We start from the raw sequence: 144,179 nt of genomic DNA, 5'->3' as shown, positions 1-144,179 counted from the left end.
AGTACATTGGAAAGTTCACCCTTCTTCCTGCTCAGATGACAACAATGTACACAGGACAGGAAGTGAAGCAAAATCTAGCAAATGAGGCTACAAGCAGAAAAACAAATAATGGAGGTTCTAAACTGATGCAAGAAATATTTGAAAAAGAAAAAAAAATCTTCCGTTACTTAGAGCAACCGATCAGCTTCATTTTATTTTTAAACCTGGTTTGTAAAAATGATAGAAGCTGTTCGGTTGCTATTGACAAGAATAAAATGTACCATTATTAAATTTTTTATACATTAGCCCCAAAATGAATAGCTTCTGTTTTCATTAAAGCATAAAGCAAACACCTCTATTTATCTACAGCCTCAAAGCCGCTGAACATTGACAATGAAACTGTCTGGCTATACACATTTCAGTTATTGTCTGAAGTCTGTACAATCGCCTTTAGATTTTCCAACAACTGTGTATTGCAAATGGCTTGCTTAACCCCTCCATGACTGAGGTGATTTCATATCTTTGTGTCCACAGTTTATTTTACAATTTTTGTAGTGTGCAGATTAAATTGGTAATAATTGTTGTAACAAAAAAAAAATACAATTATTGTATGATAGATTTGCATTTCTTTTGGAAACATACAGTCAAGAAAAAGTTTTGTTGATTTTCAGTGGCGTCACTGGGGGGGGGGGGGGCAGGGGTGCGGGCCGCACAGGAGTGACACCCGTGGATAGCGGCACCACTAACACTGCCAACTGCCCTGATCTGTGCCTCTTGGGTCTCACGCTGAGTCAGCAGAGTGGATTGAAGCCGCCCACTACTCCTCCTCTCTGTTTACATCCACACAGGAGGAGGAGGAGCCTGAGGGACACACACCGCTATATGTATCCGTCTGCTCTGTTCTGAGGTCTGTACACTACTACCGCATGTGCAAGGGGGTCGAGCATTATGGGAGGGGAGAGGGGTGTATATACTGAGGGGGGTCTGCATTAAAGGGTGGGAATTCTTTACTGATGGGGGGGGTCTGCACTAAAGGGTGGGAATTCTATACTGATTGGGGAGGTCTGCACTAAGGGGTGGGAGTTCTATACTGATTGGGGGGTCTGCACTAAGGGGGATTCTATACTGATGGGGGGGTCTGCACAAAAGGGGGGATTCTATACTGATGGGGGCTCTGCACTGATGGTGGATGTCTATACTGATGGGGGGGTCTGCACCATGGGGGGGGGATTCTTTACTGGTGGTGGTCTGCACTGAGGGGGGTGTCTATACTGAAGGGGGGTCTGTACTTATTGGGGGGTCTATATTGATGGAGTGGGGTCTGTACTGAGGGAGGGGGTCTGTACTTAGTGGCGGGGTTCTGTACTTAGTGGGGGGGTCTATATTGATGGAGGGGGGTCTGTTCTGAGAGAGGGGGGTCTGTACTGAGGAAGGGGGGCTGTACTTAGTGAGGGGGGATCTATACTGAGGGGGGTCTGTAGTTAGTGGAGAGGGGTCTGTACTGAGGGTGGACTATAGTTGGTGGAGGGGAGGTGAAACTAATTTTTTTCGGCAACGGGTGACACCAACACTAGTGATGCCACTGTTAATTTTGTAAATCAGTAAACTACTGAACAAATTTAAATAGTTTGCGCTGCTTGGATACAGCTCTATTCCTATTTGTCCTGACAGCAGAGATACCAACCAAATCTAAAATAAAGTACCCAGACTTTCTCTGAGACCCCTTTCACACTGAGGCGCTTTTCAGGCGCTTTCACGCTAAAAAAAAGTGCCTGAAAAGCTCACGAAACCTATTTCCATTAAAATCAATTAATACTTTCACACTGGGCCAGTGCCCTGGCAGGGTGATGAAAAAACGCCCCTCTCCTTTGAAATTAATGGAAAGCTCTTCAAAAGCACCTGAAAAGCTCTTTCAAATCGTTCAAATGTTTTACTGACTATTTAGAAGCGCCTCAGTGTGAAAGGGGCCTAAAGATAACCAGTGATGTAACTAACTGAGTTAAAGTAAACGGCGTTACTTAACGCCGTTACTTTAGAGGGTAACGAGTAATCTAACTGATTACTCTTCCTCTCATGGTAACGCCGTTCCCATTACTTGGGCGGCGTTACTGTAATTACATCTACCGCCTCTAGGGGAGCAACGGATCGTCACCCACCGTGATTCGCGGCCTCGGCCTTAGGAAAGACCGCAGCTTCGGCCTAGCTCCCGAGTGGCGGCCATCTTGGTGCACCCGTTGGCCATTTACAATGTGATTGCTCTGTCAAATGACAGAGCGATCACTTGTAAACAAACCAGCGTCATCATAATGCCGGTTCCTCTCTCCCCTCTGTGTACAGATCTGTACAGTGGAGGGGAGGGATCAGATGGCAGCAGCGCTGTGGGCTGGATCTGTAGTGCCCACAGCGCTGCTCTGTGACAATTGCAGTTACAGCCATCCCTTCATACCCTGCCAATACTCTGCAATACCCTAACAATACCCTGCAATACCCTGACAATACCCTGCCAACACTCTGCAATACCCTGCCAATATTCTGCAATACCCTGCCAATACTCTGCAATACCCTGCCGATACTCTGCAATACCCTGACAATACTCTGCAATACCCAGCAAATACTCTGCCATACCCAGCCAATACTCTGCCATACCCAGCCATACTCTGCTATACTCTGCTATACTCGGTAATACCCAGCCATACTCGGTAATACCCAGCCATACTCTGCCATACTCTGCAATACTCGGTAATACCCAGCCATACTCGGTGATACCCAGCCGTACCCAGCCATACTACAGTGGGGGAGATGTATATTACAGTGGGGGAGATTGTGGATATTACAGTGGGGACTATATGGTGGTGGAATTTTCACAGGTTTTTGCAAATTCAATTAGTATTTGCTGATCTGAAAAATGATCCGACCTGTGACTCTGATCCGAGGAACGATCCGATCCGTGAGTTTGGGGGGGACAGATGTACATAGAGGAAACAGATATATGTGTGTGTGTGGGGGGGTGACAGACGTGTAGTGGGGTACAGAGGGGGAACAGATATATGTGTGTGGGGGGGGGGACAGACGTGCAGGGGGGGACAGAGTGTAACGCGCCCCTTGCTTACAGTAATACTAGACCTGCCCCTTAGAATATTTTAAAAAAAGTCACAATTACTTTGCTGAGTAACTACTTTTCCAATGTAGCAACTGAGTTACTAACGTAATTACTTTTTGGGAGAAGTAATTTGTAACTTAAAGCGGGGTTCCACCCTAAAGTGGAACTTCCGCTGAACGGAACCCTCCCCCACTCCGGTGTCACAATTGGCACCTTTCAGGGGGGGGGGTGCAGATACCTGTCAAAGACAGGTATTTACACCCACTTCCAGGCATAGACTCCCACGGGAGTCTATGCCTCTTCCTGTCCCTGCGCGCTGTCTGCTGGGACACACACGGGTCCCAGAGACAGCGCGGACAATTCCTATTGCGCTGCACGACTCGCGCATGCGCAGTAGGGAACCGGGAAGTGAAGCCGCTTCGCTTCACTTCCTGATTCCCTCACCTAGAATGGTGGTGGCAGCAGTCGAGAGCCAAGCGATCGATCAGCCTCGGCTGCCGTCATCGCTGGACCCCGGGACAGGTGAGTGTCCATTTATTAAAAGTCAGCAGCTGCAGTATTTGTAGCTGCTGGCTTTTAATATTTTTTTCCGCAGTGCAGTCCCGCTTTAACTAATTACTTTTTTTAAAGTAAGATGACCAACACTGAAGATAACACAGGGAAACAATAGAATGGAGTGGAATGTATTAAATAAAGCATTTTTTTTTTGTTAGTTTTTTACAATGTACTGTGGAACAATAATGTATAGTACATTGGTATGTCTCCCTCTGCTGTCTGTCAAAGAGAAAAACAGACAGAGTAGTAATAGAGCACTGTAGTAATAGATTACTTTGTCATGTTATTACTCTTGCCCAGATGTCCTCATACTCTTTGAAAAAGGGCCTGTTTTTAACTCTTAAAAAAGGGGTCCAGTTTACCATCCATCATACTGTTGGGCAAGCTGTAGCTAGCGTGAATAGAAAATCATGATGAATCAGTGCATCATTATTGGTGTTAGTGAAAGGAAAAGTGTCTCATTGCTGGCATCAGTGGGAGCATTGGTGTGCGCAGCCTATTGCATTAGAATGTGCACCCCAAAGCTAAAACACACATGACTGTAAATATTTTATTATATCTTTTCATGTGACAACACTGAAGAAATTACACTTTGCTAAAATATACAAGCTGTACACTCACTACTTTACAACAGTGTAAATTTGCTGTCCCCTCAAAACTTAACACACAGCCATTAATGTCTAAACCACTGGCAACAAAAGTGAGTACACCCCTAAGTGAAAATGTTCAAATTGGGCCCAATTAGCCATTTTCTCTCCCCGGTGTGATGTGACTTGTTAGTGTTACAAGGTCTCGGGTATGAATAGGGAGCAGGTGTGTTTAATTTGGTGTTATCACTCTCACTCTCTCAGACTGGTCACCGGAGGTTCAGCATGGCACCTTATGGCAAAGAACTCTCTGAGGATCTGAAAAAAATAATTGTTGCTCTACATAAAGATAGCCTAGGCTATAAGAAGATTGCCAAGACCCTGAAACTGAGCTGCAGCATGGTGGCCAAGACCATACAGCAGTTTAACAGGACAGGTTCCACTCAGAACAGGCCCAGCCATGGTTGACCAAAGCAGTTGAGTGCACGTGCTCAGCATCATATCCAGAGGATGTCTTTGGGAAATAGACGTGTGAGTGCTGCCAGCGTTGCTGCAGAGGTTGAAGGGGTGGGGGGTCAGCCTGTCAGTGCTCAGGACAGGCTGTACAGTGCATCAAATTTACCTGCATGGAAGGAAGCCTCTTTTAAAAATGATGCACAAGAAAGCCTGCAAACAGTTTGCTGAAGACAAGCAGACTAAGGACATGGATTACTGGAACAATGTCTTGTGGTCTGGTGAGACCAAGTTAAACTTATTTGAGTGTGTCATGGTCTGGGGCTGCATGAGTACTGGCGGCAATGGGAAGCTACAGTTCATTGAGGGAACCATGAATGCCAACAGGTATTGTGACTTACTGCAGCAGAGCATGACCCCCTTACCCTTCACTTCGGAGACTGGGCCACAGGGCAGTATTCCAACATGATAACGACCCCAAACACACCTCCAAAACAACCACTGCCTTGCTAAAGAAGCTGAGGGTAAGGGTGATGGACTGGCCACGCATGTCTCCAGACCTAAACCCTATTGAGCATCTGTGGGGCATCCTCAAACGGAAGGTGGAGGTGCGCAAGGTCTCTAACATCCACCAGCTCCGTGATGTCGTCGAGGAGTGGAAGAGGACTCCAGTGGCAATCTGTTAAGCTCTGGTGAACTCAATGCCCAAGAGGGTTAAAGGGGTTGTAAAGGTTCATTTTTATTTTTTTTAAATAATAAACATGTCATACTTGCAACTCATTTTGCACAGAGTGGCCCCGATCCTCCTATTCTGGGGTCCCATGGTGGCTATCTTGGCTCCTCCTCGCAATAGCTAACCCCCTCGGGAAGCTCTCTTCCAAGGGGGTTACCTTGCGGGCGCACTCCCATCTCATACACTCTGCATCCATAGACACAGAGTGTATGTCTTGGTCCCGCCCCGGCAACCGCGTCATTGGATTTGATTGACAGCAGCAGGAGCCAATGGCTGCGCTGCTATCAATCAATCCAATCAACGCCGAGACCCCCCATGGAGAAGAGGATGCCGGGGACCAGCCAAGCAGGTAAACAGGCTTAGGTAAGTAAAACAGGGGGGCTGGGGGGCCCGTCATAGGATGCATTAAGGTGAAAAAACACGAAGCTTTACAACCCCTTTAAGGCAGTTATATGTACATAACAATGAGATTATGTACACTTCCGGTGTCACCAACCCTCTGACCGCTTTGTAATCAATCTGCTTGCATTCTAATAATGTCCACTATACTATTTTCACTATACAAAAAAATGGCCGTGATTGAACTTCCGGCCACCGGACTCCAACAAAATGGCCGCCATAGTAATCAAACTGGGGTTTATAAGGGACACTTCCTACTCTCTATCTATTCCCTGATGAAGTCACGTGACGGTGGCAAACACGCATCGGAAAGAGAGAGAGAGACACCAGAAGTGACGTCCGAGCTCGCCGCTCGTCGTGTGTACACACTGTTGTCTGTTTTTTACTTCAAAATGTGAGTAACCTGACACTAGTAAATAAATAAACATTGAAGTTAAAAAATACTACACTATCAAGTACCGTCTTTTATACCCTGTGAGGTACATTCGCCCTGAGATATTCCGTTGTGGGATATGAGGAAACCCCTGTTGCGATTGAGATATGTGCTGTAGCCTTACAGCTGTAAGGTAAGGGGACACCCACCTATTCACCCAACGGAGGGAAAGAAAGGATTATTACACCGACTTGCCTGCATGATTTATACAGCACTAACACTCAATCCTGGAATGCTTTGTGTTTGAAGGTTGCACCAGCAGCATTGGCACATTCACCATTATATGGACTGTTTAATTGTCTGATTTTTTATAAGCACTAGCACTTTACTTTATGATACTTTTGCCTGTTTGCACAATTTTTATATGAATTGCACAGCTTATTTATGTACGCCTAATAGCTGCTATGTATACTCATATGTATGTTTAGTTTTACAGTGAAGTTTTGCACTAGCCACTTTAATGCCTATGAGGACTTTACACCATTAAAGCGGTGGTCCACCCTAAAGTGGACCTTCCGCTCATTGGAATCCTCCCCCCCTCCGGTGTCACAATTGGCACCTTTCAGGGGGGAGGGGGGTGCAGGTACCTGTACAGTACAGGTATCTGCACCCACTTCCAGGATAGCTCTCTGCAGAAAGGGGAGTAGATTACGCCCCTTTCCGAAAGTCCCCCGCTGCCTGCTTGGAAACACACAGATCCCAGAGGCAGCGGGTCCATCCTTATTGCGCAGCGCGACTCGCGCATGCGCAAGAGGGAACCGGGAAATGAAGCCGAAAGGCTCCACTTCCTGATTCTGAGATCGGCTTCGGGTGCCGACATCGCGGGCACGCTGGACAGGTAAGTGTCACTATTTTAAAAGTCAGCAGTTGCAGTATTTGTAGCTGCTGGCTTTTAAAAAAAAAAAAAAACGCGGACTCCCGCTTTAAGCTTTGGCACTTGCCACTTTATTTGCAACGTTTGTGGGCTACAGATTTGTATAGGGAAGTCAACCCTTCAGCACATATGCACTTTGTTTTTTTTGTTTTTTTTTGTTTTTCATTTTTATTTGACACTATCCTATTTGAGCAAGCATGTCCTATAGTTACGTACAAAGTGTATAATAACTAATAGTTTGATAATGTTGACCTATTTTCAGCATCTATCTACCTCTTACCCAATATCACCTTTTGTCTCACCTATACTATTCTTTCTCTTTATTCACTTCTATTCTATATTATCCTCCTTCCCCTCCCCCTAACTCCCCCTATCTATATACGGCGTGGCACTACCACATATATATACGTTTATCTTATTGGGCAGGAGTTTTTTCAGTGCATGCAGCAGTATCCCATCTCCCTCCTTTATTCCTTCACTTGGCTGGCGCAGAGGTACTACACCTACTATATACCTTCTGTATCTAAGCATGCACTTGTATCCTGTTCCATGCTGTAAGATATGTTTCTGACATTCTCCATAAAAGTAAAGTAAAAAAGGCAATAAAATAAGAGATGATAAAAAATCACTCAAAAGATATTGCAGCAGCGCTTAATTTAGTCCATCAATCTCAGTAGACCCTCAAATACAATAAATCAAAAATAAATAAATCAAAAATAGTCTCATAGAGTCCTGAAAGAAAAGGGAGAGGTAAAAAAGTGGCTCAAGTGAAAATGTCCTTGCTTCCCCTTGTCTGAGGCTTCCACCAAAATCCACCACGTGAATCACCAAAGCTCCCCTAATGGGGATACACTCACCAGACAAAGATCAAATACAGGCCTTTGAGCATAAGGATCATTCTCTTTATTCACCTTTTCCCCTGCTATTTCTGATTCTCTCCACCAGATGTCAGCACAGAATGGAATGGGTTTCCGAAATATACAAAAACAAAGGGACAAAGAGGATCTTTCTCTGGATAAAGAGAAAGATCCTTATGCTCAAAGGCCTGTATTTGATCTTTGTCTGGTGAGTGTATCCCCATTAGGGGAGCTTTGGTGATTCACATGATGGACTTTGGTGGAAGCCTCAGACAAGGGGAAGCAAGGACTTTTTCACTTGAGCCACTTTTTTTACCTCTCCCTTTTCTTCCAGGACTCTATGAGACTATTTTGATTTATTTATTTTTGATTTATTGTATTTGAGGGTCTACTAAGATTGATGCTGCTGTAATATCTTTTGAGTGATTTTTTATCATCTCTTATTTTATTGCCTTTTTTTACATTACCGTAATCGTTTAACAAATAGTAGCTGCTGTTGTATGTATTTTAAAGAAAAATCTTAAGTTAGTCTCATCCATAAGGAGCAGAGCAGTGGTACTTTGGGGCACAGTGTATACACCAATTTTTCTTACAAAAGTAAAGCCATTTGCTGCATCCAAGAAGCTTCCAAAGCATGATTTCAATACTCGGCTAATAAGTTTTAGGTCTGCTTCTTTAACCGATCAGGAGCAGTTCTAACTGGTTGCAGGCAATATCACCAAGACCAATTTTCTTACAAACTAGGTAAGAGCTAGGATATGGGAAAGTTCATCTAATGCCGTGTACACACGATCAGACTTTCCATCGGACAATCTGCCAGACTTTGCAGCTGAGGTCCGCCAGACTTTCAAATGAATGGACTTGGCCACACACGATCACTCCAAAAGTCCAACAGATTCTAACGTGGTGGCGTAGAATAAGGAAGTTCATAGCCAGTAGCCAATAGCTGCCCTAGCATCGGTTTTAGTCCATCGGACTAGCACACAGATGAACAAACGGATTGTCTGCTAAAAGCCATGTCCGGCGGACAAATTTGAAGCCAGTCTTATTTCTAGGTCCGCCGGACTTTTGGGAAGAAAAAGTCCGCTGGAGCCCACACAATCGAATTGTCCAACGGAAAGTCCGATCATGTGTATACGGCACTAATGTGCTTACGTTTTCCGTAAACTCCAAATAGCTGCTATTGGGAGAGTGGGAGCTTTGTGTATTGGCCACAATTAATTATGTCTCTGCTTACATAGTCTTAATAAAGCTTGTCCTGTTATTTCTGCCATGATAAATATCTGATGAAATAACTAACCAACATGTTATATAGTGTGATGACCAATATATACTAGACATGCACTTTTACATTTAGAACATTTTAAAGCAAATAAACTAAAATACGTACTCGTATTCTTCTTCTATTATTTCCTCTGTATCTGACATGGTAGGAACAGGTACTGAAAGGATAAAAAAAATACAGATACAATATAACTACTGACTTTTTAAATCAAAATAATTTGGTTCTAGTTTTATAGTATTTTGCAGTGGAATTATCTGTGGGATATAATAACTGAAAATATGGGAATTAAAACGGTACTAAATCCAAAAACAAAGATATTATTATATTGCAATTTACCATTTCTTAGATGTGGTGGGTGTTTTAGTTTTCTATGTTAGTACTCTTGCGCAATGGTTGCAAGGGGGCATTAAAAACAGATGGCTGAGATGCAGTTTTTTAATCTAAATGTGCTAGTACATCTCACACTACTCTATCCACAAATTAACAATGCTGCTGTCCAAAGGTGTCATTGTTTCCTCCAACCACAGTGGAGGACACCTTACTACAGGAAGTGTGTCACTGGCCAGACCAGACGAAAATAGAGGAAAAAAGCTTAAAAGAAAATGAATGCATCCACCACATTTAAGGATTAGTAAGCTGCAATAATATACATTTTTTGTTTTGGGTTTATTATCGCTTTAAGCAAAATAAAATAAAAATAAAAACAATAAACCAATTCTACAGTAATGCTTCTGCTTTCTCGAGAGGTTGATCTCAAAATAACAGACCAAAGATAATTGTGGATACTGCAACAGAATGTTGGCACATAAGGTGTCAATGGAGAAATATAGAGAATGCTATTTATAACTTCTGTTTAACAATGTTAAATGATTGGCTGTCATTTGCTGTCACCGATCCAGTATTTCCTTATCTCAGTCAGTGACCTAAAGTATTGGGGACAAAAAGTGAGCATGACAGCCAGGTGGTTAGCATTTCAGAAGAAAAAGCAACCAATGGCAGTCACCATGTAGGTGATGGCCTATTTAGGAAAACAAAGAACGTGTATGCAAGTCATTTACAAAGCGGAAATCTGTAATGATAACCAACACAAAAATTAGGTTAGGCCATATCTACTGTATGAATGAAATGTATATTTAAATGGCCCATTATATCTATGCATTCTAATTTAATTGGTTTGTGTTTCCTTAACCCTTATATTTGATTAAGCTCCCTTCAGACTAGGGCGATTTCAGTTACAACTTGAGTTGCACAGAATCGCATGATAAGGGAAATCACATTGTTTTAATGGTGCCTGTTCACATTAATGCACGGCGCTACTTTTGAAAAATTTCCTGTACTACTTTGTTGCAATTCTTTGGGCCCCATAGAATATGAAAACCACATCCAAGTTGCACTACATTCTTGCATTGAAAATCAGATAAAAATCGGACTAAAATCGGATTGCAGCAGTATGAACCTAGGCTTAATTACTTGATCACCTGCTAGCGCCTTTTCTCACAAAGTGCTCATTTAGGGGTCCAGCTCTGGACACTTGTTGTAGTTCCCCTCTTTAATTCTAGGGTATAATTGTATGCACACATGCAAGGCAGATATAACACAGTTCATCATTTAAAATTAATGTTTTTTGCTGGTTTGGGATTGGAGCAGGATTCATCAACATGGAACAGGAGAATAAATACTTTTTCTCCTGTCCCGTGTTGATGAAACCTGCTCCACATTAAAGAACTGCTTTTTGTTTGGCAGTAAGGGATGTATTTTCACCTGAGATTTTTGTTTGACCAGGTATGGAAAGTAAACAAATTAAATGCTAGGCAGGAGCGGACTGACCATTGGGCTCCTCGGGCACTGCCCGAGGGCCCTGTGCCACTAGGGGGCCCCATCAAGGTTGCCAGCCACAGTAAAACCATTGAAAGTATGTAAAAATCTTTTTTTTTTACATCTGTCTCTGAAATGTCCCTTACCAACAACCTTTTGGTCTAAAAATCCAGAGATTATAGCTGCCCCACCTCTCCAGTACCTTCTCAGCCAATAGAAACATGTCTGTGTATACTGTGTGATTGTATACTGTGTGTGTGTGTTTGTGTATACTGTATACCCCATAATCTCCTATTGCCCGGGTGCCCCATGAGTTTTCAGTCCGCCCCTGATGCTTGGAGTTTCTTAAGCTAGACATAGCCAATGCCATACATTATACAATTTACTTATTCAACTTCCTTTAGATCTGCCTTCAACTATGTAGTGCAAGGGCCTGCCTGATTGAATATAAACTGAAAGTGTTTAGTTTTGACCTCATATTTTATGGTTTTGGTAAATCTAAAGGAAAGTTGTACAAGATAATTGTATAACGTATGGCCAGTCTTAATCGTTTTTTTTTAAATAAATCAATATGTGAACGTACAGTAGGTCTATTATTCTGCTAATCAGAGTACTGTCCAAGTTCAGTCTTTCCTCAAATTGTAGAGAGAAAAACTTTGCTTTGAGCAAGTCTTACCTTCCACTGCCCTTTTCTGTGTAAGAATACTTTCCTATTAAAGCATATTGTTATCAGCCTGCTGTAACTCCAACTCCATGTATGGCTTTTATTTTAGACAGAACACTATTCCGAAGGTGGTAGGGAACATTCCTTGCTTATCACACTACCAGTGAGCTTAGCTTTATTCATGTACTTCAGAGGCATAATGATATGAAGGCGCTGCAAATTATTTATAGGACCACTGTCTCCCTTGCCTTTATATTATATAAGCAGACAGATTATGGGGAGGTTTATATTGAAGTAGAGCAGGAGGAACCTCAAAGGCCATACCACTGTAATGACGATGGCCAAAAAGCCTACAATAGTTGGAATAATTGACTCTGTAATGTATCTGTTCTTTTAGATAATAGTTTAGTCATCCATAGCATTCCTTAATTCCCCGTGGCCACTGGCTAATTATATATCTAGAACCACTGGGGCTATGCAAATTATTCCTTTTAATTTCTTAGCCAACTATACCATATATTCAGAACTATTGGCTTACAGCACCATTTAGCAAACTATCATAGAGCCATTTAGTCAGCTCAATGCATATAAACAATGGTTTCTATGATGTAGAGCTTGGGGGGGGGGGGCAATGTGAAAGGATAACCAGGTGTTTGAGTGAGGAGGGCCAAAAGGAACCAGCAAATCTTCCACTGAACTAATGTGAAGCACAGTAGAGGTTTCTTAACCACTTTCAGACCAGACCATTTTGCTGGCAAAAGACCAGAGCACTTTTTGCAAAAATGCGCTGCGTCGACTTAACTGACAATTGTGTGGTCGTACGGCGTGGCTCCCAAACAAAATTGATGTACTTTTTTTTGCACAAATAGAGCTTTCTTTTGGTGGTATTTGATCTCCTCTGCGGGTTTTATTTTTTGCGCTATAAACAAAACAATAGCGACAATTTTGAAAAAAAAATGTATTATTTTTTACTTTTTGCTATAATAAATATTCCCAAAAAATATATTAAAAAACATTTTATTTTATTTTTTTTGGTTTGCGCAAAAGTTATAGCGAATACAAAATAGGGGTTAGTTTTATGGCATTTTTATTAATATTTTTTTTTTTTACTAGTAATGGCGGCGATCTGTGATTTTTATCGTGACTGCAACATTATGGCGGACACGTCGGACAATTTTGACACATTTTTGGGACCATTGTCATTTTTACAGTGATCGGTGCGTTTAAATTGCACTGATCACTGTAAAAATGACACTGGCGGTGAAGGGGTTAACCACTAGGGGGCTAGGGAAGGGTTAAGTGTGTGTTAGGGAGTGTTTCTAACTGTAGGGGGAGGGGCTGTGTGAAACACTACACTGATCAGCTCTCCTGATTACATGGAGAGCTGATCAGTGACACAATCACTAGGCAGAATGGGGAGATGCTTGTTTACTTTAGCATATCCTCGTTCTTCCTCTCCATGAGACGATCGCGGGTATCCCCACGGCGATCGAGTCCACAGGACCCGCGACCCGACTCATGGAGCTTTGCGACAGGCATCTCGGCGGCGGCACGCACGCGAATGGTATGGTGGCAAATTCAAAGAGACATACCTGTACACCCATATGCCTGTCCATACCATTCTGCCAACGTACATCTGTGTGCGCTGGTCGTAATGTGGTTAAAACAGAAGGTAACTACATTAAGTTCCAAAAATAAGGGGTTTTGTTTTTGGATAGTAGCAAATCATTCCCTAATGCCCTTTGGCCAGCTGTAAGTCCAGAGGCCTTGGTTCATTCCTATATTTATTTATTCCAAGTTATTCCAAACTGCATAAAAATGTGTCAGGCTTGTTAGCGCTCATAAGTGCCGTGAAAGCCCCAGTGGTTCTAGATATATAATTAGCCAGTGGCCACAGGGGATTAAGGAATGCTGTGGATGACTAAACTATTATCTAACAGAACAGATACATTACAGAGCCAATTATTCCAACTATTGCAGGTTTTTTGACCATCATCATACAGTGATATGGCCTTTGAGGTTCCTTTTGCTCTACTACAACAAAAACTTCTCTCTATTGACTTCATAGCAAGTCTACAGTGAGCTGTGGTTGCAGATACACATTTTCTGTTTATGATGTTACATGTTGTAGCATTTATTATTTTGTATGTAACAGTCAGTTGAATAGTTTGAACTGTAGCCATAAGAGCTATAGACAGGGCCGTATTAGTGTAGGGGCCATTGGAGCTGCAGTTCCAGGCCCCTACCTTAAAATAGGCCCAGCAAGTGTGAACTGACCATTTAATGAACAGTTTGTGCATCTGGGGACGCAGTGGCTATACAAACACAGCCGGAAGTCCTAATTTTTACAGGTATGGATGAGTGGCCCCAAATGCATACGCTTGTCAAATTAGGACTTGCGGCTGTGTTTGTACAGTTGCTGCATCCTCATAGCATACCATAGGTTGCCTATGTATTTTATTTTATTTATTTCCATAAAAATGCCCACCAAAATCCTCAGTGCCAGGCCCAAGATGCTTTTAATCCGGCCTTGGCTATAGCATAGAAATCTTTCAATGTGAACATTTGTTCTGGTGACAACCTTCTTAGAGGGAATTTCCATATTTTCCTAAAGCTTGGAGAACGTTCTATTGTGTCTATAGGACAGGAAAGGAAGGTAAATCTAACCAATGCTACAAAGATGAAAACAAAATAAAAATCATTTAATTATCTCCAAATCCAAAATTTTTAAAAAAAGGTTTTGGCTTTAGATTCACTCTAATCATAATTATATTCATATCAGACGTCTCCGTTGGGCTAATTTACACTGCATAAAAAATGTTTAGAACTGTATAAAATACTAAAGTTTGACATGCAAGGAAAACTGCTGGTTAGTTTCGTATTAGTACATATGATGCTTTCTTTTACTTAAGATAAAGTGTGGGAAGGATTAGAACCTCTTTCTGGTTGTTATTGATGCTCATGAGTGTATAGACTATATTGAGTTTATAATTTAGGTAAGTTCTCATATTACAGTGTTTTAAGTCTAAAGTTGATTCAACGATTCTAGATTTAGATTACAATGTATATCTTAACATCCATTTCATCAGAGTTTGTTGAGAAGTCTTTGCTAAAATGCTTAAAACAAAGACAAAGTAATTGTTGGTGCCACAATAATTGAGGTTGCACACCACTGGTTAATGGCACCAAATATAGTATTAATATTTTAAAATTACAAGAATGTGTGTATATATATATATATATATATATATATATATATATATTTATATATATATATATATATATATATATAGACAAATGTATTAATATGGAATCTTATGCCTTGGAAAAAAATCTAAAATCTGATTTTCAATTGAAGTAAATGATTCTAATCAATTCTAACTGTGAAGACATTATGTACAAGTTAGTAGAGGATAGCAATTATAGGTTTTATAATGGCAATGGTACTTTCACCTAAAAGTGAAAATATGCATAATCTTGTAATATATTATCTTGTATAAGAGATAAAGTATATATTGTGGTTTCTTACCTGTGGCAGTTGTTTAATGGACTTGACGTTAAAAAGAGGCCATGCAGATCTTAAACCTTCTGTGCAGGACTGTGTGGCGTAAGTGTTAGTGATAATATAGGCAATACTTTGAAGGCTGGCTTGATGTTTCTATTCCTGGTTATCACTAAACCACTTCACAATCTAGTGTTTCCACCATATAAGTATATCCATAGCCTCAACAGAAACATTCTTGTTGAACCATTAATAGTCAAAATGACAAGATGTAAATGACGCTAAGAAGACAGGTTGACTTTATAAGGAATACCAAAGGGCATGACAGCTTAGACTTCAGAATAATAAGGAAAAAATGAGTAATCTAAGCATAGTGACTTCTATGGATTTTTTTCAAAATTTTGTTTCCTATGCATTTCAATTATTTTATTTATATTTGAAATGACATGACACCATGTATTAAATAAAAATTACAAGTATAGTTATTTACAATGAGGTTGGTTTATAGGTACTTGTTTCTTTTTTTGATATTATCATTACCTACTGACTTTTATCTGAAGTGTACAGTAAAGACCCCTTTTGTCGCTACAATTTTCAGGTTATGCCAATCTGGCATACGCTTGCCTTTTAAGTGTGTACTTTACAGCTACCAGAGGTAGTTTTTGTTTTCAATCTGCACTCCTCAGACCACACAATTGTGTAATTTGCTCAATCAATAAAGGAAAAGAAGACAAGGAAAGAAAACGAGTGCAGCCACCACATTTTAGGGTTGGTAAACTGCAATATATTACATTTCTATTTATGGGTTTTAATACACTGAGAACTATAGCTTAATATGGCCATAGATAACCTGACCCCCCACACTTGGATAGAATATTCTACTGTAAGGCCTCAGACATGTGGGTATAGTTATGTGTACACCTGTGTGAGTGCCTGCATGAGATAGACAGTGTGACTGCTATGTGATGCGATTCCTATGCATTTCCCACAACACTTCAGTGTGAACAAATCCTAAATGGTCATGAATGAGACTGCTTGCACGCAAAGCATGGAACATTTGTGCATCCAGTATAGGAAAAACATGGCTTTCACATGGGTGTACATTTAAAGAGGTTGTAAACCTCTGAAGAAGAAAAAACCTGCAAGACAAAGACATAATGAGCTAGTATGAATCGCATACTAGCTCATTATGAAATACTTACCTTGGAACAATGCCCTGCAGTGCCGTCCGCACTCCGCTCCCACAGCTGACATCTTTCCCGGAGTTACTTCTGGGTTCGCAAACTCCTGCACTTTGATTGGCCTGAGCTACTGAACTCCTGATGAACTCCTGTGCATGCATGTGGGGACAAAGACATAATGAGCTAGTATGAATCGCATACTAGCTCATTATGAAATACTTACCTTGGAACAATGCCCTGCAGTGCCGTCCGCACTCCGCTCCCACAGCTGACATCTTTCCCGGAGTTACTTCTGGGTTCGCAGGCTCCTGCGCTGTGATTGGCCCGAGCTGCTAGAACTCCAGATGAACTCCTGTGCATGCGTGTGGGTACTGCTGGTCACAGCACGGGTCCTGAAGAAACGGCACATGCAAGCGGCACAGTGGTGTAGTGGTTAGCACTCTCACCTAGCAGTAAGAAGGGTCACTGGTTTGTATCCCAACCATGACACTACCTGCCTGGAGTTTGCATGTTTTCCCTGTGCCTGCGTGGGTTTCCTCTGGGTACTCCGGTTTCCTCCCACATTCCAAAGACATGCAGGTAGGCCAATTGGCTTCTGTCCAAAATTGGCCCTAGTATATGAATGGGGACATTGGATTGTTGGCTCCTTGAGGGTAGGGACAGATGTGAGTGTGCAATGTACAGGGATAGGGGCAATTGTAGACACTCACTCAGGTTGAACTGGATGGACTGGTGTCTTTATTCAACATAACTAACTATGTAACTATGACTGCAGCCTGGAAAAAAAGCTGAGGGAGAGAGTGCTACAGGACAAAGAACGAAGAGTGTGCTCAGCAGAAGCCAGAGAGAGAGCCATGCTGCCCAGCGCCACCAGAGAAAGAGCCACATTTCCCTGCTCCACCAGAGAGAGAAAGACTAAGCCACTACCAGGGTACAGAAATGCTATACTGCTGACCAGAGTCGATCCCAGGGAACCCAGAATGAGCAATTGTCCAGCCGGAGGGATCACTGCTGTAGTTTCTCTGGGTCTGGTAAGAGGGCCTGTTGGCCATTATCCATTACTTATCCTAGGGACTGTACTACGTCTGCAGTGTCTTACCATGACAATGTGATAATGACATTGTCAAAACGGGGCAGTGCATGGATCACCCTAAAATGATGCCCCTCCCCGAAAAAAGTTCTGCGGACGCCCATGGTGTCAGCTATAAATTATTAAATTTACGTAGTTCGTCACTGTTGCAATGGTGTCTGCAATTTTAAAGTTTGACATGTTTGTTATATATTTACTTGGCGTAACATTTTTTATATTTTACCAAACAATTGGGTATTATGTGCAAATATATTTTATTCTCTAGAGCCTACTTATACCATGGGTCTTGTAAGTGTTTTTAACCATTGGTCTTAATTAAACATTGCGAATTCTGCACTTGGAAGCACCTTCTGTTTCTTCTTTTGATTATTTTCCCCCTTTGACATCTCTGTTTTTCAATCTTTCATCCTCATTGCTCCTAAGAGCAGGGATGAATTGCTATAGTACACTTCCAGTTTTAAAAGACAAAGCTGATGAACACATTGGGGTTTATTTACTAAAGGCAAGTAGACTGTGGATGGGCAGTTGCACTCTGTAAGTGCAGTTACTCCAGAGTTTAGTAAATGAGGTAAAGCTTCACCTTGTAAAGAATACCCAATCACATGCAATAAATATAAAAAAAAACAGCATTTTTGCTTGCACATGATTGGATGAATGAAGTCAGCAGCACTTTCCTTCATTTACTAAGCTCTGGAGCAACTGCACTTCCAATGCGCACAGCCTGTTTGCCTTTAGTAAATTACCCCAATAGAGTGATCATGTCTATTGAGCCCAGCTAGAAAATCATACATTAATATTTAATGGAGTGTTGTCCCAGTTTTCTATACTTGTTTAAAAAATTCCACGCTCAGGCCACTTATGTCAAGTTTTTATCATTAGAAGCAAACAAAAATCAAGTGCTAAACCTGGAAATACATAAATTCGTTAAAAAAAAAGCAAGATGTGCAGGAGTGAAACGGATGTACTGTATTCCTACTCCCACATGAGATGTGCTTACACTAACAATGGTCAGTTAAAATGCATGGTTTTATTTTAGGCTTGCCACTGCTTATATTCTTTTGGAAGCTTGAGAGAGCCCCCCATTGCAAACTGCAATTTCCACATGCCTATTTTTGTAAAAACAGATCCAAGTGCATGCTACTGGGAACATCATCCTGTCTGCTTTATCTCATTTAGCTGAGAGAAAGCAGAGATGGCTTTAATTTCCCATTCTTCTGATTAGATCCTACTCCTAATTCATCAACAGGTCTGGATTAATTCACAAATCTCAAGAGGTGGCCAGAAAAGTTAAAAGATCACTGGGGGTTATTTACTAAAATGGAAGAGTGCACAATCTGGTGCAGCTCTGCACAGAACCAATCGGCTTCCACGTTGTATTGCTAAAGCTTAAAGGGTCACTAAAGGAATTTTTATTTTTAAATAACAAACATGCTATACTTACCTCCACTGTGTAGCTTGTGGCCCCGAACCTGGTCTTCTGGGGTCCCTTGGCGGCTGTCTCGGCTCCCCCCCCGCAAGGACTCCAAACTTCATGCGAGCTCCCTCGCATGATGTGGAGTGCTTGCGGGCGCGCTCCCGTGATACAGCTGGTGGCCGTAGCCGCTCACTGTATCACTCGGCCCCCGCCCCCGGCGCGGCGCGTCATTGGATGTGAATGACAGCAGCACAAGCCAATGGCTGCGCTGCTATCAATCCATCCACTCAACGATAGGGTGAGCGGTGAAGAGGACGTCAGAGGGCGAGCGTGGGACATGAGGGGTCAGGTAAGTAAAACAAGGGGGGTGGGGGGGCCGGCACTGTCGGATGTTTTTACACCTTAATGCATAGAATGCATTAACCCCCCTGACGGTATTCCCGAGTCTGACTCGGGGTGGATTTTTTATACCAAGAGCGGTATCCCCGAGTCAGACTCGTGACTGCATCACTGGATCCAGGAGGAGGTTTACTTACCTTCTCCCTCGGATCCAGCGTTGTCTCCCCGCTGTACGAGCGAGCCGTGTCTCGCTCGATGCATTACATCGCCGATCTCCGTGCCCTGCGAGCGTTGCGACGCACGGGCACGGAGATCGGCGCCAAATTCAAAAAGTGAAACACACAGTATACATACAGTATAATGTAATATTACAGATTACATTGCTGTATGTAAATATTTCACATCCCCGTTGTCCCTAGTGGTCTGCCCAGTGTCCTGCATGCAGTTTTATATAATAAAAACTGTTCTTTCTGCCTGGAAACTGGAGATTGCCCATAGCAACCAAAACTGTCACTGTACATCAAAAATGATTTTAGACCAGCTAGAAAACAGCGATAATAAATTAGAATCACTCGCAGAATTGAGCGATAGCGATTTGTGGGGAGATCCGTCATCAAATACTGAAAAGTAATGACAGTGACAATTCTGCAACTGAGCAAATTTCAGTGTTTTTGATTTGATTACATTATTGAATAATTTTTATTATTGTTATATTATTATTTGGTACAATTATTTATAATTATTTATTATATTATAATTTATGATTTAATTTTTCAAACTTTATCATACCCGGGATGTCTGCTAGACTCTGGTTTGGACAGATTTAAGAGAGTTATTCCTAAGAATTGCAGGACTACAATATAAAACGCCAAATTTTCATGCAAAATAATGGTACCGCTTTTAGCACCTAAAATCCGAAATAATCGTACCGCCAGGGAGGTTAAGGTGAAAAACCTTTTACCTTTACAACCGCTTTAATTGAACAAGCTGAAGTTAGAAGCTGATTGGCTACCATGCACAGCTGCCACAAAGCCTGCTGCTTTTTTGGGAGAGCAATCGTATCTGTTTTTATTGCTATATGCAAGTTTTTTTTTAAAACTACTGCCCAAGGATTTGCTTACTGTGATTCCCTTTGCAAGTTTCACTTGTTATTTTTTGAATAAATGTTTTTAATGGGTTACACTATTAGCATATCTGCTTTTTATTTTTCATCCTGCTGATGAGTCAACCCTGACTGGATTACATTTGGCGATTTGGAGTTTCCATTCATAAGGAGTTGGAACACATGCATTTGACCATACTATATGATGGTCCACAGGAGGCTTTAATACTTGGTGTCACCTGGTGGTGGAGGCACTACGAATTATGATTGTGGGGACACTGGTGGAGCAAGTGGACCGTGGATGATTTGTTTCCTTTGGACTTTCTTGTTCCATAATTTTTTTTCATTTTTAGCCCTTGTGAATGGACACTTATTTATTCACTGAGCAAAATTTCTAAACGCAACACTTTTGTGTTTGCCATTTGCCAATATTTATCATGAGCTGAACTCTAAGATCTACGACTTTTTCTATGTACAGAAAAGGCCTATTTCTCTCAAATATTGTTCACAAATCTGTCAAAATCTGTGCTAGGCCCCTTTCACACTTGTAGGACTTTGCGGAAATTTTGCGGCAATTTTGACAAAAGTTGTACGACTGTGGATCCTACTTTGCCCTGCGACTTGAAGTCTGACTTCAATGAACAGGGATCTAGCTTTGATCCCTGACAATACCAGGCACTGTCTGGTATGAATCTTTAGGTGGAGCTCCACGCACAATGTAAAAAAAACAGCATGGGTCCCCCCTCCAAGAGCATACCAGCTCCTTTGGTCTGGCATGGATTTTAAGGGGGGCCCCCAATCCGGAAGGGCAGGAAAAGGGGGTGGGGACAAGCGAGAACTGTACCAGGCCGCATGCCCTCAACATGGGGAGGTAGGTGCTTTGGGGCGGGGAGGCTCTGCGCCCCCCACCCCAAAGCACCTTGTCCCCATGTTGATGAGGACAAGGGCCTCTTCCTGACAACCCTGGTCGTTGGTTGTCGGGGGGATTTTTGGAATCTGGAAGCCCCCTTTAACAAGAGAGCCCCCAGATCTTGGCCCCCCACCCTATGTGAATGAGTATGGGGTACATTGTACACCTACCCAGGCACCAAAAAAAGTGTCAAAAATAAAACATAGAACACATGTTTTTAAAGTCATTTGTTAGGCAGCTCCAGGGTCTCTTCCGACTTCTTCTCTGGCTCTTCCGGTGACATCTTCTGCTTCCTCTGCTGATGTCTTGTGCCTCTGCTGGTTCTTCTCCCCTCTCTGGGTCTTCTCCGCTCTCCACTGATGTCTTCTTGCCCTCTTCGGTTCTTCTCCCTCTTTCCGATGTCTTCTGCCTCTGCTAGGTCTTCTCCGCTATCTTCTCGCTATTTTGCTGGGTCTTCTCCGCTGTCTTCTTCCTCCGTTCTTCTTGCAATGTTAACTCAACGCTCTTGTTTGCCACTACTTATACTGGCATGGGTCATCAACATGGGGGCAAGGTGCTTTGGGGTGGGGGGGCACAAGGCCCCCCTGCCTCAAGGCACCCACCCCCCCCATGTTGAGGGCATGCGGCCTGGTACGGTTCAGGAGAGGGGGCGCTTGCTCGTCCCCACCCACTTTCCTGACCTGCCGGCTGTGTGCTCAGATACGGGTCTCGTATGGATTTTGGGGGGAAGCTCACTCCATTTTTTCACCCCTTAAAATCCATACCAGACTGAAGGGCTTGGCATGCTCTTGGAGGAGGAACTCATGCTGTTTTTTTATAAAAATTTGGCGTTGGGGTCCCCTTCAAGTTCATCAGCCGCCTGCCAAACTTGAATCAGTTAGTACGGCGATCTGACTTTGATATCCGACTTCAGTGATATTCAATGGGCTGAAGTAGGATCAAAGTCAGACCAAAGTAGTGCAGGGACTACTTTGAAGTCAGCACGACTTTAAGTCGTACTAATATGAATAATAGTCATTGGAAATTATGGCAAACTACTTGTGCTACAATTTGGGACTGCAAAGTCGCATGACAAGTCATGCAAGTGTGAAAGGGGCCTAAGTGAGGACTTCTTCTTTGCCGAGCTAATCCATCCACTTCACAGGTGTGGCATATCAAGATGCTGATTAGAAAGCTTGATTATTGCACAGGTGTGACTTAGGCTGGCCACAATAAAAGGCCACTCTAAAATGTGCAGTTTTACTGTATTGGGGGGGTGGGGGGGTGGGGGGTCTGAAAACCAGTCAGTATCTAGTGTGACCACTATTTGCTTCACGCAGTGCAGCACCTCCTTCCCATAGAGTTGATCAGGTTGTTGATTGTGGCCTGTGGAATATTGGTCCATTCCTATTCAATGGCTGTGCGAAGTTGCCGGATATTGTCAGTAACTGCAACATGCTGTTGTATACGCCGATCCAGAGCATCCCAAACATGCTCAATGGGTGATATTTCCGGTGAGTATGCTGGACTTGCAAGAACTGGGATGTTTTCAGCTTCCAGGAATTGTGTACAGATCCTTGCAGCATGGGATCGTGCATTATCATGCTGCAAAAGGAGGTGATGGTTGTGGATGAATGGCACAACAATGGGCCTCAGGATCTCGTCACGGTATCTCTGTGCATTCAAAATGGCATCAATAAAATGCACCTCTGTTCGTTGTCCATAGCATACGTCTGCCCATACCATAAACCCCCTGCTGCCATGGGCCACTTGATCCACAACGTTGACATCAGCAAACTGCTCACCCACATGATGCCATACACGCTGTCTGCCATCTGCCCTGCACAGTGAAAAACCGGGATTCATCCGTGAAGAGAACACCTCTCCAAAATGCCAGATGCCATCGAATGTGAGCATTTGCCCACTCAAGTTGGTTATGACGATGAACTACATTTAGGTTGAGACCCCAATGAGGACAACGAACATGCAGATGAGTTTCCCTGAGATGGTTTCTGACAGTTTGTGCAGAAATTCTTTGCTTATGCAAACCGATTGTTGCAGAAGCTGTCTGGGTGGCTGGTCTCAGACGATCTTGGAGGTGAAGATGCTGGATGTGGAGGTCCTGGGCTGTTATGGTTGCACATGGTCTGCGGTTGTGAGGCCAGTTGGATATACTGCCAAATTCTCTGAAACGCCTTGGTAGACGGCTTATGGTAGAGAAATGAGCAACAGCTCTGGTCGAAATTCCTACAGTCAGCACGCCAATTGCACGCTCCCTCAAAACTTGCGACATCTGTGGCATTGTGCTATGTGATAAAACTGCAGATTTTAGAGTGGCCTTTTACTGTGGCCAGCCTAAGGCACACCTGTGCAATAATCATGTTTTCTAATCAGCATCTTGATAGGCCACACCTGTGAGGTGGATGGATTATCTCGGCAAAGGAGAAGTACTCACTAAACACAGCTTTACACAGATTTGTGAACAATATTTGAGAGAAATAGGGTTTTTGTGTACATAGAAAGAGTTGTAGATCTTTGCGTTCAGCTCATGATAAATGGGGCAAACACAAAAGTGTTGCGTTTATTATTTTGTTCAGTGTATACTGATATGTGATTTCGTTATACACGTTTTTCACCTAATAAGTTTGATGTCATTATATTAATTCATTTTTGTGTTTTCACAATTATGAGTTAAATTTTTTAGTGCTCCTTCATAGATTTATCACAATTCTTGCATCTAGTGTCACAGGTTGCTTAGGCAGTTGCTCATTTGTAATTTATGTTTTAGCGTGGATATCCTATATGATTTTTGTTTTACCATGCATAGCTGCACTAGATTCTGAGTGCTCCAGCTTTGGTATATCAACCCCACAGTGTGTCAATTTTGGGGCATGAGTTTGATAATACATTTTAGTAATAAATAATCCCACCTAAGCATAACTAGTATATACATAATTATTTATTTTTTATAGAAAATACATTAAGGTAATGTTCAATGGAAAGAGTAAGATTTTTTTGTAAAATGCTCAATGTTGATAATGTAAATGCTGTTATAAAAAAAATAGTTTCAACTATTTAATGGAGGCCAGTAGGTCAAGTGTGAGACAATGGGAATCCATAAGCTTACTGACAGTTTCCTGAGTACAGTTATCTCACTCCTTGTTACTTGCCATTTTTCTAGGTCTTTCAAGCAGTAGACACCATAGAGTAGGAGCAGTAACAGAATCATAATCTGTTGTCCAACAAACCACTGGTTATCCAGGTAAAAGCGGCAAAACCAGAAATCGTAAAACTACAAAGGTAGCTTCTTTAATTAGATGTATTAAGACTGAACTAATTAGGTGTTTGTGAAGCAAGGCATGGGGTTGGTCATTAATATTCTTCCTTTGCAGATGCTGTCAGTGACATTTCTGGAAATAGTATTTATTCTATTCTTCTGCACTCCAATGGTAGGATGGTTATCCATGATCTGCTCTTAGGTATGCCCCCTTTTCCAGAAAAGTGTACCATTGGTCAGCTCTATATAGTTAAATAAAGTAAAAAGGAAAGAATCTCAAATCCTTTGTTCTGTAATGGCTTGCCTCATTTTCAGTGGTGGTTTTACTTAAGGAATTGTTTACAAAGGCATTTAAATTTGAGATCAGTTTGTGCTTTGCTTTTATTCTCTCCAAACACGCCAGTATGTGTTCATAGCAAACTCATAAACATCAAATACCCATGTACACTGTCTCAAAACACTGTGGGAATTTTTGTTTGATATGCAAAGAATGGGCATCTGACCTTAAAAAAAAAAATCACAAAAGTTGCCTATTCAACATATGATGAAGAATTATTTCATACACAGGTACATTTCATTGTTTGCACAATACATCAATCATTTACACAATATATCTGCCGAGCATAATCATAAGCCATGTTGCAGTCTGTGGCTTTCATTTGATAGACATCTTCATCTTAATCATAACATACAAACATTTTGAATTTACTTTATTTTAGTATATTCAAGAGGGAAATCTGATGTACAATAAAAGAAGAAAGGATGCTTCCAGACAAAGAAAACTGAGGTAATTTAATAACAAAGTACGGTAAAACTGTAAGTGTAAATGTACTCTGAGGACAGGATCTGATAGGACAGGGTTTGATCATATTGGCATAATTCCTTGTTTGTAATGGACAGAGTCTTTTGAGTTCAGAGCTGAAATAAAGGTAAAAAAATAAAAAAAATAATTAGTAAACAAATTAAAAATATATACTTTTGACACTCACCTAATAAAGTATCTGGAATTTTCTTTTAATGAGAAAAACTGCATTTCAATTAGTGAGGTATTGTAGACCGATGAAGACGCCTGAATCATAAATAAACCCTATGCTGGTGTCTAATCTAAGATGTGGAATTTGGAAATCTTTGTAATGAGAATGTTGGAATAAGTGGATTTCTTGAATAAAATGGGATCTCAAGATAGTGTTATTTAAATAAATGGATTCCAGAAAATGAACTCAATTGCTATTTACTAAAAATGAGTGTAAAATGCAGATTGTGTGATAACTGTCATTTAACATGTTCATAAATCTTTCAGGCTGTTACCACACAATACTACAACAAAGATCCATGTGCTACTTTTTTATTTGCACTAATGCCCCATTTAGACCTGAACGATTTTCTGCTTGAAACTTAAAAATGCACAAGGTGAATCCCATTTATTTCAATGGCCCTTGTTCAAATTTGAGCGTACTGTTGACTATAGCAAAATGCCTGTCACTCCAAAAAGTACAGGAGCTTATTTTTGGCAAATTGGAGGCAGATTGGTCCTATAGACTTCAATCGGATCTCCTGAAACTTGCAACATAAGCGTTTCATAAGCGCTTTATTGCACCTTTTCTGCTCAAAAAGTAGTTCTGCTCCCCTAATCTTCTCCACCTCTCTTCCCCCTAGTCCTTTATATTGGCTAAACAAAAACACCTGAAACTGTAAAACACTTGTACAGTAGTACATGTCCAAAAACGCTCAAAAACTCTAATATAAAAACTTCTGCTCAAGTGTGAATGCAGCCTAAAATTTTCAGGGCAAGGTTTTATTTTCTATCGCTGGAAAGTGCAAAATCAGGCTCACTTCTGCATAGAAACAAACAAGCTTCTAACCTCAGCTTGTTCAATTAAGCTTTGGTAATAAAACCTCAAAGCTCATTGGTTTCTATGCAGATGTGAGTGATTTTGCACTTTCCAGCTTTAGTAAATAAACCCCATTGCATACTTAAAAGTGGGGTGTGCCTGTACAAGGTTTTGGGGAAAATGTTACGTGGGACAATCTCTGAGAAAAAAAAAGAAACAGCATATATACACAGCAATAGTAATTACAGTATTTATTCGCTATAACACGCACTTTTTTCCCCTTAAAATCATGGGGAAATAATGGGTGCGTGTTATACGCTGATCCCCGTCTATTGTGAGCCTCTAGGAGACTTTTGGCCAATTTCGGCCATTCTCGGCGGCTTTCGGGGCGTTCTCTGCGGCTTTAGGCCATTCTCGGCGGCTTTCGGACATCCTCGGACGCTACCGAGCGCCGCCAAGATACACAGGACATCCAGCTCTGTATCACAGCGGCACCATTTTTCAATGGCAAGGCTGCAAATGACACTGCAAGGCTGCATGACAAGGCTGCAAATGACACTGACAAGGCTGCATGACAAGGCTGCAAATGACACTGACAAGGCTGAAAATGACACTGATAAGGCTGCAAATGACACTGACAAGGCTGCAGATGGACACTGATAAGGCTGCATTGATAGGCATTTAAATGTAAGTTTTTTTTCCTTAAACTTCCCTCCTTAAAGTTTTTTTCTTAAAATTCCCTCCTAAACTTGGGGTGCGTGTTATACGCTGATAAATACGGTAATAGAATTGGTGTATATTGGTATAATTTCCAAAGTGGTGAATTAAGGAAAGTAGTGGAGAGGGAGTCACAGAGGTAAGAGTGCCAAATCATCATCGATCAGTTTTATGACCAAACTGAGGTGCACATGTAGTCCATTATCTTTTGTGCCCAATAAAATTATCATCCTTAATATAAAAGGTTTCCTTTCCTGAGAGTAGTTCCCTGTAAAATCCCTGGCGATTATATCAGATGTTTTCATCTCAAACCGATACAATTATTTTGCATTGAAATTTGGCGTTTTATATTGTAGTCCTGTAATTCTTAGCAATAACACACTTAAATCTGTCCAAACCAGAGTCTAGTAGACATCCTGGGTATGATAAATTTGGAAACACAAAATCATAAATTATAATATAATAAATAAATATAAATAATTATAAAAAATAATAATAATAATAAAATGGATTTCCCCATGATTCACTATCGCTCAATTCTGCAAGTGTTCTAATTTACTATAGCTGTTTTCTAGCTGGTCTAAAACCACTTTTGACATAAAGGGACACTTTTTGGTTGTTATGGACAATCTCCAGTTTCCAGGCAGAAAGAACAGTATATATAATATAAAACTGCATGCAGGACACTGGACAAAGCACTGGGGACAAAAGGGATGTGAAATGATTTCATACAGTAATGTAATCTGTAAGATTACAGTGTACTGTATGTATTATGATTTTTTAATTTTTTTGAATTTGCCGCTGGACTCTGCCCTTGTGCATCGCGGTGCTCGCAGTGAACGGAGCCCGGTACACAGAGGTTTACGGTGGAGGACACAGCCCACAGACACCGCAGGGGGACATTGCAGAATCCTGGTGACAAGGTAAGTATAACGCACCAGGCTCCTGCAATGCAATCTTGAGTGTGGCTCTGGGTTACTGCTAATGGTACTGAAATTTAACCCCGAGCCACACTCTGGAAAACTGCCAGGGAGGTTAAAGTGGTAGTAAAGTCTTTTTTTCACTTGTACCTACAGTTAAGCCTATTATAGTACTTACCTATGGGAACAGTGAATATCTTCTAAGCTAGCACTGTTTAGGAGATAATTAAACTGCGTGCAGCCAGTAACGTCACTGCTGCATGCGCTCTGAAGGGACAGCATACCTGTGCTGTCCCTTCATAGCTCTGTGCTGCCACCATGACTCCTGCGCGGCCCTTGCAAACCTGGAAGGAAGACCTGGTGAACATGGAAGCCCTATCAGCAGTGCATACTAGCACATTATGCCATTGTCTTACAGGTTTATTTATTTTTAATTTTTAAAGTATGCAGTTAACTACTGCTTTAAGAACTTCATGTCTTCCATACAGTGGTCGGGTTTATTAATTCTGCCAAATTTAAAATCCTTGGTTGCATTTTTTGCATTGAATGAGGTGCACCACAGAAAGTACAACTGTATGATCCTGTGATATTGAAGGTCCCTTTTGGGTGTGAAACACTTTTCAGTGGACTGATTTGGCTGCACAGGATGCAGCATTTGTTGTTGCAAGACTTGGTTCTTTTATTTGTGTCTCTGTAATCAGAATGAGGTTTACTGCTGCTTTTTTTTTTTTTTTTTAAGGCAGTGTTTAGTCTTGTACTGATGGTTTCGTCATTGTAAACTTCCCTGTGGAAGGATTTTATTAGTATTCTGAGATTTTTATTCTTGTGTTCTGGGTCAGAGCATATGCAGTGATATCTAGTGACTATGATGGCTCATTTAGGCCACTTTCACACTGAGGCGTGTTACAGGTGCTATAGCGCTAAAAGTAGAGCCTGCAAAGCGCCTGTAAAGCACCTTTCCTGTTACTGCTGACGTCCCCAACGCCCCAGTGCGAAAGTGTCCTTAGTATGTTGAGGGTGGACAGTATTTCTTTTTTTTTTGTCTCAGAGATTGTCTTTCTTAACACTTTGATAAAACTTTGTTTTCTTAACTATTGGATAAATTCAGCTTGTTCAATTAAGCTTTGAAAATAAGGCTGGGTTCACACATATGCAAATTGGATTCGCATGGCAGGCAAGTGTGACCAGCTCTCAATGGAGCCTGTTTCACACATATCTGGGGCGGCCGCAGTCCGGATTGAAAAAGGGTCCGGTTAGTCTTTGGGTCCGGTTCAGGTGTGAATTCAGGCTAAAATTCAGATCTGAATCAGACCTGAACCGATGTACAGGAACGCACCGGACCCCACGCACGAACCGGAAGCCGCACATGTGTGAACCTGGCCCTAAACATGGAAGCTGATTGGTTTCTATGCAGAGCTGCACAAGATTTTGCACCCTCCAGGTTTAGTAAATCTCCCCCACTGTTTATTAGAACTACTTGGACCGTAGAAGAAGGGGGTACACCCTAAAAGCTTGTCCTGGAAATTTTTAATGTTAGGGGAAAAGTGTCAGACAGTACTCAACTTTTTTATTTTAATAAGCACAACGTTGTTATATTTAACCTGCATGTCTATATACAAGTACTCTGGAGCTCAGCCATGCTATAAATATCCTGTGTACTGAAAAGGTATGTGCACAATAAAATATGTTTCTAAGCCAAAAATACTGAATTCACACTGCATCAATAAACTCAACACAGACTGTGATCTCAGGAGACTTCTATCTGCTGCATAAAGCTGCTATATTTAAGATTCTCCCTTTTATTTCACTGTCACATGAGAGCTAAACACCTGACCATTACAGTATATGAAGATAGATCAGAAAATAGAAATGTCATTTTATGGCAGAGAAAGGAAAAGGAGAAGTATTAACCTTATTGAATAATTATTCAGTGGCGGCTGGTCCACAAGGAGCACAGGGTTTGGATGACGTAATCATAGATTTTTTTTAAAATAACTGATAATATGACTAAGATGTTAAAAAATGTTAATCATATTTATTTATTATCATATATTTAAAAATAAATTGTTCTAAGTGTGTGGCTGTGTACTGTGCAGGGTGCCAGACTAACAGGTTTCTATTAGTTCTGTCATTTTTTTACAAGCACGTTATTAGTGCCTAAAGCACTGATTAACCCAATGTTATGTTGTCCTCAGGGCGCAGTGCTCCCACTTTGTGACTTTAGCGAATCAATATTCGCCATCAGTTTCCCGCTTCTCATCCTGGCCAATCAGGACAGGAGGCTGCAGATTTGGATCCTGAAAAAAAGACCGGGTGCCTGGTATCAAGGGAGCCGTAACCACTGGAGGTTTTTTTTTTTTTGGACCGCTGGAAGGTGTGAAACTGTAATAATCCTTCTCCAACTTCATTTTTATGTGTATGGCCATCTTAATCCAATTGGCATGTATAAGAGTAAAAATGCGAGGACACATTAGGAATTTGAGGGTTTTGTTTCCTACACAAATAAAAAACTACAACAGCACTAATCCTCAATAATATAATTTATTACATGTAAATCCACCCATGCAACTTACCTCATTATTTGCCCTTGTGGGCTTCAATATGTGGGACGCACTAAAAGGAATTTATGCACCCGTATTAATGAGTATCTAAATAATATTTAAAATGGGTTCCTAAAACACAGCCTTTCAAACCATTTTAGGATTAGGACACATCACAACAAGGACCCTAGTGTGGCTCAATTAATTGGGATCGATAAAATAGACATTGATTGGAGGGGAGGCAACATGATCCAGAAAATGTAAAAAAATGAAACGGAATGGGTCTATAAATTGAATACACTTACGCCTGTGGGAATCAATGTTTATATTGATTTAAGTTGTTATTTATCCAATTATTAAGAAATCATGTTTGTGGATTTTTCATTGTAAAAGGTAAATCCATTCTATTTAAATCCATTTTTCTTTTTTGTCACAAGATGGCTCTATTTCTTTATTTTTCATAGGTATTCATCATTTGTTTTTTGTCCACAAGATGGCAGTATCTTTGCATACAACAAGTTCAATCATGTAAATTTAAATGCTAATTAAAATGTAATTAATTTACCCCAATATACTTAGGTTTTATAGTCTTTTACAATTATAGTATGTTTTACTAGGTTTTTATTATATTTTGAGCAAGGAGTGATCTAGATTGGATATCCTTAATTGGTGGACATGTATAAATATGGAAGTGACATATACGATCACATGACCCCGATGACATCAGAGCGTGCTGACAAAACGCGTAGGGTGGCTTGAACGTGATACGTCACTTCTGCAGTTTGCAACACAGCCTGGAACTCTAATGGCATCTCCAACACATGGATGTGTTAGCTGCTATGGATACTTGATTTTAAACCTATTTTTAACCTAAATTGTTGGAATAAATTGTGGCATACTTCTCCATAGAATCCTCTTAATGGGCTACTATGCGATGCATAGTAGCCCATTATGCTTTACCTTTGCAGGGAAACAAAGAGGAAGTAAAACCCATCAGGGTTTACTTCCTTTTTAATCAAGATTCGGAAGATTCAAATAAATTGAATGAACTTTTTGAATATCAATATATATATTATATATACATATATATATATTATAATTTTTTTGATCACTCATTCTGATCACGGATTTCGTTTGTAATTTTGTGGATGTAATATACAATTCACATAATTTTCACATCACATGCTTGATTATGTTTATTGATTTTTGTCTATGCAATTAGAGCATTTTCATGTTAAAACACTTTGAAATATTATATCTTGTAGAAAGTGCGGTTCTAATTCATTCATTTTAATTAATTTTCTTAATAATATAATGCCTAATCAGTTTTGTTTTGCCACAGAGATTCTGCCTCCAGTAGTGATTTCTCATCTTCCTTTCCCTCTTCCTCCTATATTTTTTTTATTTTTATTTATCTATTTGCCAATTGAACAGCAACAAAATTATTGCTACAGTCTGAGCAGTCATCTCTCAGATCCACTACTGTTTCAATGCCTGCTCACTTTCCCCTGTCCCTAGTCAAAACAACACAAGCCAGTCCCTGAAAATGTGCCCACCTAATTCATTCAGCTCTCTGCCAAAGCAACCCCTCTAAGTCAATGCACAATATTAAGACTGAGACCCCATTCACACTTCGCATAGAGGAAACTCACGTTCCCGCTCATAATTTTGTGTGGGTGATTTTCATGCCATTCCGTATGGAACTATGTAGTTCATAAACTAAAAAGAAAACTGTATATCGTGTAGCCAGCTTAAAATGGTTTTAAAGCCTTCAGCTGAGTTCACACTGCCAAGCGGAGCAGCTCACACCAGGGGTCCGGTGCGTCCTTGTTCACCATTTGAGGTCAGACTTCGGTCCAAATTTTTGTCTGAATTCGGACCTGAAATGGACCAGAGAGTACACAGGACCCCAGTGCAATCCGCTCAGCAGCCATCCCAAAGATGTGTGAACTGGCTTCATCGAGAGCCGGTCACAGTCTCCTGAAATGCAAATTGAATGTGGGGTGTGGACCCAGCCTTAAGGTTTTTCACCTTAATGCATTCTATGCGTTAGGGTGAAAAACATTTTGTTCTGCAGCTCCCCGCTGATCACTTCTATTTCTTTTTTTTTATTGCAAAATCTTTTTTATTGAGTTTTCAATTAGCATACAAATTTGCCCACATAGGGGCTAAACATTACCCATGCAGGGGTAGATCCTCTGAAGCGGCAACAGACCACAACAGGGTATATCCTACATCAGAGACAAGCTACCTGTGATGCAGCAACAGGCTGCAACAGGTCAGACCATACAACATAACAATCTTACTTATCTAAACGCCAATGTAGGGAGAGGTTTAGTTCAGGAGGATCTGTGCTCAAAACTATAATGGAAGGATAACGTGACATGAGAGTAGTTGGATCAATATACTAACATACTAAAGCATACTGCTACTCTAGGAGTTGGTTACTGTATCTGTTGCCGTGGTATTGTCATCCAACCAACTGGTCCATACCTTTTCAATTTTTTTTGGGCAACCCCTGCCCGAGTAGGTGGCTTTATAAAGGGGTAAACTGGCATTCACTAGATTTTTGCAGAATCTGACAGAGGGGGGAGATGCCTGTTTCCAGTTCATCGTGATGGCCTTACGTGCATTGTCTGTTTCTGAGCAGAGACATTTGTTCCACCAGTCCCAATAGACAATGTTTAGGGTCATAAGGGACTCTAGTCTTAGTGACCTTGGTGATCACCTGGAGTACCTCTTTACAATAATTTGCAATTGCTGGGCAAACCCAGAAAATGTGAAAGAAGTCTCCCAGCTGGTATGAGCAGCACCAACAAACCGGAGAATGCGCCGGCGACACCCGGTACAGCCTGTGGGGAGTGTAATGAGCTCTGTGTACAATTTTGTGTTGGACCAGTTTGTCCCTGACTGAGACCAGAGGGGAGAATGGAAAATCCCAAATCTCCCTCCCGTCATCCTCACCCAGTTCCAGTATGTCTCCCACCCATTTCCTGCAGAGGGAGGACAGCTCGGGGATGGCAGCAACCAGCATGGACCCGTAGATCTGAGACGTGGGCTTCTCCATGTCTTTCACCAGAAGGGTGGATTCGAGTTCCGAGTATTCCAGTGTAATTGGTTGGCCTACGAACTGACACCTGTAGGCATGAGCGACCTGAATATACCTGAAATGGGCCTGTGCAGGTACATTAAATTTGGTACGTAATACATGGAAGGGAGTGAGCTCTCCGTTGGAGATAATATGCTCAAGGGTCAGTATTTTGTATTTGGCACAGGCCTGTGGATTTGAGATAATATTGAACCTGTAACTGTATTTGAATCTAGGTGGTTTAGACCCCCAAATAAAGGAGAGAAAGAGCTGTCTAAGAGAGTCGAAGAAGATTTTAGTCAGCCATTGTGGGGAATTACTAAAAATGTACGTGAATTTGGGGAGAACTTTCATCTTAAGAAGGTTGATGCGCTCAATGAGGGAAAGGGGAAGGTTGCCCCATGCCTTCAGTTTGGTTTTAATTGCTACCAGGACTGGGTCAAGATTGAGCTGGAAAAAGTCCCCGCTCTCTCTTGAGATGATGATACCTAATTAGGTAAACTTATCAACCCATTTAAGTGGGATAGAGGAGGGTGAGGAGGACTTAGCCCCCTCATCCCCCGGAAAAAGCTGAGACTTGTGCCAATTCACCTTCATCCCAGTGAAGGTGGAGAAGGGGTCCATGATTCCGAGAGTGCCCCACAGAAAGTCACCAGCATCATTTAAAAATAGCAGCAAATCATGAGTGTAAAGAGCCACTCTCTCCTCCAGCCAGCCCACCCTAAGACCACGCACCTCGGCTGAGCTCCTGAGGATGACCCCTTCTTTTTTTTTTTTAAGTTATTTTTATTGATTTGCAAGGTAAACACAGAACAACATACAGCCTATTGGGCATACCCAGGCTGGTCACTACTATATAACCCCTGAGTCAAAACAAACAAAACCAGCAAAAAGTAAAAAAACAAAACCCCCAACAAACATACATTCACTTGCATGTATGCCTAACAAAAGCACTGTACGCTCTACCACCAATGCAGATCATGCAGAGTAACCTCCAATTTCGCCCATACCCTACTGCTTCCTTTGATTGTTCCTAGGATGAATTATACAATTCAATACACTTCACCTGCTATTCCCTCTCCTCCCCATTAAGTATTTACCTGGGAACCCAGGGATGTCAATACATCAGGGATGCCCCCACTTCCTTCCCAATGCTTAATAGAATGGTGCTAATCATCGTTTGAATCTGCGTTGGTGTCCTGCGACTCCGTCCAAATATCCCATATTTTGTGAAATTTGGTGCCACAGCCACGTGATAGGTATGTAGCCTTATACAGTGGTAGAGCCGTATTCACTAAGCTCTTCCAGAAATTAATTGAAGGTGCGGCCGAGGCCTTCCATTTGAGTACTATAGATTTACGGGCATAGTATAATAATAGTCCTAGCAGTGTTCTGATTCCCCGGCATGGGGCCAGTGACCTGACCAATCCCAGCAGACATATCTCTACAGACAGTGGTACAAAAACGGGGGTGACTGTCAGAATAAATTTGGTCACTTCCACCCAAAAGATTTCGATCTGAGGGCAGCTCCAGAACATGTGTGTGAAATCCGCCGATTGTGAGTTGCATCTCCAACAAGAGGCGGAGACAGATGGATAAATTCTGTGGAGCTGTACAGGTGTGTAGTACACCTTATGTACTATTTTAAATTGCACCAATTTATCTCTGGCTGACACTAGCTGTGAGAATGGATACTCCCATATGTCTTCCCAGTCCTCTGTGTCTAGCGTAGGGAAATCTACCTCCCACTTTGCCTTAAGGTTTTCCAAACCCGTATGAACGTTAGGGAGTAATGCTTTATATATGGTGGATAGGGGCTTAGATAGATTCTCATCTCTGAGCAGAGTCTCCAACCTCGAGGTATAAAAAGCTAATTGGGCATTTTTAAACTGCGTCTGAAAAGCGTGAATAAGTTGTAAGAATCTAAATAGATGTGAGTTAGGTAAAGTATATTCTTGTTTCAGCCTGTCAAAAGTCTGTATTTTGCCCTCAAAAGCTGATCAATATACTTGATACCCCTACTTGCCCACACGTTAGGGTCGGGAATGGATCCGAATTCTGATAAGTTTGGGTTAAACCAAAGAGGATTATGCGGGGAAATGTGTCCCGGGGGTAAGGGGCATTTTGAATTAGCCACTGACCATGCCCTTATGACTGCTCTCATTGCAGAGGTGAGAGGGAACGGAGCTCTAGGGCCTCGGTAAAGTATGTTCCGTAGCGCCTCATATGATCCCAAACACGCTGCTTCCAGGACCACTGCTGCGTTGGACTCATCCGAGACCAGCCAGTTGTGGGCGTGGGACAGGAGAGCCGCCAAGAAATAGGAGTGTAGGCCCGGGCAAGCCAAACCACCCTCTCCCCAAGGCCTCTCCAGCACCCTCAGCTTAAATCTTGGCTGACTGGTGCCCCAGAGAAAGGACACCAAGATGGAATTTATCGTGAGGAATACTCAGGATGACCCATTCTATTTCTTACCTGAGCCCGATCCGATCCAGCGACGTGCACGAGAGCAGCATCTCCTTCCTCATTGGACAGATTGATAGCATGTCAATCAAAAGCTGTGACACAGAACGGGCGGGTGGGGTGGGGCCGAGTCCCGCTGTCAGTGTCAACGGACGTAGCAGTGGGACTTGGGAGCGAGCACACATGGGAACCCGCTTGGAAAGCGGCTTTCCGTGGGAGCAACTGCCAAAGAGTAGGGGCCTGGAGTGCTGGCGGGGGACTCTAGAAAAAGAGGATCGGGGCTGCTCAAAACTATTGCACAGAGTGGGTAAGTATACACATGTTTGTTATTATAATTTTTTTTTTAAACTAGGCTTTAGCAACACTTTAAGACATTACACTCCCTACTAACAGAAAGAAAGAGGGATATGCTGACTTAAAGAGAATGTATACTAGTTTTATATGTATACCTTTTCTTTATTATGTGCAAAAATTATTAAAAATAGATTTTTATATTTTTTTAGTAAGGTAAAATGAAACTGCATATATTTAATAATTGTCATTAGGAGGCAGCAGGTGACATCATGGCTGCTGTTAGAAATCATGGGGCCATGTAAGCCTTACTAATGGGGCAACCCCCCTCCCGAGGTGAAGACTGTGCACTACTTAGTAAATGAGGTGAAAACATTTTTTCTTGCATACGATTGGATGATAGACTGTGCACTCTGCAAGTGCAGTAGCTCCAGAGCTTAGTAAATTATAGGAAGCTCTGCCGACGTCTATTTGCCTGTTGTAAATAAACCCCATCCATCATGGATGCACCCTGTAATATGTTTTTGTAAAATAAAGATTTAATACAAATTAATACAAATACATCCGTTTATAAACTGTAAACTTTTAACAAAATGAGAATAAAATTGACCGACAACTATCAAAGTTTCAGTTCAAACACTTTTATACAACTGTTTTTCCTCCAGCAGGTGGCAGCAAAACATTGTGAATAAATTGAAACTGTGATTGTGCAATATCATACATTCCAAACTTATTTTATATATATACAGTATATAGATTACCCTAAGTATATAGAATTTTACCTTGTTGTTCTAAAAATGTTAACCAAAAAGATGCCTACACATGAATAAAATTAATACTCACTAATGTCTATTATTGGATCATCAGCCTGTTCAAGAGCTACAACCTCTAGCCGACTATTCTCAGCCAACACATTGGGGCATTTCTGTCTGCTTCCCTCACTATGCATTGTGGTTTTATTTGCAAGCCCCTACATTACACCTGTGTTTGGTAATGACATAGATGTCATATCACCACTGCACACAGCAGGAAAACCATGCATCCGACAATCTTGAAACTATATTAGATAGGAATTATATGCAGAAACTGTGCCAAGACCAATGATTTTTAAAATCTGAAAGTCAACTTAATTACATAGTATCGCAGGAAAGCACAGTAGAGCCTTTTTTAAAAAAGAAGGCGTCTGCCTGCCACATACCTCCCAACATTTTGAGATGGTAATGAGGGACACCTACCAGTAAATGTATGTAGGCATGGGACACGCCCCCTGCCACACCCCCTTAAAGGAGCATTAACACCAAAAAAAAGGTTAATTAAAAAGGCAAGGTCTTTTTGTTACCACTTCTATTTTTTTATATTGTCTTTTAAAATGTACAAATGCAGCAATTTAGAATTTGGAAGAAAGGTTTAGCACTGGGAAACGCTTTTTGAAAGATAAAAAGTGAATTTTATATACAACTATATAAATCAGAACAAAATGAGGGACAAATGAGGGGGAAAGAGGGACAGAGGGACATTGCTCCAAATCAGGGACAGAAGGAAATCAGGGACAGTCCCTCGAAATCCTGCTGTCACACCTACATCACGAATCCCAAAACAAAGGGTTAAGTCTTCATGTTAGGATAGTGGGAGGAGCTATGCAAAATAATTCTTTGTGCCCCCTGGCAAACTGTCCATGCAGAACCACTGGATTACAGAATACTCACAATAACTTGTCTGATTATGCTTTTCTCTTGGCCTCAATGTCCTACTCCAAAGAAACCATTGTTTCCCTTTAGTCCACTGACAATGGGCAACAAGCCTGAAACAACTGTATACAATTTGAGATAAATGGCTATATAATATAGGGCTATAAATATGCCATAATCCAGGGAAAAACACTACTAATCCTAAAATAAGAAATCAACTTGTTATTTTGGGATTAAAGTGAGACAAGTAGATACCTTCCGTTATAAGACGGCTCTCTTGCACTTCTCACTGATTTAATGAGGGGGCTTTTTGGTTCCTCACCTGGTAATACCTTTACATATTTTTGTTGTAAAAAGGTTGTGGTACAGATGATAGGCTAATTCCAACTCTATAGTATTTATTGTCTACATTTCATATGAGAAATCCACATTTTCAGACGGAAGTGCAAAATTGCAAACAAGTCTGTTACCCTTACCTTGGTGTCACTTGAAGACTGGGATTTCTGTTGCCACAACATTCTTTTTGTGGCTACATCACCTGTTTTGACATCCTATAAGAACATAAAAAATACTTAAACTTTTAGAGTTGCTAATATTTTCCTTTAGTGTTACTATATATAGAAACTTCAGGAACTACAGTTGGGGGGTTTACTAAAACTGGAGCACTCAGAATCTGGTGCTGCTGTGCATGGTAGCCACTCAGCTTCTAACTTCAGCTCATTCAATTAAGCTTTGGCAATAAAACCTGGAAGCTGATTGGTTTCTATACGGAATTGCACCAGCTTTTGCACTCTCCAGTGTTGGTAAATAACCCCCTGTATGTCCCTTACCTTTGTGCTCGTAACAGTGCTTGAACTTTGTTGCAGCTTGTTACTCCATTGGTTGATGCGTGACGTAATAGATCCAGAAAGTGTTAAATCCTGAGAAACAAAATATTTTGGGTTCTAAGCTGAGCTGCCATGTTTAACAAGTTAATATTCTGTTCGATGAAACTTAGTGTGGCATATTTTTAAGAAAACATTGTTTTATGTATTAGCAAAGCAATGGGGGTTATTTACTAAAGGCAAATTCACTTGGAAGTGCAGTCACTGTAGATCCGAGGGGGACATGCAAGGAAAATAAAAAAAACTGCATTTTTGCTTGCACGTGATTGGATGATAAAATCAGCAGAGCTTCCCCTCATTTCAGATCTTCCCCTCAGATCTGCAGAGATCTACAGCGACTGCACTTCCAAGTGCACTTGTAGTGCAAAGTGAATTTGCCTTTAGTAAATAAACCCCAGTATTTAGATTGATGAAAATTAGCAGTATATATTATCGCAAGATCAAGTTATTTTTTATCTGTGACAGTAGAGCTGTACTTTTTTTCCGAGGCAATTAAACTTACTTAGTGAATCCTCCCACTGACTGTTAAGTCACTATAGAACATAGTAGTTAACCGCTAGCCGACCAGCCGCTGCAATTGTACTGAGGCAACATGCCTCGGCTGCATGCATCGCCGTTATGCTAAGGGCCGGTTCACACTGCGGGCGAGGTGACACGACTTGCCTCGCCGCAATCTGACAAGTCACCCCGTTCTGTACAATGGAACCGTTCTGAGAGGAGCGACTCGATTCGCTCCGACTCAGAAAAAAGGTTCCTGTACTACTTCTGGGCGACCTCGGGGCGACTTGCATTGACTTCTATACAGAAGTCATTTGCAAATCGCCGCTGAGGTCGTGGCAGGTCGCGGCGAGGCAAGTCGGTGTCGCCTCGCATCGTCCGCAGTGTGAACCGGCTCTAAGGGTCGCCGTTATGTTACATAAACGGGCACTAGGGGGCGATTGCGCACCGCTGGAGGTGCACGCGTGTCCCCCGCTCGCAAATCCAAAATACACATTTTATGCTTACGAATGCTTACGAAGTTTCGTTATTTTAACGACAAGTTTACAAACCTAACAAAAAAATGTATCCAAATTAAATTTCGTACACGTATTACGAAATACAAATTTTTTTTTCATACGGAACAAAATGGAACGAAACTAAACAAATTTTTTGATGGCGCCCATGTCTAGTGTTAACCCCTTTACTGCCAGTGACATTTTTACAGTAATCAATGCAATTTTAATCGCACTGATCGCTGTATTAATGCCAATGGTCCCAAAAATGTGTCAAAATTGTCCGATGTGTCCACCATAATGTTGCAGTCACAATAAAAATTGCTAATTGCCGCCATTACTAGTAACAAAAAATTATCAATAAAAATGCCATAAAACTATCCCCTATTTTGTAGATGCTATAAGCTTTGTGCAAACCAATCAATAAACGCTTATTGTGATTTTTTTTTTACAAAAAATATGTAGAAGAGTACCTAAACTGAGGAAAACATTTTTTTTATATATATATTTTGTGGGGGTATTTATTATAGCAAAAATGAAAAAATAATGTATTTTTTTCAAAAGTGACACTCTTTTTTTGTTTATAGCGCAAAAAATTAAAACCGCAGAGGCGATCAAATACCACCAAAAGAAAGCTCTATTTGTTGGAAAAAAAGGACGTCAGTTTTGTTTGTGAGCCACGTCATGACCGCACAATTGCCAGTTAAAGCGACGCAGTGCCGAATCGCAAAAAGTGGTCTGGTCTTTGGCCAGTCAAATGGTCCGGGGCTTAAGTGGTTAATGAGAACTACTGGGCACAGCGAGAGACATGGGAAACCTTTTCTGCAGAGACTTCAGGAAGAGATTTTTGTTCACTGGAGCAACGTTTGGTGGTGACGGCAACAGGAGCTATAATCTGATCTTTTTTGCAGAGAGGCCAAAGTCAGAAAATACTGTATTCACATATTCCTTTTTGGAATTCATACACAGTAATAAACATTTTGTTTAATTTTGTAATGTAGGTTTGTAACCTAGGTTCAGACTAGATGCAATGCAATTTCATGCAGTTTGAAATGCAAATTTGTGGTGCGATTTGTGCTTGACAGCTGCGACTGTAATGTGATTTTAATCTTAAGTAGCCAGTGAAGCTTAAAATTGCATCGCACTAAACATGCACAGGACCCTTTTTTTAACTGCATCAGAACTGCACCGCATAGATGTGAATGGCCTTCATAGAAACTTGACATACGTCCTGGAAGGCATCTGAACCAAAATCAGATTTGCATCATTGTGAACCAGTGTTTCAAGTGGTTCTAAAGTTAAAAGTTTTTTTGTTTTTTACCTTAATGCATTCTCTGTATTAAAGTGGTTGTATACCCACATTTTTAACTTTTACCTACAGGAAAGCCTATAATAAGGCTTACCTGTAGGTAAAAAAAAAATCTCCTAAACCTGTACGGTTTAGGAGATATTCCCCTCGGTATGCGCCGCTGACTGCAGCGGCGCATGCGCACAAGGGGTTTCTCGCCATCAAAATCCGGCAGCAGCCGAGCGGCCGGACTGAAATCTCCCGCGCGCATGCGCGGGAGTGACGATATCGCGGCTCCGGCCACTCACAGCGCCGGAGCCGCGATACCCGGAAGAAACGCCGAGGGAGCATGTCAGCTCCCTCGGCGTGGATCGGGCCAGATGTCGGGGCCTCGTTCTAAGGTAAGTATTTCATAATGAGCTAGTATGCGGTGCATACTAGCTCATTATGCCTTTTGCTTTGCAGGTTTAGAAAATAAAATAAAAAATGTGCGGGTTTACTACCGCTTTAAGGTAAAAACTTTCCGCTACCTGTTCCTCTCACAGCTACTCCAAAACGCTTACCTGGGTCCGCTAGTGATTCAGCACTGTGCCTCTTTGCAGCCCACTCTCCTCTATTCCTGCCATGGTCTCCCGCTGCTCTCAATCAAATCTTATGAGGGAGGAGGAGGTGTGGCCGAGCCATGCTGTGTGTGTCTATGGATGCACACAGCCTGGTTCAGGAGCACACCTGCACGGGTGCTCGATCAGCAGTTGGCTTGCTGAGGCGGCACTCAGAAGATGGTTGAGTGGAGATCGCCAGCAGGAGAAAAGAAGACTTTTAAATCACTTTAAAGTAAACCCGTCACAAACCTCTACAATTAAAACTGAAATTTGAGCTTATACAAAGCAGATAACAACTGTTTAAAACACTCAGTAAAGTAATCAAAGAAATACAGCAGATGGAATTATATGCATATATATATATGTTGAAATGTTTGGCTTGACTCCTCTCACACCAGTATAGCTACTTGTCAGTGAAGCTGTTCATTGTATTAAAGACTGATACAGAAGTGTGCAAATTGGAGGAGGAGGGTTAAATTCAACTATTGCATGAAAATTTTACTGGTATATAACTTCAGCTGCCTGCTTCTCTGCATCTATGTACAATATAATTTTGTAGTTTTCACTAATCTCTAGTTAAGTTGTTTTTCATCACATACTCACTTTGAATTTGCCCAGGTCTGAAACAGACTTAGCCCTTGTACACACGGTCGGAGAATCCGTCGGAATGTGTCCTATCGGACTGTGTCGTCGGATAATCCGACTGTGTGTGGTATGCATCGGACTGATTCCGTCCGAATATCCGTCGGACCCAATTTTCCAACATGTTGGAAATATTTCCCAACCAACTGGTTCGATCGGACATACTCCGATCATGTGTAGCGAATTTTGATCGAACCAAGTGCCACGCATGCTCAGATCAAATTCCTACATCAAAGCTATTGGCTACTAGCCTGAATGTAGTCCTATCGTAATGAAATTACGTCATCACGTTCTGAAAGATCAGATTTTTCGACAACTTAGTCCAACCGTGTGTATGCAACAGTTTCAGACACAATCTGTCGGACTAAATCCGACGGACGAAATCCGACGTATTTGGTTGGCAGAATCTCTGACCGTGTGTACAGGGGCTTACTGAACATTGTATACCTTTGGCCCTGGGTCACACTTGTGCAATTTGTCATGGGGCGATACGTCATTGACAGTTCAAAAATTGCATGAGAAGTCGCACCCCATCAACAGCAATGGAACCATTCAAATTGTTGCCACTCAAGTTGTAGCGACTTTGAAAAAGGTCCCTGCACTACTTTTTGGGGAGTTCATTGCAACTTGCATAGACTTCTGTTAAAGGAGGTTGCAAGCTGTCATGAAACCGGAGGTGCAAATCTCAAACCAGGGCTTAGAATAACACGCATTCTCACCTTTCGGGACAAGTTTGATTTTTCTGAGTTTTCCTCATCTTTTTCAAAGATACTTCGCTTATTGGCAACTCCATCTGATCCAACAACAGCTCCTCGACTGTTAGAGGGTTGTATTCTGACACTTGCTGATCTCTGAAAATGCATTATATATATTATATTAAATCATAAAAAGGTCAAGATAAATGAGTTTATTCTCAGTAAATTAAATTGTAAATATGTGTTCCCCTGCATAGTGGCTTATCTAAAAAGAAATTCCCCTATTTAATGGGGACCTTGGATTGTGGGCTCCCTGAGGGTAGGGACCGATGTGAGTGTGCAATGTACAGGGATAGGGACAATTGTAGACACTCACTCAGGTTGAATTGGATGGACTGGTGTCTTTATTCAACCTTACTAACTATGTAACTATGTAACTATATGCAAACATTTATATAGTTTCTATTAAATGTCAGTTACGTTCTCAATTTGAAATGATAATTTTGTCTTCTGAAGCTTACGGGGCTTCTAATATGCAAATTAGCTACTAAACCATAAAAACTAAATATCTTAGGATCAACGAGAGTTAGTGAAAGCCATCTACTACTGATGATATGAAAAGCTAAGAAACATACATTTACTAGGTAGAATGACAAATGTCCAGAGACCAGCAAAGAACCAGCCCAGGTGAGGATGGTGCTGGATCCTTGGACAGGTAAGTGCCCTTTTTTTTAAAAGACAGCAGCTACAGTATGAACCCCTTTGGTCAGGGGCTCACCTGACAGTGAAACAATGTAATAGTTATAGCCAAACAGGTCCAATTTATGGCAAATCAGATCTGAGGGAAATATGGAGGCTACCATCTCTGACCTTCTAAAAATTTTACCTATTTGTATTTCTCTGACTTATAGAATGATGTCAGAATTTCTGACTTGGTCAGTGACAAATGTGAAAATATTGATGCTGCTAGATCAGCACGATAGAAGGAAACTAATGGATCGATCTGGAGGAAATCAGCAATTGCAGTTTCAATATTTCTCTCATGTCAAGTTTCCTTCAAGATGCTTTAGGAGATCTTTATTTTTCTCACAAACACATTCACCTAATTTTGATGATGTTTCAATAGACGTTATGGGGCTTGATTTATTAAAGACAAATAGACCTAGCACTTTGCAAGTGCAGTTAGACTCTACAAGGGCATTTACTCCTGAACTTAGTAAATGATTTACATCATCAACACACGTGCAAGCAAAGATGTTGTTTTTTTCCATTCATTAGGTGTTCTTCGCAAAGTGAAATTTCACCTCATGTACCAAGCTCTGGGGCAAATGCTCTTGCAGAGTTTAGCTGCACTTGCAAACTGCACAGTTTATTTGCCCTTAGTAAATCAAACCATATAACTGGTTATTTAATATCAAATGAATTGAAGTCAACACATAAAATTCAGATAGAGGAACCCCCTCTGCCCTTTAATAACTACTGCTATGGCATGAAATACCTGTATAGCTGAATTGTATTTTTCCATCCGATCTTCTATTTTTCGACTTCTTAGAGATAACCTTAAGCTGGATCTATATACAAAGAAAGTTGGTGATTGCAGTCACAGTGCAAAAGATTACTTCAGAATGATTAGTAACCATATATATTATGGAACTATTTTTGACAGTTGAGAATAATAATAATAATCATATAAGCAAGATAAGCAATTTTAAATATTCCATATTCAGTCCCAAGGGCATTCTAGATTTTAGATATCCAGAATAAAACACAATTCAGTAGTGTATGATGCAGGTTTCCTCCATGGCATTGGAAAAACCCTTTCATAGATGTGGCAGGAAAAAAACTGTCATAACCCCTCCATGCTCTCTCTATTAAAGTGTTTGGGTACATTGGAACGATGGGCAGTTGCTGAATTCTGCCATGTACTGTAAGGTTCAGAAATACGAATGCTTATGGGGGAAGCTGTGTATCCGAAATACTGTAGAAAACATTTGGGGCACATGATCACATCTACCATATTCATAGTGATACATTGTATATACTGACAGGTAGTAGCAAATATTTCTACAGTCACAAACACACCGACTCAAGTTTTCTTATGCACTCTGCAGTGTCTACAAATATACATTATATATTTTATAAAAACCCAATTAAGGAACTGGCTTGTTGGCTTACTGTTTAAAGAGACTAGGATGCAGCAGGCTGCTAGCTAGGGAGCCCCCCTGCTTGAAACTTAATATCCCTTAAGTAAATAGTGTGCAATTGCTTTTCTGTATATAGGGTTTGTAGGTATCATATTTTTATAATCTCTACTACACTGTCATATTCTTTAGAAGTGCATTCACAATTGTGGGTAGTTGCTACTTCCTGCATTCTTGAGCAAATTTGCCAAAAGATTACTACACTGTTATCCAAGGCCCTATGCCTAAAGTCATCTAAACAGTCTACTGAACGCGAATGAACTCCCCCATCAGAATGAGCTTTATTGTGTGGAACCAGTGACAACTGTTTGCTTTCAACACAGAATTCCCGCTACAATTTTTACCAAAGGTATCAGTGGCTACTTTTCCCGTGTCTGGATTCCTCTTTAAGGTAATGCCCAAAAAATCAGTGTCCTCCACACTGGAATACTGGGGTTTACAAATACGCTGTAAACTCCCTTATTTGGTCTTGAGTACCTTGCCACATATGTAATAGCTTGTCTATATAGCAACCATACTAAAAGATATGGTTGCCGAAGGTGTTTTCCCCCACAAAAATGCAGAGCGCCACCCACCAGTCTATAAATAGGTTGGTAAGGTGGGGGGGGGGGACTTAGCCCCCCTAGAAGCCTACATCTTTACATCAGCCCATACATCACTTCCTATCAGCCCAAAAATAACTCACAGATTTAGTAGAGCATGCTTTGACAGGAGAGAGTGAAGGCCCCATGACTCACATCAAGTGAAACGTGACTTCCAGGTGAAATGACAGACCTTGCATGAAGTAGACTTCCTAGCTTTTAACATTGTGATGACTAATTCAGAGATTTCCCTGTCTCTCAGAACCTGGGCTTCAACAGCTATGCTATTAAAGGCAGTGACTGTGAAGCGGGATGGTAAACTGGTTCTTAAGACAGAAGATCCTGATGATCTGGAAGAGCCTACAGAGCATCCACCAAGAGTCCTACTAAGTTGGAGTACCACATCTGCCTGGGCCAATCTGAAGCAGTGAGGATAATCAGAATGCTCTCCATCTTAATCTTTTGAAGTGGATGGGGAAGGCGTTTCAAGAAAGGTAAGGCATAGATCAAGGTGAACTAATTCCACTGAGCCACCATAGCATCCACTGCTTCTGCTAGAGGATCCCTGTACCTGGAGACAAACTTGTCTAGATTGTTGTTGAACCTAGAGGCCAGGAGGTCCACATGTGGCTTCCCCTACTTGTGACACAGGTCTTGGAATACCTATGGATGCAGGGATCACCTCCTTTCTCAGGCCAGACGGTGGCACCTGAAGAAATCTGCCTGCCAAATGTCCATATCTGGCATGTGAACATTGGGCAAGACTGGGACATGAAGTTCTGGTCAAGACAGACATGCTGGTCCTCAGGGTCAAGTGAAGTGGTCTGTCCAGGGAATAGACTTGTGCCATGATGACACAATACTGTGAGGTAAGGGTCTGGATTGAAACTAGGCAAATGGTAGTGCATCAAAGGAAGCTACCATGAGACCCAGGACTCTCATGCTAAAGTGGAGAGTCAGATGTCTTCTAGATTAAATAGCATAATTTTGGGAGCAGACAGTTTGAAATTTCCCCTGCGGGAGAAATACTTTGGTCTGGGAACAGACCCAGATACTCCAAACAATGTGGGTGCTACAAGCCCGCAGCAGGGCTACTATTGAGGCCAGTGCCTTGGTATACAGCTGGGGTGCAAAAGGCAGGGCACCAAACTGAAAGTGCAGGGGACACACAGCAAAATGTAAAAACTGCTGGTGCGATGAAAATATGTGGACATGCAGGAGTAGTTTGAGATCCAAGATGGAGTGGTAGCCCTCTTTGGGTTTGGGAACCATGAACCGGTTGGCGTAAACACCCTGAAACTGTTCTAACACAGACACTGGAGCAACACCTTGATCCAGAAGACTTAGCAGACTTAGAAGATTGCAGCATTATGAGTTGCAGATCAGATCTACTCTTACGGAGTTCGAATGCTTGTGGGCTACTCAAGACCTTCTGCCTCATATGATCTCTGCCCTCTACAAGCTGCTATTTGCGGCCAGGGACCGATTGTCCGGGAGTACCTTCATAGGTTTTATAGTGTTGATATAGCTCATGGACATTACTAATATCTTCCTGAACTGGGAATGATGACTACTTTTTCTGTTGTTTTATTTTTTATTTACGATTTGTTAAAATGTTAAAATAAAGATTGTACAAAAAAAAGTAATTTCAGCAGCAAGAGGGGAGGGGTGGGCACTATCACTACCTGAAAGTCAGGGAGAGAGGGGGGAGAGGAGGACAGAGGATGACGAAGGCTCCTTAACTGACCACGGTGTCAGGGCTCAGCAGCCATAATAAATCGTGGTCAGTTTACAGGGGGGAGGGCAGAACCAGACAGGATTAGCCAGGTATTTCAGGTGATACATGAGGCCAAATTACACAGCACAAGCACTGTGCTGTATACCGTGCTTTAACCACTTCACATCCCGGCTATTGTAAAATGATGTTCGCAGGAGGGATCTCCTATCCTGGGCGGGTGTCATATGACTTCCTAGGCTTCCCAGGCCATCTATGGGGCGCACGCGCCCTCCACGTCGTTCGGGAGCTGATGCGCGTGCGATTGCCGGTAACAGAGCCAGCACATGGATTTGTGTGTGTAAACACACAGATCCACATCCTGTCAGGGGAGAGGAGACCGCTCATCTGTTCCCACTACAGAGGAACACTGATCGGTCTACTCCCCCTACAGTTAGAATTACTCCCTAATTAACACATTTAGCCCCTTGATCGCCCCCTAGTGTTCACCCCCCGTTCCCTGCCAATGACATTTATACAGTAATCATTTTTATAGCACTAAATTGCTGTATAAATGTGAATGGTCCCAAAATAGTGTCAAAAGTGTCCGATGTGTCCCCCGCAATGTCACGGTCACGATAAAAAACGCAGATCGCCACCATTACTAGTAAAAAATTTATAAAAATGACATAAATTTATCCCCTATTTTGTAGACGCTATAACTTTTTTTAACCAAAAATATGTACAAGAATATATATCTGTCTAAACAGAGGAAAAAATTTGTAAAAAGTAAAAAGTATTGTGTTTTTTTCAAACTTGTCACTCTTCTTTTGTTTATAGCGCAAGAAATAAAAAACACAGAGGTGATCAAATACCACCAAAAGAAAGCTCTATTTGTGGGAGAAAAATGATAAAAATTTCATTTAAATACCGTGTTGCATTTTGCCAAATGCAAAAGAGCTGAAAACTGAAAATTGGCCTGGGCAGGATGGGGGTGAAAACTCCCGGTATTGGGGTTAAAGGAACAGGATCCTTTTTTTTTTTTTAGGGTAAAAAACGCTTTAATGACATCCATATTGTTTCCCATATGTCCTAGGCTTTTACAGTATATTTTAAGTTGGCATATATTCTCGAAATTGTGACTTCAGCAAAAACAGACAGACCTGCGTGTGAAACCACTGTCATCCTTGTCATCTTCACTCTGCTGAGACTTTACCTGAAAGAAAGCAGATAATCATCAATCAAAAATATTTTAGTAAACTTGAATATTTGCGAGATAAAAAAGCAAATTACTCACTCGAACAGAGCTGCTGAGAGGACCAAGCCGTACAAAGGATGTTGATGTCTGCTGAGAACTAGGATGGCTTTCCTGCAGAAAATAGATACAATATATATGGTCTAATCTACTTGTAAACAAAGTTTAGTGTTGTTGTATGGATCAAGTGAAGTTTTATTCTTTCAGATGAAGTTTAAGATTAAAACACAACATAAACATTATTTCATGTTTTGGAGAGCTAAAGATATATTATTATCTAGATAGAACAGTACAGAATATAACAAAACTAGTTGGCAGGTTTAGATGTGCCATTCATCTGGAGTTGACTTGCACATTACTTTCCTCATCCTAAGCCCTTGTACACACGGTCGGAGAATCCGTCGGAATGTGTCCTATCGGACCGTGTTGTCGAATAATCCGACTGTGTGTGGTATGCATCGGACTGATTCCGTCGGAATATCCATCGGACCCAAGTTTCCAACTTGGAAATATTTTCCGACCAACTGGGCCGATCGGACATACTCCGATCATGTGTAGAGAATTTTGATCGGACCAAGTGCCACGCGTGCTCAGATAAAATTTCTACATCAAAGCTATTGGCTACTAGCCTGAATGTAGTCCCATCATAACAAAATTACGTCATCACGTTCTGAAAGATCGGATTTTTCGACAACTTTGTCCGACCGTGTGTATGCAACAGTTTCGGACAAGATCCGACGAACAAAATCCAACGGACAAAATCCAACGGATTTGGTTGTCGAAATCTCCGACCGTGTGTACAGGGGCTTAGACTTCATGCACACTACAGCTCTTTAGGAGTTTAGGAACTTTTGGCATTTTTTTGCATAAGGCTCCTAAAACTCCTGTGTCAATGTCAGGGGGGATTGTCTTTCGACCACTCGGGCACTGCCCGAGGGCCCCAGGCCACTAGGGGGGCCCATCAGGGTTGCCAGGGACAGTATGTAAAAATCTGTGTTTTTTTTTACATCAGTCTCTGAAATGTCCCTTCCTTTTGGTCTAAAAATCCAGAGATTATAGCTGCCCCACCTCTCCCGTACCTTCTCAGCCAATAGAAACATGTCTGTGTATACTGTGTGATTGTATACTGTGTGTGTGTATTCTGTGTGGCACCATAATCTCTGATTGCCTAGGGGCTCCATAATCTCCTTTTGCCCGGGGGCCCCATGAGTTGTCAGTCCGCCCCTGGTCAATGTACAAATTGGCTTTTAGGATTTTATAGTAGCTGCTGCAGTTAAGGGAGGTTCAACCTCCCTCTCCTGAACGCGGAAGAATCGCAGTGAGGATAGGAGTGCTTTGACCGCCATTTTGACCTGCAGCCGGCGGTCATGATAGCCTATATGTACATGAGGCCTTATAAAACCTGTGATAAGGGATGCTGTTAGAAATCAAAATCACAGGCCCGCATACAGCCTACCTGACAAAAACAGAACATAACTTACAAAATTCTTGCTAAAATCTAAAATCTAAAACAGTATTGAGTTAATAAATACATCTTTGTGTGTGAATGAGGTCTTGGGGCTCATTCACATGAGCACTGTGGCTTGCACAGTGTGAAGCAGCAGTTTTTTAAGTGGCTGAAGCCGCCTGGAGCTGTGTGCAGGCTGTGGGTGTTATGCTATGGGGATGCAGAAACTGTATGAACACAGACGCAGGTCCCAATTTGACAGGTGTGTAGGTGCAGGTGTATGGTCCCGAACACAGACAGTGTGCATTCAGGGCCACTCACCCACACCTGTCAATTTAGAACCTGCAGCTGTGTTTGTACAGACACTGTGTCACCATAGAATAACAGGAGTCCAGCTGCATGAACAAAACACTCATTCACATGCCAAGTGTACCTATGTGAATGAGCCCTTATACTGTATTACTGTATGTGAGGTTGGGGAAGGGGGAAAGGGTGGAGGGAAGCCCCATGGTTGAGCTGTGCTTTTACGGCCCACCTAAACCTACCCCCTTTAGCTGCAAAGGCAGCAGCTATGGGTGTACACATTCCATATATTGTACCCCCTGTCACTTTGGGCAGGCATAGCACCTGCCAAATGTGACCCATTCAAGTGAAGAGCAACGCTCTGCAATAGCCCATAGTTGCAGGACGCTAGTTCAGGATTGAAAGGGTTAAAGCAGGCAGTGAGGAGGTGGTAAAATGTCTCCTCACCGTCTGTTAAATGCTTTCTGAGGAGTGATCTGAATGTGAATGCAAAGCACGTGTGAACAAACCCTTAAATATTTATTTTCTTCTTATTTTTTTTATATGCTTGTTGGGGGTGGGGGGAAATATCATGGGTATAAATAGTCCCCTAACATCTCACTTTTGAGACAGAGAAAGTGATTGCGTACACAGATTTCTCAATCACGTTCTCTGAAGCCTCAGCTGCATTGAAGAATGAATGAACAAGAAGCAATCTATGCAGAGGCTTCCTGTTTTTTCACAAACTTAAACATAGTAAACACAGTTTACTATGCTTGTGTTATAAATGAACAAAGAAGCGATCAGAATCAATTACTCACTGTGTTCATTCAGGAAATGAAGGGGCCAGTAACATGTCACAAATTTACATTCTGACACTGATCCTCCTGTGCCCCTCAGCAGCTGACAGCCAGTGGGAGGGAGAGCAGGAGAAGCTGGTATCACTGCAGGGGACACACAGTGGGATTGGAGTTTTGTGAAGGGGGGTGTCAGATTGTGGAGGGGGTGCATGCAATTACTGGAACCCTTCTACCTCTGCCTCTGCTGCAGTAGAAAGTGAGCAGGAAGGAAAGGAGGAGAAGCTGGCTGCGTTGTAGGGGGAGCCACAGGGGGATCGGTTTCAGAGATTGCCCCTGCCGCTCTGATCATCCTTCTCCTGCATATGAATTGCTCCCCTGTTGACCTGATGTGGCGCTAGTTCCATATGGGAGGGGCTGGCGCTATCTGGCCCTCCTGGTGATCTGGCAACTGATGTAGTTAACAAGATCTGGAGAAAAAAAGTAAATCAATGCTGCATTCAAGTTCATTGCAGGGCTATGACAAAACTGTCCTAGCAACTGGCTTTGTCAAAACAGAAATGCCTCTGAGTAGAACACCATTTTTTTTTTAGCACATGATTTTTTTTCATTGTACTTTCATTACAGTACCACTGTTGTACAATAATGGAGAATACATATTTCAGTAACTATGATCCACTGCCAACAGTAGCTATGGACGGGGGCTTTTGATCACTATATATGTACAAATGATCAGAGAGATAAACCATTATTTGTCATCGCTTGTTCCCACCAAATGGTCATTCACACTTTTGGGCTTTTGCTGGAGAACCAATATAGAGCTGAAATGTTAATGTTAGAGTATATACAGTATATTCAAACATCCTTTTTACCCTTTGGCTATATCCATGGGGGGGGGGGGGAGGGCTTGTCCCCATGTTGATATGGACCTTTTCCCCATAACCCTGGCCTGGTGAATGTGGGGGGGGGGGGGGGGTCTAAAGGCATGTCTGAAGGCCCTCTTTAGATCTGAAAGCCCTCTTTTGCAACTCTTCTGGTCGAATATTTTTAAAGGTTTTTTTTCTCTTGGTATCAAATTTTAGGGTATGCTAAATTCGCCCAGCATAAAGCAATAGACACTGAAATTTTACACATATTTGGAACATTACAAGTATTATTGATGGCTTTTGCATGAATGCTGAGAAATTTACAAAGTAAATATATTATACAAATATACAGTATATATATATATATATATATATATATATATATATATATTTCTAAAGGTGCTATTGACATGAAATTGTCACCACATGTCGGTAACTAACCATGCAATCTATACATTTAAAAAAAACAAAACAAATATGTTCAGAAATGAAGTTATGTGTAATAAAATGGAAAGGCACAGGGAAAAAATATTGTACACATGAAGAGAGGGCATGGAAAGTATGGCTGCACCGATACCACTTTTTAAAGATTGAGTACAACACGATAGTCATGGGATGACGTCACCAGGGCCCCTTATAGAGGGAGGTGTATAGAGGGAGGAGTCGCAGTGGTGATGTCATCCCACGAGTATCGTGTTGTTCATTGCATCCTTAGCCCGCACTGCTGAAGTGCTTTTTTTGTGAGTATACCGTATGTTGTTCCTACTTGGACAAATAAACTTTTGGCAAACAGAGAGCACAAGATCTGGTGTTTTTTCATCCTATGTCGTACCGTAGTCACCTAAGGGAGGTCTGAGACTAGTTAAGCCAGTAAAAGAGAGAGAGGGTAAATGGAGGGATTAGGAGCTCCACGTCGATCTGATTCACTGATTTCCCCCAGAGGGGATCTTCTTTATCTGACCTGCTGGTAAAACAGGGGTCAGATTTTAAGGTGAGCGGCTAGGATATTGAGGTGGAGGAGAGCACCAGCACTTTCAATTTGTTGTGCACTATTTGGTGAAGTCTTCAATTTGGAAGGAACTGAAGACTTTTTTTCATCACTTTGGACTTTCACATTTATCACTTTATATGCAAATGAAGTGATAGCATTGTATGTGTTATTAGGGCAGCACCGCTCTATATATTAGATCGGTACTGGCAGCAATTAGGTAGTGGTGTAATGTTACATCCTATTGTTATTTTGCACTGAAATTGTATTTTGCACATTGTATTTTGCTATTTTTTTTTGTAGGTGGAATCAAGTTCAGTATTATTTTTATTATTTGCACATTTAAGCGCAGCACTGTTTTGGTATTTATTCAATTAATGTGAAGTGGACACATTTTCTGTGTTAGCAGCAGCCAGGTGGGGGGGGGGGGGGGCATTTTGCAAATTTGCACATACATTGTTATTTTTTTTTTGTTTTGTTTTTTACAGGTCTATTAATATTTGTTTTTATCAATTTACATTTTTACACTAGTAGAAACTCAGTATATTACTTTAAATGAATGAACAGGAGACAGCGGCTCCTCTCCATACATAAACTGAAGCATCATAAACACAGTCAGAGTCAGAAAAGGAAGGAGCTGGTAAATTAAATAATTACTGGCTCCTTCCTCCGCACCCCATCCTGACATATCCGGGACAAGGGGGACTGGAGGAGGACGCATAGAGAGGGAGGAGTACACGGGGGGAACCAGAGGAGGACTCAGGGGACAATCGGTGTGGCTGTGGGGCTTTAAAATCACTGATCCCCTGTTTAGCTTTCAATAAAGCAGCTTACAGCTGTGGGGGGGAGAGGAGGAGAAGCGGCTGTCAGGTGCTATATTAAAAGCTATACAGGGAGATTGGTGCTTGTAACTGCCCCCATCACCACACTGATCATCTGTGAGGCTACCTGGCCCCCATTCTATGCTGAGGATGCCTGGCCCATTACAACAGGTATCGAAGCATTTGCACCAGTACCGATACTTGTGCAAATGCTTGGTATTGGCACCGTTACCACTACTAGTATCAGTATTGTTGCAACCCTAATGGAAAGCCAAGACACCAGCTGAAATGTATCAGTAATTAGAAAGCAATCCTGCCCCTTGTCAGTATAAATTAATATCAGCTGGTTCTGTCTCAACTGATGGCCTATAAAAAGGTGTCACACAAGAAACATCTCATGATGGGTAAAAGCAAGAGCTCTCTCAAGACCTTCACAACCTTATCTTTGCAAAACATACTGATGCATCGTTTACAGAAGGATTTCTATACGTGTCAATGTTTCAGTGAGCACTGTGGGGGCCACAATCTAGAAGTGGAAAGAACATCGTTTCACCATAAACCGGCAATGACCAGGTGGTTCTCCCAAGATTTCTGATAGACGAGTGAAAAGAATCATCAGAAGAGTTGTCCAAGAGCCAAGGACCACTTGTGGAGAGCTTCAGAATGACCTGGAATTAGCAGGTACAATTGTTTCAAAGAAAATAATAAGTAATGCACTCAATTGCCATGACCTGTATGCACGCTCAACAAGCAAGACTCCATTGCTTAACAAAAATCATGTTGAAGCACATTTAAAGTTTGTTGCACAACATTTATACAAGCCTGTGAAATACTGGGAGAAATATAGTCTGGTCAGATGAGACCAAATTTGAACTCTTTGGATGCCATAATACCCACCATGTTTGGAGGTCAAATGGCACTGCACATCACCCCAAAAACACCATACCAACAGTGAAGTTTGGAGGTGAGACCATCATGGTGTGGGACTGTTTTTCAGAATATGGTACTAGCAAACTTGAGTTGATCAAAAGAAGAATGAATGGAAAAATATACCAAGACATTCTTGATAAAAATCTGCTGCCATCTACCAGGAAGATGAATATGAAACGAGGGTGGACATTTCAACAAGACAATGATCCCAAACACAAAGCCAAGGAAACTCTCAATTGGTTTAAAGATAGAAAATAAAGCTGCTAGAATGGTCCAACCAATCACCTGACTTGAATCCAAAATCAAATCTATGGAAAGAACTAAAGATCAGAGTTTATAGAAGACTGTATGGAAGACTAGGCCAAAGTCAGACCTGAGCAATGCATGCGACTAGTTTCTCCATACAGGAGGCATCTTAAAGCTGTCATTACCAACAAATGATTTTGTACGAAGTATTAAATAGATTTCAGTTAGCGTGTTCAATACCTTTTCTCTGTGTCATTCTATTTTATTACACATAACTTATTTTCTTAATTTTTTTGTTTTGGTTTCTTTGAACTGTATGTATGGATTGGGTGTATGATTGCATGGGTTGTAACCAACGTGGTAAAAATTTCATGCCAATAGCACCTTTAGAAATATATTTACCTAGAAAAATGGTGACATGGTCAATACTTATTTTACATAGTTGGTCCATATAGTGAACTTGGTGTTGCGTTATTCACTTAAGGTCATCACAAAGGACAAGAGGCACTGTTTTTGTCTGGAGGAAAAGAGATTTAATCTCCAAATACGGAAAGGCATCTTTACAATAAGAGCTGTGGAAAAGACTCCCCAAGAGCTAGTTCTTGCCAGCTCAGTGTGTGTGTGTGTGTGTGTGTGTGTGTGTGTGTGTGTGTGTGTGTGTGTGTTTCTCTGTTGGTTGAACTGGATGAACGTGTGCCCTTTTTCAAACAGATTATGTAAGTAAAAAAGGTATGCAGCAATATCCAAATCATTTTAAACTATGCTATGTGGATTGGAACATGTAACAAATATTAAATAGGTGTCATCCCAGTTGGGCTGTAAATACACTTAATTATTCTTATTTGTTTGTAAATTATGACCGATAGTGATAGTGTATGATAGTGCCTCATTGGATATGTACATCACATATGCAGGAGGCATCAGCTTCCGTTCATGGAAGAAGGATGAGAGCAGGCCTGGTGGTCCATCATCAGGGGCAACTTCCTGAACCAGGAAATGACAGTCACCTCTCAATGATGCCTCCTTCTTCCATGAATGGAAGGCGATGCCTTCTGGGATATGTGATGTGCATCTACCATAAGACAACAGGAGCACACCATTGCCAAGTATAGATGATCGCGGATGGGCTGGAACATGCAAAGAAAAAATAAATAAAAATAAACTAACACAGAAAGGGCTTTAAGCAATTGAATATATGAGTATGTATTTAGCATAACAGATTTTTGGTTTGGTTTATGTAAGGCTGTTACAAAGTTTTTTTCTTCAGTAAATACAAAGGGAGCTTCATCAATGGGTTTGTGTGGTTTGGGTGAAATGAGTCAGTTCTAGCAATACCTGTTTACTCCTTCCCTTCCCCTTCTCCATTGTCCATTGTTCTCAATTGTCATTGTACTATCTTGCCCCAATATGTCACATTATGTTGTACCAAGCCCTTCTATTCACCTCCAGAACTTTTCCAGGCCCTCCTGCCCTTGTGCCTCTTTCTCTTTTACGGGTAAAGAAGAATAAAACATTATGCCTGACAGTGGTACGGTTTGCATTCAAATAGTGAAAATTCCTGGTACCCATAATTGTCTTACTTGTTTGCTGTTTAGATTTGAGCTGGAAACAGCTGAAACAAAGACTTCAGATTTCACTGCTTTGTTCTCTGGAAAAGGTTCTTCTTCAATTGCTTCTGGCACAGGACTTTTGATACTACAGCTGCTACTAGTACGCCGTGGAATTTTCACAGAGCTTTAAAAATACAAAGGTGTAAATAGGATTATATTAGTTAGTATTTAATCGAATCATAGTAATAAAGAGAATACAGCCACATATTGGTTGCTCTCTCATACTCTTTGACACTTATTAGTTAAAGAGGTAGTAAACTGCATGTGGTTAAAAAAATAGAAAAAAATACACATTATGAGACTTACCTTAGAACAAAGCCCTCCACTGCTAAGAGGGCATGATAATTCCCCCGGTTCTCCTTCTGTGTTCGCGGCCTCTGGATACATGTGGGGCCCGGGGGAGCAATGATGTCACTCCTGCACATGTGCATGGGAGCCGCCGTTTACAGCACGGGCTCTGAAGGTCCGGCACTATAAGCTGGACCTTCAGAGTGCATGTGCCGGTGATGTCATCAGCTGCATGCACTCTGAATATCTCCTAAACTGTGAAAGTTTAGGAGATATTCACAGGACCGACAGGTAAGGCATATTATTATAGACTTACCTGTAGGTACAAGTGGTGTAACAGAGTTTATTACCACTTTCAGAAATTTGAAGTGGTGTAATAGTTTTGTGTGTGTATATATTGTTTTGGATCATTTTTTCTGTGTGTGTGTGTGTGTATATATATATATATATATATATATATATATATATATATATATATATATATATATATATATATATATATATATATATATATGCCTTTTCACGCACATGAACTTTAAAGGCCCCCCAGTCTTAGTCCGTAGGGTTCAATATTGAGTTGGCCCACCCTTTTCAGCTCTAAAAGCTTAAACTCTTCTGGGAAAGCTGTCCACAAGGTTTCAGAGTGTGTCTATGGGAATGTTTGACCATTCTTCCAGAAGCGCATCTGTGAGGTCAGGCACTGATGTGGACGAGAAGGCCTAGCTCGCAGTCTCCGCTCTAATTCAAACCAGGTTTTTCTGCTAACCGGTGAACTTGGAAGTGACACTTGGAGTGGAGATTTCTTTCTGCCGACACCTTGTACAGACAGTGGAGTGAGGTTAATACCCCCGATTCACAGGAGCTTCTTTAAACTAAGGGTCCTTTCACACAGGGCGGATCAGTTCTGATCCGCCCCGTGGATATCCGTTTGCTCAGCGGGGATCACTCCGTCGATCCCCGCTGAGCAGGGAGATGACAGGTCTGTCTCTGCACACTGCGCAGGGACGGACCTGTCACAGCGCCGCTCTCCCCTATGGGAGATCGGATGACGACGGACCGCAGTGCCCGTCGTCACCCGATCCGATCCGCAGACGGATAGCTTTTTAATAGCTTTTTCCTCCGTTACACTTTTTCGGATCGGAGCGGGTCGGATGTCAGCGGACATGTCACCGCTGACATCCGACGCTCCATAGAGCTCTATGGAGCACCCGTTCAGGTCCGCCTGAAAAACTGACAGGCGGGCCTAAACGGGACGTCAGTGTGAAAGGGGCCTAAGTGTGTAGTGCCTGGAAAAAGACTGTAAGACTGAGTGTTATATAGATGGAAGGGCATATCTTCTGTTATAAAGAAACTATTAATATAGGCACAGATTCTTGGTTCATCTGATGGGTTGAATAACATAGGGGATTTTTCACACGCAGTGTGGTGACGGGATCTAAAGATTGGATCTATACCCTATATGAGCCGAATGAATGGACGTTTGATTTGATGGTTCTTGGGACATTTATTATGCACTATTGCAACAAATGCAAATGTGAATGTTTTCAGCAAAGCTAATGTTATCATTTCACTTTAGCATTTTTGTGATGTTTTGTTTTATGCATGGTATCGCTACCATTTTATCAATAATTGACAATATTATTGTTCTATGAGCGCTGGGAGAGAAGGATCATTTCACTATTGCATTTTGATTATTTCTTACGTTTAGGGATGCCATTAAAGTTCATGTACATGTAAAGGCAGGTGTCCCAATACATTTGGTAATATAGTATATATGTATATTCTGTATATATACATGACATGACATGATTAACACATCTATAGTAACAGAAATGTTAACTAATACATTCTCCTTGAACAAAAGGAGTGTTTGCGTTTTGACTGAACTAATAATATCTGTAGGCATCCTTAGAACCACTGTCATTTTTATTTTTGCTTGTGTAGCGCTACCCTTGTGAGGGCCACTGATAGAATCTGTACCCCACTGGTTGCCTGGACTTTGCAAGTCCTCTGACACCTCTGACACCTTGGGTTCAGTCATTTCTTTACCGTTGACACCAATAACAAGAAATCTACACAGTATTAGGCTCGGTTCACACAGGGGCGACGCGACTTCAGGACGACTTTGTGAGGCAACTTGGAGACGACTTGAACACAACTTAGACACGACCTGGGGCGACTTACAACACAACTTTAAGTCGCCCCAGGCCAGGCGACTTTTGCCGTGGCCAATCAGAGAATGAGCTCTGAAGGGGGAACTCCACGCCAAATTAGCGTGGGTTCCCCCTCCGAGAGCATACCAGGCCCTTAGGTCTGGTATGGATTCCAAGGGGAACCCCCTACGCCGAAAAAAACGGAGTGGGGGTCCCCCCAGATCCACACCAGACCCTTATCCGAGCACGCTACCCGGCCGGCCAGGAAAGGGGTGGGGACGAGCGGGCGGCCCCCCCTCCTGAGCCGTACCAGGCCGCGTGCCCTCAACATGGGGGGTGCAAAGCACCTTGTCCCCATGTTGATGAGGACAAGGGCCTCTTCCCGACAACCCTGGCCGTCGGGGTCTGCGGGCGGGGGGCTTATCGGAATCCGGGAGCCCCCTTTAATAAGGGGCTTCCGGATACCGCCCCCCCACCCTATGTGAATGAGTATGGGGTACAATGTACCCCTACCCATTCACCTGTGAAAAAAGTAAAAAAAAACACAACACAGGGTTAAAATAGTTTATTGCACAGCTCCGGGGGTCTTCTCGCCGGACTCCTCCGCTATCTTCTGCTAGCAGAACGGCTTTCTTCCTCGCTGCCACCCTCTTCTTCCGACTTCGGGGGTCTTGTGCCCCTCTTCGGTTCTTCTGCCGGGCCACCGCTTCTTCTTATAGCTCTTTTACAGGCAGTGGCCCGGTCTTCTGTCGTCGCCGCCGCTGCCTTCCGTTCTTCTCCTTCTTCTTCTTCTTCTCCTGGAGATGTTGACTCGACGTTCTCACCGGCCGCAATGCCAGGGACGCGCTGCGCGGCGACTTATATAGGGACAAGGGGCGGGGTCATCGGTTGATGTCACATGGGTTGATGTCACATGGTGACCCCGCCCCCTTACGATGTCACAGTCCCGGAGGATGCCGGGACTGTCACCATGTGACATCAACCCATGTGACATCAACTGATGACCCCGCCCCTTGTCCCTATATAAGTCGCCACGCAGCGCGTCCCTGGCATTGCGGCCGGAGAGAACGTCGAGTCAACATCTCCAGGAGAAGAAGAAGAAGAAGGAGAAGAACGGAAGGCGGCGGCGACGACAGAAGACTGGGCCACCGCCTGTAAAAGAGCTATAAGAAGAAGCGGTGGCCCGGCAGAAGAACCGAAGAGGGGGACAAGACTCCCGAAGTCGGAAGAAGAGGGCGGCGGCGAGGAAGAAAGCCGTTCTGCTAGCAGAAGATAGCGGAGGAGTCCGGCGAGAAGACCCCCGAAGAACCCCGGAGCTGTGCAATAAACTATTTTAACCCTGTGTTGTGTTTTTTTTACTTTTTTCACAGGTGAATGGGTAGGGGTACATTGTACCCCATACTCATTCACATAGGGTGGGGGGCCGGTATCCGGGGGCCCCCTTATATAAGGGGGCTCCCGGATTCCGATAAGCCCCCCGCCCACAGACCCCGACAACCAACGGCCAGGGTTGTCAGGAAGAGGCCCTTGTCCTCATCAACATGGGGACAAGGTGCTTTGGGGTGGGGGGGCCGCACGCCCCCCCTCCCCCAAGGCACCCCCCATGTTGAGGGCACGTGGCCTGGTACGGCTCAGGAGGGGGGGGCCGCCCGCTCGTCCCAGCCCCCTTTCCTGGCCGGCCGGGTAGCGTGCTCGGATAAGGGTCTGGTGTGGATCTGGGGGGACCCCCACGCCGTTTTTTCAGCGTAGGGGGTTCCCCTTGGAATCCATTCCAGACCTAAGGGCCTGGTATGCTCTCGGAGGGGGAACCCACGCCAATTTTTTTTCGTAAATTTGGCGTGGAGTTCCCCCTTCAGAGCTAATAATTCTGTCAAAGTCGCCTCCGTATAGACAGAGATCCGACTTGGAGGCGACCTCCATTGAAATCAATGGGTACAAGTCGCCTACAAGTCGGATTGAAGTAGTACAGGAACTTCTTTTGAAGTCGGAGCGACTTCAGTAGCGTGCATTAAGACGTCTCTCATTCACTTACATTGATTTTTAAATGTTGTCCGACCTGAGGCGACTAGGGGCGACCTGAAGTCGGATCTGAGTCGCCCCTGTGTGAACCGAGCCTTAGTGAAGCAGTTCAGATTTGTTTACTGTGATAAGAATGACACACAGAAATGCACAGCATAACACTATAGGTAATGGAGATATTTTATCTGAACAATATAGCACTAATATGAAATGCTATCTTGCAGTTTAGAAACTTATGCTAACAAGGTAAATTGTGAAGGACAGTGTGAAGAAACCTATGTGAATAGGCATCAGAGAGGCAGGGGACTGTCATTTAATACAACTATGTCAGGCCACTCCTCTCTATCTCCTCAGCCCACAGGCATTTAACATCAAACGATTAACAAACATTAGCAAACTGTTGTGATTAAATTGGCTGGCTCCTTTAAGCAGAGTTCCTTTGTGATAGACAACACTTAAACACTTAGACACTAAGGAGAGGCTAAAAGGGGTTAATGGAAACCCTGCAGAATGCGGCAGACCTTCAGCTAGCACTTATGCCCGATCGGACTATTTTGTCGGAAAATCCGATCGTGTGTGGGCTCTATCGGACTTTTTCCGTCGGAAACTCCGATGGAAAAAATTTGAGATCAAAAATGTTCCCACAAAAAAATCTGATCGGACTTTTTCCGATCGTTTGTAGAGAATTCTGATGGACACTGCCACACATGCTCAGATCAAATTGCGAGACCAAAGCTATTGGCTACTAGCCTCTACATAGTACCGTCGTACGCAACGAACGTCACCACATTCCAAACGATCGGATTTTCCGACAACTTTGTCCGACCGTGTGTAGGCAACACCAGTTTCGGACAAAATCTGACGGATTTTGTGGTTGGAATGTCCGACCGTATGTACATGGCATTAAAGTATGATGAAGGGAATAATCATTGATGTCAGAGCAATGCAACTTTAAATGGTATGGGATTGGCCCCTTTAAGAATGCAGAATGTTCCTGTGTGACCTAAACACAAGTGGTCACTATGTAGAGTGTCTATGGTATTACTAAGCAGGTGCCCGCTCACCCACAGCACAACAGATGTTGCTGGTAACTATGTAGATGATGATGACGGCTCTTTCAGGAACTCCCTCTGGGTTCTAGCTAAGGGGATAGTGTCTGACCTCCATCACACTGTGCCACGGCCTACGCGGATCTGAAGTGTACGTAACGCTGAAGGATCAGGAACAGCCTGGATACTGTAGTAGATAGGAAGCGATGCTGTCCACAGATGTCCCTCTGCATGCAGCTGTAGATAGCTCTCTCCTATGCAAGCCGCGACTTGGCCGCAGCTCACACTGGCACTAAGCACCCGCAGACAGATCCAGGCCGACGTCTCAAGAGAGTGACCTAGGCCGGAACCAGCCTTTTTATAACCCCTCCCAGCATTCTATTCTCCCCTCCTCAGCAATCTGGTAGTCTTAGTTCAGGCCAGTCCTACTGAAATTGAAACTCCATCATTCTGAACTACACATCCGACGATGCTTTGCTCTGCTCTGTTTTTAGGAAATGACACATGGAGTCCAAGCCAACACTAGAGGGAGACAGCTCCTCATTAATAACACTGCATACTGTCACTGAATTGCAGGCACAATAGCCAGCTCCTGGCTACACTTGTGTTTTTGTTGATTTTTTTTCACCTGTCATACTATACCAGTGATTACCAAGAGCAGACGCATTCCTACGCGTCACATGGAGGGTAGTCCATTCCCTTCAGTGCTCTACATGAAAGAATTGCAGAAAAGAAGTTCCGGACTCTTTTCCAAAAATGTGCCACATGGTTTGCTCGTTTGCAGATGCGTGGGAGTACCATTAAAAAGTAACATCAATGAATAATAAAAAATTTTTTTTTAAAAATAAATGCTAAATGGCAGCATGTTTCTGAGTGTGTCGGAAAAAACACGCAATTTTACATAGTAGTGTGAATCCATCTTTACACAGGAAATTAGGCTAAATTTCTCCAGTTAACAGACAAAAAAAGTGTATTTTATAACTATCTGTGTCTGCTATCGAAACGTTTCCTCTTGCTTGCTGTTCTATTGTTTAAATAATAATATAGAAGTTAAATTATGCATTTGTAGTGTATTGTAAGTGTAATTTTATATTTTTGTGTGTGACACACAATATTATTATTGTAATTATTAGTGTTACTATGGACACAGGAGTACAACAATTCAATGCAAAACTCCTTCAAATCAACTGATTTCTCCCACAACAACTTGGTTCTCCAGGGAGGACATTTATTGACAAGATCCTTATACTACAGCATTATGAGCTTTCAGGGCAGTTCTACCTGTCAGTTTTTCAGCAGACTGATCAGAAGCTCCATGCGGGTCTATGGGCAGGTTTATATAAACGTTCCCCAAATCTGTCCCCTAATTGCATATTGCAAGCTATTCTGAACAATACAAACTTCCTATAGCATTATGTGTATAAACCACCTTCAAGAAAACAGCTATTTTTTGGTATGGTTGGGAACCCACAACAATTAGATAGTGGGGTTTCTCAAATTTGACTGCAAAAGTGGAAATAGATTTTAAAGCAGATAGTAGGCCAGTTTATTGTACATCTGTGCAGGGACCGCCCTGTCAGATCTCCGCTCCCCTCTACGGGGGATTGGATGAACACGGACCGCTTGTCCGTGTTCATCCAATCTGCTCTGCAGACGGATAGAAAAATAGGATTTTCCTCTGTCTGCAGAATCGGACCATAGCGGAGACGGACGATATCGGGTGTTAGCGGATGTTCATTCGCTGACACCCGCTATCCCATAGGGATGCATGTATGTCCGTATTTCATACGAAAATGGATGGATGAAACACGGACATACTGTCCGTATGTGTGAAAGGGGCCTAAAGCAGATACCACACCGGGGGCCACTCTTGTCAGCTAAGAACAGGAAACTGAGGCTACAATTCAAACAAGCTCACCAAAATTGGACAATAGAAGATTGGAAAAACGTTGCCTGATATTTTCTCCAATCGCCTCCACAGTCAGCAGATCTCAATCCAATAGCGCACCTTTGGGATGTGGCGGAAAGGGAAATTTGTACCATGTAGGTGCAGCCGACAAATTTCAGCAAATACATGATGCTATCATGTCAATATGGACCAAATCTCTGAGGAATGTTTCCTTGTTGAATCTCTGGCACCAAGAATTTAGGCAGTTCTGAAGGCAAAAGGGAGTCTAACCCAGTACTTGCAAGGTGTACCTAATTAAGTGGCCTGTGAGTATATACTGTACACGTAACATTTTGTTTCCCAGAAGTTGCATAACAGCCAAACAAAAATCCTTTGACCCAATCTGGCCACAGTCATAACACTGAGATAATTTTTATGATGTATCAATCTAAAAATGCTTAACTATAATATAATCAAATATCATTAAGGAACTTTCCCAGGAAAATTCTCTGCAATGAAATACTACAATATACAAAACTTTATGACATGCTCAAAGTTCACAAAATATATTTTATAGTCATAATTTCACTTGAAAAATACCCCAGCTTTAAAATGTGCTGCTTACACCAATATGGATATACCCCCAATTAACAACCTTGCTTTAAGTAGAACTAAAGGCAAAACCTTTTTTTTTTCTTCATTTTGTACAGAGCAAGGGAGAGTTATAACCCCTGTATGTTTTTTGTTTTTACCATTTGTGTCCCATTGAGGTCATTTCCTTTCAGTTCCTGTCCCATTGTCAAAACAGGATGTGATAGGAAGTCCCTTCAAAGTGTGGGTATTCCTGGTTGTCACCAGGGTCCCCAAGAACATTTCCCCTCTATTCCTGTTCTGGGGACAATCCAAAATTGGAAATTCGGTTTTTACTTTCACTTTCAAAGACAATGGTAAACAGGACAAACCGAGAGGGTGAATCTCCTTATTGGAAGCGCAGACACCTGACTGGTGTTCTAATCCCTTTGCCCGCTATCCAAAACTAAACAGAAAAATAGTTTTGCCTTTAGTTACACTTTTAGTGCATCATCCATGTTTACATGGGCTCTTCTTTCAAAAAACAGTTATCATAGGACTAACTAAGAAGGAATAAAATAAACTAGGAAGCAGTAATGCTAAACTGGAATTTAGCAGCAGAGTATTTTGGTAGGCCATACTGTAAAACCATGTATATTTGAATTATGTACTAGCCGTTTGCCTGGAGATTCCTTTGATCCCAACTACTTGCTGTATCCCAACATGCCAGTCAAACCACCTGTCACTAAATAAAATGGTTAGTTTACAATCCTGTTTAAACCTTGCATTAGCGTTGCTTTGCTTCAAAACCGAAGTGCCATCGAAGCACCACCGAAGCATCACAGAAGCATCACAGAACCATCAAAAACACATCAAGAAAGCATATTGAAGTGGTAGGCATTAGCGTTGCTTTGCTTCAAAAACCTATGCCACTTTAGTGGTGCTTCAAAGTTTCTTTAAAGCCTCCATAGAAGTCTATGACAAAGATCACTTTAAGCACATGAAACTTTTGAGAGGCTTTTATTCTGCTTTAGCTTTGCTTTGGTTTGCAGAAATTGCAGGTATGAGATATCCACACACACAGGGCATATGCCAAGCTTCATTAAAGCTTCAAAAAAGCACCACCGAAGCATCAAAGAAGCATCGCAGAACCATCAAAAACACATCAAGAAAGCATGTTGAAGCGGTAGGCACTTTAATGTGTGTTAAAGTCAAAGCAAGTGTAAACGAGCCCTAAAACAAAGTCCCAAATAGCTAGGACCTAACAGGGGTTCTAATCCTTCCCTACGCTGTACAAAATGTAAAAAAAAAAAAAAAAATTGTTGGTGTAGATCGCATCTCAATGAGAACTAGTTAAATTCTGCCAGGACATGATCACGGACAGAAGAAGAACTTGCATCAGCATAATTATACAGAAGTAGTAATAGATGTACATACCTAACAAACACCTGAGTCTTGTACTTGGACTGACTCCCATGACTGGGTGATGTGTTTGTTTCATTTTGTGGTTCTGAAGGCGTAGTACTCACTGAGTCACTGATTGGACCACTGGCATTCTTTCCTTGTGTTGGGTGATCTTGTGCCTAATACAACAAAAACAAAATATGATTATAAAACATATTATTTTATCATTTGGAGTTATAGTATGCCATGTGCTTTTCTGTTTATAGCTTTCTGTGGCTTTTAACAAAGAACTTTGTAAAGTTAGCTGTAGTTTACCGTAATTACCTTACTATCTGATATCTCTGCTTTCTCCTCTTCAAGCCTTTTGTCGGGTTGAGAGCTGGATTTTTGAACCTGTGCCTTCTGGACCTGTATTTTGTGGTCCTCTTCTTTCCAGCTACTAAATTTTTGGTTAAGTCTTCTTACATTCTGACTGTTGTGTACTGTTCCTTTTACGCTTTCAGGCTCTAAACACTGTTGATTTTTAGATGAGATACTTTGCTTTTGGCTATTAGATGTTATGTTTTCTGTTTGATTCCGGAGATTATTACTTGTTGTACCATGGTTCTGGTTTTCTTCTTTTGCACTTGTCACCTTTTGTTTCTCTTGTGTAGCACTCTTTGGATGTTTTACCTCCTGTGTCTCAGTTGTAGATACCTTGATCTTGTCTACTCCAGTTTGAGCTTGGAAGTTTTCCGGTTCCTTTTTATTTAATAACTCCTTTTCCTTGGGGCTTACAGCTGAAGAATCTGGCTGTGAACTGGAGCAGTGATGTAAGGATAGAAGACTCAAAACAGGAACAAATATAAATGTAACTCAGAGATAATCTTTTTCATTTTACAATAACAGGCATAAACAGTCAGAGGAATTCAACAAAGCAGTAACCTAATTTTTCTGGCCACTTTAAAGTGGAAATAGACTTCACGTTTGAACTTGTACATACAGGTAAACCTATAATAAGGTTTACCTGAAGGTACAGTGAATATCTCCTAAACTTGCACTGTTTATGAGATATTCACACAACATGCAGCAGTTGACGACGCATACTGTGTCACCCCTTCAGAGCTCCATGTCGGAGCCACAGCAGTGGTGTCATCATTGCCTAGGCCATTCATACAGCCGGAGCCTGCAAACCCAGAAGGAAGACAGGGAGAAGATGGCAGCACCAAGGAGCCGTGACAGCACTGAGCTGAAGGGCTCCTTGTACAGGTAAGTCTGCCATAAAGCACTAGTGTGCAAAACTCTGTTGAAAGTACTTATTGAACCTACGTTTAAATTATAATAGCGTTGCAGCACCATACCTTACGCATATTGCAATCACTCCACTATATACTTTATACAAAAAAGTTTAACTGAGATGTACAACACTTGATGTAGCAAAACACTTTTCCTAGATACAGACCAGTGTCAGAGCTACTAAAATTGAGTATTCTTTCAGAATAGACTTAAAGTGCAACTATACTCTGAAACTTTTTCTTGTTTTGAATAGAGTGGGGAAGGGTTAGAACCCCCGTCAGGTTTTACTGCTATCCAGGGCTCTATTAGAAAAAAAATTCCATCACTTCCTGTTCTTGGGACGGCCTTTTAACAGACAGAAATTCTGCACCAGGGAAACGGACAACAAAAGAACACTAACAAGGGGTTCTATAATTCCCTTTGGTAACTTAAAAAAAAATCACACTTCTGTCGGTGATGCTATTGGAGAGTTTACTTCTTATGAAGGGAAAAGTTTTTCCTTGGGTTAATAAGTAAGATGAAATCTGCTTCAAAAGATGGCTTCGGACAGGCTTTTTTTAAAGCTCTCTGAATGCCAGCCAAAGCACCTGTCACTAAATAAAATGGTTAGTCCTGTTTACACCTTGCATTTGCATTGCTTTGCTTAAAAAAATATACTCCATGCTGCTTTAGTGGTGCTTCAAAGCTTCTTTAAAGCCTCCATCGAAGTCTATGACAAAGCTCACTTGAAGCACCTGCAGCTTTTGAGGCTTTTATTCAGCTTTAGCTTTGCTTTGGTTTGGAGAAATTGCAGGTATGAGATATCAACATACACACACAGGGCATCTGCCAAGCTTCATTAGAGCTTCAAAAAAGTAAAACCAAAGCATAATTGAAGCATCACAGAAGCATTGCAAAACCATCAAAAACACATCAAGAAAGCATGTTGAAGTGGTAGGCACTTTAATGTGTGTTGAAGTCAAAGCAAGTGTAAACGAGCCTAAAACAAAGTCCCAAATAGCTAGAACCTAACAGGGATCCTAATCCTTCCCCACGCTGTCCAAAATGTAAAAAAAAGGTCTTGGTGGTGTAGATCACATTTTAATATGAACTAGTTTTATTCTGTCAGGACATGGTCAAAGACTGAAGAAGAACATGCAATAGAATAATTATATAGAAGTAGTAACAGATATACATACCTAACAGACACCGGAGTCTTGTACTTGGACTGATTCCCATGACTGGGTGATGTGTTTGTTTCATTTAGTGGTTCTGAAGGCGTAGTATTCATTAGGCCACTGACTGGACCACTGGTATTCTTTCCTTCTGTTGGGTGGTCTTGTGCCTAATACAAAAAAAACAAAATATGAGTATAAAACATAATATTTTATTCTTTGGAGTTATAGTATGCCATATGCGTTTCTGTTTATAGCTTTCTGTGGCTTTTAATAAAGAACCTTGTGAAGTTAGCTGTAGTTTAATTACCTTACTAACTGGTATCTCTGTTTTCTCCTTTTCAAGCCTTTTGTCGGTTTGAGAGCTGGCTTTTTGAAGCTGTGCCTTCTGGACCTGTATTTTGTGGTCCTCTTCTTTCCAGCTACTAAATTTTTGGTTAAGTCTTCTTACATTCTGATTATTGTGTAATGTTCCTTTTACACTTTCAGGCTCTAAACACTGTTGAGTTTTAGATGAAATACTTTGCTTTTGGCTATTAGATGTTATGTTTTCTGTTTGATTCCGGAGATTATTACTTGTTGTATCATTGTTCTGGTTTTCTTCATTTGTAGTTGTCAACTTTTGTTTCTCTTGTGTAGTACCCCTTGGTTGTTTTGCCTCCTGTGTCTCAGTAGTAGATACCTTGATTTTGTCTACTACAGTGCTTGTTAGCTTGTTGCCTTCATTGAGTTGCTTAGGTTTTTCAGCCTGTTCTTCATTTTGAGCTTGGAAGTTTTCCGGTTCCTCTTTATTTAATAACTCTTTCTTTTCCTTGGGGCTTATAGCTGAAGGAACTGGCTGTGAACTGGAGCAGTGATGCAAGGATAGAAGACTCAAAATAGGAACAAATGTAAATGTAACTCAGAGATAACCTTTTTCATTTTACAATAACAGGTATAAACAGTCAGGTAAATTCAATAAAGCAGTAACATTGCTTTTCTGGCAGTATGACCACTTTAAAGAGGAATTCAACTCCACTTTTGAACGTGTACCTACAGGTAAACTTACAATAAGGCTTACCTGTAGGTACAGTGACCTCTTCCGGAATTAATCCGTCAAAATTACTCTGACGGATTTGGTTGTCGGAATCTCCGACCGTGTGTACAAGGGCTAAGAGTTCTCCATCAGGTTTGTCCCACCCAACAACTCGAATTCATGGGCACTGCACCTGCTTGGGTGGGAAGGGAACTCTGAGACTAGCTCTCCATTAGGTCTGCCTTCCCGGTAAGTGACAGGGCACGATAGTGGGTGTATTTAAAAGCCACTATTGGACGAATTAACAGCTGTGGATCCATCCGCTGCCATTTACGACCAATCAAAAGTAAAACAGACATGATAGGCAACCAGTCTCTCAGTCCCCATCAGGTCCCATCCACCCCTAGTACAAAACCCTCAGCCGTGAATTGGTCAGTGTGATGGACGCAGTGACCAGGGAGTAAAAGAGCACATTGAGGAGTGTGTCCAGTGTAGACACTTGGACCTCAATGCTGGCATTGACAGCTTAATGTACCTGACTGTGGTACCCTTTATGTCTTCCCCAGAGTGTGTATTCCACATTGATAAAGCTAAAGGATTCAGAATGATATGGACAATGGCATCCTTTATACTTCTCCTGCCACAGGTTTCCTTTAAGAATCAAGCCCTCTCAAAATAAAATAATCAGTTAAGAGTGGATGTTGGTAGTTTTCATGGCTCACTTCTAAAAAGGGTCATCATTTCCTCCGTTATGTTATAAAATGCTGCTTACTGGATTAGTCATATGAAGAATGCAGACACAAAGTTAACAGTGATAGGTCATGGCGTAGATGAATTTTATGTCTTATCAAGGTAAATCAAGGCCAGCAAAGAGTAAATCAGTTGTCTACTCAAAACTAAGTAATCACACTTGGGCTAACTTACTAAACAACCATGTCTGCTAAATATGTTTGGGTCTGATCAGCAAGAAGCTGTGATAAACTTGCCTGCTTGTCTCAGGAAACACTTCTATTACTTTGTTTGTAGTTGATCCTTCACGATTTCTTCTCCTTCTTTCTCGTATTATTTCCTCTTCATCATCTTCAATCCACTGCTGGGCCATCCTGACAGTACAAAGGATTAAACAGAATCAAGATTCACTGCTCATATAAAACAATCTATAATAAAAGCTAGTAAATTGCTGTTTATGCTTCTAAAAGCTTTGCACAACTCAAAAGATTGCTAATGGGGAATTCTAGACTTTTAGACACCAGGTACACAATAGAAAATTACATTCTTGGAACTTTTGTAGACTGCATTTGAAAAATATATAAAGATGCTCATTCCCATAGTATAATTGGACCCATGTTATTTAGTCAGTAGTAAATCAGGGTTTGATTTACTAAAACCAGAGAGTGCAAAATCTGGTACAGCTATGCATGGTAGTCAATCAGCTTCTAACTTCAGTTTGTTAAATTAAGCTTTGACAAAAAAAAACTGGAAGCAGAATGGAGAGCTGCTCCAGATTTTGCACTTTCCAGCTTTAGCAAATCAACCCCACTGTGTAGTCGTTTTAGTATTTTTTACTTTTCTTTTAGGTATAACCTTTATATTATAACCATACCCTAAAAGGAATACTGCTTTTATTTTCACTATGAGGTCTCTTGGTTCTTTCCAGACCAAGCAAACAGTTGAAAGAATGCCATGATCACATGATTACCAGTGTACTTTATCCATTATTACACTGTTTATCTGTTGAAAACTCGAAAGTGGTTATTAGAGGAAGAGGAATTGGAACTTATAGTTCCTGGTACTCCCTCTGGAGTTCAATTCTTTTTAAACACTGCTTCTCAATATAGAGTCTTCTATACCAGAACACTGTATAGACCCATCTGTCAACCAACAGATAAAAGTTATAATTTGGCTGAAACAGGATTGAATGACTGAGCCACACAAAGCTTTTGTCAAAATAGCTCAGTTCCTGAGTTTTTGATGGACATAGTTAGTCAGGTTGAAAAAAAGACACAAGTCTAATAATAATAATAATAATAATAATAATAATATCATACAATCCCATATATCCAATTCTATAACCACAGTTGATCCAGAGGAAGGCAAAAAACCCCAGCAGAGCATGATTCAATTTACTAAAGCAGGGGAAACAATTCCTTCCTGATCCCCCGAGAGGCAATCGTATTTTCCCCGGATCAACTTTACCTATAAATGTTAGTACCCAGTTATATTATGTACACTTAGGAAATAATCCAGGTCCTTCTTAAAGCAATCCACTGAGCTGGCCAGAACAACCTCTGCAGGGAGTCTATTCCACATTTTCACAGCTCTTACTGTGAAGAAACCTTTCCATATTTGGAGATGAAATCTCTTTTCCTCTAGACGTAAAGAGTCATTAGAAATAATAATGAAAATCCACACCATACAACATCTCTGTTTTTTTTATCTCTTGCGGGCCAATGAAAACAGAATAGCTTTCATCACATACAGCTATTTATTGCCACTTAATCATACTAAGCTTAAAGTGAAGCTATTTTCAGCAAGTACACATTTTGAGCTGGTTTTGTCATTTACTAATACGTAATGTGTGATGCAACTTCAACACGTAGGTGTGCACTATAAAGATTATGTGCATGTCAAATAGTACATTTAAAATTCTTCCTGAAATACTGCTGAGAATACATATTAAAGCAGAATACCAGATAGAACATATACAAATGAATGCAGCTATGTTTTATAATTGAGAGATCATGAAATATATTGTTTGAAATGCAGGTAGTGTAAATACCTTAATGTGACTTGATAGCAGCCTCTTGTAACCCCCTATACAGCAACACTCAAACTGGGATAGAGAGGGGCAAGACTGTGGGCCAATCAGCTGTGCTGCATTCATATATGTTGGCAAGGAGCATGCTTTTTGAAGAAAAGAGAAGAATGAGCAGGGAGATTACCTTACCAGACTGTTGCTGCTCCTTTAGTGGCCAGCGAAAAGATTGGGGTTGGGGAGAAGACACCACTGTATCCCTTATCTGTAATGCTGCATACACACGACTGGACTTTCCAGCAGACTAGTTCCGACAGAATCAGTCTGCCGGACAATCTGATCATGTGTGGGCTAATCTGATCATTTTTCAATAAAAAAATTTGATGGACCTAGCAATAGAACATGCTTCAAATCTGTACGACAGAGTCAATTCCTATCAGGAAAGCCGTTCGTCTGTATGCTGGTCTGATGGACCAAATACGACGCAAGGGAAGCTATTGGCTACTGGCTATTGAACTTCCTTTTTTAGTCCCGTCTTACGTCATCACGCTCAAAACGAACTGACTTTCGAACAGACTTAGTCCATTCATGTGTGGCCAAGTCCGTTCGTTCTGAAAAGCCAGTCGGAACTCCGCCAAAAAGTCAGTCGGGAAGACCGTTGGACCTAGTCTGCCGGAAAGTCCGGTTGTTGTAGTCCAGTAGTTATGCCCTCCACCAGGCTGTGCTCTATAAGGAGGTTTTGTAAATCTCATAATTGGATGACTAAAAACAAATCATTTGGCAGGTAAAACAGACCATATACAGTATGTATTTGATATTGGTATTTAGCTGCTTTTCTGGAGTTTAGGTTTAATAACAGGATGAGCCATTTAGGGACCTAATTTTGTTATGTGAAATTTGTCTCATCCAGGGGCATATGTAGAAGGGTCCCATAGCAACATTTTTATTGGAATGCGCAGATGTGCCACAGGGCTCTCTCAGTAACTGACTACTGCGTGGTCAGGGATAACATCTTGCCTAGGTGAGAAAAGCAGAAGTAATTTAAATAAAGTTTATTGTAAAAAAAAAGTCTATTGGTAAGAGAGGATAGAGTGAGGAGGCAGGGCAGCACAAGATATCACTAATGCCGAGTACACACGACCAGTTTTTCCATCAGAATAAACTCTGACGGTTTTTCTACGGAGTTCTGCTGAAACAAACTTGCCTACACACGATCACACCAATGTCCGACCATTTAGAATGTGGTGACATACAACACATACCACGGGACTAGAAAAAGGAAGTTAAATAGCTAGTAGCCAATAGCTGCCCTTGCGTCGTTTTTGGTCCGTCGGAACAGCATACAGACGAACGTTTTTCCCGATAGGAATTGATTCCGTCAGAAAGATTTAAAATATGTTCTATTTCTAAGTCTGTCAGAATTTTCGGAAAAAAAATGTCAGCTGAAGCCCACACATGATCGGAATATCTGATGAAATGATTCCGTCTGATCGGGTGTACACGGCATTAGGGTGAAGGTCCACTTTAAAGAGCCAATTATATCTTGCCAGTGAGGGACAGACTGGCAGTGTTTCTGCAAAGAAGTCCCCAACCCAGTTATGCTCATCTAGCCAATGCTTCCTTGCTACTCCTTTTTCCTGCACAGCTGGTACTTACAAGTATGGGGACCATATGACCTCTTCTCCTGTGGCAGTGCTCAAATAAAAAAAATCTAAAATCACTAGGCTCAAGCCCTATCACATTAAAGAGAAAATTATGTTATCAATCCCCACAGTCACCAACATTGCAACGGGGCTGCAGAAGAGGAAGGAGCTGCTAGGTAGCACTATAGATGTTAGTATAATGTAGTTGGGATAGCCCCTTTGCAAAGACACTTTCACTTTGCCATGCATTGGCAAGTTAACGATGTCTGTTTAACATGACACCAAGACCAGCCTGTAAAAGAAGACAATAACTACTTATCTTTCTGGTGCTCAGTATCCTAAAACTTTGCTCTAGATCTTTGGTTGCAGTTCAAATCAAAGGATGCACACATTTTTATATATTAGTTAAAGTCTGACCTTACCCACAATATAAACTGCACACGTTTTACTCTATCCTTATACTAAGAGTATACTATGTAATTACTGTACCACAAGCAAGAGTCTTAAAGACACACATAGGGCATAATATTATTTTTAAAGACGTTTCCATTAAATATGTGTTTTTGTCTAAGCCTACCTAATATTAATAGTTGGGGACTACTTGGCAACCATCAACTGATGAAACAATAAATAATTTGGTCTGCATTATGTAACATAAAGCACATTGTACAGAGTTCAGTGGTTAGGATTATGTAACACAGTGACATTGCTGGTCATTGAAAAGAAAAACAAAATTCCATGGTCTTAGTGGTCATTGGGAAAAATGACCAGCAACATTGGTCTAGGGGAGGAAAAATGCACAGTGTCATTAGTGAATAGAGAAATAAAATGTGCTGCTAGGGTTGGCCAGCGGGGAAAAGATGTCTGGCATCATTGTTCAGTGAAAGAAAAAATGCCTTACATCATTAATCAGTTGGGGAAAAAAAACTCCTGATGAAGAATGGCATAATGTCAGGGGTAAAAAATACCCTGAAGTCAGTTGCCGTAAAACATGACATTAGTCTGTAGAAGGAATGTCTTGCCAGTGGTGGTGTGTGTAATGCCGCGTACACATGGTCAGGATTTCCGACAACAAATGTTCGATGTGAGCTTGTTGTCGGAAATTCCGACCGGCTCCATCGGACATTTTTTGTCGGGATTTCCGACAAACAAAATTTGAGAGCTGGTTCTCAAATTTTCCGACAACAAAATCTGTTGTCGTAAATTCCAATTCCGATGCACAAAATTCCTTGCATGCTCGGAATCAAGCAGAAGAGCCACACTGGCTATTGAACTTGAATTTTTCATGACTCTTCTTGACGTTCGGCATTTCCGACAACATTTGTGCGACCGTGTGTATGCAAGACAAGTTTGAGCCAACATCCGTCGGAAATAAATCCAGGATTTTGTTGTCAGAATGTCCGATTGTCTGTACGCAGCATATGTGTGCGTGTATCAACAGATCTCCAATCACCCCCCCCCTTCCCATCTTAAATTAACTCCCTTCTTTCTTAACCACTATAGGCCTCAGATCCAGGACGCCTTCACACTTTAGATTTTACTCCATGACCCCTTCAGGCTTTAGATTTGCCCTCTTTCCCCCTTAACCCCTTTAAACCTCAGATCAGCAACCTTTTCTTTTTTCAACTTTAACCTCTTCAGACTTCAGGTCCACCCCCCCCACCCCCTTTCTTAAACCTATTCAGAACTTACTCACAATGCTGGTCTGTGGCCTGTTTCCAGCACCAGATGTTGGAACAAGCTTTCCAGCAGCTGACATTAGGATATAGGAAGAAGCACGAAGGGCAAAAGTGGCTGGATAGACAGGTGTCCCAAACAAACTACAGGGGCATTGGACACATCTAGCCTGGCCTTTGTGTCTTTGCGTGGTCTGCAATGGCAGTAGTTCACCCATTGGTCTCATCCAACCCATGCAGACTTAAACTGGGATAAAAGAAAGGGTGAAGCACAGTCACTGCACTGGTTTATTAACTAAGAAGCACAAATATATGCTAAAAGCAAATACAGCTGTCTATATGTGCATGCCTAATTACAAAACTTAGAAGGAAGGTTATTAAAACATTTAACGTGTATATACACGTTTGCATAGGTACATGCCCCTGACATTCCTGTATGACAGTTATCTATTTATCTGCTTGTGATAGAAAGTGCAGTCATTTCATTTGTGCCTGCCTGAACCACCCATACTTGTCATATCTGGCCATTGCAGATTAAGCCACCCACTAGTAGCAGGCAATGTGATCTACACCTTGGTATGATACAAGATGAAGTTATCATGTAAAAAAAAAAAAAATGAATTCCCTTTAAGATCATTATATGATTTTAATTTTTTTTTCCAGTGATGATGTATATTCAAGCAACCTTATAGTCCAGTGACCCAAAAGCAAAACGTAGGTGCCGTTCAGCTGAGAGGTAAAGTCCAGACAACCACCTGCATTTTATAATCCAGCCACTAACTTGAGACTAAATGTCTATGAGCACACACAGACAGTGGGTGTATAACTGTCCTACAATTTTTATCCAGGTTTTAACATACAGTTAATGACGTCCAATAATCTTTGGACATTTCTTATCACTTTATGGTATTTATCAGCCATTAAGTATTACACTTGTACAGGGAATTGTTAAACATTTACTGCTTGAAGCAGCTGCTTTTAGCCGTTTAATCATATTATCCATGTAGCATTTGCTTATCGGGATGCCGATTCTAGCTTCATGTCATGTCATGCTTGCATTTGATACTAATGGTCTCCATTAGGACTTTGTCCCTGCAAAGAGACATATGAAATCTAAGCCAAAAGAGTCATCAAAACATGTTTCATTACTACAACCTAAGATAAAAACTGATGATCAAGCTCTAAAGGGTTGGCATTTAATAAATACTATACTATATAAAAAAAACTCTGATTAGTGTATTATCTATTATATATAGGATTGTTTCTGTAGGTAGATATTTTTCATTGTTAGACTGCTTGCATGAACACTGTGACCGGTCCAATGAGCAAAGATTCATGAACAGATACACTGTTGAAGTAAAGTAGAATGGACTGGATATAGTGAAAAATCCGGATGGCCACACTCTGATAAAATCACCTTTACCGATCCATAATAGAAAAAACGGCAATCCATACAGCAATGGGGGGTACAAATACAGCACCGCTAAAGCTTTTTACACCTTTCCTGGTGCTTAGTCATAGCCACTTTTGTGCCATCCATGTCTGTTCATTGTTTTAGCCTGCATTTAAAAAAACCAGAGCTTACCAGACCCATATTGTATGGATGAGTTCATACAGCCACTGCATTGACTAATGGCCCGTACACATGCTCCGAATATCCTACGAAAACTGTCGTCCGAGGAAGAATCGTACCGATTTTAGAATCGTGCGTACACTTTCGACAGCTGATCACGACAGTTCATCAGATATTATTCGATCGGACACGCGCGAAAATTTTCCTTGTACGATTCCAGATCGTACGATTTTCGTTTAGTCAGTATAGTTGTCATCCGAAAATACAATACAAATACATGACAACATATGACATCACTTCCGATTTTTTTTCCCCGTCGTACGAGCATTTTCGTGACTTGATTTTCCTATTCAATTTCTACTTGCGACTATTAAGCGAAAAAGGTTGTACGATATTTGGATCGTGTGTATGGGCCATAACATAGGCTGCCTGATCCAGACACATAAACAAACAGCTTTTGCATGCTGTACGTGCCTCTGCGCCCATGTGAATGCGCCCTTTGAGAATCATAAAAATGGTCTGGAAAAACAAGAAACCAGTCCATGATTACAATCATTTTCATAAACTCAGATGGGATTTTTGACTGAAAAAATGATGACAACTATTTTTATTTTGCCATGGTAATGTCACTTTAGATGTGATCAGGCTGGCATAAATATTCTTATCAATGTCTGTTAATGTTTAAAAACCTTGTTCTTGTGTTTTGTCATTTTTATATGCAGATTGGAGAAAGCCATTGATTCATTGCAAGTCCTGCACCACACATTGCAGTGCTACATATTACAGGCATACCCCGCTGTTTAGTACGCAATGGAGTTTATTTACTAAAGCTGTTCAATTAAGCTTTGGTAATAAAACCTGCAAGCTCATTGGTTTCTATACAGGAGTGAGTCTTATTTTTCACTTTCCAGCTTTAGTAAATAAAACCCCATTGTGTACTTAAAATTGGGGTATGCCTGTACGCAGTATGGCTGACTTTCTAAATAATTAACGCATGTTCAATTTGAAAAATAAATTTTCACTTTGCATGGTAATTTTCACTTACCTTAGTGGCTCAATTGATGTGGTAGAAATCCACTTTGCAAAAAATACTCAATCATGTACAAGAAAAATGGAAAAAAACATTTTTTTGCTTGCACAAGAATAGATTATTTAAATCAGCACAACTTCATCTCACTCACTAAACTCAGTGAAAACTCCCTTCCAAAGGGAAAATGTACTTTCCAAAGTGAACAGGCTTTACTACTTTTGAAAATCAACCACAATGATTGTGCTTTATTACTTCTCGCAATGCAAGTCTGTAAATTGGCTACGTCATTAAAAACAATACATTTCCTGAGTGGTTGAGATCAACAATTAGGTCATTATAGCAGCTAATCTACTCTGTCTCCTCTACAGGCTAATCTACAAATCTCTACATGTAAATGCAATAAGAAATTGAAGATCCAGAATGTAAGAATGTAAAAGTTACATAAAACAACTTAAAGCGGAGCTCCACCCAATAGGGGAAGCTTCACTGTTAAAAGTCAGCAACTACAATATTTTTTTTGGGGGGGGAGCCTGGAGCTCCTCTTTAGGATTAAGATTGTGATAGTAACTCAAAATATGTATTCACTATGCTGTTCTTTTAAAGTGGTCCTAAACTTCTCACTTGAAAAATGAACAAAGCATATTGTTATATAGTCTGTATTTGCCTCAATCCAAAGCACTTTTGTATTTCTGTATGCTGTCTGGTTCCTCTGTCATTTCTCACAAGTTGTGCAAACTCCAAGTAATGGACGGGGCAGGGAAGGGGCCTCTAGCACACGGCCTGTAACTGACAGTCTCAGCTGACCATGTTTCTCTATGAGATTGTGTAGAGAGGGGTGTGTTCGTTCCATCTGTTCAGGTCTCAGATTACACTCAGCTCTCCTCCCTGAGCAGTGCAGTGTCATTAGATCCCCGCCTCTGGAAGCTCAGACCAGCTGGGTAGATTTGGCTATTTGAACTGATGTAGAGAAAAGGTGGCTGCAGATAAGCAGGTACAACTTATGCAGGAGAATTTGTTTCATCTCTGTGTATCATCTGAAGATAGTCATTTCACTGGGTATATGTAAGGCTTTACATGCACTTTAATGTTTATCTAAACCTGAACCCCTAAAGCAATCTTGTCGATATAGTAAAAAAAAAAACACACTGTAGAAAATATTTAATACTTACCTTTCTTATTGGCAGTGTGTAACATATTTCCTTCTGCTGGTGCCACTTATATCTAATAGTTTTAGGCAGTGACGGCCGTAATGAAGGGCACAGGGATGCCATCCCCCCCATCCATGCGTCCGACCCAATAATCTACACGCATAAATTCCAATGGGGTTTTTCTTTTTTTTTTTAAGCACTCAATTAGAGCCTGAGGCTCTAATTGGTTTAAAAAAGCATGGGCACTGCATCTTGAGCACATCCAGTTGTGTGACCATAGCAAATTAATATTCACTATTGTCTTCCTGCTTCTCCTCGCCACCAGTCAGGAAGCGTGAGGAGCACGATTGGCCGAGAGGAGAAGTAATAATATTGGCCGGGCAGCGGGGAGGATGTACTGGAAGAACCAGGACTCTGGAGATGGCAGTCCAGAGCGATCTCTTAGTGCCCTGCATCAGCGCCAATGGAGATCCTGACCACGTGAGTACCACACGCAGGGGAGGGGGGGGGAGTCCGAGGGAGGAGGTCGGTTTGTTGGTAAATACCTAAACCCCCTGTTGAGAGTGTGGACACAACAGTGACATAGTGACAGATGGGAGGAACCACAGCACCTAGAATTGAAATGGGTACCCGTTAGATAGAAACATCAGATAACAGTAGCGCCTGTAGCTCTTCAAAAGAGTAAACATTTTACAGGCATACCCCACTTTTAAGTACACAATGGGGTTTATTTACTAACGCTGGAAAGTGCAAAATGAGGCTCACTTCTGCAAAGAAACCAATGAGCTTCTAACCCCAGCTTGTTTAATTAAGCTTTGGTAATACAACCTGGAAGCTCATTGGTTTCTATACAGAAGTGAGCCCGATTTTGCACTTTCCAGCTTTAGTAAATAAACTCCATTGTGTACTTAAAAGTGGGGTATGCCTGAACTCACCTTCCTCTGAAAAGCTATGTATTAAGCATCTTTACAGGGTAGCTATGATGACAGCATCACCTTAAATCAAACATGTTGTTGAAAATGTTCTTGTAGTATTCGTAAAAACAAACCTTATATCCTGCTTTCAGTTTATTTGTGGTTACCTCTCCAGTAAGGTGTGTTCATATGCACTTTCTTAAGACTTGTTAACACTAGTGGTGCCCTCTGAAGAGCGATCTGATGTGAATCACTTTTCAGTGGACATTTGATAGGCAGCAAAGAGACAATATATATCACCTGTTTTAACCCCTAAAAACATGCATGAATTACACTTGGTTAAGGGGAGTTTGTGGCATGGCATTTGGTGAATGGGTCGTGTTCGGCAAGCAGCAGTGCCCGACAAATTTTAATGGGAGATTAATTATTGCTGCGTCGCAATGCAAAGCAATATGGGTGCAGCATGACTGCACCCTTGACCTCTGCCTTAGCAGCTTAAGAGGAATTGGTTGGCCACAACGCATGGTTTGGTGGTGTGGTTGGGCTGCTTTTTTGCCACACAACTCCCCCACAAGCACAAACAAGGCATTAGAGTGACAACTATTACTCAGTTCAGCTGTGCTCTTGGCTGATTGGAGAAGAGCATCCAATGTCCAAAAAAAGTCTCACTTGATGATTTGTATAGTTTATTGAAGATAAAAGTATACTGGAATTGATTTATTTATTTTTATACTAGTAATGGTGGCTGATCAGCGACTTATAGCAGAACTGTGATATTGCGGTGGACAATCAGACACTTTTGACACTTTGCAGGAACCAGTGACATTAATACATTGATCAGTGCAAAATATATGCACTCTCACTGTACTAATGACACTGGCTGGGAATGGGTTAAACATCTAGGGTGATCAAAGGGTTAAATGTGTGCCTAGCCAGTGTTTTTGTGTTTACTATGTGTGCTGCTTTTACTAGGGGAAGAAATGGATTCTAGTCCCTAGTCCCAGGAACACAGAATACATCCTTTCCCCCCTGTCGATCCCCATTCTGTGTTGTTTACTGACAATCGGCAGGTACTGGAGGACTTCAAGGGCATGCCACTCACAGATCGGCTTCTGCTGTGAATAGACACAACAGAAGCACCCCCCCCCGTGGCACACGCGCACCCCCTGCAGGCACGTATGTATATATAAATAATATGTGATCCGGCACACAGCTGCCACCCTATAGTTGTAAAATTGCTATAGGGTGGTCAGCAAGTGGTTAAGAAAGTTTTTAGTTGTACATTAAATCTGAACTCCAGACACAAAAACTTTAATATAAATATATTCTTCAATAGCCACAAAGGATAAAAATCTACATTGTGTGCAAACCCAGTGATTACCTTGTAAAAGTAACAGTGACATAATCACTGTGCTGTACATTGCCAGGCCCCACTCACTACTGGCTGGCTGCAGTAAACTATAGGAATGGGGGCGGATACAAGACCACTTACTCTGCTTAAGGAGAGAGGGCACAAGTGGTCTTGATTACAGGAAGCTCCTGCACAAAATTATATTTTTTACTCTGAATTACTACCCAGATCTGGAAGGAAAACACAAAGCACCCCAGGACTTTAATAAGAATATACAATAGGATTGTATTTAGACAATATTTGCTTATCTCAGTTCAGCTTTAAGTGTACTTATGGCTAATCAGGAAAAAGGCAGCCCAACAAAAATAATCAGATGACCAACCCAACTTAAGAATGCATAGACCAGTCTTAAAATAATATGCTGGTACTCATGTCTGGGTGTTGGGCTTCTAACTAATTTAGGAACATATAGGACCTAGGAGTGCTTCTGATTTCAGACTGACCAATGGGCAATGAAGTTGGCTATGTGTCAATGCAGATATCTTACTAAGAACTACAATGAAAGAAAAACCGCTATACAGACAAATTATATGGAATTTTTTATGTGGGACCCGTGGGAATTTTTATGACAGCATTAAAGTCAATTAAAGATGTTTTTGGTAAATTCCTCATATCTAATTAAAGTCTATCACACAAATTTTATTGACTGTTATTATTTTGTCTGTCGGTTTTGATGTGAAGCTATAAATTAGTCATCTTCTCTGCGCTGTTTTATACTTAGTAGTAAAATAAAGATGAAAGAGCTACTATATAGCGGGTGTTATTGGGTATATTGGAGCATAAATGATACAAATATAGTAATAATTATTATAAACTAACAAATGCCTGCATGTTTCATAAACCTGGAACTAAATCTTTTACATTTAGAACTGTTCTTAAATCTTTAGCATGTGTGGGCTCATATAGGATAATAAGTGCATTTATTGGATGAGATTGTATAAACAAAACGCTGAATTTATACAATGAAAAGTTTTAAATAGCTCTAGGCAGATTTGAGAGTTATGTACACATGACTGGACTTTTCAACAGCAAAGTTCCGATGGGACGAATCCGTCGGACAATTTGATCGTGTATGGCAGGGATATGCAATTAGCGGACCTCCAGCTGTTGCAAAGCTACAAGTCCCATCATGCCTCTGCCTCTGGGTGTCATGCTTGTGGCTGTCAGAGTCTTGCTATGCCTCATGGGACTTATAGTTCTGCAACAGCTGGAGGTCCGCTAATTACATATCCCTGGTGTATGGGCTTCATCGGACCTTTTCTGTCGAAAAATCTGACGGACTTTAGAAATAGAACATGTTTCAAATCTTTCCGCTGGAACCAGTTCCTATCAAGAAAACTGCTCGTCTGTATGCAGGTCCAACGGGCCTACAACGACGCAAGGGCAGCTATTGGCTACTGGCTATTGAACTTCATTTTTCTAGTCCGGTTGTAATTTAATGGCGTTAAATGATCAGACTTTGGTGTGATCGTGTGTAGGCAAGTCCGTTTCAGAGGAAATCCGTCAAAACTATGTCGAAAAGTCACGTGTAGACTAACCATACAATAAAATGGTCACAAATGTTACAAAACGTCCTGCACAGTTTTCTAAATTTGGATTGGAAGGTACAATAAAAACTTTATTGGTGTAACCATTTGCCTACCTGAGCAATTTTTTTAATTTTTTTGCACTTGCCGTGAACTTGCTTTAACACTCAGTCTACCATGTTGTTTATAAATGTCCTTTGGTAGACAAGTTTTTAATATCAAAATATACCATTTCATTCTTGGAGATTGGAAATTACAACACTTAATAGCTACAATAACATAAAATATGATTGGTTAAAGTGGTTCTAAAGGCAGAAGGTTTTTTACCTTAATGCTTTCTAATGTCCCCAGCCCCCCTCTTATACTTGCCTGAGCCCCATCTCGATCCAGCAGCTTTCACAGGACTCTTTCTTCGCATTGACTCATACAGCAGCAGGAGCAATTGGCTCTTGCTGCTGTCAATCACAGCCAGTGAACCAATGAGGAGAGAATGAGGGTGGGGCTGAGCCCTGCTTTGTGTATGAATGGACAACGTCCATTCACAGGAGCGCAGCTCAGAAGCAAGAGGCTTTCTATTTGGGGAACTTGGCAGGGGGGTGGAGCCAGGACCACCAGCTGGGGACCCAAAAAGAAGAGGATCGGATCGGGGCTGTCCTGTGCAAAATCACTGCACGGGGCAGGTAAGTATATCTTTATCAAGTTTGTTTTTTGTTTTTTTATTTTACAACCTTTAGAATCACATTAAAAAGTAACTGATAAATAGAAACTGCGCCCCCAAAAAAGGCAAAAATAGAGGGCAAAAAAATTGTTACCACTATTGCCTGTGATGTCGCTGAAGCTGATATTTTCTCCATTATGGACTTCCTCTGCCTAGCCTCCAGCAAGAAGAATGATGAGCAGTAAGGCAGTGACATCATCACCTTAGACCTTGTTCTTCGGGAATGCTGCAGGCACAGGAGTGCCTAGGCACACTCACATAGAAGGAAGTTCACTGCTTTTTTCAAGAGTAATTTCAGAACAATTCAATAAAATTCCAGAATACTACTCAGGCAAATTTAACACTTCTACTTGTTCCAAATTCACAGCAAATATTTCCTTTGGAGTTCAGGTTCACTTTAAATAATCAGTATATTATAACCAAACTGAAAGCAATGCGATTGAGGTACTAAAGAGTAAAAGTCAGTTTGTTTTACAAAATAAATGTTCACTTAGCTAAGTGGTGCTTTGTGTACTGTAATCATCTGCAAAGATTCCTGTTTTCCACTGTATAGGATTTGGTATTCAAAGTGATTACGGCTTCACCTTATTTTCGTGGAATGTACATCAGTAATCAGCCTCCAACCCCAATATCACCAGAATCAGCATCATGTCAAAAGGATGACTTTTAAAGCTGGCCAATCATGTAAAGATATTCATAGATCCTGGCTAATGGAAGAAATCCAGTTGTTGGCTACTGTATTCTGGCAGCCGGCACCCACATCTGTCAGCAGCTGATTGACTGCATTCATTGTTCAGCCCACTTTTTTCTACCTGGTCTCTTCGATTTCTCAATTAAAGTCAAATGAAGCACATATCAAATAAAGCTGAGAGAGATTAGCAATTTTGAAATGCGATCCAACACCACCTGCCACATCCTCCCCCTCGCTTCCAACACTCATCCTCCGTATATATTCTGAGCCCAACCAGTCCTTCTTCTGATCTCACAATTGAGATTCAATTTCTAAACTGAAGCACTTTTATGAGCCACTTGGTATGGGAAGGTAGGAGTTAACAAGCGCATGCATGAGGTCTGCGCTAATTGCACGGCGGGGCCCCATTTAGTTACTGGGAGTGAGGTAACAGAGGTTTGTTGGACTGGTGGAGAGGGAACGGACCCAGCGATGTCCCTCCTAAATGCAACATACATCAGGCAACAATGAGTATTGACATAGGACAGCACTTTTCAGAGGAACTCTGTACTTTTATTGCTGCACATAGTGACACGGCTCATCTGTAAGTCCGGGAACCACAATATGTTTGCCTTTCACATGACCACGGTCCCTGGCATTGGTGAGCACATGTACAACAAACGGTACCCCCACATTCGAGTGGCCCTGCCCACAACATGGTATTTCATTTTAACTCTTGACCGCCAACAAAGCAGTGGGGGAGTGAAGGCATAAGGGAGGAGAGTCACAATTTACTGAACCTGCTGCGTTGCCCTGCCTATATTAGCAAAAGTGTGGCTTGGAGTTGAGAGACCCCCCCCCCCCTCCTTTTTTTTATTGTATTTGCTCTCATATCTTCTCTTAGGCAGCTGTCACTGGAACAGATGTTCTCCCATCTCCTGTACGGATGAGAACTGTAAATTTTCACTTTATGTCCCTGATAAGAACTCTCAGGTCAAATATGCCTCATTTCCACTGAGCAGAATGGTTCGGGTCGGTACAGTTTGGAAGGGTTCGAATGGTCCAGCCTATTCAGGGGAGTGTTTCCACTGCAAGTCGGACCACCAGGGCCATACGGGGTTTAGAAAAAATGCCTTTGGTGGACATTAAAAAAGTCAATGCCCACGTCAATCAGTGGAATGTATTGTGTGATGCCAGTAGCTTGGCCCTAACAGTACCGTACCATTTTCTATGGCCCCGTATCTGAAGCAGGACCCTGAATGGTGTGGTATGGTTCGGTTGCATGGGCCGCTTTCATAATGGAAACATTCAAAATAGGGTACCATACCGAACCAAACTGATCCTCTCTATGGAACGAGGCAATAGAGAGGGTGATTCTCCAGCCACAATTAAAATCTGACAGAGGTTTCAACACTTCTACAGTGTATCAAAATCACACACTTGAAGAATAGAGTATTTAATGCACGTGTAGTTGAGGCTGGTCACTGAGTGGTTATTACAAATATAATGAACATTGAGGGGTAAATCTTTATATTTTGGAAAATGGTAACAAGTGGATTCATATGTATACATTGAAAAGTAGTTACTGGGAGATTAATGCACATACACCTGAGTGAAAGTACCCATTGAAATCTATAGGCACCAAAAACACACAATCCAAAGAAGTACGTGTATTTTCTCAAACTTTGAGTGACAATACTATATAGTAATATGGGGTATACAAACCTGTACAAATTAATGTTCAAAGTGTCGGGAGGTATACAGGAATTCTTGCCCCAGACGCTGCCTCTACAGCTTAAGGTGGTAGTGGTAACTTCACATGTGAACAAGCTCTAAAACATCTGAATAATGGGGATTTATAAAGTACATCTCTGGAGCAAAACAAAATCCAACACCATGGTATGGTCAAAGCCTGACAAGGGCTTTGACCATACCGCTTAGTATTAGGCATTAACACTACACTAAGGCACCTCCAAAACACTTAACACTTTTGTGAGTTTTTTTTTTTCTGTCTGTGATTCCATTGCTGAGATTTTCCTTTTATTTGTGCAGTAGATGTGCAGTTTCTACTAGGACACAAAGGCAGTCATCAATGGAATCATTGCCAAATGTTCTTCCCTTATCTACTCAAAATGTGTCTTTGTTTTTGTCTGTATACCCCATAGAAAGCTTTCACTTCCTAACAGGAAGTCTGGAAATCGCCATAATAAGGACAAAGACCGCAATAAAAACCTGTCATGAGCCCTTCCATGTACTCTCCAAAGAAACACAGATAATTTTGTCTCAAGTTTGGCTCCAACACTTAAAGTATAACTAAACTCAAGGTCAAAAATGTAACATCTTGTAGTACAGTACAGTACAAGACACAGGACTTATAGATTACCGTTTATATGCTGGCTATCTTCAGGCGATTGGAAATTGACTTAAAAATTGCTAGGGTCAGTTTTTTAGCGGGCAAAAAGGAGTGATCAGGACTCGGAGGGGAGGGGACTGTATCCTGTACTGTACTCCAAGATAAAGAATTTATAGGTAAGTCGAAATTTCTTTTATCTTAACTATACAGAAAATTAAATGGGATTTGTATTCATAGACCATGGGACGTCCAAAGCAATACACTGAATGTTGAGCAACAACATAGCAAAACAGAACTGCCAACATGCTCACAAAAGAAACATTTGTAAAGAACCAAAAAACACTCAGATAACAATTTGAAGCACTTTGTAGCCAAAGTTCATTTCAGCCAAACCCTGACCATCCATTCGGTAGTACTTGAAGAACATGTGCACGGAGAACCAGGTGGGGTCCTTGCAATATGAGCTCTGATGCAGAAAGGAGGAAATAATAAGCTCTGAAAATAAATTGTATGATCCATGTGGCAATTGGGGATTGGGAAGCAGGATATAATCTAAGACAGAACAAAGAGGAAGTCAATTTTATTAGCAGAGGCCATGACAAGTTGACCCTAAAAGTCCTGACTACATCCAAGCAATGTATGGCAATTCCTTGTCATGTTTTGGAGCAGGACTGAGAGAAAGGAGGACAATGTCCTCAACAAGGTGGAATGAAGAGACCACCTTAGGGATAAAGGAAGGTTTTGGTCTCAAAACCACCTTTTCCCTGGGCAAAACAAGAAAAGGCTCTAGAAGTAAGAGCTGCCTACTCAGGCACACTCCTAACAGATTTAAAGGTGAACAGGAAGGCATCTGTATAAGTTAGGTCTTCTAACGGAATATCTTTAATTGTTTGGAAGGGAGGTCTCTGAAGAACAGATCTCATCAAGTTGAGATTCCAAAGTGATACAGAAAGCCGAATTTGGAAAATAATATGAGCAATTCCCTTAAGAAAAGGCTTGATAAGGGGTTGCAAGGCAAGGAGTTTCTGGAATAGAATAGATAAGGCAGAAACCTGTCACATGATTGTGCTAAGGGCCAAACACCGGTTAAGACCAGACTAAAGAAAGACCAAAATACAATTGATAGAGTATTATTATTATTATTATTATATTGGATTTATATAGCATCAACAGTTTATGCATCGCTTTACAACTTGAGGGCAGACAATACAGTTAAAATACAATACAGTAGGAATCTGAGTGCCCTGCCTGTTAGAGCTTACAATCTAGGTGGGAGCATCAAGAGATACAAAATGTAGTAACTGTGGGAAATGAGCTGACAGAGAAAGTAAAAGTACAGTTGTTAGGTGGAGGCAGGATAGGCTTCTCTGAAGAGAAGGGTTTTTCAGGGATCTTCCAAAAGTGAACAGTGGAGTAGGAGATAGTCAGACAGATTGGGGTAGGGAGTGCCATAGGATGAGAGAGGCTTGGAAGAAGTCTTGGAGGCGAGCATGAGAGGAACTGACAAGGGAGTTAGGGAGCAGGAGCTTTTGGGAGTAAGACAGAATGATTTGGATGGTATTATGATGTCAGATCCCTGCCCCCTGCCATCTGCAAGCAGAGTAATATCCTTTGATCTGTGCATTTTGAACTGCTCTGGTGTAGAGAAGGCTGCAGATAAACAGGTATAACTTATGTAGGAGGATTTGCTTTATCACTGTGTTTCACCTGATGCTAGTCAAGTGGTCTTATGTAAGGGTTTATTATCACTTTAATAGGAACTGTAAGATATTTATTAAGAACTGAAATGACAGGAACCACTACCAGAATAGCCCAATTTCTTCCTAAACTCCTTTTCCATAGAATAAATCTCACCAAAAAGCTTAGCATGAGTTAATATTCTTTTAAGGTTAAGCCAGTCCTCATAAAATACACAATCTGTGCATGTATGGGAAAAGTCTTTCTTGACTTAGTCTTTTATTGTTCATAATGGCTTGTTCTGGCAGTGGAGACTCAGCTTCTGTTAGGCAAAGACCAGTGTGCACCGCATCAAATAATATGTCCACAGTGGAGGGCATTTGGCTTGATGCCATCGCTTGTACCTCATAAAATGCAAGGGAAGGAAAATCCTCTGCAGTCTCCACTCCATAATATCCTCAAGTGAAGGAGTTTTTGCTTCTGGTTCCTGAACAGTTTGCTGCCTGAGAGAGATCTAGAGTCAGATGAGGGGAGCCATGTCATAACGGTACATTGCTCTAGGACAATGGAACAGCTATCACCCTGATCAGTGTTTTGAGTTTCCTGTAGGCCATCTGAAAAACGCATAATATTTAACCCTTTTGTTGCAGCTTTCTTGCACCTGTGATCCACCATTGCTAAATTAGGGGATCCCCCGATGCAGTATAGCGTGTGGTAGGTGCCTAACAGAGATTACAGTACACATAGTAGGGTCTGCCTGGAGGGAGCCCACCCCTCCTTAAAGGCACAGGGGCGCACTGGACACCTACCAAATAGCACAATGGCAGCAAAGATGTCCATTGCCCCCTCCCCCATGCCTTTAACCACTTGCCTACCAGGCACTTACACCCCCTCCCTGCCCAAGACATTTTCAGCTTTCAGCGCTGTCGCAATTTGAATGACAATTGTGCGGTCATGCTACACTGTACCCAAACAAATTTTTTATAATTTTCTTAACACAAATAGAGCTTTCTTTTTGTGGTATTATTCACTGCTGGGTTTTTTATTTTTTACAAAAAAAAAAAGACCAAACATTTTGAAAAAAAATGTTTTTTACTTTTTTCTGGCAGAAAATTTTGTAACTAAGTAATTTTTCACCTTCACTGATGTGCGCTGATGAGGTGGCACTGATGGGCACTGATAGGCTGAACTGGTGGGCATTGATGAGGTGGCACTTTTGGACGCTGATGAGGCGGCACTTTTGGGCACTGATGTGGTGGCACTGATGAAGAGGCACTAATATGCTGCACTTATGGGTTTATGATAGGTGGCACTAATATATGGCACTGATGAGCACTGATAGGTGGCACTGATGGGCACTGTTAGTTGGCACTGATGGGCACTAATAGGCAGCACTGATGAGCACTGATAGGCAGCACTGGTGGGCACTGATAGGCGGCATGGATAGTCGGTACTGATGGGCACTGATGGGCATTGATGGATGGCACTGATGGGCAACACTGATGAACATTGATCGACAGCAGTGATGGGCAGCACTGATAGGCTGCACTGATTGCCAGCACAGACTGGCATCACTAATGGACACTGATTGGTGGCACTTGTGGGCACTGATTGCTGCCACTGGTGGGCACTGATTGTTGGCATTGGTGGGAACTGGTGGGCACTGTATGGTGACACTGTTTTACTATACTGTAATCAGGGCACTGATGATCAGTGCCCTGATTACATTCCTGCATTTCCCCCTGTGTGGAGATGCCGCTGATCGGCACTCCTCACCACACAGTCTGTCAGTGTGAGACGAGGAGCTCAGATTATCCAGACTTCCTTGTTTACATGTGACCGGCTGGGATTGGACACAGGCGATCACACGGTCAAAGAGCCGTGGACGAGGCTCTTTACAGAGAACGGATAGTGCGGCATCTTAGCAACACAGCGCAGCCGTGATAGCCGCTCTGCACACCCCCACAGCTGTTCTGGGACGCCGTCATATGATGTCATCCCAGAACGAGAGCCGCACCGCCTCACCGTCATTTGACGGTGGGCGGGCGGCAACCAATTAAAGAGGGGTGGGCTCCCTCCAGGCAAACCTGCCATCAATCTATCCATTACTATATATATGCTTCTACTATGGAGGCTCTCAAAATTTATAGACTTCAGATAATACTGGAGTGCCTTGTCACGGCCTCTGCAGCTTAACCACTTTCAGACCGGACCATTTTGCTGGTCAAAGACCAGACCACTTTTTGCGATTCGGCACTGCGTCGCTTTAACTGACAATTGCACGGTGGTGCGACGTGGCTCCCAAACAAAATTGACGTCCTTTTTTCTCACAAATAGAGCTTTCTTTTGGTGGTATTTGATCACCCCTGCAGTTTTTATTTTTTGCGCTATAAACAAAAATAGAGCGACAATTTTGAAAAAAAACGCATTATTTTTTACTTTTTGTTATAATAAATATCCCCCAAATATATATATAAAAAAAAATTTCCCTCAGTTTAGGCTGATACGTATTCTTCTACATATTTTTGGTAAAAAAATCGCAATAAGCGATTATTGATTGGTTTGCGCAAAAGTTATAGCGTTTACAAAATAGGGATAGTTTTATAGCATTTTTATTAATAATTTTTTATTATTTTTTTTTTACTAGTAATGGCGGCGATCAGCGATTTTTATTGTGACTTCGACATTGTGGGGGACCCATCGGACATTTTTGACACATTTTTGGGACCATTGTCATTTATACAGTAATCACTGCTATATAAATGCAATGATTCCTGTGTAAATGACACTGGCAGTGAAGGGGTTAACCAGTGGGTGGCAGTGTAGGGGTTAAGTGTTCCTAGGGGTGTGTTACTAACTGTGGGGGGGTTGGGCTTTCATTTAGTGAACACTGATCTCTGCTCCAATCACATGGAGCAGAGATCAGCGTCACTAGTTGCTAGGCAGAATGGAGAAATGTTGTTTACAACGGCATTTCTTCATTCGGCCGCTCCGTGAGACGATCGCGGGGATGCCCGCGGCGTTCGAGTCCGCGGGTCCCGCGACCGGACTCACGGGGGTCCCAACCAGCGCTGGAGAGCGCCGCCAGCGGCGCGCTCCCGATGGCAGGGCGGCAAATTTAAAGGGACGTACATTGTACAGCCATTTGCCTGCCCGTGCCATTCTGTCGACATACATCGTCGTGCACTGGTCGGCAAGTGGTTAAAAATGTATTTGCAAATGTGTGCAAACTAAACCCCTGTTTTTAACACAAACTGTTGGACAAGACAATTCGATTTGTTGCAGGCTGGTTGGTAAGTTGAGATGGGAATTTTTCTTTGTTTTTGTTTGACATGCATCGCCCTTATATGTGCTCCTTGTTGTTAAAGCCAGGTATAGGTTGGGGTAGTTGCCGTTTGTTTGTACAGTTGGTTATTTGATGGTGGGGCGCGCATTGAACACTTTTGTGCCTTTAACCACCTCGCGCCCGCCCTATAGCCGAATGACGGCCGTAGAGCGGGCGCTTTCGTCCGGGAGGCCGTCCCTGGACATCCTAATGTTTACTTCCGCAATGCGCGCCGCCGCGGGCGCGCATCGCGGAAGTTCTGTGTTCGCCGTGTCCCCCCGGGGACAGGCAAACACAGATCGCTGTAAACGGCCAATCACAGCGGCCGTTTACAGTGCGATCGGCGTGTCCAATGGGAGATGATCTCATATGTAAACATATGAGATCATCTCTCAGCGCCGCTCTCCCTCCTCACACAGACAGAGTGTGAAAGGGGAGAGATGAACGGCTGCAGCGGCAGCCGTTCTCATTTGAGTTGATAAAAAAAAAAGTAAAAAAAAAAAGTGCCATCCTCCCCCAGCAGTGCCATCCTCCCCCAGCAGTGCCATCCGCCCCAGTGCCATCCACCCCAGTGCCATCCACCCCAGTGCTACCTGCCCCCAGTGCCATCCACCCCCAGTGCCACCTGCCCCCAGTGCCACCTGCCCCCAGTGCCATTTGTCCCCAGTGCCATCTGTCATCAGTGCCACGTGTAAGTGCCATCTGTCATCAGTGCCACGTGTCATCAGTGCCACATAGTGCCATCTGTCACCAGTGCCACGTATTAGTGCCATCTGTCATCAGTGCCACGTATCAGTGCCATTTGTCATCAGTGCCACCTGTCAGTGTCACGTGTCATCTGTTGTCAGTGTCACGTGTCATCAATGCCACTTATCAGTGCCATCTGTCATCAGTGTCACGCGTCATCGTTGCCATGTATTAGTGCCATATGTCATCGGTGGCACGTATTAGTGCCACGTATTAGTGCCATCTGTCATCAGTGCCACGTATTAGTGCCACGTGTCTTCAGTGCCACGTATTAGTGCCACGTATCATCAGTGCCACGTATAAGTGCCACATGTCATCAGTGCCACATATTAGTGCCATCTGTCATCAGTGCCACATATTAGTGCCATCTGTCATCAGTGCCACGTGTCATCAGTGCCACGTATAAGTGTCATCATTGCCACGTATCAGTGCCATCTGTCATCAGTGTCACGTGTCATTGTCCTGGTGCTTCAAAAGTGTAATAAATAGTCAACAAGTTAGATGTGTAATTTATGTTCCTAGAACACATGATGGCGCTACCTGCATGTTGGGCCTCTCTATGTGGCCAGGCTGTGAAAAAGTCCCACACATGTGGTATTGTAATACTCAGGAGGAGTAGCAGAATTTTTTGGGGGGTGTCATTTGTGGTATACACATGCCACGTGAGAGAAATAACCTATTACAATGAAAATTTTGTGGAGAAAAAAAAAATGAACAATCTTAATTTTGCAAAGAATTGTGGGAAAAAAATGACAACATCAAAAAGCTCACCATGCCTCTTACTAAATACCTTGGAATGTCTACTTTCCAAAAAGGGGTCATTTGGGGGATATTTGTACTTTCCTGACTTGTTCGGATCACAAGAAGCGAGATAGGCCACCAGTACATCAGATGTGATCAATTTTGTGCGATTCGCACCACAGCTTGTAGACTCTCTAACTTTCACAAAGACCAAATAATATCCACTAATTTGGGTTATTTTTACCAAAGATATGTAGCAGTATAAATTATGGCCAAAATTTATGAAGAAAAATTAATAATTTGCATAATTCTGTCACAGAAACTAAGAAATATGCGTTTTTTTTCAAAATTTTCGGTCTTTTTTCATTTATAGCGCAAAAAATAAAAACCCCAGAGGTGATCAAATACCACCAAAAGAAAGCTCTATTTGTGGGAATAAAAGGACAAAAAATTCATTTGGGTACAGTGTTGCATGATTGAGTAATTGTCATTCAAAGTGTGAGAGCACCGAAAGCTGAAAATTGGTCTGGGCAGGAAGGGTGTTTAAGTGCCCAGTAAGCAAGTGGTTAAAGAGGGATGGGCTCCCTCCAGGCAAACGTACCCTAAATTCATCCATTACTATATATGTACTTCTACTATGGAGACTCTCAAAATGTACAGAGTTAGGACTGCAGATAATACTGGGGTGCCTTGTTGCGACCTCTGCAGCTTACGCATGTATTTGCAAATGTGTGCAAACTAAACCCCTGTTTTTAACGTGAACTGTTGCACAGGACAATTTGGTTTATTGCAGGCTGGTTGCAAAGTTGAGCTGGGAAATTTTATTTGTTTTTGTTTGAAGTGTATAACTTCCCCAAATGTGGCATATGCAGTAAACTGCCAGCAAAGCAGGTATCTAGGCAGACAAATGCTCCTGCTCTTAATAGATATGTGTTGTCTACTGTTTGATATTATATTTAGCATTTAAATGTAAATTTTTTTCATTCTGCGTGCTGCATGTGTAGTTGCAGATTTTAAATAGCCTCAAGTAAACGACAGCGCCTCTGAGACTTGCTTTTTCATTATCTTTCATATAATGAACAGGTACATCCTAAAGATGACTGCTGCTCCACATGAAGAGTGTGATTTAGTGCAGGAGTTGTGACAAGCATGGTACTGTAATGGTAAAGACATAATTCAGACAGAAAAAACATGCAAACAAACAAGTCAGCCAAGTATTTCTTTACCAATGCTATATAATTACTTTCATAACAGAAGCCCATCCTTGTAATTTATAGGCTGCCGCATATCCATTTTCGTCATTGTCCTCAGTTCTTTTTGCTCCAAATGTTGTGAATGTATAGGTCTACATTGTCTGTATACAGCCATAGCCAAAAGTTTTGAGAATGACACAAATAATAATTTTCAGAAAGTCCACTACCTCATAATGCCAATAATGGCAATTCGCTTATATTCCAGAATGTTATGATTAGTGATCAAATGAATTGCAATTAATTACAAAGTCCCTCTTTGCCATGAAAATAAACTTAATCCCATAAAAAACATTTCCACTGCATTTATGAAGAAGGCTTCCGGGCGCCCAAGAAAGTCCTGCATGTGCCAGAACCATCTCCTATGGTTGATTCAGCTGTGGGTTCGGGGGAATCACCAGTGCAGAGCTTGATCACAAATGGCAGCAGACAGGTGTGTGGGCTTCTGCACACACAGGGAGGTAAAGACTTTTGGAGGATGGCCTAGTGTCAAGAAGGGCAGCAAAGAAGGATTGGACTGCTGAGGACTAGGGTAAAGTCACTTTCTCTGTTGAATCCCCTTTCTGATTGTGTGGGGCATCCGGAAAAACCTTGTCCGGAGAAGAAAAGGATGAATGCTACTGTAGCGGATGACATTTGGGATCAAATGTCACATGCATTGTAAATTTAGTTTTTGACCTCAGGACAATAAAGGTTCAGAGGGTTAATTATTATAGGTAGGCCTAACACCAGTCTGGCCAGGCTGTTTTTAGAAGTTCTGTCTGGTCATGTGAGCGGTGAGGTGCACATGACAGGCTAGAACCAAGTCTGGTTGGATGTTTTGGTATCGGCCCTCTCGGAGCCAATCAGCAGGAGTGCCGGGGCCCACTGAGGAGTCTGGGAAGGGGGTACTTAAGCAGGTGTGGGTCACGTGTTCGGGGTTCCGGAGTTGTTCATGGGACCCATGTGGTCTTTTCTGGTTCCAGGACCGGAGTAGCCCCGTGAGGGGTCCCGGTCACGGGGTGTTCGACATCCCGCAACATCTTCCTGTCAGTGGCCCCTGGTAGACCCGTCTGGTCTGGGGTGGGGATCTGTCCGTTCCCGAGTCTCGGAACCTGCTGGTCCGAGGCGCTGTAACTGAGGGAGGATTCAAAGTGTCCGGGTGTGCTCTCGGCTTTGAGGGACACCATAGCTCGTGGAAGTGACCGGAGGAGGACTCTTCGGAGGGGGGCCGGCAAGTGGCATCCTGAGAAGTGCCTGGTTACTGAGTTGGGAATGACATTGACGAGTTCACACTTTTCCAGTACCACAAAGGAAGCGGGAAACGTTCCAGGTACGGTTGGAAAAAGGTTCCTGTATACTCTCAGTTGATTGTTCAAGTTTTGAGTCAACGTGCTGACTGCCGTGATTTCTGGCTAGAGATCTGTTCAGCCTTGAAGTGCCCAGCTGCGAGTGGCTACTCTCTGGGTGTTAAACCTGCAGTTCAAGGTACCTGAGTTCTTCACCCGTGCCCTCTGTTCCCTAAAAGACTGTGTTTTTGAAAGTTCTACTGCAAAATAAACCTTTTAAAAAGGACTTCATCTGTGTCAGTGTACAAGTCGTTGGGTATCAACACTGGGAACCCCTAGACGCGGAGGAGCAGGCCAGGAGAAGGTAATCGGTAAGCCCATTCAGTCAAGGCCGCCCTGCAATGGGTTATGGCCGCTACACTACCATCAGTCTTGCGTCATGCCAACAGTAAAGCATCCTGAGACCATTCAGGTGTGAGGTAGCTTCTCAGCCAAGGGAGTGGATTCACTCGCAATTTTGCCCAAGAACACAGCCATGAATAAAGATTGGTGCAAAAACAACCTCCGAGAGCAACTTCTCCCAACCATCCAAGAACAGTTTAGTGATAAACAATGCCTTTTCCGGCATGAAGGAGCACTTTGCCATAAGGTAACTTGGGGAACAAAACATTGAAATTTTGGATTCATGGCCAAGAAACTCCCCGGACCTTACAGTAATCCCATTGAGAACCTGTGGTCAACCCTCGAGAACAACCCCCCCCCCATGCGCGCGCACACACACACACACACACACACACACACTCACACACACACACACATATATTCTGACAAACTCCAAGCACTGATTATGCAAGAATGGGCTGCCATCAGTCAGGATGTGGCCCAGAAGTTGATTGACAGCATGCCAGGGCAAATTGCAGAGGTCTTGAAAAATAAAGGTCAACACCGCAAATATTGACTAATTGTATAAACTTAATGTAATTGTCAATAAAAGCCTTTGACACTTATGAAATGCTTGTAATTATACTTCAGTATACCTTATGCCGCGTACACACGATCAAACAATCCGGTGGAAAAGTCCGGCAAACTCAAGTCCGCCAAACAATCCCCCCGTGTGTAGCCTCCGGCATACTTTTTTGACCCGAAAGTACGGCGGACTTAGAATGCCGTGTTGCACTCCAATCTTCCCGCCGGACTCGCATTTCGGCGGACAATCCGGCCGTGTGTGTGCCAGTCCGCCGTACTTTTGAAATGAGCGGACATTTCCCGCCTGGAGAAAAGTCCGCTCATTTCGAGCGGGTCTCCAGGTAGGCGGGGCCCGCGAAGGAGACGTCGCTGGCCCCGCCGCCTGGTATGGACTTAAAGGGGACCCCCAACACCGAAAAAAACTGTGTGGGGTCCCCCCAAAGTCCACAACAGACCCTTGTCCGAGCACGCTACCCGGCCGGCCAGGAAAGGGGGGGCGAGCGAGCGCCCCCCCCTCCTGAGCCGTACCAGGCTCACAATCCATGTGACACCGCCCCTTGTCCCTATATAAGTGGCAGCGCAGCGCGTCCCTGGCATTGCGGCCGGAGAGATCGTCGAGTCAACATCTCCTGGAGAAGACAAAGAAGAAAAAGAAGAAGAACGGAAGGCGGCGGCGGCGGCGACAGAAGACCGGGCCACCGCCTGTAAAAGAGCTATAAGAAGGCGCGGTGGCCCGGCAGAAGAACCGAAGAGGGGGACAAGACCCCCGAAGTCGGAAGAAGAGGCCGGCGGCGAGGAAGGAAGCCGGACTCCTCTGCTAGCAAAAGAGCTACAAGAAGATAGCGGAGGAGTCCGGCGAGAAGACCCCCGAAGACGGAAGACCCCCGGAGCTGTGCAATAAAGTATTTTATCTCGTGTGTTATGTTTTTTTTGTACTTTTATTTTACAGGTGAATGGGTAGGGGTACATTGTACCCCATACTCATTCACATAGGGTGGGGGTCCGGTATCCGGGGGCCCCCTTATTAAAGGGGTCTCCCGGATTCCGATAAGCCCCCCGCCCGCAGACCCCGACAACCAACGGCCAGGGTTGTCGGGAAGAGGCCCTTGTCCTCATCAACATGGGGACAAGGTGCTTTGGGGTGGGGGGGCCGCGCACCCCCCCTTCCCCAAGGCACCCCCTATGTTGAGGGCACGGCTCAGGAGGGGGGCGCTCGCTCGCCCCCCCTTTCCTGGCCGGCCGGGTAGCGTGCTCGGACAAGGGTCTGTTGTGGACTTGGGAGGGAACCCCACGCCAATTTTTTTCGGCGTTGGGGGTCCCCTTTAAGTCCATACCAGGCGACGGGGCCAGCGACGTCTCCTTCGCGGGCCCCGCCTACCTGGAGACGCGCTCGAAATGAGCGGACTTTCCTCCGCGTGTGTGGGCAAATCCGTTCATTTCAAAAGTAGGGAGGATAGTACGGCGGACTTAGTACGCCGTATTAGTCCGCTCAAAAAGTGCCGTGTGTGGGCAAGTAGCCCGTTCGGAAAGTCCGACGGACAGTCTGGCGGGAAGTCCGCCAGACTAAGTACGTCGGACATACCGCTACGTGTGTACGGGGCTTTAGTAACATCTGACAAAAAGATCTAAAAACATTAAAGCAGCAAACTTTGTAAAAATGAATGTGTGTGTCATTCTCAAAACTTTTGGCCAGATAAATGTTACATTACTAAACTCAAATTGTCTACCTGTTGATACAACACTAAAGATTATTCATAGTGACATTGGGCCTGATATAATGATGAAATGTTGCCTCGTCATTTATGAATATGCACATACGCAATCACACTGATGCATCTACAAATCAAGTTGGACAACCCAGTTATCTTCCCACAGTAGATGTAACTATGTGTGTGTGAGAGATACGGGCTCATCACACATCAGAAACAGCGTAAAGGTAACATATCCACCAACAAATGTGGTTTGACAAGCTTTGTCCATATTTCTCTTTTTTTGCATACAGACCCGCATGTGATGCTGAGTGTACAAGATTGAAAAAAACGAAAATCAAATTAAAGGATACGTTCCCTTTTTGTTCACCACATGTTACATGTTGAGGTGTGAAAGGTTAAAACCCCTGACGCTGAAGAGATCTTTCCTTTATTTCCTGGCTCAAGAAACAACAGAAAATGAGAGGAGATCTATTCAAAATAAGGGAAATCCTCTCTTAGGCCGCGTACACACGGGCGGATTGTCTGTCCAACTTAGTCCGCTGAACCGTGTTTCAGCGGACAATCCGCTCGTGTGTGGGCTTCAGCGGACTTTTTCAGCGGACTGTCTGACGAACAAAGTCTTACGGAATTTCCGTAATTTTGTCCGTTCAAACTTGGTTTTGTCCGTCCAAACTTGGTTTCAGCGGACAGTCCGCTCGTGTGTAGGCAAGTTGGACGGACTAAGTATGGCGCATGCTCAGAAAGGATTTACACGGCTGAAGGTTGCATTGCAGTGTATAGGACGTCGTTTTTCTAGTCCCGTCGTACGTGCTGTACACGTCATCATGCACGCTTTCAGCGGACTGTCTGCTCATCGTGTGTGGTCAAGTCCGTTCATTCAAATTTTGAACGGACTGCCTGTCGGATTGTCTGACGAACTTAGTTGGGCAGACAATCCGCCCGTGTGTACGCGGCCTTAGACAGCTTGACCCCTGAACAGATGCCCCGCTAGATGATTTCTTCTCTTTTCCTGATCCAGTGACAACTAAAAATTTCAGATTTCCCTTCATTTGCACCAGGACAAATAGGGTTAATCTCCCAGCAGGGACAAAGGGAGAAATACAAATGTGACCTGAGATTTTAACTTTTTTCTATTTTATCCAAAGCTGAAAAAATATTTTTAGTTTAAAGAAATAACTATTTGTCAGCCTGTGCAACCAGCACCCTAAACTACCCACACTTAAAGAGGAAGTAAAGGCAAAAAAAAAACGCACCCTGTAAGGCAAAGGCATAATGAGCTAGTATGCATAGGTGGCTGTCTTCGGGTAAATATCTCCTACATCGTATAGGTTTAGGAGATATTTCTTGGACCTACAGGTAAGCCTTAATCTAGTTGATTGTAAGGGTTGATCTTGATTGTAAGGGTTTACAACCACTTTAAGCCCCATACACACTATCAGGTTTTCTGCTGATTTTTGTCTTCAGATTTTCCAAAACCATGTAGTGCAAGGGACTGCCTGATTGCATACAAACTGAAAGAGGAAGTAAACCCTGATGGGTTTACTTCCTCTTTTTTTCCCTGCAAAGGTAAAGCATAATGGACTACTATGCATCGCATAGTAGCTCATTATGTGTCACTTACCTGACACAGGAGCCAGCGAAGTCGCCGCTGTCACCTGTAGTCCGCCGCGTCCATCTTGGTTGTGGCGTCTCTCGCAGCTCCGACGAATGACAGCGGAGAAGCCGCGATGACGTCACTCCCGCGCATGCGCACGGGAGTCGCGTCTCGGAGCTCCGACGCTGCCATTCGCCGGAGCCGCGATGACGTCACTCCCGCGCATGCGCACGGGAGTAGACAAATTTGGCAAATCCATTCTTGGACTTGCCGCATTTAGTGCGCCTGCGCGCCGCTGTCTACGGCGCATGCGCCGTAGACAGCGGTGCCCATTTTCGGGCAAATATCTCCTAAACCATATAGGTTTAGGAGATATTACTTGGACCTACAGGTAAGCCTTAATCTAGGCTTACCTGTAGGTCAAAGTTGTTTGGAAGGGTTTACTTCCATTTGAAACTCCTAAGGTTTGACCTCATATTATATGGTTTTGGTAAATCTGAAGGAAAAAATCAGCAGAAAATCTGGGGCTTCATGCCGCGTACACACGGTCGGATTTTCTCGCGGAAAATGCTCAATGGGAGCTTGTTGTCATAAATTCCAACCGTGTGTAGGCTACATCGGACATTTTCCAGCGGAATTTCTGACACACAAAATTTGAGATCTGGATCTCAAATTTTCCAACAACAAAATCCATTGTCGGAAATTCTGAATATGTGTACACAATTCCGAAGCACAAAGTTCTGCATATGCTCGGAATCAAGCACAAGAGCCGCACTGGCTATTAAACTTCAATTTTCTTGGCACATCGTACGTCACCGTGTTCTTGATGTTTGGAATTTCTGACTACATTGTGTGACCGTGTGTATGCAAGACAAGTTTGAGCCAACATCCGTCGGAAAAAATCCCATGGATTTTGTTGTCGGAATGTCTGATCGTGTGTACGCGGCATTACTGTACCTTGAAAATCCCCCATCACGATCTGCCACTGCAGCACCATTAAGGACCAGCCCCTTGTACCACTATCATATGTTCATGGGTGCCCAATGGTAGCCCAAGGTGCCATTTTGACAGTTGTGCGACTGAGGCCATAATGTTGAAGCTAAATATTATGTCATGTTTTCTGAATAACATTTCATATGTTGCAGTTGATTTAGGTTGTTTGGGGAAAAGGTTAGGACCTCTGTCATGGTTCCACTGTTGTATGTGTGTCCATAAGGAAAATTTCCCCTCACTTTCTACTCCAGTGATCGCAGTTTGCAAGCCATTAACCACTGCAATACAGGACTTTTACCCCTTCCTGCCAGGACAATTTTTGACTTTCAGTGCTATCGCACTTTAAATGACAATTGCGCAGTCATGCAACACTGTACCCATATAGAAATTGTAATCATTTTTTTGAGACAGCTAGAGCTTTCTTTTGGTGGTATTTAATTACCACTGGGATTTTTATTTTCATGCTAAACAAATAAAAAAATGGCAAATCTATTGAAAAAAAAAATGTTTTTCTTAGTTTCTGTTATACAATTTAGCAAAAATAAGTAATTTTTCTTCTTCACTATTGTGCACTGATGAGGCTGCACTTATGTGCACTAATGAGGCTGCACTGATGGGCACTGATGGGGCTGAACTAATATTCACCAATGAGATGGCACTGATGAGGCTGCACCGATAAGGCACTGGGGAGGGTACACTGATGTGCACTGATGAGCCAACACTGATGGGCACTGATTTGGGGGCACTGATGGGAACTGATAAGCTGCACCAATGGGGTTGCACTGATAATCAGGGCACTGATGACCAGTGCCCTGATTATCAAACTGTGTGCTAACAGCTTTGCCAGTTATTGGTTATTGGACACAGCTGGTCACACAGTAAACGACCGCTGTGGTTGGCCCTTTACCTTGATCTGTAGTCAGTTGTGTTCTAAGGAGAGAAAGAGAGAGTCTTTTGGCTATAGCGTAGTAATGAGGTAGTTAAAGAGATTTTTTAGTCTGAAAAATAAATAATTAAACAAATAAAAGTCAGCGGCTACAAATACTGTAGCTTCTGGCTTTTAATAAAAGGACACTTACCTATCCAGGAATCCAGCGCTTTCCTCATCCAGGCCTGTTCTTCATTGGTATTTTGGTTCCTGGCACCAGCATGTTTACTGTGGAAACCCAACTGCAACCCCTTGTGGCTCCCCACTGTGCATGTGTAAGTTGCATTGTGCTTTGCGAAAGGACCTGCAGCCTCCTGGGACCCCTGTGATGCGTCCCAAGTGGCTGTGGCCGTTGGAGGGGGGGGGGAATGAAGATCCACTGGGATTGCCCAGGCAAAACTAGGTATACGCTCCCCAAAAAAAACCTCCAAAAGGGGTAGAGGAGGGGGAGGAGGACACAAGAGGGTTATTTACTGTAAGAGGGGCAAGGATGTGGAATTCCCGTCCACAGGCAGTGGGGGGGGGGGGGGGCATAAATAGTTTCAAGAAACTATTAGATAAGCATCTGAACGACCGCAACATACAGGGATATACAATGTAATACTGACATATAATCACACACATAGGATGGACTTGATGGACTTCTGTCTTCTTTTTTTTTACCTCACCTACTATGTAACTATGTAACAAAGTAGAACTTCCTTTTTAGGTGGTTTCACTATAATAAGTAAGTTAAAAAAATGTGGTATAAGTACAAAGCATTCAGACACTTGATGAATGTCCATCATTTGATGTACAGTATTTCTACCCACGGGATGACACAGAATGAAGTCCCTTTGAAACAGCTGCAACAAGTTTGAAAATAACCCTGCCCTACAAATCACACAGAGAAGACCTGTTCTGTCAGCCTTTTTGTGATAATAATAGGGATTTTTATTGCTTGTGCTTGGAACAAAGAGCTCTGTGTGACATTGGGAATACATCCAGGAGTTGTCACACCCTAAATAAACTCTTCACTAGGCCCGAGAAATGGAGCAACATCCAGCACTTCTGTCATTTTCTGTGGGTGGCGTCCACTTTAGAATTATTCATCTTATCTTTGTGGTGTCTGTTCTAATCAAGTGTGAGAGACAACTGCCTGACTCACTTTCTGCACGCTGCTATTAGCATGAATGTATTGCTCCTCCAGCTCTACTTGTTTTCAGAGGCGTAGCAGTCTGTGTTAGGGGGAGGCAGCCACCGCAGCTGCCAACGTTATGACTATGTGTGCAATTTGTTCTATAGAATGTAAAAACATTTCTATATGGGCTCCTTTGCACTTCTGGCTGTCTGAAAAGCAATCCATGGCCGGATAACTTTTCAGAGGAAAGTTGACAGGCAGCTGGAAGTCAATATGCCACCTCCCGATAGCCTGTTTAAAACACTTAAAGCTTGCCGTACCACAACTGCAAGCATTACACCTGGTTGCAAGGCGGTTCTGACATGGCCCCCAATTCACTTGAAGAGGTCGGGTTTGGCAGCAGCATAGGTGTGTGCAGCCTATTGCATTAGGGTGTGCACCCCAAATCTCATATGTGTGCATATACTGTATATATAGGGCAGTAGAGCAGTGGACGGTGTCGGTAGAGCAGTGGAGAGTGTTTATTATTACTTTTTTAAATTGAATTATTTTTTACAAAAAACTTTTTACAATATTTTTTATTATTTTTCTTTTTTTTTTACAGTTTTTTTTTTAGGAGCCCTATTGGGGGGGCTTTGGTGAAATATTATGGTCTAAACAGACCCCTGATGTCTCACTTTTGAGACAGAGAAGGGGACTAAGGACAGACATTCCCCAGTCTCTTTCTCTGCAGCCAAGCAGCAGAGGAAATCTGCCCAGCACAGGGTGATTAGGGTGTGCCCAGGCACACCCTGTGCGCATGCCTATGGGCAGCAGTATTACCTGTCAAGTGCGTCCTGGTACACTCTTCGACAACCCCTCCAGCCACCATGATAGGTTAAATCTGGGGGTAGTAAAACTGTGACAGAACTGACTATTGTTATCCCCCCCCCACCCCCCATTGGCTGCAAATGTAAACTGTTGGCACAAAACGAAAACCTGGACTTTTCTATGTGCGTTTTTACGTACTTTTATGTAAATGATAAAAAAGGTATGTAATGCATGCTTTCAGTGCATTGTCATTTCTTGGAAATGCATCACACAGAAGATATAAACTAGCACCACTTAAAACAATAGCCAACCTATAGCCCCCCCCCCCCCCTTTCTCGGTACACCCTGGCTCTCTCACTTAGGTCTTGACTTGATACTTGTAGTATGTTTACTACTTCTGACATGTTATGATATGTCTGTTTTTATGTAGAAGCCTTCTAATGCAATGTCTAATTGGACCATTTTATCTTCTGTGCATTTGTAATGCACTGAACCATCCCATTGTGTTGTTTTATTCTGCAATTGCTGTTGACAACAATAAATCACCCCTGTTTTGTTAAAAAAAGAAGAAGCCCTTAATTGTTAATTGAAATTACCTCAAGTTAACAATCATGCATTTTCATGCACTGCCATTGTTCTTAATAGGCCCTATAACATACTTTAAAGTATGGAAAAATGGTGTGGTAACGCACACTTAAGGGTGTGAATGGGCCTATAGGACTTATGCACACTGACGTTTGCAGACACCTCTTGCGCCTAATTCCCAGTGTTTTTTTGGCTCTGTGGAGCTGCAGGTTTGGGAAATAGTCATATGCACGTGTGTGTATTCGCTGCTGCAAAAGAGCATCAGCATTTATTGATCAGCGTTTACACGAGTATAAGCACATACAGCCATTTACTTTTATGTCCTATTGTATGCGCCACCCACAGCTCCCCATATGCATAAGACCTAAACTGGATTTCAAAGTGGTCTGTGCATTTTTCATTCACAAACATTTTGAATAATCATGTTTTAATCTGCAGACAGTGTTATCAGTAGTACAACGTCTACCATCTCTGTGAAATTTCTTTTTTTTTCTTGCTGTGTGTGTGTCCATTGGTGGGATTCACCCTTCTATTTGTACTGATGATCATTTCTAACGAGAAAGTAAGTGAGAGGATATACTAAACTTTAGAGCTGTCCCCAAAACAAAAAGAAGGAGAAATCTTCCCAATGGGGACACCCAGGGTTGTATTAAGAGCATCGTGCCCCTGGTGCTGAGGATTTTGGTGGGCCTTAAGTCTGCTTTCACACTGAAAGCTCCGGCTGTTAGCGGTAAAGCGCCTCTCATTTTAGCGGAGCTTTATTGCTGTTTAAGTGGCACTTTTGATACTTTCAGAAAATGCACAGTCTGATGAAAGTCAATGTAAAACCTGGATTACAATCATGCTGGACCGTCGCTGTGGCCAAACCACAGCCCACCATTGCGAACCGACTGTTACATTTGGAGAAAAACCTTGTCTTTCGATACAATTTAAATGTTACTTCGTATTTATTGTACCTAACATCTAGGTCAGGGATATGAAATTAGCGGACCTCCAGCTGTTGCAGAACAAGTCCCATGAGGCATAGCAAGACTGACAGCCACAAGCATGACACCCAGAAGCGGAGGCATGATGGAACTTGTAGTTTTGCAACAACTGGAGGTCCGCTAATTGCATATCCCTGATCTAGGTTTAGAGCCAGTTCACACCAGAATTGCACAGGACTGTGGGCCGCAGTCCTGTGCATTCCCTTGCAGTGCAATTTGGAAGCCTATTCATTTGAATGTGCTGTAAATAACACCAGATCATGCAGAATGTAGCATATGCACTACTTTTGAAAAACGTGCAGCACCAAATCGCATGGTAACGTGGTACCATGTGATCTGGTGCCTACAAACTGCACTGTTTGTGATCTGTGTTTGAGGTGCCATTAACAATGTATTGACATCCGCAGCAGATTGCAAAGGCAGTTTGTTTTGAATGCGTTGTGAGAAACATGCATGGATCGTGCCTTTCGCGCACCTCATTCTGGTGTGAACCGGCCATAAACCACAATACTGAATTGCAATAAAGTGAAGGCAAAGTATCCATACTTACCTATTGAATGTTTATTTTTATTTTATGTGATTTTATTGTTCTTACTGCTCAGAAATGTTGTAGATTTCATATACTTTCTGTTTGAGATAAACCATTTATGTACTAAGGACTAGAACTTGGTCCTGTAGTACAGGCCATACCAACCCCCAAAACCTACTCATGGAATCAGGGACATTGATGGCACATTACCAAAGCTGCAACTATGCCATGATACAGAAAAAAACATGTTATCCATTTTTGTTATTTTGGGAAAAAAAGTCTTTTTGTAGCTGCTGACTTTTAATAAACTAAAAAAAGGGTGGAACACCGCTTTGAGTTGACTACAATCCTCCTCTGGTCCTCCTGCAGACCCTGCATTTTCTGCTTCCCAGCTCCCCCCCATCTTCTTCCTGCCAGCAGCACAAGATAAGGGGGGGGGTGTTCTGTAATGTAAGAGAGGGTGGAGGAATCTTGACTTCTGATGTAAGGGGGTGCTCTGGACATCTAGTCAAACAGATACAACCGGCCCTTTGAGGGCAACCATAATTCTGATGCAGCCACAAGGAAATTTAGTTTGACACCCCTGACCTAAATTATCTGAATTACTATGGGTTCACCGGTGCGACCTGTCATGCGATTTCATAGTTTCAAATAGCATGACAAGTCGCACCCTATTGTCTGCAATAGCAGTGGTCAAATTGGTGCGAGCTCGACTCCATCGTTGTCGTGATGTTTTTTTTTTAATGGTATACATGTACTGTATAAGCAAGTCCTCAGATGCAGATTTTTGTATTTTTGCTTAGACCACTTTCACACTGAGGTGCTTTACAGGTGTTTTTTGCACCAAAAATAGCGCCTGTAAACTGCCTTTTCTGCAACCCCAGTGTGAAAGCCCAGTGCTTTCACACTGCACTCCTCCACTGCCCTTGCCTATTGAAATGAATGGGCGCTACCTTAAAAGTGCTTTGAACGCATCGCTAACTGGGTGCTTTTAATCCCTCTTAACCCCTTCTTGGGGCGTAAAAGCACCCCGCTAATGCGGTGCTATAACAGCGGTAATTCCCTGCTAAAGCTAGTGGCGCTTTACTGCTAACGGACCCGCAGGTAGAGTGTGAAAGTGGCCTTAGGGATCTGAATGCAGTGCAATTTCTATGCAACTGTGAGAACGTCGTCAATGAAAACAATACCACTGCTTTCAGATTTGTTAATAAAAAATTATTGTAAGTGAGTTCTTTTTACTGCTGCGTGAACAAGGACTATATCTATCAAGTGGAGAGTCTTTGGTTTGTGATTCAACTTGATCAGTTTAGTGGCATTGAAAGATCAAGTATAAAATGATATTGTATTATGGGAGGCTATTATAACAGTTAGACTCCTGTCACACTCGGGCTGCATTGCTTGTTTGAGCAGCGCTTTATTGCTGTTTAAGCTGCACTTTTCGGTCTCTAGCGGGGCGCTTTTAACCAAAGCTAGGGTTAAAACTCCTGTGTTGTTGTGCTTCCAAAGCGCTGCTCATTCATTCCAATGCCCAGAGCGTTCTGGGAGTGCTAAATACAGCACTACCAAACTGCCCCAAAGATGCCTTGCAGGACTTTTCATAACGTCCTGCAAGCGCACCGCCCGAGTGTGAAAAGTGACACTGGAACGAATGGGTGGCGGTTTTCAGGCGCTTATCAGAGGCTATTTCCAGCGCTAAATCGCCTGAAAACTGTCCCACTGTGAAAGGGGTCTTAAGATCGGAGGCAGATCTGAGATAGTTATGCAAGAATCTGAGACCGATTTTCCTGCAATATATAACATTTAAAAATGGTATTTAAAAGATGGTGCAGTGCTATTTCTGAAAATACATTTATAAATGAAGATATGAACTATAATATCATAAATCTGTTTCACTGCTACTGTTTCTCATTGCTTAGCAGTACAGCAAGATGAATACATTTTTCCTATAGCTTCGTTCCAGTGTCCCCAGAATTCTGAGGCAGGTTGCTACACGGTAGAGAGGACGGGTGTGGTCCGGTGCAAAGGTTGCTCTGTATGTACTATGAGGTAATTATCTGGCTGAGGTACTATGGTGGAACAAGTCCTGGAGATGTTCATATTGTTTATTCACTCGATCATTTGAATAAACTATTAAAGTCCAAAAAAGAACTAACAATGAAAAAATTATGAAAGAAAAAAAAAAGATCCTTAGTTTAAATTCAGGCTGTACAGCGGCCCACCTTTTAAATTCTGCCTCCTTAATGCTCCTTATTGTGCTGCATACAGTTTAACATTAATCACAATTTAAATACATTTTTCTCTTGTTTTTCTACATAGTTTGAACTGGATGGACTATTGTCTTTATTCAACCTTAACTAGTATGTAACTCTGAGGTTCCCCCTCCGACAACACCTAGAGCAGTGGCCGCTGGTGGGTGATGTCACTGCTCTATGGGATTCAGCCTTGTTGTCGGCCCTGCATATTACACAGAGAAGTCAGAGTTTGACATTCACATAACGGTATAGGAAAACATTAGGGGGAAAAAAGGATTTTTATTGTGATTTCTGATAAAATGTATGCAGCACACTGGGGGGCAGTGGGAAGGCAGCATTTAAGAGTCTTCTAAAGCCTAAACTTCAACTTTAACCACTTCAGCAATGGAAGGATTTGCCCCCTTAGGGCCGGTTCACACTGCAGGCGAGGCGAGGCGACTCCGACTTGCCTCGCCGCGACCTGCAGCGGCCTCGGCGGCGACTTGCAAATGACTTCTGTATAGAAGTCAATGCAAGTCGCCCCGAGGTCGCCCGAAAGTAGTACAGGAACCTTTTTTCTGAGTCGGAGCGACTCGAGTCGCTCCTCTCAGAACGGTTCCATTGTACAGAACGGGGGCGACTTGCGGGAGCGAGGCGAGGCTTGCCAGTGCATTGGACGCCGGGCCCCAGAACTTGTGTACTCTCATTATTCAGAGTAAGTAAACCACATTGACTTAGTCTCTAACTGCAGCTACCCTGCTGATTCCTTTGTTGGAGCTGCAAACATGGCAATTTACTTACCCATTGCTACTGTCTTCTTCCCCACAGGCCACATATATTGGACAGAAGTATGTGTGCTTCAACGCACCCCCAATTCTTAACTCTTCCCTGTAGTGGTGCAAATCCCTGCTGAGCATTGGTACCCCCATTCTCAGCAGGCCTTTACTTCCCAGGACCCCTAAACTTGCTGTATCTTCATACAAGGTATATACTATGCCCCTTCCTTTCTCCCTCCTTTTTCACTCCCCTTGTCTCCTCCCCATTTCTTCTCTCCCATCTCCGTTTTTTCACCCCTTTCCCCTCCCATTTTTCTCTCTCCCCCTTCTCCTCCTTTTTTTGCTCATCTCCCCCCTTCTCTCTTCCAATTTTCTTCTCCTGTCCCCCCTTTTCTTTCTCTCCCCTCCTTCCCTTCTTTCCCCTTTCTTTTCTCTTTAATTTCCATTTTTTTATTTAATTTCTCTCTCTTTCCCATGCCCTATTTGTTTTTTCACTTCCTCATCCACACGCAATTCCCCACCTCCTTTTCTCCTTTCCCACACTTTCATCACAGTGCATGCCAGGTCTTAGGTAAGCAGCTCTGCTCTTCCCCCATTTATACTTTGTTACTGATACAATTGTATGAAATGTTGTCATTACTTTGGTCAATTGTATTGTTATTGATCATTTGTCAATTAAATTACAGATATCTTCCTGACGAAGCAGCATTAGACCGCAAAACTAGTTGAGATGTTATTAATGATCAACTATCCCACTGTGATCTTCCCAGTTTGTGGACCATTACTTTGGTTATACACATGGATTGTTACCATGCTTTTAATCTGTTTTTGGTTATTTGCCATGTCTTATTAATTATGTATTATTAAATAAATTTTTCTACATATTTGTTTACATATTCAAATTTACTCTAGCTTACTCTGTACCGAGATAGTCCAATTACCCCTGTTCTTTAAGGTAGCTTGGTTGGGGACCAAGCTCCTGATCCCCACATCTCTAAGTTTCTGGATAATGGTACAATTTTCTACATATCCTTTACTACTACTACTTACCATCATTGGAGAATTTTGTCGGAAAATTTTACCGGCAAGTGGCAAAAGTTGGTCCGTCGTATATTCCGACGGAAACAGTCCGACGGAGACCACACACAGTCGGAATCTCCGACCGTGTGTACAAGGGCTAAGGGATAGTTTTAAGTCATTTTTATTGACAATTTTCTTTTTTACTAGGTGGCGATTAGCGATTTTTATCGTGACTGCAACACATTGGACAATTTTGACACATGTTTGGACCATTGGCATTAATACAGCTATCAATGCAAAAAAATTGCATTGATTACTGTAAAAATGTCACTGGCAGTGAAGGCGTTAACTACTAGGTGGCACTGTAGGGGTTAAGTGTGTCCTAGGGAGTGTTTCTAACTGTGGGGGGAGGGGTTATGTGTGACACGTCACTGATCAGCGCTCCCAATTACAGGGAGAGCTGATCAGTGACACTAGGCAGAATGGGGAGATGCTTGTTTACATCAGCATCTCCCCACAGTCACAGAGCTGCCAGCGGGCACGCATGCGCCTGCAAGCCGCATCATAAAAGGGCAATGTACAGGTACGTTAATCTGCCTGTATGTGCCCTTCTGCCACAGTATATCTGCGTGATGCGGTCGGAAAGCAGATAATACATATACAGTTTAGGCCAATATGTATTCTTCTACATATTTTTGGTATAAAAAAAACAAAAAAAACGCAATAGGTGTATATTGATTGGTTTGCGCAAACGTTATCAAGTCTACAAACTATGGGATGGATTTAGGAAATTTTTTTTTTGGTATTGTTTTTACTAATAATGGTTAACAGATTAATAACAGATTTCCCTCTGCAGTCCCATCATAAGTCGCGGATCCCCGCCATTTCTATTATATATAAAAAAATATATATATAATATGTATACCATACTTTGTGTATAACTTTCACGCAAACCAATCATACATCATACACTTATTGGAATTTTTTTTAACAAAGACATGTAGTAAAATACATTTTGCCCAAAATTTATGAAGAAATTTGATTGTTCAAATGTTTTTATTGGATTTTTCTCTGCAAAATTGGCAGGCTTTATTCATGTATCGCAAAAAATAAAAAACTAAGTGATGATCACATACCAGCAATAGAAAGCTCTATTTGTGTGGAAAAAGTATATACATTTTATTCGGGTACAGCTTTACATGACCGTACAAATGCCAGGCAGGGGCGTAACTATAGGGGGTACAGCAGTCGCGACCGCAACCGGGCCCTGTGATGCAGGGGGCCCATGCAGCCCCCTCTACGCAGCAGCATAGGCAGCTAGGGGTACCAGTGCACCATGCACATGGGTGGCTGGAGGTGGAGGGTGACTAGCAGAGCTCCATGCTCGACTATCGCACTGGCTGCTCTTTAGTTGTGCATTCCCCGCATGACCTGTGTCCTCGGTCGGCTCCTCAGAGTACCCCTCTCCTGCTCCATGCATTGCCGCTCAGTCTGATGTCTGTTCTCCCCAGCCAGAGTCCCAACCCCCCCCCCCTGAGTACCAGCCCACACTGCACTGCATACTTCTCCCGGGTAAACAAACTTTAAGCACACAGATGCAGTGCAGCCCTATGAGAGCCGGTGTTCTGCCTAATAGAGTCCGCCCATCAAATGGTGTCCGCTCCGTACTGCCCATCAAATGGTGTCAACTCCGAAGCTGAACGGCGCCTGCTCCGTGAGTGGAGGTGGTAGCCCCACCATCCAAGCGGACATAGGGTTGTGAATTTTAGAGGGCCCCTCGCGGGCGAGCTTCGCTCGCCACGCTTCGGGCTCGGCCTCGCTCCGCTCGGCTCTTTTTTATTCTAACTCTATGTCCACTTGGATAGTGGGGATAGAACCTGGACTCACGGCGCAGGCGCCGTTCATCCTCAGCAATTTTCGGAATCTGTGTTCCTGTGTGCTGCGCATGCGCAGTACGCAGGGGACACTATCTGATGGAGGACACTATTTTACAAGACATCGGCTCGCCGGAGGACACTGCAGGCTTGTCTGCCAGCCCTCCTCCTCCCCCGTCATACACAGATGATGAAAGGTCTTTCTGGGAGATATGCTGATCGCCCGTCCAGCACACTGGATGGAGCCCAGGCCAATGTGGATCAGTGCACGGCCTACAGCTTGGTCATGGTGAGTGAGAGGACCCCATCCCCCACACACCATTACATACCCCCTCCATCTCCCCCTGGGGACAGGGACCCCTTCTCATGTGGGGACAGGGACCCCTTCTCACCTGGGGGCAGTAACTTCTGCCCTGGAGAAAAGGACCTCATCTCTTCTGGGGACGGGGACCCCATCCTGCCTAGGGACAGTCCCCCAATGGGGCACCTAAAAATAAAAAAAATAATAAAAAATAAACTACTGATGCCAGTGTTGGAACTAAAAGGCTCACAAAGGTCATACCTGTGACCACGCCCTGGAGTTCCACCGCCGGACTCGGAGGGAAGGGCCCTGGCTGGGGTTCAGGGGGGCCCTTCATGGTTTCTTGCATCGGGGCCCTGAAGGTTCTAGTTACGCCACTGATGCCAGGTAAAGTAGAGCAGTACTAAATAGCAAAAAAATGGCCTGGCCATGAACCTTCCAGAGTATAGCTGCATTAAAGCCTGGGTGACGTCATCTCTGACAAACACGCAGGGAAAGAGTGACACGCTGACGTCACCTATCCCCTTGTGTCCCGGAAGGACGGGTTTGTTTTGGTTGTGCGCCGGCCGGCACACCAGACTTAAGGCTTTTACTTATCTTACAACATGCAAGTGCATTACTTTTATAAATTTTAAAGAAGTGTTATGCCATATGGAACTTCTTTGTTACATAAACCTTCCATCCATGTGAGTAAGCGGTCCTCCAGGAATAGGAGAATACTATCAGTGGGAGAAAGACCAAGGCTGGGTTTAAGCCAAACGCGCTATTTGATCCCCTGTAACGGGGGATCATCTGGAGCTGGTAAGCAGCAAATCTCACTATTTTGATGGTGGACCCTTCACATGAGGTAATTGATGGCATTTCTATCATCAGGAATGGCTATCATCAGGAAGGCTTACAGTTAGAACCACTGAACTTTTTAAGAACACTATATTTTTATACCTGATGGACTGATTTATAGAATTTTTTTTTAGCGCAGAGGGCACTGTAAGCTGCCTGCGGGAGAGAGGCGATGCGGGATCGGGGTGCTGGAATGGTGCTGGTTCCCGCATCGCACAAGTGTAAACCTAGGCTTAGGCCCAGTTCACATCTGCACAGTACGTTTTACATGCACTTTAGGTGTGTTACCATTAAACTATATATAACGTGTTTTGACGAAAGTGAATCAAAGATGCAGCAAGTAGGGTTTTTTTTTTTTTTTAGCGTAACGTACCTAAAGCACACATAAAACAACCTGGTGTGCCAACACCCTGATACCCAATTAGTCAACTGGACATCATGTGCTTGTTTGTTTTTTGTTTTTTCATTTATTACACCACCACAGCTTCTTAAGAACATTTGAGCAAGGGTTTATCTGAAAGTACATGCAGCAATCTTTTTATGAATTATTTCATGGGTTGGGGAAGGTAGTTCACAAGCACTCCTCATACTATTTATGAGGCGAGGATGTGCTCTAGGAACCAGCATTACAATCTGCACAGAATTGGAACTCTTATGGCCCGTACACACGATCGGACTATCTGGTGGACTTTGAAGCGAGAAGACCCCCCAAGACGGAAGCCTTCCCAAGACAGAAGAAGACCCCCGGAGATGTACAATAAATTATTTTAAAAACATGTGTTGTGTTTTTTTCTTTACACTTTTTTTCACCAGGTGAATGGGTAGGGGTACATGGTACCCCAATACTCATTCACATAGGGTGGGGGGCCGGTATCTGGGGGCCCCCTTATTAAAGGGGGCTCCCTGATTCCGATAAGCCCCCCGCCCACAGACCCCGACAATCAACGTCCGGGGTTGTCGGGAAGAGGCCTTTGTCCTCATCAACATGGGGACAAGGTGCTTTGGGGTGGGGGGCCACAGGGCCCCCCTTCCCCAAAGCACCCCCCATGTTGAGGGCATGCGGCCAGGTACGGCTCAGAGGGGGGGCGCTCGCTCGTCCCCAACCCCTTTCCTGAACGGCCAGGCTGTGTGCTCGGATAAGGGCCTGATATAGACTTGGGGGGGACCCCCACGCCGTTTTTTCAGCATTGGGCTTCCCCTTTAAGTCCACACCAGGTGACGGGGCCAGCGAGGTTTCAATCTCGTCACCAAAGGCGGCAAAATTGACTTCCTTTGCTAGTCCTGTCTACCAGGAGCCGCGTTCAAAATGAATGGACTTTCCTCCATGTGTGGGCAAGTCCGTTCATTTCAAAAGTACGGTGGACTAGCACACAGGCGGCCAGATTGTCCGCCGGACTGCCGAGGACTGCAACATTAGTGGGACTGCAACATTGCGGAGAAAAGATCTGACACTTTTGACCCTTTTTTGGGCCCACTGACATTTATACAGCGATCAGAGCTAAAAATAGCCACTGATTACTGTATAAATGTCACTGGCAGGGAAGGGATGAACACTACGGGGTGGTCAAGGGGTTAAGTGTTCCCTAGGGAAGTGTTTCTAATTGTGGGGGGAGTGAACTGACAGGGAGTAGAGAGAGATCGCTGTTCCTGATCACTATGAACAGCAGATCTCTCTCTACTTCCCTGGCAGAATGAGGATCTGTCTGTTTACATTGACAGATCCCTGTTCTGGCTTTCTGAGGAGTGATTGTGGGTTGCCGGCCATGCGCATTAACTCTGGCTAAAGCTCTTAAAGCGGCCGCATACACCTAAGGTGATTTGCGCAGCCGTGCCAACCTGCTGCAGTATAATGACGGCGACTGGTTAGCAAGTGGTTAATGAATATGTTGGTACAGGTGCGATTCTGGATTTGCAGGGTTTCCTGCATCGCACCAGTGTGAACTGACTCTCAATACAATTTTTTGCACTTACCTGCTCTGTGCAATGAGAGCTCCCCTATCTCCTCTTTAGCAGTCCCCCCACTGGCTCTCTGCCCCTCTTTTCTTATGGTGCACCTTCAGTAAGCTGTATGCTATGGGGGGGCACCTGTGTGGACACACTTCCAAAGTGGGCTGTGTGTGTCTATAGACACACACACAGCACCGGTAAGCCACACACCCCTTTCGCCTTACCCAAGTTTGACTGACAGCAGAAGGAGCCTATGGTCCCCACTACTGTCTGTGTCTCCTGTGAGACCTGGGAGTGTAGGAGTGGTGTTGCAGGTGGGACAGGACTCAGGTAAATGTTTAGGGGATGGGAGGGCTAGGACAGATAGTGGAACATTTATTACCTTAATGTATAGAATACATTAACTCAAAAAAAACTTTTTGACTATTTTGTCTTTGCTATTGTCCTCAGCTTTCTCCAAATCTCCAAATTCCAATTTATTTTTATGTTTGTGGTGTGACTTCTTGTTAGGGGGTGACAGGGCTGGACTGGGACAAAAATTTGGCCCTGGACTTCATCCAGACCAGCCCACTTTAATTTTGCAAACACACACAAAAACAGTATATAAGCTATACGCAATTGCACAAAAAAATTAATTATTAATCAATTACCGTGGACAGTGACAATAAATTATTAATCAATTATCATGACCAGTGACATTAATTTAGCAATCAATTACCGTGGACAGTGACAATAAATTATTCATCAATTACCGCGACCAGTGGCAGTAAATTATTAATCAATTATCATGGACAGTGACAATAAATTATCAATTACCGTGGACAGTGACAATAAATTATCAATCAATTACCATGACCAGTGACAATAAATTATCAATCAATTACCGTGGACAGTGACAATAAATCATCAATTACCGTGGACCGTGACAATAAATTATTAACCAGTTGCCGACCAGCGCACGCCGATGTACGTCGGCAGAATGGCACGGGCAGGCAAATGGGCGTACCTGTACGTCCCTTTAAATTTGCTGCCCTGCCATCCGGAGCGCGCTGCTGGCGGCGCGCTCCCGCGCTGGTCGGGACCCCCGTGAGTCCGATCACGGGACCCGCAGACTCGATCGCCGCGGGCATACCCGCGATCGTCTCGGAGCGGCCGAATGAAGAAATTCCGTTGTAAACAGCATTTCTCCATTCTGCCTAGCAACTAGTGACGCTGATCTCTGCTCCATGTGATTGGAGCAGAGATCAGTGTTCACTAAATTAAAGCCCAGCCCCCAACAGTTAGTAACACACCCCTAGGAACACTTAACTCCTACACTGCCACCCACTGGTTAACCCCTTCACTGCCAGTGTCATTTACACAGGAATCACTGCATTTATATAGCAGTGATTGCGGTATAAATGACAGTGGTCTCAAAAATGTGTCAAAAATGTCCGATGTGTCCGCCATAATGTCGCAGTCACAATAAAAATCGCTGATCGCTGCCATTACTAGTAAAAAAAAAAAAATATTAATAAAAATGCCATAAAAACTATCCCCTATTTTGTAAACGCTATAACTTTTGCGCAAACCAATCAATAATCGCTTATTGTGATTTTTTTTACCAAAAATATGTAGAAGAATACGTATCGGCCTAAACTGAGGGGAAAAATGTTTTTTTTATATATTTTTGGGGGGTATTTATTATAACATAAAGTAAAAAATAATGCGTTTTTTTCAAAATTGTCGCTCTATTTTTGTTTATAGCGCAAAAAATAAAAACCGCAGAGGTGATCAAATACCACCAAAAGAAAGCTCTATTTGTGGGAAAAAAAGGACGTCAATTTTGTTTGGGAGCCACGTCGCACAACCGCGCAATTGTCAGTTAAAGTGACGCAGTGCCGAATCGCAAAAAGTGGTCTGGTTTTTGACCAGCAAAATGGTCCGGTCTGTAAGTGGTTAATCAATTACCGTGGATAGTGGCGGTACATTTACCCCTACCCCCTCCCCCCACCATGCTGCATATTACAGATATCACAGACATGCCATGCAGCCTGCATCCAGTATAGTATTTGATTATCTTACTTACTTGAATGATACTGGTGAGGTGATGGACTTTTGTCCCTGGACCCTGACCCTGTCTGTGCTGCTGTCTGGAGTGGAGTCCTGGAGCATGGTTCTGGTTCCTCCTCGGCGGCGCTTTCTCTCCAGTCCCAGGCTAGGCAGCTAAGCTTGGGCAGCAGCTGCTACACTCTGACTCCTCCCATATCACCGGGCCGCCTCCGCTCTCCGGCCGCGTGTGACGTCACGACGCTGGGACAAGGAGGCTGCCAGTAAGGTTAGTGAGTGGCAGCGTCATGAGGGGGTGGAACTTGTGTGGTGGGCCGGCCCAGGTGCTGTAGCGGAGCCGCGGCCACGACTGTGGCCGCCGGTGTTAAAAAAAAAACACACACACACTATGGATCAACCTGACAACCGGCCCAGCGGCCCACTGAGCCAATCGGCCCACCGGGAATCTCCCGGTAGTCCCGATGGCCAGTACAGGCCTGGGGGGTGACTACATTCATCCTCCATGGTCCATGTAGAGACATAATAATCCTCTTTTTCTCACTCCTTCTTCTCTCACTGACTATGGACTACAGGATTTATAGTGTACATAGAGCAGTACCCAACTAACATGCATTGCTTGTTCCAAACAAATGGAATTGAGGGGGGAAAAAAGAGAGGTTTGAAAGCTTATAGGGGATTTTACAATAAGGCGGAAAGCACAGTGAGAAATAATTTCATGAAAAATAGATTCTAGAGCCAATAAGTTGTAGATGTGTATCTATTTATTTTTGGAGAATAATGATATCGTTTTGCGTCACTTCAAATTTGTATTATGTTTGGGTGGAATTGGCATTACCAATATCATTGTTCAAAACTTTGCATTATATACAAATGACCTAGTGTGCATAAAATACAACACGTATACAACTGTATAGTTTGCGTGAATTTTCAATATCTGCATATTTCAAAAGAATGTACTCAGTTTATATATCCTTCATTGTAGCAATTAAAATGAATTAGGATGCAATCAGATTTATATTACAGAATGAAATTTCAGTAACCCACAGGGACAAATCATCTACTACAAGCAAGTGCTAGTTAAGACTTAGATTATACTTTAATGAGGCAATTCGAAGAGTGAGCTGTTTTTTGTCGTTTTTAATCGTGTAGGCAGGGTTAAAGTAGAACTATAGGCAAAACTTTTTTTTTCATTTTGGAGAGAAGTAAGGGAGAGTTATAACCCCTGTTGGTAAATTCTTTGCCATCTGTGCCCTATAGGGAGATTTCCCTTCACTTCCTGTGCCATAGCCAAAACAGGAAGTGAGAAAAAATCCCTGCAAATTAAGGGAATCCCTTGGGGCCCCTCCTGTCACCAGAACTAGTGTTTCCATTGGAGGATTTCCGCTTTATTACGATTCTGGGGACAACCCAAAATTTGGGATTTTCTTTTAGTTTCACTTTCAATGATAATGTTAAAGTGGTTGTAAACCCTATTTTACAGTCTTATGCTACAGGTAAGCCTATATTAATGCTTACCTGTAGCTTCCCAGGATATCTCCTAAACCTGCATGGTTTTGGAGACATCCCCTGTCCCCTGCATGTGCCAATGCCATCGGCACATGAACACTGGGGAAAACTGAAGCAATGACACCTATGTGCGGTTGCTGCAGTCTCCTTGTCATTGCGCATGCGCAGGAGTGACGTCATCACGGCTCTGGCCAATCACAGCGTCAGATACCCCGTAAGTATCACTGGGACGGCTGGAGGAGAAGACGAGGACGGCTGCCGGGGCTTCGATCTGAGGTAAGTATTACATCATGAGCTAGTATGCTATGCTAAGCATACTAGCTTATTATGCCTTCTTGCAGGGTTTTTATCTCGTTTTTTTTTTAAGAGGGCTTACTTCCTCTTTAAATAGGACAAATAGAGAGGGTGAATCTCTCTAATGGGGGCACAGCCTGCAATAAAAACTGACAGATGTTCTAATCCCTCATCACTCTATCCAAAGGTAAAGAAAAAATTTGCCTTTAGTTACTGTATGCCTTAAAATCCCTGTCAATTGTTCCAGAGACATATCCAAAAGTGTTACCAGTTTTTCCATTTTCCAGGTCCAGTAGCTCAGAATCCTGTATTTTGCCTCACTGTTAGGGCATATTCATACTTGCTAATTTTCATGCAGAAAAATGCATCCACTTACATAATTTATATGATTGCACACGGAAAAAAAAATTATATGGTAAAGTTATGTGATGACTCATATTTTACATGTGTAATTACGAAAATAACCTACATAGCATTCCTCTTAACATATAAACCAGTACCTTGTAATTTTATGCAAGTCAATTATTTAATTAGCAGATATATATCTTATGGCTGGGAAAGAATGTTAAGCAAATATCTGAGATATTTATTTATAATACTGCAATAGATATAATTTTTGGCAACTGATCAACTATTTAGGCCCCTTTCACACAGTCCGTCTTTGTTTTTTTAGGTGGACCTGAATAGACATCACCGGAGACATCTGGTGGATTGGATCGGATGAGAATGGACAGGCGGTCCGTTTTCATCCAATCCCCCATAGAGGAGAGCGGGGCTCTGACAAGTCTGCTTCTGCACAGTGAGCAGAGACGGACCTGTCATCCGCCGGCTCAGCGGGGATCAACAGGTCGATCCCTGCTAAGCAAGCCGAGCCCGTGAAAACGAACATTAATGTGTAAAAGGGGCCTTATTTACCCAATTTTAGCTTGGTGCAAATTACAGCGGCAGAAACCTTCTGATTACTGCTGCTGCTGTGAGTGGCTTAGCTGCGGAAGCCGGTCCTGTTCACTATGTTAATGGCGGCCACAACTATTCGGCACAAAAAAGGGAGTCCAACAGTGATCACTACAGGTGATTGGTGGCCGTGCAGGAAGCCAAGAATATCTGCTGCCACTGGACAAACTGTCATTATTATTATTATATTTTATTATTATACACTATTTATATAGCGCCAACAGTTTACGCAGCACTTTACAATGTATGGGGGGGGGGGAAGCAACACAATTACAGTACAGTTCAATACAAAAGTGATAGTCATTGTAGCCCGGGTTCACACTGTAGTGAACACAGACATCGCATGCCGATCACATGCAATGTCTGTGCAATGGAAATTCAGTCATAGTTGTATGGCTGAACTCGCATTGGATTTACACACAAAAGGTGCAGGGACTTTTTTTTTCCTGTCCGAATCCAAAGTTCGCACTGCGATCTGTGAACCAATCTGGGGGTGTCATTAACATTATATTGACACCCGCAGCGGTTCGCAGAGGGCAGTGTTAACTGCCTGCAGGAGCAATGCATTGTGGGAACTGGCGCTGGAATAGCTCCGGTTCCCACATCGCTACAGTGTAAACCCAGGCTGAATGTAGCCCTAGGGCCAAAAAACAAAGCAAGTGCCATAGGCTGTTACTAAACTCCATTCCATACTAACTTTTCTGACATCTACAGCAATTAACCACAAAAAAGGTATATTAGCACAAACACTTAAATCCCCAACCAGTTTTGTTTGCTGTGCACAACACTACTTTCCTTTTAACCCTTTTTGCTGCCTGACTTTTTTTTTTTGCACACAAGTTAAAATGCACATTTAAGGCCTGAAGATCCCTTAAACCCCAAAATATTATGTATTTTCTGTCCACAAAATGGGGGCAGTTGACATTTTTTACGTCACAAGATATCTGTACTGTTTATCAAACCTATACTTTCAGTAAAAATAAAAAATAATTTTTTTTAGTGTACACAAACATAATAACAAACTTTTGGAAAATTTTTAAAGATAAAGCCCCATGCACATTATCAGATTTTCTGCAGATTTTTGCCTTCAGATTTACCAAAACCATGTAATATGAGGTCAAACCTTAGGAGTTTTAACTTCTATGCAATCAGGCAGGCCGTTGCACTTCATGGTTTTGGTAAATCTGAAGACACAAATCAGCAGAAAATCTGATAGTGTGTATGGGGCTTTAGGCTGCATTGAGTAAATAAATAACAACTATGTCAAGCTGTAAAATTGTGCATGCTCATGAATTGGCAAAAAAAGGTACCTCAAACCATGTCATAGGTGACATTTTAAAAACTTTTAGCCTAGGTTCACACTGGTTTGAAATTGTGCAACTTCGGGGGCGATTTGAGAGACATTTGTGTGCGTTCATGCACACTATTGAAATTGCCCCCGAAGTGGCCAAAAGTAGTGCAAAGTCCAAAAGTAGTGCAGGAACTGCTTTTGGGAACCACCAAAGTCGGTGTTGCACTGATTTGGGTGGTGACGTTGCCGGAAATAGTCTCTGATTTGACATGTCAAATCACATGTCAAATTTGGCCAAATGTGAATGTGGGCTTACATACAGGTAATTCATTTAGAGGTTACAGTGAATGATAGACCCAAAATCATACTGGCATGTACAGTGATACCTAATCTGTGTGGCACAGTTGGTTTTATTTACGTGCTTGCATTGTATGTGGTGGTGGTGGGGGGGGGGGGGCTTTCAAAAATGTTTGCTTTTTTCATTTATTTTATTCAACTTTTTATTTAGTTTTTTTTTTAACCTAACATTTATTGTTATCAATAAACAGCACAGTGCAGGTGACAGGCAGTCTGCATCCAAGGTCGATCATTTGCAAGTAATCACTCCCTGAGTGATTACACATGAGCTTAGCTAAAGGAGCCGATAGCCTCTCATTGCTTTCAATAGAGCTGCCGCCCACAGCTAATCACGGAACTCCCTGCTGGTTCTTCCACATGTAATCAGGAATGGGGCCTCAAGGCAAGTGTGAATGGGGCCTAAAGGAGGGGTCTGTCCCTAATGTCATCCCTGCATTCTGTTGAAGCCAATTGAGCACAGACTGTGCTCAGTTAGCATCTTCCCTGGCCAGTGATTAACAGCTCTAAACCCAGAAGTACTGAGCTAAGCATCTTTGGGTTTGAGTTCCAGGAGGCTGCGGGCAGGGGGGAAGGTATCCCAAATAGATATAGTTTTCACCTAGGCGAGAACTGAGGAAGTGGGAGCAGGTACTAGTCGAAAAAACGGTACCCGCTCACCCCCTCCCTCCCAAAAAAACTAAAAAAACAGCACAAATGTATTAGGGGAGGGGATGGGGCGGAAGATCAATTATAATAAAAGGTCTGCTTTAATCACCCCATGAATGAGCATTAGCTGGATAGTCAGACATGTGAGCTGTTTTAGGTGGAAGAAAGTAACAAAGTAATGCATACCGATGCTTGGGAGCAAAACTTTTCATCTCTCCTCTCCCATGATCAGACATACAAACAGCAGAATAGCAACAGTGAAGATGAGTACAGAAAGTAGGAATAAGGATGATCTCCGATGTGTTCGCATGCTCCACGTGCAGAGCCCGCCAGGAATTCGGCGCAGTGCTGCACTAATCATAGGCAGTGAGATATTGCCCGATCTCTGCAGCCGTGCATCGGGGCAATGTCTCACTGCCTGTGATTAGTGCAGCACTGCGCTGACTTCCTTGCGGGTTCTGCATGTGGAGTATGCGAACACATCGGAGATCATCCTTAAAGAGGGATTCCACCAAAAAAATTAAATATTAAAAGCCAGCAGCTATAAATACTACAGCTGCTGACTTTTAATAAATGGACACTCACCTGTCCCGGGTTCCAGCGATGCCGGCAGCCGAGGCCGATCGATCGCTCGGCTCTCGGCTGCTGCCGCCACCATTCTAGGTGAGGGAATCAGGAAGTGAAGCGAATCGGCTTCACTTCCCGGTCCCCTACTGCGCATGCGTGAGTCGCGCAGCGCAATAGGAATTCTCTGCGCTGTCTCTGAGACCCGTGTGTGTCCCAGCAGACAGCGCGGCAGGACAGGAAATGGCGTAGACTCCCACGGGAGTCTATGCCCGGAAGTGGGTGTAAATACCTGTCTTTGACAGGTATCTCCACCCCCCTCCCCCCTGAAAGTTGCCAATTGTGACACCGGAGGGGAGGAGGGTTCCGATCAGCGGAGGTTCAACTTTAGGGTGGAACCCCGCTTTAAGTAGGAAGTGGGATACCTTTTGGCACAAAATAGGCAAATAGGCACCCCCTTTGCTGTGCTGCCAGTTATGTGGATTACAAAGATATAATATTTAACATATCAATGGTTAAACCAACAAATGCTTTTTTTTTCACTGCTATTTTCCCTTTATAATGGCTTATAATAAACGCAATAATTAAACCCTAATGTTTATTCAGTCTACTGTTATTTTCATATTAAATTAGTCTGAAAAGCTAAATAAAACATGGCATTGTTATAATTATCAGATAATACAAATGTAACATTCAGCCTGCATTTTAATGTTCTGTTTACAAGATATCTGTTAACAAAAAGCAGCTGGTAGCAACAGCTGTATTTCCCAGGATCCGTTACTATTATTACATTTCCAGTCAATGTATTGGAATGCTAAACTACTTCCTATTTTATAGCAACGCATTCCTAATCCATGCTTAATAGATTAAACTAATTAATTGGCATGCCTTAATGGAACAGTGGGAACATGTTTATGTTAAACAAACAAGAGTAGAGGTTGGGTGTTGTATCATTAGCCATTAACAAAAGTAGTTGGATTTAGGGCGATATCACTTATTGGCTAACAAAACACCATAGAGCAAACTTTGGAGGCACGCTGTCCCCTAATTCAGCAAAAATAATGGGTACAAAAGGTAAAAGGCCCATTACAATGACACAACTGCGTCTTCCTAAAGTTCTCCAAGTTGTAATAAGATTATGTTAGTCAAATATTGTGTCTCAAATTAAAAAAAAATCATGGGCGTTTCGTATTCTGCTAAATTCGCAGGAAAAGGCTTCACGGAAATTTTCTGAGATTCCTAACTTCTACCGTTTCATAGGGCAGTGTTTCTCAACTCAAGTTCTCAAGGTGCCCCAACATGTCAGGTTTTCAGAATTTCCCTTAGATGAAACAGCTGTGGTAATTACTAAGGCAGTGAAACGGATCAAATCACCTGTGCAAAATAATGGAAAGCCTGAAAACATGATCTGTTGGGGCGCCTTGAGGACTGGAGTTGAGAAACACTGCCATAGAGAGAATATAAATCTTCTATACTGGTATACTTTGTTATCCTCTTCTTTTGAACACTCTGCCTATTCATGCCTTATGTTTACCCCATCTACCTTACTTCCATATTTTCCCCTCCACGGTCCAGTCTCATTTGTAACAAAGTAATGCCCTGTACACACGATTAGACTTTCCGACAACAAAACTGTGGATTTTTGTTTGAAGGTTGTTGGTTTCAACTTGTCTTGCATACACACAGTCACATAAATGTTGGCCAACAATTACAAACGTAGTGACATACAAGACGTACGTGATATTTCCATTACGAACGCTAGTTATATCTCCGGCTGGTACTTGATTCCGAGCATGCGTGGACTTATGTCCGACGGACTTGTATATACACGATCAGAAAGTCTGACAATAAACATTTGTTGGCGGAAAATTTGAGAACCTGCAAGCCAACATCTGTTGGTGGAAAGTCCGACAACAAATGTTCGATGGAGCATACACGCGGTCAGATAGATAGGAACTCTTATGCCGCATACACACAACCGGACTTTCCAGCAGAAAAGGTCAGACGGTCTTCCCGACGGAGTTACGACGAACTTCCAAACAAACGGGCTTGCCCACACAAAGTCCATTCGAAAGCCCGTTCATTTTGAACGTGATGACGTACAACAGGACTAGAAAAGGAAGTTCAATAGCCAGTAGCCAATAGCTGCACCTGCATCGTATTTGGTCTGTCAGGGATTCCACCAAAAAAATAAAATATTAAAAGCCAGCAGCTATAAATACTACAGCTGCTGACTTTTAATAAATGGACACTCACCTGTCCCGGGTTCCAGCGATGCCGGCAGCCGAGGCCGATCGATCGCTCGGCCCTCGGCTGCTGCCGCCACCATTCTAGGTAAGGGAATCAGGAAGTCCGTTCATTTTGAACGTGATGACGTACAACAGGACTAGAAAAGGAAGTTCAATAGCCAGTAGCCAATAGCTGCACCTGCATCGTATTTGGTCTGTCAGGCCAGCATACAGACAAACAGTTTTCCCGACAGGAATTGAGTCCGTCGGATTTGAAATATGTTCTATTTCTAGGTCCGTCTGAATTTTTTAAAGAAAAACGATCAGATTATCCGACGGAATGATTCCGTCAGACCTGTGTAAGTGGTATTAAAGTTTGACCTCATATTATATGGTTTTGGTAAATCTGAAGATGAAAATCTGCAGAAAATTTAATAGTATGTATGGGGCCTTAAGCCTAAATCTATCGACATACACCCTTTACCTGTTCAGTTAAGTTTACAGCAACAGCATGCTACAAGAGCCTTAAAAATAGTTTATTCTATAGTGTAATGTACATAAAGTATATAAAGATGTCTGGATCCACAAGAATTACCAATAAATGCAGTCTGTTTAAAACTGAATGCACATGTAACACCTAAGTGAATCCTAAATATTTTGTAATTCACAACATGATATAGCACAGTCTGAATTTTTATGGTGTCTCTCCATCTACAACATCTACAAGGACCCATTAGGTCACGCTTTCAGCAATTCAGTAACAGGTGGTCTCTGTGTTTCTAGATTAGTAATTAGCAAAGCTCTTCCCATTAAAGTGGACCTAGACCCAGACAACCGTATCTTTCAAAAGTGTGGGTCAACTCAGCAGTGAGTCATACAGCATTTGCAATAAGCATTCTATAATTGCTTTTTTTTTTTTTTTGCCTAGGCCCACTTTGCCATTCATTTCGTAGTGGAATAGCTCTTTCTGTACCTAGACCCCCTGAGGATACCATTCATGGAATCCAATAACCAGAAACACATGTAGGCCTCCAGTAATGTCCTAAATTGTACCTTTGAGGATAGAAGAAGACAACAAGGTGCCTAAGCATTGTTATAGGCGCTCTTCTGCTTCTATTTCGAATGATATGCTAAAGGTACATTGCTTTACTTACTGCTTTGTCACGTTTAGCTGTGATTAGCAATCTCAGTTAGGCAGCTAAACGTTAGATTTTAAATACTGTAAACATGATCTATTTTGTGAACTTGTTATTGAGAACAAGGTCCTAAATAAATAGCGTTGCTTGAATGCATCTATGTTCCATTCATGGGCAGCCTGGAAGAACGGGTCAAAAATCGTAAAAAACCCACTGGCATCACAGGTGATGGGATTTGGGTGGGTTGCAACCTCTGTTCTCCCTGTACCTTCCAGTCCCATTGACAGATGTTTTTATTCCGATTTTGTATGGACTTTTTTCAATAAAGGATTTTCATTGGATTGGATTGTTTCTTTACCTACACCTTTTGTAACATGTTATATATTACACCCATATTCAGGGTGTAACATGTTACAATTGCACTGACCCCCACACCCCTCCAAGTCCCTGTTCTGACAGCGAACGGGGGATCTTATCCCCTCACTCACTGCCACTATCCCAAGAAAATATGGACATGCGGGGCATGCAGGCACTTCCTGTTATGATGTCACAACTGTCTCCCAGTTGTGCTCTTGCATTGTCACTCTGTCACAGCCTCCCCTGGTGGAGAATATAAGCAGCCATGCAGACACACATCGCCCAGGCATAGCCCACTGCTGTCATTATCAGGTTGCTGGTCCTTAGCAATGATGCGCAGCCAACATTTTTGTGTATATAGACAGGGTGTGTCTGGAAGAGATCACAATCACTGAGATGCAAAAAGATCATGAAAAAAATGGTTTAAACTGTATTTTATGATTTATTTATTTTTTTAGTTTAGATCAGAGTAAGAAAACGTTTAAATCCCTATTAGGTTTGTTGTTAATGTCCATGTCCCTCTTAGGGAGATACACCCTTTCTATTTGTCCTGGTGACCATTGTCACTGTGACTGAAAGTAAGGGAGAATATACAATCTTTTAAATCGTCAGCCGAACAGGTATATTGGGACATTTTTAAATGGCGTGGTAGCTGTCTGAAAGGAAGTGGGCATTTCCCATACTTTAAGGGATTTCCTTTCACTTTCTGTTATGTCTAAAGGAGAAATGTAAAGGAACTCTCCCTAATGTTACACAGAAGGCAAAAATATAATGAGAGGGGGGTTTAACCATTCCCCACTCCATACAAAACAAATAAAAAGTTTGTATTTAGTTATACTTTAATTTTGTCATGCTCACCATTTTTATTCTGTACATACAGGGTAGGACAGTGAAATAATCAACTTTGCACTTTTTATACATCCTATTCCATTATGCTAGTACATGCTTTGGAAGCACTCAATAAATGCAAGTTCAAAAGTTGCATGTGACCACAGAGCAATTTTGGAAAAGTTGTCTTTCAGGTATCTTGGGTTAAAGAATTTTGAATGCTTCCAGCAAAGCACTTCTCAGCACTTTGCCTATCAGTAGCTGAGCACATGTGACATTTTTGACCTGAGCTAGTGACAGCTACATTATTCCATGAGCACTTCCCCCCTCAATGGATGCCCCAATACCTTGTGCAGGTTGTAGGGATCCTGCCCTAATCAGTAGTGTCCCTAGCTCAAATGTAGTCTTGTTGCTAGGCTTTAGTCAGTCTGAGCTCTAAATTGTAGTTCTACTTCCGTTGGATTTTCCTACATTATCATTTGTCTGCTATTGGGGAATTTCCCTGGCAATCGAGCAAGAAGATACAACATGTATAAGACCCTTTGAGGAAGGTCACCCCAAATATATCCTCCCCCAGCATGCACCACTGGTAAAAAAAAAACTTTAGTACTTGGCCAGGGAGACAATTTTGCAACTTGGCTTGCTACTAAGAGGTTTATTGCCAGTGGTGCCTGCTGGGGGAGGATATATTTATATATAAATGTTTGAGGAGACCTTCTAAAACGGGATTATGTCCTTGCCTCTTGGGCCATTGCCAGGAGAGGATAATTGAATGGATAACTCAACCTCCCAGGATTGCTGCCTGAGGAGGGTGAAGCCAAGCCTAACACCCCATTGACCCTTTTGGCGACTTTTGGACATCACAGTCACAAGACAAGTTATATCCCATGCTGTCTGTATCTCTGTTGTGCAGCTAAAACAAACCAATGTCTGGTACCAGTCCCAAAATTAGGTGACAAAATCCACAAGGGAACTGGGGAGAGAAACCAAGGGACTTTGCGATACCAAGAGAAAGTAGGACAAATGTTTCAAGCATAAAATCAAACACACCCTCAAACATAGGAGGGAGGCAGGCATGTGCATGCTGGTGGTGCATGGTGGTGAGCCGTACATACCGTTTCGTGCTCCACAATCTATGAAATTCTAGGTTGCACTCAGACCTTGGTGGTGGGCACATGTCTGGCCCCCTTCCTTGTTTGAGGGTGTGTGTTAAGCCTTTCCCCCCACGAGGTACAATCCATCCATCTGGGAGCTACATATATCAAATTTTGGGGAACTCCCAGGCCTTTGGGCTGGTCTTTTGTATCCCTTGTGTTGTGGATGATGATGTTGCGTCTGGTCCACTTAAACTACTGCCAAGCAGCCCACACACAAGTACCAATCAGAAACTGAATCATGAAAGGTCATAGTAATCCTAGAGCAGTTCTAGGATTACTATTACTTTCATTACGAGCCGCATCAGCAGTATGGTTGCCCTCAGTTGTTGTGGTTGTATATGGGGTAAGCCACGTACAGAGTGCAAGGTTCGGGAGTGCATTACACGCAGAGTTTGGGAATACACTATGTGCAGAGTTCAGGAGTGCGTTATGTACAGAATGCAGCATTCATGGAGTGTGTTGTGTACAGAGTGCAGGGTTTAGGTGTGCACTATGCACAGTTTGCTACCTCAAACTCCCCCACAAAGGTTCCTTGCATCTCTTTCACCTACCAGGCAAGCTTCAGTACCTCCCTGTGTGGGCGGCCCCACTACCTGTGTATTTGGCTCTAGCACCTTCCTATATAGGCGGCTCTGCCTCGCTTTGCAGGGAGATTGTTCACTCTCTCAGATCCCGGAGATCTGTCCCTGCCAAGCTCCACTGTGTGTACGTGCAGGAATCTGTTAGATCTGGGAGCCCCTGAGGGCAAAGCTGTCCCTTGTAAACACAGAAGTCTTCTGCATTTACAGGTGACAGCAGGCGTGGGAACGCACCATTCCCCCAACTCCAGAGAGCTGGAGATGAGGGAATGGCCTTCCGCCATGTTCCAGCTGCAAAACTGGGGGAGAGGGCCACATAACAAGGCCTGGTGGGCCGCATTCTGCCTGCGCGCCTTGTGTATGGGGGAGGGATGAGGAGGGGCACAGGTAGGTGCCATATAGTAACATGTTACACCCAAAGTCTGAATATAACTTGCAAAAATAATGTTGTGCTAGCATTGCCTACCCTTCAACATGAAAAAATTACATACACACTGAAAAGACATATTCAATTACAGTGTCCATACACTGAATTTCATCCAGATCGTGGTGACCCAGCTGAAATTTGGCACTGTCAACCTCCTCCCACCTGGGGTCTGAAACAAGGAGCTGGATGGAAAATTTTCAGGGGAACAGCGGCTGCATCCGATCACATGCAGCTGCTGTTCAGGTTTTCTGACAGTCACCAGCGCTGGTTGTCAGAATACTATAGCCCAGCAGGGGAATTCATCCATCTGTGCTGTATATCAAGGATGAAACAATCTGTTAGATGTTTTTTTTATTTTATTTTTTAGCCTGCAGGCTGAAGGAAATAAATCAGTGTATGGCCAGCTTAAAAGTGGTATTACGTCCAAAAATGAATTATATTGCAGCTTATGGGAGTTTGTGTTAAATGTAATTTCAGATTTAAAAACACAAACAAATTGAAGCCAAACTCCAGCTAATACTTTACAAGCAGTTACAGCAAACAGTATTTTTTTCCTTTTGAGGTAAAGGTTTTACATGAGTAAATAAAAATGGATTGTTTAATCATCCTTTCCCATGTTAAATAGTTGATCTCATCCCTGTAAACTGATACATTCTGCTAGAGAGCGCAAACTTGTGAAAAACAACGGATTTGCCAGCTGGATCACCAGATGAAAATAGATTACCAGATGAAAAAAGAAATGAATGTAGCCATCACATCTAAGCTGCAATATAATACATGTTTGTTATTTAAAAAAAAAAAACCAAAAAAAAAAACCGATCTTTTACAATCACTTTAAACCCAAAAGCACACATGCCATACTTACCTCCACTGTGCAGCTCGTTTTGCATATAGTGGCCCACGAACATTCTCTTCTGGGGTCCCTCGGCGGCTCTCGCGGCTCCTCCCCACATCAGATAACTCCCTGGGAGAAGCGCACTCCCGAGGGGGTTACCTTGCAGGCGCGCTCCCGATTCCAGCATTTGCGTCCATAGACATGAATGCCGGACTCGGCCACGCCCCCCGCGTCATTGGATTTGATTGACAGCAGTGGGAGCCAATGGCTGCACTGCTATCAATCTATCCAATCAAGAGATGGGACCCCGTGGAAAGAGGGATAGCACGTCCCCGCCAAGGAGATGAAGGGACTCAGGTAAGTAAAACGGAGGGGTTGGGAGTCCAGTGGCTGCCAAGTGTTTTTTCACTTTAAAGGGGTTGTAAACCTACGTTTTTTTTCACCTTAGTGCATCCTATGCATTAAGGTGAAATAACACCTGGCAGTGACCAGCCACCCCCCCTCCCCCCGTTTTTCTTACCTGAGCCCTAGAACTTGACTCACGGGGACATGCTGTCTTTCTGCCCGGGGTTCTCAGCTCTTGATTGGATAGATTGATAGCAGTGCAGCCATTGGCTCCTGCTGCTGTCAATCAAATTCAATGACACGGGCTCCGGGTCCTGCATTTGGCCTCTATGGATGCCAAATGCTGGACATGGGAGCGTGCCCGCAAGGTAAACCCCCTGGAGAGCGCTTCTAGGGGGTTATACGATGCGGGGAGGAGCTGCAAGAGCCGCCGAGGGACCCCAGAAGAGTAGGTTTGGGGCCACTCTGTGCAAAACGAGCTGCACAGTGGAGGTAAGTATAAGATGTTTGTTATTTTTTTACAATCACTTTAATGCATTTGATGCATTAAGGTGAAAAAACACGAGGGTTTACAACCCCTTTAAGCCCTCAATCACATGGAACACAGTTTTGAAATTGCATGAGTTCATCTGAACTGGCACGATTTTAAAGTCTGACTTTGGGGGGGGGGGGCGACTTGAAAGACATCTGTGCGGGTTCATGCACAGACGTCTATTGAAATTGCCCCCCAAAGTTGGCAAAAGCAGAAACGAATTTTGGAAATTGGCAAAGTCGGCATTGCAGCAATTAGGACGCTCCTATTTCTGGCATAAGGGTCCAAATTGACAGGTCAAATCACACCAATGTGAACTACTAGTACTAGTAGTAGTAATGTGAAATGCTAGTACTGCTTTAGGACCTCATATGTTGCATTTTACAGAACTAAATCTAAACTGTTCAAAGAGGTGCTGGATACTTATAGATGAAGCATACAATATATACATTATATACCCCTCTACCTTATATTTTGTGTGTATATTTCATTAAGCAAACATACTGATACCTATACTTATTTGATTTGGCTACTTCTTGTATCTAACTAGGAAGGCAACACTATAGATGTTTAATAAATAAGAGAAAGAGGATCTCTAATGCCGCGTACACACGACCGGACTTTCCAGCAGACTAGGTCCGACGGAATCAGTCCATCGGACATTCTGATCATGTGTGGGCTAATGCGATCGTTTTTCATTAAAGAAATCAGACGGAACTAGGAATAGAACATGTTTCAAATTTGTCCGACGGACTAAATTCCTATCAGGAAAAACGTTCGTCTGTATGCTGGTCCGACAGACCAAAAACAACGCAAGGCAAGCTATTGGCTACTGGCTATTGAACTTCCTTTTTTAGTCCCATCTTAAGTCATCACGTTCAAAACAAACGGACTTTGTTCGTGTGTGGGCAAGTCCGTTAGTTCGGAAAGTCCACTGAAAGTCTGTCGGGAAGACCGTCGGACCTTTTCTGTCGGAAAGTCCGGTCATGTGTACGCGGCATAATACTTAAATCTGAAGATTGAAGCATTTCACAAATCAATAGCTCTAGAACAAATACAAATCCTTACAAAGTTAGAACAAGAATATCAGGCAGGATATGCAGCTCGGGAGTGGAGAATCAGACAAACATCATTAAGAACACCTGAACGTGCCTTCACCGCATGCAGCGCGACAGGCTTTTCTCGGGACAGCGGAACGTCTCAGCAAATCTCTTGGTGACAGCGAGCATGTTACAATGTGGATTTTTATCTAGAAAACAGTATTTACATGTAAACCCCTAAGGGGTTCTTCTTAGGCTGTAAAATGACATAATCTATTGAAGAATCTAGCAAAGCAGATGCAGAGTTGGGATGATTTGTTTTTCAGAGAAACTGACAGATTTGAGTTCCTCTGTGGAGATCTTGCACCCGGTGAGAAATATGTGCCTACAGAAACCTGTGAATAGTTAACCCAGTACCTGGAGAGATTAGACCAGTTTCCCCGGCTGATCGACATGTCCACAAGCTGCAGTCTGTACGCATACACCTGTCTTCCTGGTTCACATGGACACCTTGAATATGATGAATCATGTGACAAAAAGTTACTGCCCAAATAGTGGGAGGGAGGAAGGAGTGCACCTTGTACAGTACCTGGTCTGTCCCATTGTCATAGCTCTCTGTGTCTATGCTGTGCTACACACCAGGCCTGATTTTGTGCTAAAGGGTACCGTTTTAGTGACAAATCAATCTGTGACAATGTCTTAAAAGACTAAACTTTGGCATGCATTTAGCTAACATTACTTCTGCACACAATATAACAACACATAAGCTGTTCTAAGTGGCTGTGTGTGAATCTGGAACAGGGACGATCCCTTTCACACTGGGGCCGCGGCCGCTTTGGCGCTAATGCGCCTGAAAACTGCCCAAGTGTGAAAGGGGTCTTAAAGGGGTTTAACCCTTTCATGACTAAGCCTATTTTTGGCCTTTGGTGTTTACAAGTTAAAATCCATATTTTTTGCTAGAAAATTACTTGGAACCCCCAATTATATATATATATTTTTAGCAGAGACTCTAGAGAATAAACTGGCGATTGTTGCAATATTTTATGTCACACGGTATTTGCGCAGTGGTGTTTTAAACACAACTTTTTGGGAAAAGGGAGACTTTCATGAATTTTAAAAAAACGAAACAGTAAAGTTCGCCCAATTTTTTTGCATAATGTGAAAGATAATGTTACGTCAAGTAAATAGATACCAAACATGTCACACTTTATAATTGCACGCACTAGTGGAATGACGACAAAGTATGGTACCTAGAAAATCTCAATAGGCGACGCTTTAAAAAAATTTTACGGTTACCAGGTTAGCGTTACAGAGGAGGTCTAGTGCTAGAATTATTGCTCTCGTTCTGATGATCGCGGCGATACCTCACATGTGTGATTTGCACACCATTTACATATGCGGGTGTGACTTCCGTTTGCGTTTTCTTTGCTTTGTGAGCTCGCGGGGACGCCGGCACTTTAAAACATATTTTTTTTTTTTTTTTTATGAAATAAATTGTTTTAAAAAACAAATTGATCACTTTTATTGCTGTCACAAGGAATGTAAACATCCCTTGTGACAGTAATAGGTGGTGACAGGTACTCTTTATGGAGGGATCGGGGGTCCCTCCTTTACACTTAAAAGTATTCAGATCGCAGAAAACGGCGATTCTGAATACTGAATACGATTCTGAATACTGTATTTTTTTTTAAAACCGGCGCCATTTTTTTTAAAAACCGGCGCCATTGGCAGCCGAGTAAATGGGAAGTGACGTCATTCCAGTTCCTCCCCAGCAGCCAGAGGCATCGGACTGATTGAGCGGGAGCACCGATAACAGTGGCAGGAGGCGGCGGGGGGGGGGACATCCCCTCCCGCTCCTCCGGCATAACAGCCGAGCGGCTTTCTGTTATGGCTGGATAGCCAATCTCCCGCCGTAAAAAATACCTGCAGGCATCATCCCGGTATAACCGTTAAAATAACAAACATGTTATACTTACCTCCACTGTGCAGCTCGTTTTACACAGAGTGGCCCCGAACCTGGTCTGGGGTCCCTCTGCGGCTGTCTCTGCTTCCCCCCGCAAGTACTTCTCACGTTCATGCGAGCTTCCTCGCATGGTGAGAAGCACTTGCGGGTGTGCTCCCGTCATACAGCCGGCGGCTATAGCTGCTCACTGTATCACTCAGCTCCGCCCCCGGCGCGCCGCGTCATTGGATGTGATTGACAGCAGCGCGAGCCAATGGCTGCGCTGCTTTCAATCCATCCACTCCAGCCAATCAATGGCCAGGTTGAGCGGCGAAAAAGGATGTCAGGGACGAGCACGGCACTTTCGAGGGGTCAGGTAAGTAAAACAGGGGGGCTGGAGGCGCCGGCACTGTCAGATGTTTTTTCACCTTAATGCATAGAATGCATTAAGGTGAAAAAATGTTTACCTTTACAACCCCTTTAATCATTTGCCGACCGGCTCCTATACATACACATCGGCAGTTTGAAGATGGATATTTCGGTAACGGCAGCAGAATGTATCCATCTTTAGAGCCGGCGGCCCTGTTTATGATAAAGGTGGTCTCTGCGGCGAATCACCATTATAGGCGGCAGGAGAGGTCCCGTGCCCTCCGCCGCTTACCGGAGCCGTCAGTAGCGGCAGAGGCGATTGGGACCTATCCGTGGCTTTGTATGGAGACGAGTGAGGGGAAGATGGCCCCCACCCGTCTCCATATTATAGCAGGGTGGAAGCGACGTCAAAACAATCACTTCCGCCCATACGTCTTAAAGAAACATTTTTCTGTTGTCATTTTTTCAAATGAAAACTTTTTTTTTTTATTGCATTTAAGTCCAAATATGAGATCTGAGATCTTTTTTGACCCCAGATCTCATATTTAAGAGGACCTGCCATGCTTTTTTTCTATTAGAAGGGATGTTTACATTCCTTGTAATAAAAAAAAAAAAAAAAAAAAGTCACTTTTGTTCCTAACAGTGAAAAAATAAATAAAATCAAGTAAAATAAATAAGAAAAACAATTTTTTTTTTAAAGCACCCCGTCCTGACGAGCTCGCGCGCAGAAGCGAACGCATATGTAAGTAGAGCCCGCATATGAAATCGGTGGTCAAACCACACATTTGAGGTATCGTCACAATCGTTGGAGCGAGAGCAATAATTCTAGCCTTAGACCTCCTCTGTAACTCAAAACATGCAACCTGTAGAATTTTTTAAACATCGCCTATGGAGATTTTTAAGGGTAAACGTTTCATGTCATTTCACGAGCGGGCGCAATTTTGAAGCGTGACATTTTGGGTATCAATTTACTCGGTGTAACATTATCTTTCACAATATAAAAAAATTGGACTAACTTTTCTGTTGTCTTATTTTTTTTTTTATTCAAAAAAAGTTAATTTTTTCCAAAAAAAGTGCGCTTGTAAGACCGCTGCGCAAATATGGTGACAAAAAGCATTGCAATGACCACTATTTTATTCTCTAAGGTATTAGAAAAAAAAATATATAATGTTTGGGGGTTCTAAGTAATTTTCTAGCAAAAGAAATTGTTTTTAACTTGTAAACACCGAGTCTGAAAAAGAGGTCTGGTCTTTAAGTGGTGAAAGTGGACCATTTACAAGGCTAACCTCTCTGTGTATAGACCGCTACTAAACCGCTCCAAAAATGCTGCTTGCAGGACTTTTTTTTTTTTTTTTTTTTTTTAAACTTAATGTTTATTGAAATTATTGAGAAAAAAAAAAGAAGTACATAGACATCACCAAATGGGCATATCCCGGTGTGAGTATAAACAGAGATGATAATAAAGGCAAGGTATTCAAACATTCATAAAAGGATGAGGAAAGAAAAGTAAAGATAGGGGGGGGGGGGGGAAAGGTAGAGGGGCATAGTTACATACATAACTAGAGATAGCCAGTAATCACCAAACATAAAGAGAAATTAAGTCCTTAATAAGATATAGACGATGGGTATGATCACAATAGAGGAGCACTCCTCGGGTTAGTAATCCAGAGCTCCCAGGATCTGCGAAAACGACTTGTGGAATGGTTAGCTTTAGCAAAATAATGTTCCATCTGAAAGTTCTGGTTAAGGATTTGGATGACTTCTTCCAATGTTGGGGGAAGGGCTGTTTTCCATCTTCTCGCAACTGCGAGTCTGGCTGCAATAAGTATGTGGGTAACCGGAGTGCGGAGGTGGTTAGGCCAGGCAGGGATGTGAAGTCCCAGTAGGAGATCCAATGGGGATAGAGGAAGGGTTACTCCAGAGAGTGAGAGAATTAGGCTCTTAACTTTGTCCCAGTAGCTTCTCAATAGGGGGCATTCCCACCAAATATGTAGCAGGGAACCGGTTTTGTCGCAATTCCTCCAACACTTGGGCGAGGTGTTTGAGTATATTTTAGCCAGTCTTTCTGGGGTAAAATACCATTTATGAAATAGCTTCTGTGTGGATTCCCAGTGAGTGATACAGCGGGATAAACGTAGTGGTAGTAGGAGGGCTTTCTGCCATTGTAGCTGCGTCGGTGGCTGGTCTGTAAGGGGAGACCAGTATTGCATGCTGCAGGAGAGAAGATCCGAGTGAGGTTCGGTGAGGAGTTTGTATATCACAGAGATCCCTTTGCATTTGGGAGTTTCAAGAGTATAATGTGTAAGTAAGGGGAGTGTCAGACAGTCCAAGGATGAGTATCGCATTTTGGAGAGTATAGATCTGATCCTTAGGTAGAGGAAGAAGGTGTGTTTGGGCAGTTCGTATTGCTCCATGAGACGTGTAAAGGTTTTCAAGGTGGAGCCTTCAAAAAGCGATCCAAGGTAAGTAAGGCCTCGGTTTGTCCATTCTGAGAGGGGTAGATCCGGGGAGATAAGTTGAAGTGCATCAAGGGGTAGTTTAGTTAAGGTCTCCACCGAGATCCCATCCTTTGATTGTATTAACGCTGACCATGTTTTCTTGGAGGCCGTGATGGTGTCAAGTGGGTAGCGCTGGGGAGGTAGCTTAAGCCAGGTGGGTGCAAACAGAAGTTTAGTGTTTGTGTCCAGTACGGTGGATTCGATCTGTTTCCAGTTTGAATGACGGTTATCCGACCACCAAGTTTTCAGTTGGTCTAGGATGGAGGCTCGGTAATAGGCCTGGACATTAGGTGCCCCCAGCCCTCCAGAGTGAGCTGGGGTCAGTACTATAGACTTCTTCACTCTAGGACGTTTCTGCTGCCAGATGAAAACGTTAAGAATCCCCTGAAGTTTTTTGAGTTGGTGTTGCGTCATTGGGAGGGGTATGGTTCGAAAAAAATATAGGATATGCGGCAGCAGATACATTTTAGCCTGAGCTATCCTTCCAGCCCAAGAGGCTGGAAATCGGCTCAGGTCTTTAATAAGGTTAGTAAGCTTGCCCACGAGGTCTTCGAGATTGGTTCTAAGTAATAGTTGGCTAGGAGATGTCAAATGAATTCCCAAGTAGGGAAGAAAGGAGTTCGGGGCCCAGGCAAAGGGGAAGGTGGAGGAGATTGATTTTGACGTTTGCGGGTCCAAACCAAGGTTCAGCATGAGGGATTTGCTATGATTCAGTTTATACATGGATATTCTGCTGAACTGTTCCAAAACTGCGTGTACTGCAGGAAGCGAGGAAAGAGGGTCAGTCAGGGCTATGATCACATCATCGGCGTAGAGGCCAATTTTGTGATCAGTATCTCCGATTTTTATTCCAGATATTTTTGGGTCTGATCTTATCGTCTGTGCTAACGGCTCCATCACTAGGGCGAAAATCAGTGGGGATAGCGGACACCCTTGTCTGGTGCCGTTGGTGATTTGGAAAGGTTGGGAGACTACTCCTGATGTCCAGATGCGTGCCGAGGGGTGGGAGTATAAGCCCATTATCGCTTTATGAAACGTGCCAGACACCCCAAATTTGTGGAGGACTGCCTCCATATAGGGCCAGTACACCCTGTCGAACGCCTTCTCTGCGTCCAATGCCAGAAGCAGAGAAGGCGTTCCAGTATGCTCCATCCACTGTATCAAGTCGATGAACCTTCTAGTGCCGTCGGATGTCTGCCTGCCAGGTACAAATCCGACCTGGTCAGGGTGTATGAGTTGGGGAATAACAGAAGACAGTCGTTGTGCGAGTAATTTAGCATACAGTTTTGTGTCCGTGTTGAGAAGGGAGATAGGGCGGTAGTTGCCTGGATTGTCCGGGGGTTTACCTGGTTTGGGGATGGTGACTATCAAGGCATCAAGGGATTCTTTCGGCAGTACTCCTGTGGTGGCGAACTGATTGTACATGTCACATAAATGGGGGACTAATAGTTGGGAAAACCGCTTGTAGTATTCACTAGGAAGCCCGTCGGGGCCTGGAGCTTTATGTAGAGGGAGGTTTTGGATCAATTTGTGGATCTCGGAGTGCGTAAAAGGAACTTCCAGTTGTTTGAGTTGTGTCGGGGATAGAGAAGGGAGGGAGATAGAGGATAAGAATTTGGTAATGTCGTGTTGGGAGGGGGGTGGAAGTGGATCTGAGCCTGACAGATTGTACAATTTCGTATAAAAATGTCCAAATTAATTTGCAATATCTAGCGGGTTAGTCATGCGTCTGCCCTGGGAGTTAGTGAGGTGCGTGATTTTTTTGTTAGCTAGTTGCTTCTTAAATTGTCTAGCCATATAGGCCCCTGGTTTATTGGCTGCTGAGTAGGTCAGCAGGCGCAGTCTTTTAATGTAGTAATCAAAGTTTTTACGAAGGTGGTCACTGAGCTGGAGTCGGAGGTTTTTAAGTTCCGAGGAGACGGCCTTCGATGGGGATTTCTTGTTGGTGAATTCTAGGGACCTGATTTTAGTCAGGAGGGATTCCGTCATACGTGAGTGTTTTTTCTTTGCCTGGGAGCCAAGTTTAATAAAGAGACCTCGTAGGCAAGCCTTATGTGCATGCCATACTATGGAGTGATCAGAAACTGAGTTGACATTTTGTTGGAAATAAGTCTCAATCTCGGATCGTATCGCAGTTTCAAAGTTAGGATCGTTAAGGAGGGAGGTGTTGAGCCTCCATACCGTGTGTTTGGGCGTTTGAGAAGGGGAAGCCAATTTAACCGTGACCGGAGCGTGGTCAGACCGCGATATCGTGCCTATGTGGGAGGATTCAATAGACTGGAGCAAATGTTTGTCTGCGATAAATAAATCGATACGAGAGTAAGACTGGTGGGGAGGGGAAAAGAAGGTGTAATCTCTCTCTAAATCATGCATGCATCTCCAAGCGTCATATAAGAGGCCAAAGCTGAGGGCCTGCATCTTGTGAGACTGGTTGTGTCCAGTGTATGGTCAACAATTTCATTAAAGTCTCCGCAGAGGAGCAGAGGGGAAGATCTGTAGGGTGCTATTTTAGAGAGGAGGGTGGAGTAAAACTTCTTCTGGGCACCATTAGGGGCATAGATATTGACCAGAGTAAGGGGGCGACCGTCAAAGGTGGCTGAGAGGATGATGATCCTGCCATCCTCATCGCACTCACAGTGGTGTAGTGTGAAGTTAACACTAGCGCTCACAGCGATCATAACTCCCCTTTTTTTTTTCGGGGCGTTAGCGAAAAAGCAGTGGGGGTATTTTTTGTTGCTACACTGGGGTGGCTTGGAGTTAGAGAAATGTGTCTCTTGGACGCAAAGGATGCATGATGACCCAGTGCTTCCTTCCATAGTAGATTACGCTTAAAAGGAGAATTTAGGCCTTTAACATTTAGTGAGGTGATCGTGAGAGACATGACAAGAGTTAGGCCAGGGAGATGCAAGCAAGCGGAGAGAGACCACCCCTACCAATGAATACCAAGCCAGAAGAACAGAAAGGTTGAGTAGGCAAGAAACAATCACAAACGAAAAAACAAAAAATAAAAATAAAAAATAAAGATGTTAATGAACTGGTATATAACAAGATATAACAACGTATAACAGTGAGAAATATCACAAAAAATGCGTGCACAGCACACTAATAACCTGGGGGTTGGAGGGAAGAAACAGAAGGTATAGTGCCCAGGCTGGATATAACAGCTCTAGGGGAACTGGGGTAGTAGCATAGTCAGGTTTTTTCCGCCAATTTGGTCGCGGCGCGTCTGGTGGGTCCAGAAGGTGGGCCGGAGGGATTAGATTGGTTTGTGTCCACCGGGGGCAGAGGGAGGAAGCCCCAATTGGTCAATTTTTTATATCCATCTTTCGGGTTAAGAATTGGAACGATTTTCTGCTGGTGGGTGACCAGCAGCTTGGTAGGGAAGCCCCATTTGTATGTTATGTTTTTCTGTTGGAGGATGGAGGTTACCGGGGAGAAGGCCCTGCGCATCTCCATTGTGGCCGGTGACAGGTCAGTGAAGAGCTTAATGGAAGCGTAGGGGGCCGGTAGGGACTTCAGGTTCCTTGCGGAAGAGAGTATTTGTTCCTTGACCTGGAAGAAATGTATACGAGCCAGAACATCTCTGGGGACGTCATCTGGGAGACGTGATGGTTTTGCAAGTCTATGGGCACGATCTATGAGCATGTCTCGTGCGGTCAGGCGAGGAAGTAAGGACGAGATGAGTTGTTGCAAGTATGGGGTCAGGTCGCTTGGCATGACCGATTCGGGAATGCCTCTAAATTTGATATTATTTCGTCTGGAGCGGTCTTCCAAATCGGCCCGTTTCATTTTTATGTGTCGGAGTTCTTCCGTATGGTGGTCTTGCACATCTAGCATTTCGTTGTGTGCTTTAGAGTAATCTTGAAGATTTTCTTCAAGAGCGTCAGTGCGTTCCTCAATGCAATCAATGCGGTCATGCATCTGGGAAATGGAGATCTGTAGCTCCCTGTGCAGGTCTTGCTGCAAGGTAAGTAGCATGTTTTTCAATGTGGATTCAGACACTGTACTGTCTGAGGCAGGCATGGCCGCCAATGAGGGAGTAGAATGAGAAGTATGAGTCCCGGCCACAACTGCAGACCAAAGCTGCTTTTTGGCATGTGGAGCTTTGTTTGGGGAATGTGCTGGGGAGGTAGCCAGTCTCTTACCTCTGTCAGCCATGAGGTCTCCTGGGGACTCCACCGGAGGAGGAAGAGTGTCCATGATGTCCCTGCAGGCCTCTGGAGCGTCCTCCTGTGCTGAGTGCAGTGCGGTGTGATGGCCCAGCGAGGCTGCGGAGGCAGCGTGCGGCGGGTTGAGAGGGTCGGCGCCATCTTGGGCCTTCTGCATAGCGGCGGCTGATGGATAAAAATCCGTTAAGCGGCGGGGTTTGGGCGGATTATACCGCGATTTCGACATGCCCCGTTCGTCCCTGCTCCTTCCCCGCTCCGGTGGTGTGGGCTGGGGAGAGGAAAGTCGCTGCGTGTTGCCGATATCCAGGCCGTGGAGCGGAGCTCGGATCTCAGGCAGCCATCCCGGTCCGCAGCAGGCCACGCCCCCCTGCAGGACTTTTTTTTAACTGCTTCCCGCCCTCCTCGCGCAGAAGGGCACGTACAGGCAGATTAACGTACCTGTACATTGCCCTTTAAGAGGCGGCTTGTGGGCACGCACGAGCACCACCGGAAGCTCCGTGACCGCGATCGCAGGTCCCGCAGACTCAATGTCCGCGGGGATACCTGCAATCGTCTCATGGTGAGAAAGAACGGGGAGATGCTAATGAAAACAAGCATCTCCCCCGTTCTCCCTAGTAACACAGTCACTGATCAGCTCTCCCTCAGACAATCTAACTCCAAATTTGCAATACGCAACTTCACGTTGCTCTTTATAATCATTGTGCCGCAAATAAAAGGTTCTTACTTGCTCAAATATACTTTTTATGAACGCATGTTGCCACTGCCATCATGAGTCCTGTCTTCCGCATACCAGCACTAATGTATTTCCACCGCTACTATCTCTCCGTGGCTAAAATCCCACACATGCGCATCAGTCTTCAGCTCCACTTTTTGTCTCTCCGTCTGTTCACCTTTACAACCCCTATGATGTGGCGAGTCACATGGGGTTAAGCCTCAGCAGCTGAATGGGGAAGGGGGAAGGAGTGTCGTGGGATCTCGGAGCTGACGTTGACCTACGGAAATTACGCAACCCCAGCATATTCACAGCATTTTTCAGCACAAAAAGCTTGCTGGAAAAATGGGGCTTAAGCCCCATACACACTATCAGTTTTTCTGCTGAGTTTTTCCTTCAGATTTACCAAAACCATATAATATGAGGTCAGACCTTAGGAGTTTCAGTTTTTATGCAATCAGACAGGCCTTTACACTACATGGTTTTGGTAAATCTGAAGGAAAAAGTGAAGAAAAATCTGAAGTAGAAAAACTGATAGTGTGTAGGGGGCTTAAAAGCACATGTTCCGGTGACATCATTAAAAAGAAAACTACAAATTACACAGAAAACAAGCAGGTAGGAAGACATAGACACAGAGCACACAAATCTGCAGGCTGCACGGATTCATTTAAAAGAAACTTGCTAGACTGGGTTTACAAGCGCTTTAAATGGGCCTCCCTACACTACAAAAATGCAGTAAAGAAGTTCAAATTCTGGACACGAGCCAAGGGTGCATTGTGCGGCACGTATTTGTGCATTTTGTTGGAAAGAATATCAGCGGCAAAATGTCTGACTGCCACCCACGTTTGGGGTGCCATTAAGAAATAATGGCGCCTCAAGCACATTGCACATTTTTGCACAAACGCAGGCAAAAATGTTTGTTTCTGCTACACCTTAGGCTGCATTTACTCTGAAATCGCAAGCAGAATTGTGTGTGTTCTGCCCATGTTTTCAGCAACGTGACAAAATGCGCCACGGACTTGAAGTGTCATTATTTCTTAAAGCCACCTCAAACACAGGAAGCAGTCATGCGTTTGTCCAGCGACAAAATGTGCAAAAATTAGGGCAAAACACATGTCGCTAAACATGCCTAAATCCAGGCATGTACTGCCCATCGGGACTACCGGGAGATTCCCGGTGGGCCGATGGCTCAGTGGGCCGGTCTGGTGCAGTCCTGGAGCCGCTCCTCTCTTACAGTGAGCGATCGCGATTCCTTGCCTGTCAGGAGGAGAAGCTTCCGTCATATGCTGGAGAGAGCATTAGGCATTATGCTCCCTCCAGCCAGCAGGGGGAGATAGACAGCCGGCCGACTTTCTTTCCTCTCTCCCGTATCACTTGTTATCACATGACTGGAGAGAGGAAGATGAGAAGCTGCCTTCAGAACTGTGAGTACATGTGGGGGGAGGACACTGATGTAAGGGGGCTGCTGATGGGACAATCTGTTGTAATGGGGCTGCTGATGGGACACTCTGGTGTAATGGGGCTGCTGATGGGACACTCTGATGTAAGGGGGCTGCTGATGGGACATTGGTGTAAGGGGGCTGCTGATGGGACAATCTGTTGTAAGGGGGCTGCTGATGGGACACTGGTGTAAGGGGGCTGGTGGTGGGACACTCTGATGTAAGGGGGCTGCTAATGGGACAATCTGTTGTAAGGGGGCTGCTGATGGGACACTGATGTAAGGGGGCTGGTGGTGGGACACTCTGATGTAAGGGGGCTGCTGATGGGACACTCTAATGTAAGGGGGCTGCTGATGGGACACTCTGATGTAAGGGGGCTGCTGATGGGACACTCTGATGTAAGGGGGCTGCTGATGGGACACTCTGATGTAAGGGGGCTGCTGATGGGACACTCTGATGTAAGGGGGCTGCTGATGGGACACTCTGATGTAAGGGGGCTGCTGATGGGACACTCTGATGTAAGGGGGATGCTGATGGGACACTCTGATGTAAGGGGGATGCTGATGG

At 42.9% G+C, this 144,179-nt stretch overlaps 1 protein-coding gene across 2 annotated transcripts; it reads right to left on the bottom strand.

The window, feature by feature from the left end:
- Positions 1-24,192: 24,192 nt before the first annotated feature.
- On the bottom strand, positions 24,193-133,045 carry LAD1 (ladinin 1). Of its 2 annotated transcripts, none has more exons than XM_077481478.1 (14): positions 132,901-133,045; positions 70,710-70,826; positions 69,019-69,553; positions 68,733-68,878; positions 66,604-67,078; positions 66,313-66,458; positions 56,879-57,032; positions 48,964-49,035; positions 48,830-48,882; positions 44,669-44,741; positions 43,195-43,326; positions 38,898-38,987; positions 38,544-38,618; positions 24,193-25,446 (listed from the first exon to the last, which is right to left on the bottom strand). In XM_077481478.1, the coding sequence occupies exons 1-14, from the start codon at positions 132,936-132,938 to the stop codon at positions 25,441-25,443; spliced, it is 2,112 nt and encodes a 703-aa protein (XP_077337604.1). In that variant the 5' UTR covers positions 132,939-133,045; the 3' UTR covers positions 24,193-25,440. The 2 variants fall into 2 exon arrangements, with proteins under 2 accessions (XP_077337604.1, XP_077337603.1); XM_077481477.1 differs by lacking the exon at positions 132,901-133,045 and adding an exon at positions 89,222-89,283.
- Between the last annotated feature and the right edge of the window lie 11,134 nt (positions 133,046-144,179).

The sequence above is a fragment of the Lithobates pipiens genome, unplaced genomic scaffold (genome assembly GCF_037356315.1).
Source record: "Lithobates pipiens isolate NorthernLeopardFrog02 unplaced genomic scaffold, aLitPip1_a1.2 Scaffold_16, whole genome shotgun sequence".
Classification (NCBI taxonomy): Eukaryota; Metazoa; Chordata; class Amphibia; order Anura; family Ranidae; genus Lithobates; species Lithobates pipiens.
Note: the sequence above shows the minus strand (reverse complement) of the source record. Positions and strands in the feature narration are given on the sequence as shown.

Coding starts and splice junctions, on each gene's coding strand:
- LAD1 (XM_077481477.1), bottom strand. CDS start 89,268: ATGGAGTGGAGACTGCAGAGGATTTTCCTTCCCTTGCATTTTATGAG. Junction 68,879..69,018: donor CAGAGATACCAGTTAGTAAG/GTAATTAAACTA, acceptor TTTTTGTATTAG/GCACAAGACCACCCAACAGA. Junction 57,033..66,312: donor AAGACTCAGGTGTTTGTTAG/GTATGTACATCT, acceptor GTATTTTTAAAG/CTCTGTGAAAATTCCACGGC.